At 48.8% G+C, this 144,179-nt stretch overlaps 3 long non-coding RNA genes and 1 pseudogene across 7 annotated transcripts; all 4 read left to right on the top strand.

The window, feature by feature from the left end:
• The first annotated feature begins 41,912 nt into the window (after positions 1–41,912).
• On the top strand, positions 41,913–73,858 carry LOC103691986 (uncharacterized). 5 transcript variants are annotated; one of them, XR_010065546.1, is made up of 8 exons: positions 41,913–42,821; positions 46,037–46,247; positions 46,440–46,573; positions 47,422–47,533; positions 49,551–49,742; positions 57,526–57,672; positions 66,466–66,632; positions 68,132–73,858. It is a non-coding gene; the product is annotated as an uncharacterized LOC103691986 (long non-coding RNA). The 5 variants fall into 5 exon arrangements; XR_001837418.3 differs by having other exon boundaries at positions 57,526–73,858; XR_005502817.2 differs by lacking the exon at positions 41,913–42,821 and adding an exon at positions 42,858–43,735 and having other exon boundaries at positions 57,526–73,858.
• Capg-ps1 (capping actin protein, gelsolin like, pseudogene 1) lies at positions 49,739–57,514 on the top strand (annotated as a pseudogene).
• A 10,493-nt stretch (positions 73,859–84,351) lies between the features above and the next one.
• On the top strand, positions 84,352–94,656 carry LOC108350535 (uncharacterized). Its single transcript, XR_005502816.2, has 3 exons — positions 84,352–85,996; positions 91,014–91,159; positions 91,432–94,656. It is a non-coding gene; the product is annotated as an uncharacterized LOC108350535 (long non-coding RNA).
• A 33,133-nt stretch (positions 94,657–127,789) lies between these two features.
• Positions 127,790–128,861, top strand: LOC134486503 (uncharacterized). The gene is made up of 2 exons (XR_010065545.1): positions 127,790–128,135; positions 128,223–128,861. It is a non-coding gene; the product is annotated as an uncharacterized LOC134486503 (long non-coding RNA).
• The last annotated feature ends 15,318 nt before the right edge of the window (positions 128,862–144,179 follow it).

The following is a 144,179-nucleotide window of genomic DNA, read 5'->3' as shown; positions in this document are numbered from 1 at the left end:
CCTGAGTGTGCCAAAACAGCCATAAAACTGGAGGACTGGGCTGTAGCTCCGTGAGTAGCATGCTCGCTCAGCAGCCCACGCAGAGCCCTGGTTTCAGCCCTGACATAAACTGGGTACGGCGGTGCAGCCTATAAACCCCGGCACTCTGACGGCAGTAGGAAGATCAGACGTTGAAGGCCAGTCTCTGGTGCATGGTGAGTTCGCGGTCAGCCTGGGGATAGGGAATCACGACTACCACCACCACAACCACAAAACCGACATCTCAAAAGCACGGCCAAAGGTGGCATAAAGGAAGGCTCTGCGGTATGTCTGTCTTCTGCCCTTCTTGGGGAGACCTGGATGGGCCATCATAACTCACATCCTCTCTCTGAAGCTGAACAGCAGACCTCCTCCTGTGGGCTCAGGCGAAGCTCTCAGTGCTCCCCCACCAGGTCGTTTTCTTCAGAGGTGGGCATGCTCTACACAGAGGATGTTTCAAACGAGACGGAGAGCCCCCCCCCACCTCCCGTACTCTGCCTGTGAAAGGCAGGGGGTCTTAAGACATTTTAATGCCTTTCATATTCCTCGCTCCAAATATATTATTTCAGTACAATAGTTCTTTGCGGGAGAATTGCTTAAATGATTCAAAATGGATTTAAAAATATATTTCAAGTTTTAATTTTATGCACAGAACATTAATGAGCAGAGCGCCTTAGAGACCGCCTGTCAGTTTAACGTATCTGCAGAATTCTCAACACAGATGTTATTCCATCTAAATCCTTTTAGAGGGAAGAAACTGGCAATTACTTTTTTTTTTCTTAGGGGATGTCAGAAAATATATTATTTTGAAATTATATTTTGATCCCAGAGTCCTACGCAAATATTGTGAGGGACTGGGTATGTCAAGTCACTTGGACACTAAACGGTTTTTAAAGTCCCAAGCGGAAAAGCAGCCGGAGTCCTTCATTTGTTTCATATTGCTTCCCCCGCACCCCAACACCGTTCCCCCAGAAACCTCTTGCACCACAGCGGACAGGAAACACAACTGAAAGCTTAACCTCTACCATGCATGACCAAAACCACAGACCCCCAGACCACAGCAAAGGGCTGGATCCAAAGACCAGCGTGAACGCGATGGTGATGAGAAAGGCTGACTCGCGCGTTCCCCTTCATCTGCTGGCGATGCTCCCAGTGTCTGAGAGACCTCGAGGCTTCTCCAGGGGTGGGCGACTGAGGCTCTCTCACTCTTGTGTGTGGATTCACACTAGCGCTGGATTTGTTTTGCCGTCCCCAAAGGATGCACACAGAGGTGTCTCCCGTCAGGGTGGCGGCAGCTTGTGGCCTGACACTTGCTCAAGCGGAGGCAGTCTGGGTTTGGAAGGGACAGTCACCGTCAGGTGCCCAGCCGTGTGAACAACTGCCTGTAACTGACATTTCCAAGTCCTTCATCTGTAAGGGTGGAGTGTAGGGCAGGGCTGCTGTCAACAGGACATGTGGAACAAGGCAGCGAGCCATGACTATAGCCTCCTCCTACGTAGGTCTTGTCAGGTCTTTTTTTTTTTTTTTATGTTTTGTTTTTTATTGTTTCCTGCCTTTCTGACCTGGAGGCTGTTTCTTAGCTACAGTCTGCACTTGGGGGCCAAAGTCAGTTTCTCCTCAAGCCTCTGGCTTATCTGCTGTCAAAACCTCAGTGTTCTCCCTCAGGAGACCCTTCCCGTCTCTAGTTTCAGAGCTAAGGCAAGCAGGTGAGGTTCACTTTGGCAGCCATTTCCTCTTTAGGAGGTCTGCACAGCTCAGTTCCACATGAGGCAGGAGAAGACAGTAGGACGCTATCCTTGCTTCACTGTCTTTTTAGCAAGATGTAGTGGGAGTTTGAATTCTCTTCACCCTGCCCCTATAGCTTCGCCATGACCAGCATCGTCCCCGTGGTCTGGGCACGCCACAGTTTGTTGTCTACTCCCTGTGGAAGGACATCTTGGTGGCATCCAAGTGAAACCTCTGTACCTTCCCACGAACAGGATTTAAGTGGACATCAATTTGCAATGTTTGCCTTCCGCCCCTGGAGCTCGATCACCGAGCAGCCGTGTGGCACCACTGTGTTGACTCTTCTAACAGTCGAATTGTTCTAGAATGTTCTGTTCGGTCTTCCACCGGCAACCATTGAGCTTTTCTGGGATCTCTACCAGGGTTTGGCCTTGTCTCTGGCCCCTTTTTATTTTACGTATTATTACTGGTAGATGATCCACTAAGCCTTCCCTTTTAATAACAAAATGTTTTATTTGGAAAATAAAATTACTGAAGTCATGATGCATAAATAGAAATATAATCTTAAGATCGGTGTGGAAGGTCAAAGACTCTCAGAATGGCTGCAAAGAATGTAGACTGGAGCTTGGCCATCAGTTCTCAGCCCGTTCCTTTCAGCCGAGGAGCGGGTGTCTGCAAGTGGAGACCTTAGCTCTGCAGGGCTCCACCACCACTTGGGAAACGGGCGTCCTCCAGCAAATGGGAGAAATGGGAAACCCATCACTCACAGAGACAGGTAAGAGTTCTAGAATAATCACATAGTACGATACGGCAGGCATGCTGCAAGAAATTGCTGGGCGATGTGAGGCCTGCCAACCTAGATGAAAAACTCGGGGCTGTAGAGAGAAGACTGAAGCTTGCCTTTATGAAGTGGGGTCCTGTGTGCAGAAGATGTCGGGGAGCGATAAACTGGTGATCCATTCGAGGAAGGCCAACCACCAGGGGTCAAAGGTTAACTTCCTCACGCTACCACACTGCAAATAGTCCAGACATGCTTAAAGTAAAATGCGAATGCTTCAAAGTCCCCTCTTCCTCTAAAGAAGGCAAGGTGTGAGAGAGTTGTGATTGAGTGTGAGTGTATGAGTGTGAATGAGTGTGTAAATGTGAGTATGAGTGTGAGTGTATGAGTGTGTGTGAGTGAGTGTGAGTGTGTATTATTGTGAGTGTAAAATGAGTGTGTAAATGTGAGTATGAGTGTGAGTGTGAGTGTATGAATGAGTATGTGTGAGTGTATGAGTGTGAATGAGTGTGTAAATGTGAGTATGAGTATGAGTGTATGAATGAGTGTGTGTGAGTATGATTACTCCTGACACCAAACTTCCCTAGATTCCCAGTGTCTTCGTTAGAATTTAATTGTTTTGAAGAGACAACATGACCACCGCAACTCTTACGAAGGGAGACATTTAATTTGGGGCTGGCTTTCAGTTTTAGAAGTTTACTCTGCTATCATCATGGTGGGAAGCATGGCAGTGTACAGGCAGACATGGTGCTGGGGGAGCTGAGAGTTCTACATCCTGATCTGAAGCCAGCAAAAGGAGACTGTGAACCATACTGGGTATCTAGCTTGAGCATAGAAGACCTCAAAGCCGCCCCCACAGTAACACACTTCCCCATGCTTGTGTAACAAGCACTTTACCTGCTCAGCCAGCTCCCCCGTTTTCTTCTCCCTCCTCCTCTTCTTCCTCCTCCTCTTACTCCTCCTCCTCCTTTTCTCCTTCCTTCTTCTTGTTTCTCCTCCCTTTTCTTCCTCTTCTTCCTCTTTCTGTTCCCCTTCTTTCTCTCCTCCTCGTCCTCCTCGTCCTCGTCCTCGTCCTCGTCCTCCTCCTCCTCCTCCTCCTCCTCCTTCTCTTCCTGAAGAGGTCATATCTTCAGGAAATCAGATCTTGGGAGTGTGTGTTAATCCCAAAGATGAGAGGAGAAAGACCACTAGCCCCAATCATCATGACCAACTTAATTAAAACAGCAATTAATTAGATCAAGTACAATTTATGTACTCAAAGTCTAGCCCAAGCCAAACCTAAAGGCAACTTTGTTTCTTTTTGCATTGCACGTTTATCCGCGCCTGGGCCAAGATGGAGGGTGTGACGTCCCTCAAGACATACAGGGACATCCCTCAATACATACATACAGACAGACATACATACAGACAGACAGACAGACAGACATAAAGTAATAGCTGAGGCAAAGAAGGAAGAACGGGGGAGTTGGCTGAGCAGGTAAAGTGCTTGTTACACAAGCATGGGGGCCCAAATCTGATCCCTAACATCCATATTAGAAAGTGGAGCACCTGTAATCCCAGCGCAGGGGAGGATCCCTGGAGTTTCCTGAAAAGCCAGGTTAACTGAACTGGTAAGCTCCAGATTCAGTAAGACATCTCAAAAAAATTAATAAAGTGGAGAATTGTTGAGGAAGACTCCCAATATCAACCTTCTGGCCTCCATGCATGTGTACACATGTGCATGGCCATCTACCTGTGCCCTCACATAGATGCATGCACACACATGCATACACACACACACACACACAGAGAGAGAGAGAGAGAGAGAGAGAGAGAGAGAGAGAGAGAGAGACAGAGAGAGAGAGAGAGAGAGAGAGAGAGAGAGAGAGAGAGAGAGAGAGAGAGAGAATAACCCTGAATTTGGGGACACTTGAGCTGGTGGCTGCAGAATGATACCAACTGTTGTCTTCAGCACATGGGATTAAAGATCCAGGAAATGCAGATCATCTGCAAAGAGAAGGAAAGGGAGTCTCAGCTCCTGTGGGCTGGGGCTCAGAGGGGACAGAGAGGGAAGAATGACTCCCCGGGGAACCAGAGAAGTCAGGGGAGGTGGGGAACCACGAAGGAGCTTCTCTTAGTTTATAACCACACAGTAAATGCTCATGGACTTAGGAGGCCAGAACTCTGAAGCTCTGCCACAAGCCTGACCTGACCAGGGAGATGAGGAACCCAATGGAGGGTGGGCAGCTCCCAGGGAGAGAGGGGTCCTTGGCTGCTGGAGTTTCATGGCAACTGTCTTAAGTCGCTATTTCTGTGAAGATACACCATGGCTGAGGCAACTCTTATCAAAGGAAGCATTTAGTTGGGGCTTGCTTATGGATTTTGGAGGTCTAGTCCATTGTCATCATGGCGGGAGCATGGTGGCATGAAGCAGGCTCTGGAGTAGTAGCCAAGAGCTACATCCTGATCCACAAACAGAAGAGGGGGATTAGGCTGACATGGGATTTTGAAACCTCAAAGCCCAGCTTGAGCATACTGGCTAGTTTTCAGTCAACTTGTCACAAGCTAGAGTCATTAGAGAGGAGGGAGCCTCAATTGAGAAAATGCCTCTAGAAGATGAGCCTGGGGAACATTTTCTTAATTAGTGGTTGATGTAGGAGGGCCCTGCCCATTCTGGGTGATGCCAGCTCTGAGCTGGTGGTCCTGGGTTCTATAAGAAAGCAGACTGAGCAAGCCATAAGGAGCGAGCCCGTAAGCAGCCCCCCTCCATGGCCTCTGCATCAGCTCCTGCCTCCAGGTTCCTGCCCTGTGTGAGATTCCTGTCTTGACTTCCTTCAGTGATAGACAGTGATATGGAAGTATATGGTCATGGTATTTCATCGAGACAATAAAAAACTCCCAAAACACCCAGAGACACACTTCTTCCAACGAGGCCATGAAGTGGAAACTTAAGGGTTTGGAGAGGCAGTTGTGTTGGATGTTGTTTCACTAAGGCAAACATGGGAAGGAGTGTTTCATTGACGCGGACACAGGAAAAAGGATGTTCTGCTAAAGCAAGCATGTGAAAGAATGCACAGTGAAGGATTCTTTGCTAACAACACGCACATGTCAGTCTACCTTACATCCCATACTTGTCAGGACCCCAACGAGAGAAATGTGCCGGAAAAAAATCTGATGGCACACTGCAGTTTCTTGCTGCTTCCTTGGGCTGATTGGCAGAGTGATGTCAGCTGAGATAAGACCCACGGAGGACACGTGATCTTCGGACAGCAGCCGTGCGGAAGCCGAGCTAGACTTGCTCACAGAGCTAGCTGTACAACACTTACTGGTCTCTCATCTTCACTGCTTTGCTTTGCTGAGAGAGGCAGAGCCTAGAACTTCTTCTCCTGGTGTCCCTCCTGGTCCCTCCTGCTGACAAGTGCTGAGGCTGAAGCCTGGCTCTCTCTGCTAGGTAGTGCCACTGCTGCTGACTCAAGTTTGCTATCCCTACTCTACCGAACTGGACTGCTGGTGTATCCGTAAAGTGTCTGTGAGCTGTTGCTGCTGACCTGTAAACTGAACTGCTGGTTTCCAGACAGCACAGACAGGAGTTGCTCCAGAAGAACCTTCCCAAACAGGTCCAATCCCCCCTCCCCTATCCTCTCTTTCCCACCACCTCTGGTGGATGGTGGACTACAAGGGAGGTTAAAGCACTTAAGGGCCTTCATGAAAATTAGAGTTTTGAAATAAAATTGAAGTTACAAGGGCACACATCTTAATCCTTCCAACCCATTCAAATGGCACCACTCCCTGGTGACTAAACACTTAGATAGATGAGTCTGTGGGGGACATTCTTATTCAAGCCACCCCAGAAACCTTCCAGAAGTCAACATGTGATCCACCAAAGTTGCAGCATGCAGAACTTTTGGCCACCGAGAGCTTTACTAAGACTCAAAGTCAAAACAGGGATATGAGTATCAAGAGGCACGGAAGAGCGTGCGTTGCTGTCTTGTCTGTGATTTGAGACTCTCACCCCATAGGCCAAGGAAGCAAATGGACAGTCCTGATTGGTTTTAACAGGGAACGAGTCTGTATATCACCTAGACCCTTCCATGCCAATAAGCCTGGAACTCAGGAAAGGCTAACAGGCTGGTGGGTAGGCCATTTGGGGATGGACTCTGCGATTGTTCACACCAACGATGAGGGAGACCAAGTACCTGATTTCTATGACCAGGTATGATGTGAAGGCTGCACATGCCTATAGCTGACCTGGGTGACTGTACAGCGCTGGGTGCTCTGGAGTATATATTTGCCTTGAATGTATTGAGCAGGGGCCCAGAAGATGCACACCCTATGGGTCCCAATGCTAGTTGCACCTTAGTCAAACCAGCCTATGAAGTTCCCTTTGAGGTGGGCTCAGGGTCGCACTGTCACTCCACTAAGTGATGGATTATGTCTGCAAAGTTAGGAATGGATATTGTTCTTCCAGTCAGGCTGGATGGATTTGGGAAGGGTCATGTTCCTTCCTAGTTCGCTTCCTGTTTTCTTCCTCCCACCCCGGCATTTTTGTAACCAGAGAATGTGTGACAACCAATTCTGTTATCAAAGGGTAGGTTCTTTAGAGATGCAAGCTCTTCCTTATCAGCTACAACCTCTGCAGAGTTGTCAACCCATCTCTGCAAACAGACATATAGCCAACCATCTGTCCATTGCCTATGAATTCACCTACCCATCATTCACCCATCTATCCATCTACTCACCCACCCACCCATCCATTCACCCATCTATCCATCCATCGATCCACCATCCATCCACCATCCATCCATCCATCCACTCATCCATGTATTTATCCATCCATCTGTTTACCTATTGATCTGCCTACCAATCCACCCACTCATATATCTACATAGCTACTTATCTATGTACCCACCCAACAAGCCACCAATCAACTGTCCATCCACTCACAGATCTGCCCCTCTGTTCATCCATCCATCTATCATGTCATCTATTCGCTCACCAAATCTTCAGTATATCTATCCATCCATCAACCATCCATCCACCCAACTGTCCACATATATATCCAATTCATTTATCTACCTCAATATATGGCCATCCACCCATCCATCCATCCATACAGACAGACAGACAGACATCTGTCTTTTAAGAAATGCATCATCCATCCATGTATCTGTATCAAAACTTACAGCCACCCATCAATATACCCATCTCCCCTCCATGCATCCTTTTACCAATGCATACATACATGCATACTTTCATCCATCCAACACAGAGTACCTGTCACATGCCAAGGGAATCAATAAAAATATCTCCTGTTGACCAATACCCGGTACAGAGCAGAGACATCTAGTACTGTATTTGAATGAGCGTCGGATAAAGCCAATGGTACCCTTAACAAATGTCTCCACATCTTCCCACTCTGGCTAAGGAAGAACAAAGAAGGTCTTGGAGCTTGGGATGCTCATTTGTCCTGCTCACAAGAGTCTGTGGAGGCCCCCTTTCCAGCCACCAGGGTGGCTGACTCCAGGTTTGTGGTAATGAGTTCCATGCTAGCAATGCTGGCGACCGAAATGGAAACTTTGTGAAGGCATGTGTGAGGGCTGAGAGGAGAGGCGGGCCGGCTGCCAGGAGTGGGCAAGACAAAGACAAGGTCTGTGCAAGGGGTGGCACTGGAGCAAATGAACGAAGCCCTTGGTGGCTAACCACACCAAGGGGCGTGGGGAGAGAGAGGGACGTCTCCCTCTGTGGGCCCCATTTCCGGTTTCTGTTTGTGGTGGGCTCAGACTCACAGTTTTCAGGACCAAGAACAAAGCTGGAGTGTTTTCCTGTGAAATGCATTCTTGCTGCATGCGTGTGTGGTGTGGGAGTTATCTGTGTGCACATGTCCTTGCCTGTGTGTGTTTGTGTGCGCGCGTGTGAACGTGTGTGTATCCAAGCTCACCGCGGCAGTTAAACATGCAAGTGAATGCTGACTTTGGAAGAACACAGAGTTCTGAGCATTCCACTGGGGTGACAATAAATTTGTGTAGAATGTCCGCAGGGCAGTGTGAGACTCAAGTGTGAGGTCCCAAGCCTGAGTGCCACGAAGACCAGGTTTAAACCATCTTCCGCATTTGCTGGCTATGAGTCCTAGCCCATGACTCACAAAGTCCTCACTGTAGCTTCCACATCGATAAGCAGGGGGCACAGTGGCCTTGAGGAGTCACCTCGATGAGAATGTGATGAAACAACTCACATCAAGTACCCGCATTCGGAGCCTGACACATGGGTGACTGATGTCCTGGACACCCTTGCTTCAGTCATGTAAGCTGTGGATTCTGTGGAAGCATTGACTCTCCACCCTCTCGCAGCATCTAGACTAAGGGTGTGCCTCATACCCATTACTGCCCTGCCTTGGGAGGCGCTGGTGTTGCAGACCTTGGTAGGAGTTTGGTGCTCCAGCGCGCGCGCACACACACACACACACACACACACACACACTCACACACACACTCTCACACACACACACTCACACACACACTCTCTCTCTCTCACACACACACACACTGTCACACACACACATACACACTCTCTCTTTCACACACACTCTCCCACACACACATTCTCTCTCACACACGCACACTCTCTCTCACACACACACACTCACACACACACATACACACACACTCTCTCTCTCACACACACACACACTGTCACACACACATACACACTCTCTCTTTCACACACACTCTCCCACACACACATTCTCTCTCTCACACACTCACACTCTCACACATACACACACATACATACACATTCTCTCTCTGTCACACACATATACTCACACACTCTCTGTGTCACACACACACTGTCACACACACATACACACTCTCTCTTTCACAACACTCTCCCACACACACATTCTCTCTCTCACACATGCACACTCTCACACATACACACACATACATACACACTCTCTCTCTCACACACACTCTCACACACACTCTCTTTCTCACACACACACACTCTCTTACACACACTCTCTCACACATACACACACATACATACACACACTCTCTCTGTCACACACATATACTCACACACTCTCTGTGACACACACACACACACACACTCACACACACACACACTCACATCCTGATTCTGAGACTGCAGGAGAGTCTGAAGTGAAAGCAAAGCCTTGAGCAGGAAGTGGAAATAACTCTTTGGGTTGGTCTTTGAGATCACAGGTCTGAGAGACACTGAACTGTAAATATGTCCTTCTCTTGAGCTTTAGCCTTGTTTCCAAGAAGAGCAGGCAACTTTCTCATCTTTGCTCCTCTTCATACAAAGAGGCCATTTCACTCTGACTGCTTTCAAGCTTTTCTTCTGTGTTTTCATGTTTAGTAAACCAGTTAATTAAGTTTTTCAGATAGTGTTTTGCTACGTAGCCCAAGGTGTCTCCAAACTTGAAGTCTTCCTGCCTCTGCCTCTCAAGCACTGGAACTGCGGGCACACATCACCAAGTCCGGCTGGCTTTTCTGTATTTTAGCACCTTAACTATCACACAGCCAGGAAGGTCTTCCAGTGTGTTGTTGCCTTAGTCAGGGTTTCTATTCCTCCACAAACATCATGACCAGGCAGCAAGTTGGAGAGGAAAGGGTTTATCCAGCTTACACTTCCACATTGCTGTTTGTCACCAAAGGAAGTCAGGACTGGAACTCAAGCAGGTCAGGAAGCAGGAGCTGATGCAGAGGTCACAGAGGGATGTTACTTACTGGCTTGCTTCCCCTGGCTTGCTTTCTTTTCTTTTACTTTATTATTGGATATTTTGTTTATTTACACTTCAAGTGTTATCCCTTTTCCAAGTTTCCCCTCCGGAAACCCCCATCCCATCCTCCCTCTCCCTGCTTCTATGAGGGTGCTCCCCCACCCACCCACCCCTTCCCACCCTGACATTTCCCTACACTGGGGCATCGGGCTTTCCCAGGACCAAGGGCCTCTCCTCACATTGATGTCCGACCAGGCCCATCCTCTGCTACATATGCAGCTGAGCCATAGGTCCCTCCATGTGTACTTTTTGGATGGTAGTAGTCCCTGGGAGCTCTGGGGAGTCTGGTTGGTTGATATTGTTGTTCTTCCTATGGGGTTGCAAACCCCTTCAGCTCCTTCAGTCCTTTCTCTAACTCCACCACTGGGGACCCCAAAGCTCAGTCCAATGGTTGGATGCGAGTGTTTGCCTCTGTATTTGTCAGGCTCTGGCAGAACCTCTCAGGAGACAGCTATATCAGGTTCCTGTAAGCAAGTATTTCTTGGCATCAGCAATATTGTCTGGATTTGGGGGCTGTATATGGGATGGATCCCCAGTGAGGCAGTCTCTGAATGGCCTTTCCTTCAGTCCCTGTTCCACACTTTGTTTCCTTATTTCTTCCCTTGAGTATTTTGTTCTCTATTCTAAGAAGGCCTGAAGCACTCACACTTCCTTCTTCTTGAGCTTCCTGTGGTCTGTGAAATTTATCTTGGGTATACTGAGCTTCTGGGCGAATATCCACTTATTAGTGAGTGAATATCATGTGTTCTTTTGTGACCGGATTACCTCACTCAAGATGATATTTTATAGAACCCAGGAATACCAGCCCAGGCATGATACCACCCACAATGGGCTGGACCCTTCTCCCTTGATCACTCATTGAGAAAATGCTTTACAGCTGGGTCTCATGGAGGCATTTCCCCAAGGGAGGCACCTTTCTGTGTGATAACTCCAGCTTGTGTCAAGTTGACAAACAAAACCAGCCAGTACAGTTGTGCTCATCTTTCTGGAGTTAGCCAAGCTTTTGGAATCTGCAAACTGACATTTCCCATCAACTCTAGGAAGCTTCTAGCCATTTACTCACGTGTACTTTGTGTCATGCTCTTTGTTCCTCTTCCTCTTCTGAGACATCAGAGTCACATATGTCAAACTGTATGATTGAGTGTCTCCAACACAGGAACCACCTTTGTTTCTTCAACATCTTTCTCTTTGTCCTTCAGGCTGCCTAAGATTGAAGACCTTCAAAGTTCAGCTCCTTTGGTATGTTCTAATGGTGTTAAATACCCTGGGGAATATCAACTTCAATTATTCTAATGCCTCAGTTCTGAACTTTCCATCTGACTCCTTTAGATGACTTGCTTTTGGCTCTTAGGAATCTATTTGATCATGAGTATTATGTTTTCCTTTAGTTCTTTTAACCTACCTGTTGCAGGGTTGAATCGAAACTCCAATCTCCCAAAATCCAAAAGGCAGTTCAAATATCCAGAAGTAAGGCTAACCTGGACTATGTATAGGAGGGATTCAGGCAGTTGGAACTTGTGACGCCTGGTCTTGCGTACTAAAATGAATCATTCCTCTTGCCTCTGGCAAAGGGGACAAATGGCTCTCCCAGTAACATACACCTGTGGTGCATATAAGCATATTGAGGTCCACGCCAGGTTTTAAGCTCCCTAGTCCTCACCCACAAGTACCTGTTGTACACTTTTCAGTGCTCGGGCCAGTCTTTTGGCTGTTCCCTTCCTGCAGCTACTCGTCCGTATAACCCAGGTATCCTCGGCCCCTGCTTCTCTCATTGTGCTCCTCCCTATTCCCTATTGCCCCTCCCTCCGTATCCTCCCCTCTCTCACGGATATCACTGGCCACGTCCAGTCTGCAGCCACATTCAGTCTACTTATTTCCTCCCTACTCTGGACTCCTCCAGATGCCTCTGGCTATTCTTTCTCATATCTACAATAAAAACTGTCCCTTGATCATGGAGCGCTTGATCATGGAGCGCTCATGGTGGCAATTCTTTTATTGTGTCCCTTCCAGTAAAAGTTACGACAGGGTCTTTGACTATTGGGTACAATGGCTGTTTTGTCTTGTTTTAATTTCTATTGACTCTCTCACCCTCTCCACCGTGCATTCCCTACCCCCTTCCTTTTTTTCTGTATGCAAGGGGGCACAGGAAAGAAACTGCCGGCGTGGCCAGAGAACAGTCAGAGACATGCAGAAGAGTCCGTAGCAGAAAAGTAATGAAGTGGACTGAATGTGGTCAGCAGGCTGGACATGGTCACAACTTGGACAGTGGGAGAGGATACTGAAGACAGAGAGAAAAAAAGAGATGGGGGAAGGGAGAGGAAGAGGGGAAAGAGGAGGGGGAGGGGGTGGGGAAGGAGAGGGGAAGGGGAAGGGGAAGAAGAGGGGGAGGGAGAAGGAGAGGGAAGGGGAAGGAGAGGGGGAGGGGAAAGAGGAGGGAGTGGGGAAGGAGAGGGGGAGGGGAAGGGGAAGGAGAGGGGGAGGGGAAGGGAAGGAGAGGGGGTGGGGAAGGAGAGGGGGAGGGGAAGGGGAAGAAGAGGGGGAGGGGAAGGGAAGGAGAGGGGGTGGGGAAGGAGAGGGGGAGAGGAAGGGGAAAAAGAGGGGCAGGGGAAGGGAAGGAGAGGGGGAGGGGGAAGGAGAGGGGGAGGGGAAGGGGAAGAGGGGGGTGGGAAGAGAAAATAGAGAGAGAATAGTAAGAGCAGCAAGAGCAGAGGATAAGGAGAGGAGGGAGAGCTGGATCATGAGGGGGATGAATGGCTGAGGGGAGGGAGCCTGTGATTTAGGGTAGAGCAGGAGGTGAGAAGGGCAGGTACTTGTGATGCTTGAGGAGCCTGGAGGCCGGCATGTGCTTTGCTATGCTGATAGGCGCCATGGTAGGAATGGCCCCTTCTGCCATTGGTAAGGGAAAATGCTTATTTTGGCTTATGGGAACCAGTCCCACATTCCTGAGGAACGCTGGCTTTTCTCTGCCAGAAATTCTCCTGCAGTCCAGGTTAAGTTCATTTCGAGATATGTGGACTGCTTTTTGGAGTTTGGTCCCAACTGTGTAGCCCGGGCAGGTCTTGGGTATCTTTCTCCAGGCATATACCACAACCCTGGCTCAGAAACCCTTGCCTTGGGTGCTGTAGAGATCGCTTCCTCCTTTTCTCTTGCTCCTCTGCCACAGTGACTCGTCCCCAAGTGAGTGGTTTGTGTCCTCGTCTCTCTCTAGGGCTCTTAGTTTTGGAGAACAATTCCAGAGAGCATTTTAACCAGAGTTCTCTGAAGGAATAGAACTGAAAGAATCAATATGTATGTACACATATGAGTTCCTTACAGTCTGTGGTCCAGCTTGTCCAACAATGGCTGCACATCAATGGAAAAAAGATTCAAGACTCCAGTAGCCATTCCACCCACAAGCCTGGTTGTCTCAGCTGGTCCCCAGTATATGACAGAATTCTGAAGACGTAGGCTCTAAAGCAGGTGAAGGAATGGACTTGCCAGGGAGAGAGCAAGGGCAATCAGGCAAAGAACAAAAGCTCCCTTGTCCCATGTCCTTTATATAGGCTGCAATCAGAAACTGTGCAACAGATTAAACGAGGCTCTCCCTACCTCAAAAGATTTAAGGTTAAAAGCGTTTCATCCCAATTAAGAGAAATTCATCACAAGTGTAGCCAGCCACTTGACTTTTAGTTAATTCTAGATGTAGTCAAGTTGACAGTCAAGAAGCTGACCGTCTTAGACAGTAAGCGTCCTGTGAGTCTTTGGGTGTGTTCCAGGTGTGACAAACATAGCCACAGCACTCCTGTGTCCTGTGGTGCCTTGGTGTGTGTGTGTTAGGGCGATCCTTGCTGTGAGGAAGCACCATGACCAAAGCAATCTGGAGAGGAAAGAGTGTACTTGGCTTACACTTCCACTGTTCATCATCAAACACCAAAGGAAATCAGGACAGGAACTCAGAGCAGAAACCTGGGGGGTAGGAACTGATGCAGACGCCACAGAGGAGTGCTGCTTACTGGCTTGCTCATCCCGGCTTCCTCAGCCTGCTTTCAAACAAAACACAGGATGACCAGCACAGGGTGGTACCATCTAGAAGAAGCAGGGCACTCCCTCATTAATCTCTAATTAAGAAAATACCCTCAGGCAGCCTGATCTCAAGGAGGCATTTTCTTGATTGAGGTCTCACCTCTCAGATGGATGTCTCTAGCTCGCATCAAGTTGACATAAAACTATCCAGCACAGTACGCTATGCTTGAGTCTGTCTCCAAGAGGTATCTGTACAGTTGTCTGGGCTCAGCAATTCTCTCTGTCTGTGCTGGACGCAGGCGCCCTTGATTATCCAGTCAGGGAAGCCCCGCAGCCCATGGCATCCTTGCAAGCCAAAGGACACCAAGAGAGTTCAACTGTGGAAGGTGCATGGACCACCAAGCAATGTGGAGTCAGTGTACTGAACTCTGATACCGAGGCCTTCCCTAGAGCCACAGGCTTCATTTAAGGAAGATGCAGGGGCGTGATCCTTCAGTGCATGCTTTGAGCAGAGCAGGAACGGGTGTAACATTCTACAAAAGCCCAAAGAAAGAAGAGTCAAACTTCAGAGTCTCGGGTCACAGCACTCTCAGAGGCAGAGGCTCAGGTTGGTACACAAGGTCAAAAGTTCCTAGTGTCTGGATGCTACATGCATGTGTTGTTGCACATGTGTGCAAGTGTGTGTATGCCTGCATGTGTGTGCCTATGTGTGTGTACGCATGTATGTGCACATTTGTGCACTTGTGCAAGTATATTCATGACTGCACGTGTGTGTGTGAATGCATGCATGCATGCATGTGTGAGGCTAAGGTTGATACACAAGGCCAAAAGTTCCTAGTGTGTGGCTGGTGTGTGCTGTGTGTGCAAATGCGTGTGCACATGTGTGTATGTGCTTGTGTATGTGCTTGCGTCTGTGTGTGTACCTGCATGTGTGCAAGTGTGTGTGCACATGTGGTGTGTGTGTGTGTGTGTGTGTGTGTGTGTGTGTGTGTGTATGTGTGTTTAATGCCTGCTTTGTCAATGTGCTTTCCCCCTGGTAGGGACATCTGCCTTCCCCTATATCTCCAGGGCTTGGAACACAGTACACAACAGACATTTGTTCACTGTTGGAATTCCCAAAGTGGCAGGCCTAGATCACACAGGCATCTGAGTCACTGTCTAGCCATGGACATGTTGGTCCCTTGGGCTGAACTGAGACAGAGAAAGCTGTGGACACTTACTGGGAAGAGTCTTCTGAGCTCTTTGCTGGCTTTAGGGTGGAAGCAGTCCAGCTGGTCTGGAGCTTTGGAATCAGGAGTCTGATCTGAAGATTTTTCGGCAGCCTGAGGCCATTATAGGAAATGACAGTTCTGCCTGAACTGGCACAGACACCTCCCGCAGATGCCCACGCTTCAGACAGCATACATTCAGACCCACAACCCTCAGCTTCCCAAGGCTTTCTAATATCCTGCCTCGGGGCCTACAAGGCTCTCCAAGTGGCACCTTCCCATATTGCTTCTGTCTGCTTCCACTCCATCGACACCACCAGTACTGTAGCTCTATGTCACCTTGACACAAGGTATAGTCATCTAAGGGGAGGAAGCCTCAGTTGAAAAAAAAAGTCTCCATAAGATTGGGCTGCAGGGTAACCTGTAGGGCACTTTCATAATTATTCATTGATGGGCGAGGGTCCAGCCCATTGTGGGAGGGGCCACCCTTGGTACTGGTGGTCCTGGGTTCTATGAGAAAGCAGGTTAAGCAAATCATGAAGAGCAAGCCAGTAAGCAGCACCCCTCCATGCCTCTGCCTCAATCCCTGCCTCTAGGTTCCTGTTCTTTTTAGTTCCTGTCCCGACTTCCTTTGATGATGAACAGTGATATGGAAGTGTAAGCCGAATAAACCCTTTCCTCCCCAGCTTGCTTTCTTTGGTCATGGTGTTTCATTGCAGCAATAGAAACCTTAGCAAGGACACCGCCCAAATGTACCCTCCTCTCTGGTCACTTCTCAGCATGTGATTCAGCCTTAGGCACCTTACAACATTTCCAAATGCGAACTCTGACTCTTCTTTATGATGTTGATTTATTTTCTCTCCACCCATCTCTAACCCCAGGCCAGATACCCCATCAAGTTATTTACTCAGTTGATATGAATCTGTCCAGTGCCCGCAGGTGACCAGGTCCACAGAGACTTTGGGATCAACAGTGGGCTGTAATAGCTATGACACCTTAGTGTCTCAGTTGACCCAACAGAAAATGAATGAATGAGCCCTCACAGATGCTCCCTGTGTGGCAACTGAAGCTCTGGGCGTCACAGAAAATGGGACAGAGAAAAAAGCATTCCTCTAGGAGAGATGGGGGAACAGAGGAGATTTCCCAGAAGTCTCCACCAAAATGGCCCCCACACATTCTGGGTCAGAACTGGTCTCATCCTCCCCTCTGCTGTGATGGAGCCTGACAGAGTAAGAACTGATCACCATGGACGTGTTTTCCAGTGGCCAAGGTTGCTGGGGAAGTCGCCCAGCCTCATTCAAAAAAAGCCAAGGACCAGTTGGGGATTTAGCTCAGTGGTAGAGCGCTTGCCTAGCAAGCGCAAGGCCCTGGGTTCAGTCCCCAGCTCTGGAAAAAAAAAAGCCAAGGGGGTCAGCATAGGATCATGCCCAGAAAATCCTGGGAAGGCGAGAGTAAGCAGAGACCAGGTTGGTCCAGAGCGTAGCATGGAGGGTCCTATAAGCAGAGAGGTGGGTATGATGCTCTTAGGAGGGCTCTGGAAAACATTTACAAAACCCTCAAAGGAGGACTGAGCACTTGAAAGCCAACAGTAAAACTTGTTCCTAAGGGTTAGGCTCCAGAAGACCAGACCTGGGACAGTGGCTAGGAATCACCACACCTAGGGAGCCTTATCTTTCAGATCCACCTTGAAAGCAGACCCTTGACTCCCTCACATCCAGAGCCTTGTAGTTTAGAAGGAGTCTGCTTTCTACCCTATCACTTAATCTCTATAGAAATCCCGGCATGGCAATACTGGGGAGGGGAGGCACAGACACAGCCCTAGGCTGTGGTCTGCAGCAGCCTAATGTATTTCACAGTCTTTCAGAGATGTCAACTTGGGTCAAAAGGGATTTCTTGGGCAAGAATAGAAAAAGAAATTCAAGAGGAGCCTGCAAGACGCAGAGTTAGAGGGTTTGTCTTAGTTAAGGTTTCCATCGCTATGAAGAGTCCCCATAACCAAGAAAGCTCTTATAGGGACATGATTTAGTCCAGGATGGCTTGCAGACTCTCTACAAAGGTTCAGTCCATTACCATCGTGGTGAAAAGCTTAGCAGTGTCCAGGCAGGCTTGGCACTGAACAGCCTGAGAGTTCTACATCTTGCTCTGATGGTGAGCAGGAGGACTGACTCTTCTGTACTGGGCAGAGCTTCAAAGCCCACTCCCATAGTGACAGACTTCTTCCAACAAGGCCATAGCTACCCCAACATGGACACGCGTCCTAACAGTGCCACCCCCTATGGGTCAAGCATATTCAAGTCACCACAGGGTTCATTAAAGGCAGAAAGGAAGGCTCGCAGAGGAAGAATGGAGCATGTCCACCTGAGAATATGGCGGGGGACTGCTGAAGTAGGGTCATGATTCATTTATTTTGTGTATAAATGTGTATTTATTCATACCTATATGTAACAGCAATGGTTAAAGAAGAGGGGGCCCTAAATTTGGGAAGAGGAGAGGACAGGCATATGAGGGGTAGGAGGAAGAAGGGGGAAACCATACAATCATCTTTTTTAATTAAAATATTTTTGAGATAATATAATTACATCATTTCCCTCTTCCTTTTTCTCTCCCCAACCTTTCCTATGTACCCAAACCTTTCATTCATGTTTGTGGCCTCCTCCTCCTTAGTTGTACACACACAGTCTCGCACACACACACACACACACACATAAACACACTTATACACATGTACACATGCACACATGTATACACACACTCATGCACATATGCACACACACATGCACACACACTCATGCACACATGCACACATGTACACACATGCACACACTTATACATGTACATGCTTACACACATGTACACACATGCACACATGCACACACTCACATGTGTATACACAGTCATGCATACATGTTCATACACTATGCACACATGTACACAATGCACATACTTACAATCTACACACATCTACACACTCACACATGTATACACTCATGCACACACATATACACACAAGCACATACTTACACATATACACACATGTATGCACTCACACATGTACACATACACTCCTAAATATGTAAAGACAACCTACTCAGCTTGTATGTTACAGGCACATGTTCTCAGAGCTGACCATTTGGCATTGGAGAATCAATTGGTACACTCTTCCCTGAGGAGATGATTTCTTCCCCTCTCAGCATTCCTTAGCTGCCTGACGTTCTTTGTCTAGAGTTGAGGCCTCCTGAGCTTTCCACCATCCATGTTAGCACATGTCAGCACGTCTATAGATGTCATTCTTTTTTGAGACTTGTTTGGGCAGCCATGTTGATGAGATTTCATGGGTCTGGCTTCTCTGACATTTCTAAGAGACATGGTCTCAGAGCAAACAATCTTTCTGTGCCGCCTTTGGCAATGATCCCTGAGCCTTAGGTGTCAGGTTGTGTTGTAAATATATCAAGCGGGATTACAGTTTATTAAAAGTTCAAGTTTTTAGAGAGAGGCTTGGAAAATGAAACCTGCTCCAGTGTGGGCACAGGCTGCCCGAGAGACTCAGATGTCTTAACAGTAGCCATATCAGCCACTCAGAGGCTCCCAAGTTACATCTCAAAGTTGACTAAGGAATTGTGTCTTTCTCTTTCAATAAGAAACATCACAGGGTGGCTCTGGAGATGTGTGGATGGGATCGGACCCTGACAAGGCAAATCCAGGAGCAACTTGGGTTAGTAAGGGGGTTGTGGCATGTCCCTCTGCTGTAATAGGATTTCTAGTGAGAGCCCTGGAAAACTTCAGGCTTGAAGCTTCAAAACATCTACTCTTATATCCACCATGACTGCTCTGCTTGACCTATGGGAAGTGGCACTATTAGGAGGTGTGACCTTGTTGGAGTAAGTGTGGCCTTCTGGGGTAGAATTCATCACTGTAGGGGTGGGCTTTGAGGTCCTATGTTCAAGCTCTGTCCAGTGAGGAGGAGGCCCTACTCCTGGCTGTGAAATGGACATTTCTGGTGTCTTTGGAGACTCAGTTGTGTCAAGTGATGGTTTCGTGGAGACTGTCTTATGAGAGGATGTTTTGGCTGAAGCAGACATATGGGAAGATGTTTTTGCTAAGAATAGACACGTGGTGTTTTCTAGAAACTTCCTGGAAAAGGGCACATGGTGTTTTGCTAGAGCGGATGCTTGAGGGGACACTGCTGGAGCAGACACATGATATTTGGACAGGGTATAAATATAACCCAACCCTTTGCTGTTCTTCACTGGGCTTTCTGACGCTGGGCTCCGATGATGACGTTGTAGCATTGGTTCACCTTGCCACTCTTTGCTGATCGTCATTTCTCGTGACGTCATAGAGAGCAGCACACCAAAGAACTTCTTGTGATATTCTAGTGGCTTCTTGCTGCTTCCACAGACTCGGGCTGATGGGCAGAGCCTTGAGGTGCCTCCTGGATGGAAATGTCATTGCTGATTAGTGAATGGCATTTGAGGCCGGATCAACCTGCTGCTGCTGATTCCTGTGAACTGAAGCACTGCTATCCTGACAATGAAGATTGGAGTTGCCCAAAAGAAGTCTTTCTAAACAGGTTCATGCCCCTTGTTCTTGGGACTGCTCCACAAACATGGAGGAAAAAATGGATGGAGGTGGATCCCGGCTCTGCTACTTGAGTAGACCTGGGAAAGGTATGTTCTTAGCCTCTGTTGGCTTGACTGTAGGGCAATTCGACAGATAATACCATCAACTGGACAAGATCTGGAATCACCTAGGAGACAAACCCCAGGCACGTGTGTGAAGAAGTTTCTAGGCTGAGTAATTGAAGAGGGAAGATTGTAAAGTGGACAGCACCACTTCCTGGGCTGTGTCCTGGATGGAAAGAAAGGAAGAACTCAAGCAAGTACCACCATTCACCCCTGTCTTCTTCCTGACAACTGGCTGCCTTGTACTCCTGCAGCCATGCCTTCTCCACCATGACAGAACACCTTCAAACTGTGAGCCAAAAACAAGCTTTTCTTTCTAGAGTTTTATTTGTTGGGTGTATTGCCATGGCGATGAAAAATATAATGATGCTGGTAGAGATCATAGCATCCCTACCCAAGGCAAGTGTGTTGGCAAACCAGGGAGGAGACCCATCTGAGTCCCTTCCACCTCTGAACTCTTTTTTGTTTTCATGAATTAATTAACTCTACATCCCAACCACAACCACCTCTTCCTCTTCCCCTCTGAGTCCCCTTCCCCCCTCCCCTCCTGCCATCTCCCTCTACCTTTCTCCTCAGAATGCAATAGGCTTCCTATGGATACCGCACACCCTGGTACATCAAGTTGCAGTAAGACTAGGGATGCATTTACTCCTATTGAGGTTAGACAAGACCAGGGAAAGGGATCCAAAGTCAGGCAACAGAGTCAGAGACAGACTCTGCTCCGGTTGTTAGGGGACCCACATGAAGACCAAGCTGCACATCTGTTACACATGTGTAGGGGATCTAGGTCCACTCTATGCATGCTCTTGCTTGATGGCTCAGTCTCTGTGAGCTGCTATGGCCCAGGTCACTTGACTCTGTACGTTTTCCTGTTGGCTTCCTCGATCTCTCAGTGTTCCCCTAACCCTTCCTCCCCCTCCTCTGCAAGATTCCCCCAGCTCGGCCTAATGTCTGGCTGTGGGTCTTTCTCCATCTGCTTCCATTAGCTGCTGGGTGACTCCTCTCAGAGGACAGTTATGCTAGGTGTGATGGTTTGAACATGCTTGGCCCATGGGAAGTGGCATGATTAGGAGGTGTGGCCCTTGTTGGAGGAAGTGCATCCTTGTTGGGGTTGGCTTTGGAGTTCTGCCCAGAGCGGAAGGAAGCTTCCTCCTGCCTGCCTGCAGAAGAGTCAGTTTCCTGGGTGCCCTCAGATCAAGATGTAGACCTCTCAGCTCTTCCAGCCTCACATCTGCCAGCACACCGCCATGCTTCCCACCCTAACAATAATGTGCTGAACTTCTGAAATTGTGAGCCAGCCCCAGTGAATGTCTGCCTTTATAAGAGTTGCCTTGGTCATGATGTCTCTTTACAGGCTAAGATACTAGGCTTCTTCTGTAAGCAGAGCAGGACATCAATAATGCCAGGGATTGTCTTTCTCTCATGGGATGGGTCCCAACTCTGGCCAGCCATTGTTTGGCCGTTCCCTCAATCCCTGCTCTATCTTTATCCACGTATATCCTGCAGGCAGTACAAATCCTGGGCCAAAGGTTTTGTAGGTAGATTGGTGTCCACTTCCCTCCGTTGGAAGTCTTGCCTGGTCACAGGAGAGGGTCATTTCAGGCTCCATATCCCCTGTTGCTAGGAGCTAGGGTTACCCTCTTAGATTCCTGGGAATTTCCATTGTCCTAGCTTTCTGGATCATCCCAGTGTTGCCTCCCCAACCCCACCTCCCACTTCTCTCTCCCTCAGTCCTCCCCACACTTGATCCCTTCACACCCTCTTTCTCGCCCAGCTCCCTCCCTCCATCCACCTCTGATGTCTATTTTATTTCCCCTCCTGGGTGAGATTCCAGCATCCTCCCTTGGGCCTTCCTTTATTACTTAGCTTCTTTGGGTCTGTGGATTGTAGCATTCTGTACTTCATGGCCAATATCCACCTTATAAGTGAGTACATACCGTGTGTTTCTTTCTGGCTCAGGGTTAGCTCACTCAGGATGATATTTTCCAGTTCTATCCATGTGCCTGCAAATTTCATGATGTCCTTATTTTCAATAGCTAAGTAGTTTTCCATTGTGTAAGTGTACCACATTTTTTATCCATTCTTCAGTTAAGGGGCATAAAGGTTGTTTCCAGTTTCTGGCTATTATGAATAAAGCTGCTATGAGTGTGGTTGAGCAAGAAGCCTTGAGGAATGGTGGAGCGGTTTCTGGGTATATGCATAGGAGTTCTGTAGCTCAGTCTAGAGGTAGGACTATTCCAAATTTTCTGAGAAACCATCAAATTAATTCTCAGAGTGGTTGTACAGGTCTGCGTTCCCATTAGCAATAGAGGAGTGCTGCCCTTGCTCCACATTCTCTCCAGCATGTGGTATCATTTGAGCTTTTGATCTTAGACATCCTGATGGGTGTACAATAGAAACTCAGAATCGCTCTGATTTGCATTTCCCCGGTGACTAAGGATGTCGAATATTTCTTTAAGTGCTTCTCAGCCATTAGAGATTCCTCTGTTGAGAATTTTCTGTTTAGCTCTGTATCCAGACACTGTTGGTGTCTTGAGTTCTTTATATATTTTAGATGTTAGCCCTTTGCTGGATATAGGGTTGCTGAAGATCTTTTCCCAATCTCTAGGCTGCCATTTTGTCCTAATGAGAGTGTCCTTTGCCTTATAGAAGCTTTGCAGTTCCATGAGGTCCCATTTGTTAATTCTTGATCTTAGACCCTGATCTATTGGTACTCTGTTCAGGGAATTGTCTCCCGTGTCAGTACATTCAAGGCTATTTGCCTTTTTCTGCTCTTTTAGATATTTAGTGTATGTGGTTTTATGTTGAGGTCTTTGATCCACTTGGACCTGAGTTTTGTGCAGGGAGATAAATATGGATCTATTTGCATTCTTCTACGTGCAGACAACCAGTTAGAGCAGCATCATTTGTTGAAGATGCTTTCTTTCTTTCTTTTTTTTTTTCTGTTGTATGGTTTTGGATTCTTTGTCAAAAATCAAGTGTCTGTAGGTATGTGGGTTTATTTCTGGGTCTTCAGTTCTATTCCACTGAGCAACCACTCTGTTTTTATGCCAATACCATGCAGTTTTATTACTATTGCTCTGTAGTACAGCTTGACGTCAGGGATTGTGATAACTCCAGAAGTTCCTTCATTCTACAGGATGGTTTTAGCTATCCTGTTTGTTTGTTTGTTTTTGTTTTTGTTGTTATATTTCCACAGGAAGTTGAGTATTGTTCTTTCAAGGGCTGCAAAGAATTGTTTTAATTTTGATGGGGATTGTATTGACTCTGTGGATCGCTTTTGATAAGATAGCCATTTTTACTGTGTTAATCCTACGGGTACCTGAGTAACTTCTGATATCTTCAATTTCTTTCTTTAGTTACTTGAAGTTCTTGTCACACAGACCTTTCACTTACTTGGTTAAAGTTACACCAAGTTATTTTATATTATTTGTGGCTTTTGTGAAGGTTACTGTTTCCTTAATTTCTTTCTCAGCCGTTTATTGTCTGTATAAAGAAAGGCTACTGATGGTTTTTTTTATTAGTTAAATTTGTATCCAGCCATCTTGATGAAAGTGTTTATCAGTTATGGGAGATCCCTGGTAGAGTTTCGGGGGTGACTTTTGTATACCTTCATATCATCTGTGAATAATGACACTTGGACTTTTTTTTCACTTCCTGTCCCCTTGATCTCCATCAGTTGTATCACTCTAGTTAGAACCTCAAATACTAAATTGAAGAGATAACAGACAGCATGGATGGCCTTGCTTTGTCCCTGATTTTACTGGCGTTGCTCTCCATTTAATTGGATACTGGCTGTCGGCTTGCCGTATATTGTCTTTATTATGTTTAGGCTGTGTATCCTTGATCTCTCCAAGACTTTTAACCTGAAAGGGTGTTGGATTTTGTCAAAAGCCTTTTCAGTATCTAATGAGAATATCATGGGTTTTTTTTGTTTGTTTGTTTGTTTATGTGGTGAGCTACATTGATGGATTTTCGTAGGTTGAACCACACCCGCATCCCTGGAATGAACTTTACTTAATCATGGTGGATGATGTTCTTGGATTTGGTTTGAAAGTATTTTATTGAGTATTTTTGTAACAATGTTTATAAGGGAAATTGGTCTGAAATTCTCTTTCTTTGTTGAGTCTTTGTGTGGTTTAACTGTCAGAGTGACTATGACCTCATAGAATGAGTTTGGCAATGCTCCTTCTGTTTCTATCTTGTGGAGTTTGAGGAGTATTGGTATTAGCTCATCTTTGAATTCTGTGCTAACACCATTTGGCCCTGGGCTTTTTTGGTTGGGAGACTTTTAATGACTGCTTCTATTCAGGTGTGCCTCTAAGTTGCTAGTATGAAATCTCTCCAATTTCTTCATGAAGGCACTTAGGGCTACGAGTTTTGCTCTTACCACTCTTTTCACCGTGTCCTGTAAGTTCATGTATGTTGCGCCTTTGTTTTCATTGACTTCTAGGAAATCTTTAATTTCTTTATTTCTTCCCTAACCCAGTGGTCATCGAGTGGAAGGTTGTTCAGTGTCTGTGAATTAATAGATTTTCTGTTGTTTCTGGTGTTGTTGAGGTCCAGATTTAATCCATGGTGGTCTAATAAGATACAAGGGGTTATTTCAATTTTCTTATATCTGTTGAGGCTTGCATTGTGACTGACTATATGGTCAGTTTTGGAGAAGTATCCATGAGGTGCTGAGAAGTTCTGTAGATATCTGCTGGGTCCATTGGATTCACACGTCTGTTAGTTTCATTATTTCTATGCTTATTTTCTGTCTCAGTGACCTGTCCATTGGTGAGAGTTGGGAACTGAAGTCTCCCACTATTCATGTGTAGGGGGTTCAGTGTGTGATTTATGCTTTATTAATGTTTCTTTTACAAATGTAGGTGTTCTTGCATTTGGGGCATAGATGCCCAAAGCTGAGACATTATCTTGGTAGATTTTTCCTTTGATGACCATAAAGTGTCCCTTCCCATCCCTTTTGATTAATTTCGGTTGAAAGTCCATTTTATTAGGTATCAGACTAGGTACTCCAGCTTTCTTCTTGGGCCTGTTTTCCTGAAAGACCTTTACTCAGCCCTTTACTCTGACATAATATCTATCTTTGTAGGTGAGGTGTGTTTCCTGTATGCACCCAAGTGATGAATGCTGTTCATGTATCCATTCTATTAGCCTGTGTCTTTTTATTGGGTTGAACCCATTGATGTTGGAAGATATTAATGACCAATGATACACACACACACACACACACACACACGCTACCATTCTTTTCATTTGGCTGGCATAAAGTTATTTATTTCTTATGTTTTCTTGGAATTTTCCTTCCAGTATCATCTATAGGGCTGTATTAGTTGAACAATATTGTTCTATGTCATGGAATATCTTATTTTCTCCATCTCTGATGATTAAAATTTTTCTGGGTACAGTAGTCTGAGCTGACATTTGTGGTCTCTTAGAGTCTGCAAGACATCTGCCAAGGTCCTTCTGGCTTTTAGAATCTCTCTTGAGATTGACCTGTCTGTCTCTGTAAGCACATTTTTATACACACGTGCACACACAGAATCAGTGAACTAATATTGGCCCTTTGTCACTTCTTATGACATATTATTTATTCCAGTTTCTATAACTTTTGCCCAGTGTCCTTTTCTGTTCCGTATCTCAGCTGAGATACCACACAGCCTGTGGCCAGCCTCGCCTGAGAATAAAGCAGTGAGTAGGTCTTGAATCAGCCCTCAGGAATTTAGGCTAAGGTCAAGCTGCCTGTAGGGCTGCTGTCTAGTGACCACACTGCCTGGGGCTGTAGGCAGCTGCCTTCCTGCTGTTTTCATGTAGCCTTTTCATTGTACTCTTGAAGAAAGTGGTATGTGGGGTGATCTTTCCCTTTTTCTCTTCTTGGAAGGCCACTGGTCCCATCAATGGGCCTCCATCCACATAGACAATCTACCCGAACCCTTATTTCCAGATTCCATCACCTCGACAGCCAGGATTCAGCACAGACATGAGGGGACCGTGACACTTGATCCCTAATGAAGCTTGTATCTTCTTTCTCAAATTATTTCAGCTTTGGTAGCAGGAAGCCAAAGGGGAATCTTGATTCTCCTTCTCTCTCCCAAGCCTCTTCCCCCCATCCCCACTATCTTTACACATCAGAATTGTAAGATGTTCCAACCCTGGAGGTGCGGGTCTGAATGCCAGCTATTCAGGAGGCTGAGGCAGGAGGATGGCATGTTCAAGACTTATCTGTATATACAGTGAGTTTGAGGTCAGTCTGGGCAACTTGGTGAGATCCTGTCTCAAATAAAAAGAGAAAGAGGGCTGGGAATATGGCTTGGTGATAGAATACTTAGTAGTATGTGTGAGGCCTCGGTCCAACCCTTAGAACTGGAAGAAAATAGAAGAAAGAAAGAAAGAAAGAAAGAAAGAAAGAAAGAAAGAAAGAAAGAAAGAAAGAAAAAAGAAAGAGAAAAAAAGAAAGGGAAAGAAAGAGAAGAAAGAGAAAAAAAGAAAGGGAAAGAAAGAGAAGAAAGAAAAGGAAGAGAGAAAGAAAAAAGGAAGGAAGAAAAGAACAGAAAAGCACAGTTGACTCTGGACTCTAGGAGGGCTTTCTGTTGTTGGTATTTTTGTATCCGCTTATTCTCAGTGGCTAGAGAAGAGATGCAAACCTTGCCTGGTGCTGATATTTAAATATCAGTACACATCACTGTCCACTTCTGTACTAAGCCAGGCATAAGGTCATGCTGATGTCTCCGATGTTAACCGGTGACCACCTAGACCCCACAGGTAGCAGCATGTGAGACCTGGACCTTGTCCCCGGCTGTGGCTCTCTTGACAGTGCAGTCCATAAGCAAGCTCCTGGATGTGAGGAGCTTCATGGAGCAGGGATCTTGTGCATCTCCACTTGCTGATGCTTCAGATTCCACGTCTCCATGGTTACAGAGGTCAGAGTCTTGCTTGTTCTCTACTCTAGGTAGACTCCCCTTCCAGCTGCCCGGGGACTGACTTCCTTCACTGAGTTATTCTTAAAGTGTGTGTGTGTGTGTGTGTGTGTGTGTGTGTGTGTGTGTGTGTGTCTGTCTGTCTGTCTGTCTGTCTGTATCTGCGTGTGTGTTTGTGTGTGAGTGTGTAAGTGGTGTATATATGAGAGTGTGTATATGTGTGTGAGTGTGTTTATGTGAGTGTGCATGTGTATGAGTGTGTGTGAATGTCTGTGGTGTGTTTGAGTGTATGTATGTGAGAGGGTGTGTGCATGAGAGTGTGTATACATGTGTGTGAGTGTGTGTGTGTGTGTGTGTGTGTGTGTGTGTGTGTGTGTTGATTTTGGAGTACATATACTTTTGCTCTGTGTGGATATGAGACCATGCCTCTTGGGTTGAATGTATCTGACTTTAATTGAAGTTCCTTGCCTGTCTTCCAAAGTGACTGTTCATTTGACAGTCCCATCAGCCATGCCCGAGAGTCCTTTATAGCCTCAGCAGCATGGTGCCAAGGTTTCTTTGTTATTACACAGACTTAAAAAAAATAACCGTTCCCACAAGTGCGCAGAGCTGCCATCCCCACAGGTGCCAGCAATGCCGTCCCCACAGGTGCCAGTGCTAGCTCATGCTCATCTTCACTGGCAGTTCTCAGCTGACCTGTGACCCTGTGAAGGGAGACACCATTTTATGTGCTTACATACTGTCTGTCTTTACTAATGAGATGGTGTCTTAGTGGTTTTTTTTTTTTTCCTTCATTGAAACACTCTGACAAAAGCCACTCCTCAGAGAAAGTGTTTGTTTCGGTGCAATTGGTGCACAGTTGAAGGTCCAGTCCATTACAGCAGGGAGGGACGGCACTTGAGAAGCAGAGCGTGGTGAGCACATGCTGCTGATTGGCCCCTTTCTCTGTTTATACAGTCCAGGGTCCCAGCCAGGGAATGGTGCCATCCACAGTGGGCCTTCCAGTCCATAAGACCTCTGTCAATTCCCATCTCAGTCACAACCCATCTCTGGCCGTGGGCTCAGTGTGTTGACTTCTAGTTCTGCACACAGGACTGTGTTTCATTTGATTATGTATCTTGATCTTCCTCTTTTTGGAAGGTGCTATTTAAAGTTCCTGGTTATCCTTCAGTACATTCGTGGAGTCTATTGACATATGTATGGTATTGATATGTGGGGTGGTCTTTTGGTATATTGTGTGGACTGGAAATAACTGTTCGTCAATGCCTCACTTGCCTGACAGTCTCATAGCGAGAGGGTAGACAGTGACTATTATTCTGAAATATGGATAACATATTATTACAGCCACCTGCCAATCAACACACATCTAAAAATGCGGCCCAACAGTGCAATGTAAGGCAGACCATGTGTGTTTTTGGCAAAGAATCCTTCATCACGTGTCCTGTCACGTGCTTGTTTTAGAAGGACATCCTCTCTCCTGTGTCTGCTTCAGCTAAACGTTCCTTCAAGAGTCTGCTTTAGCCTTTCACCTGTGTCCGCTTCAGGAAAACATTTCTTCACGTGTTTGTCCCAGCAAAACACCATCCAACACAACGGACTCTCCAAAGAACCCTTATGTTTCCACTTCACAAAACTCTCAGTCCCTTTCCAGAACAAGTGTCTTAACTGCTGAGCCATCTCTCCCGACGCTCACGTCTGTCTTTCGCTCATTAAGGATGGAGCGTGGGTTTGCCTCCTCATTTTTTGTCTTGCTTATTTTAAAGCTGGTCAGATTCTTGACCTTGCAGGCAAGCTTGGCTGTGAATAATATTTTCTCTCTAAACTTGGGCTTGGAGGGAGGGTGCAGTTTGGCAGAATTTGAGTTGGGCTTTGCTAGACTAGCAGCCATCGGCATGCTCTAAAGCAAATGCTCTCAAACTTCCTAACTTCAACTCTTTGATACAGTTCCTCAGGTTGTGGTGACCTCCAGCCGTAAAACTATTCTCATTGCTACTTTGTAACTCTACTTTTGCTACTGTTATGAATTGCAAATATCTGTGTTTTCCTATGATCTTAGGCCACCCCTGTGAAAGAGTTGTTTGACCCTCCAAAGGGGTTGTGACCCAAGCATTGAGATCCTCTAGTCTAGCATTTTCTGTTCACTTGTGACTGAGAGGCTGGCTCAAGGCACCTGAGAAACAAACCGTCAGATTTAACTGGGATATGAAATGTGGGCTTTCGTGAATAGAAGGAATTTCCTCTGTTCCTCCAGTGCTGAGAGGTATTGTGAACTCGGATTTCATTTGTCAAGTGTTCTCTGCGTTCACGCTAAGTTACACGGTTATCTCTTTAGCTCTGGCAGCAGCGAATTACAGGTGATTTGGGGGGGCATTGACCGATCCTTACAGTCTTGGAACAAGTCCTACTTGACCCTGTGTGTTCTGCGAGATTCAACTTGTTGATGCTCTGGTCTAAGTTTACATGCTTTGTACACAGACAAACATGTTCCGTGTGATCAGAGATGACTTTATTGAAGACTTTCATCTGTATGTGAGAGCCATTCAGCGAGTCTTCTGTCTGCATCTTTCTCTAACTCTGGTGTTTGCCTCACCTTGGAACCACAGAGTGAACTGGACAATGTCCTCCCTGATTGAATCTTCCTCAGAAATTTTATTACATTTTTGTTTGCTTATTTGGGGGGGTCACATGCCATCGTGCACACATGGAGGTCAGGACAACTTCCAGAAGTCAGTTCCCTCCTTCCACCTGGTCCTGTGGCCCTGGAGGTCAGACTGGGGTGCTCAGGTTTGGTGGCAGTGTCTTTGTCCTCAGAACCATCTTGCTGAACTGATTCTGTTTTCTGTACAAGTGTGAACCTCATATTATTTCTTCCTTTGAATATTCGAAAGGAAGACTCACCAGTAAAGCAGTTCATATCTAGTGATTTATTTTCCTAAGGCTATTAACTACTGGCCTCATCAATTATGCAGACACAGGGCTACTCAGTGTATCTGTTTCTACCTGTACCGATTTTTGTAGTTTGGGCATTTTGATGAACTTTTTTTTTTTTTACTTTATGTACATAATCAAAATCTCAGGCATTGAGGTGAAGCTGTCTGCCACACGTCCTTTTGATGTGCCCGTCTCGCTCCTGATTTGGGCATCTTGTGCTCTCATAGCTTTTAGTCTGGCTCCAAGCATCTTGATTTAAAACAATCCTTTTGAAGACCCACCCTTCAGTGTTATGGGTTTTGTGTACGACTCTGATGTGTATGAGCATTTTAATTGCACATATGTGTGTTTCTGATGTCCAAGGAAGTCAAATCCCCTGGGACTGGGGTTATGAATGATTTTGAGCTACCATGCTGGTGCTGGGAACTGAACCCATGTCTGCTGTAAGAGGAACCAGTGCTCTCAACCATGGGAGCTGTCTCTCCAGCCCCTGATGCTCTAACCACTCAGATGTCTCTCAAGTCCCTGGTGCCCTAACCACTGAGCAACCTCTGCAGCCCCCGTGTGCTAACCACTGCAGTCCCTCACTTCTGGCTTTTTTTTAAATTTCTCTTGACTTTTTTTTCTTTATTTTTGTTTTTCATTTCCTGTGTTGGCTTCAGACTTAAATTGCTCACTTTCTTTTTTCTTCTGGAACTTTCAGTAGTGTAAGCCTGGGTTATCCATGTCAACTCCGTCTTTCCTAGTGTACAGATGATTCTAGAAACTTCTCTCTTAACTTCCCCTTTGCTGTATCTCCCGTGTTTGTTCCAGTCTTACTTCCTCCCAAACACGTAAAAATATCTCTTTATTTGAACTTTATATTTTTTATTGTTTTATCTCAAGTTTCCATCATAAGATCATATGAACAATACAGATCTTAAAATATTAATCAGATACATGCACATATTCCTGAGTAAGGTACTTACAGTTAATATATTTATGTTAAAGAGTTTATTCAATGTCTTTGTTGTTATTTCAAACTGTCTTGTTTTTAACTATCTCTTTGTTAATGATCTTCAGTTTAATTTATAATGCCAGTAATATTTTGTGCAGTTTCTGATTTTTCTTAGTTTGTAGAAGTCACTGTCTGGTGTCCTCTCTCTCTCTCTCTCTCTCTCTCTCTCTCTCTCTCTCTCTCTCTCTCTCTACCTTATTTTTGAGACAAGATCTCTCCTGAACCTGTCTGATTAGCTAGCTGTGAAGTCTCTTCCTCTCTGCAACTTCAAATCCTGCTGTGCCCAGTTTTTATGTGGATGTTGGGGGATGAAACCAGGTTCCAGTTACACGGAAAGCACTTTACAGACTGAGCCGTCTCCTTGAGCCCTCTTGTTAGGCTTTTTTTGTTGTTGTTGTTTGTTTGTTTGTTTGTTTGTTTTGTTTTGTTTTTGTTTTTGTTTTTGAGATGTGCTTTATGGATGAGAATGGAGTCTTTTGCTGTGTTTCATGTGAACCTGGCATGTGGTGGTGCTGCTGCTGAGGAAGAGAAAGAAGAGGGGAGGGGGAGGGGGAAGGGGAGGGGGAGGGGAGGAGGATAAACATGGTGATTCTGCTGTTGATGATGACGATGATGAATTCTGCAATTGTCTGCCGATGACGGCGCTCTCCCAACCGGTCATCCACGACCTTATTGATTTCCTGCCTGCTTGATTTATCAGTTACTGACTCAGGGTGTGGAGGTCTCAGATTGTAACAGCGAAGTTGTCCATCTCGCCTTTGCTGCACGTGCTTCATGATGCTCTGGGGCATGCGCATTCAGGCCCGCTGCACTTGCCGGAGAACTGATCTGTATTAACGTTACACAACACCGCATTTATGCCGATAATTTTCCTACTGATTAAGGTGGCTTGGTCTGAAATTAATACAGTTGTTGAAGCCCTTTTTTTAATTGGTTATTTTATTTAGTTATGTTTCAAATGTTGTCTCCCTTCCTGGTTTCCCCTCCGCAAACCGTCCATCCCATCTCCCCTCCCCTTTGCCTCTATGAGGGTGCTCCTCCACCCACCCACCCACCCACTCCTGCCTCGCTGCTCTAGCATTCTCTCATGCTGGGGCGTCAAGGGATCAAGGGCCTCCCCTCCCACTGATGTGAGATAAGGCATTCCTCTGCTACATATGTAGCTGGAGCCATGGGTCCATCCATGTGTACTCTTTGGTTGGTGGTTTAGTCCCTGGGAGCTCTGGGTGGTCTGGCTAGTTAATAATGTTGTTCTTCCTTTGGGGTTGCAATTCCCTTAGCTCCTTCAGTCCTTCCATTGGGGTCCCTGTGCTCAGTCTGATGGTTGACTTTGAGTATCTGATTGGTCAGGTGCTGGCAGAGCCTTTCGAGGACAGCTCCTGTCAGCAAGCGCTTCTTGGCATCAGCAAGTGTCTGGGTTTGGTGTCTGCAGATGGGATGGGTCCCCAGGTGGGGAGGTCTCTGGATGACCTTTCCTTCGGCCTCTGTTCTATTTCTTTTATCCATGCCGTTCCTTTAGACAGGAACAACTCTGGGTTAAAAATTTTGAGATGGGTGGGTGGCCCCATTCCTCAATCTCGGGCTGTGCCTATCTACTGGAGGTGGTCTCTACAGATTCTCTCTCCCCTTTGTAGTGTATTTCTGCTAAACTCATCTTCGTTGGTTCCTAGACGTCTCCCACTTCCTTGGCATCTGGGACTTTCTACTGGCTGCCCCCAGGTCCCCATGCCCATTGCTACAGATTTCTACTCGGTTTCTGGATCCTCTTTACTTCTCTCCAGTCTCTTTCCATACCTGATCCTGCCTCGCCTTCCCCTCCCCCTCCTCTTCCCTTCTCTCCCCCTTCTAAGTAGGACTTAAGCATCCACACTTGGTTTTCCTTCTTCTTGACCTTCATGTGGTCTATGAGTTGTATCATTGGTATTCCAAGCTTTTTCCCTAAGAGCCACTTATCAGTGAGCACATACCATGTGTGTTCTTTTGTGACTGAGTTACCTCACTCAGGATGATATTTTCTAGATCCAACCATTTGCCTGCAAATTTCATGAAGTCATTGTTCTTAATAGCTGAGTAAGTCCTCATTGTGTAAATGTGACACATTTTCTGTATCTATTTTCCCTTTGAGAGACATCTGTGTTGTTTCCAGCTTCTGGCTATTATGAATAAGGCTGCTATGAACATAGTGGAGCATGTGTCTTTGTTGTATGTTGGAGCATCTTTTGGGTATATGCCCAGGAGAGGTATAGCTGGGTCTTCAGGTAGAACTATTCCAAAATTTCTCAGGAACTGCCAGATTGTTTTCCAGAGTGGTTGTGCCAGTTTGCAATCCCATCAGCAGTGGAGGAGTGTTCCTCTTTCTCCACATCCTTGCCAGCATCTGCTTTCACCTGAGTTTTTGATATTAGCCCTTCTGACTGGTGTGAGGAGGAATCTCAGGGTTGTTTTGATTTGCATTTCCCTGATGACTAAGGATGTTGAATGTTTCTTTAGGTGCTTCTCAGCCATTCGTTATCCCTCAGTTGAGAATTCTTTGCTTAGCTCTGTACCCCATTTTTAATAGGGTTATTTGGTTCTCTGGAGTCTAACTTCTTGAGTTCTTTGTATATATTGGGTATTAGCCCTCTATCAGTTGTAGGGTTGGTAAAGATCTTCTCCCAATCTGTAGGTTGCCATTTTGTCCTAACAACAGTGTTCTTTGCCTTCCAGAAGCTTTCCAATTTTATGAGGTCCCATTTGTGAATTGTTGATCTTAAAGCCTGAGTCGTTGGTGTTCTGTTCAGGAAAATTTCCCCTATGCCTATGTGTTCAAGGCTCTTTCCCACTTTCTCTTCTATGAGATTCAGTGTATCTGGTTTTATGTGTAGGCCTTTGATCCACTTGGTCTTGAGCGTTGTACAAGGAGATAAGAATGGATCAATTTGCATTCTTCTACATGCTGACCTCCACTTAAACTAGCACCATTTGTTGAATGTGCTGTCTTTTTACCACTGGATGGTTTTGGATTCTTTGTCAAAGATCAAGTGACCATAGGTGTGTGGGTTTAATTCTGGGTCTTCGATTCTATTCCGTTGATCTACCTGCCTGTCTCTGTACCACTATCACGAGGGTTTTTCTTTTCTTTTTTTAAAGTTTATGTGAATACACTGTTGCTCTCTTCAGACACACCAGAAGAGGGCATCGGATCCCATTACAGATGGTTGTGAGCCACCATGTGGTTGCTGGGAATTGAACTCAGGACCTCTGGAAGAGCAACCAGTGCTCTTAACTGCTGAGCCATTCCTCCAGCCCTATCGGGTTTTTATCTCTATTGCTCTGGAGTACAGCTTGAGGTTAGGGATGGTGATTCCCCCTGATGTTCTTTTATTTTTGAGAATAGTTTTCACTATCCTGGTTTTTTTTTTTTTTTTTTTTTTTTTTGTTAATCCGGATGAATTTGAGAATTGCTTTTTCTAACTCTATGAAGAATTGAGTTGGGATTTTGATGGGGATTGCATTGAATCTGTAGATTGCTTTTGGTAAGATGGCCGTTTTTAGTACGTTAATCCTGCAGATCCATGAGCATGGGAGATCTTTCCATCTTCTGAGATCTTCTTTGACTTCTTTCTTTACAGACTTGAAGTTCTTATCATACAGATCTTTTTCTTGCTTGGCTAGAGTCACACTGAGGTAGTTTATATTACTTGTGACTATTGGGAAAGGTGTTGTTTCTCTAATTTCTTTCTCAGCCTGTTTATCCTTTGAGTAGAGGAAGGCTACTGATTTGTTTGAATTAAATTTATACCCAACCACTTTGCTGAAGTCGTTTATCAGCTGTAGGCATTCTCTGGTGGAATTTTTGGGGTTGCTTATGTACACTACCATATCACCTGCAAATGATAATATCTTACCTTCTTCCTTTCCAATATGTATCCCTTGACTTCCTTTTTAACATGTACTCCTACTATACAATTCATCACACCATTGGCTCCCATTTCTTTCCTGTTTTGCCAATTTGTTTTGAGTTGATGTAATTAAGCCACTCACATTTAAAATGATGTGTCTCTATCTTGAGTAATAGGTATAACACTTCTTTTTAACAGAGACTTCTTTTTTTGTCTTCACTGACTTCACAGTATCTTATGAGAATCCTTTCTTTGTTTTTTTTCTGTTGTTGTTGTTATTGTTGTTGTTGTTGTTGCTTTTTAAGTCCAGTACTGGATATTGAACCCAGAGGACTGCATGGTCAATGGGCATTCAACTACTAAGATGTGTTCTTGTTTCTCTGCTTACTTTTTATTTTGAAACAGGGTCTCACTAAGCTGTGGCTGTGTTTGTTAATTTTCTATTGCTGTGATAAAGCACCAAAATCAAGGAACTTAAAGACAGAAGAGTTTGTTTGGGGCCAAGATTCCAGAGGGTCAGGGTCCACAATGTTGGGGACAACAGGCAGCAGACATGGTTGCTGTGGGTGGAAGGTTTACATCTTGAACCATAAACCACCCCCATCCCACTTCCCATAGTCTCATGACTGTGTAATTGCAGTGAGAATTTTGGTTTCTTTGAAAAACAGAAAAATATTATGGGAATGTGTTTTTGGTTTAATCCCAGGGGTGGGATATGGGCTTGCCTCAGATTGTCCATGGCAGTTGACTATGATTTGCTTCGCGCTCTAGCAGAGGTGTGATTTTGTCACCAACATATAGCTTCTGCGATTGTGTGACGTTTGGAGTTCTGCGGACTTTTCAGAGAGCACATAAATGCTAGGGCCCCAAGAGGCGTGGGGTGTTGTTGGTTGTTGACTGGCTGCTGTCGGTCATGGTCTGTTAAAGAGTCAGGCACAAAGGAGAAACAAGAAGAAACTGTCCTGACGGTAAAGATCAAACTTGCCGTGAGGAACTTTCCCTAGTCAGCAGGAAGTAGTCTAACGATGTCAACCCCTTTCCCCTCTATGCTTTTCTTTTCTCTTATCTAGTGTTAGGAGGTTGGAAGGGAGCAGAAGGGTGGAAAGAAGAAAGAACCCCTATGGTAGCTTATGCTGGCTATTTAGTGTATGCCAGCTTCAGTCCAACTTCAAAAGTCCCCACAGTCTTTCGACCTCAACACTGTTTAAAGTTCCGAAGAGCAACGTCCTTTCTAAGACTCAACACGAATGCTCAACTGTGACCTCCTGTAAATCCGAAAATCAGTTATATACTTCCAATGTGCAATATATTCAAACTATACATAGGGGGCAAAGTGAAAAAAAAATGAGTTCAAAGCAAGGTCAAAAACCAACAGGACAAACTCCATATCCTGTATCTCCATGTCTGAGGTCAAAGAGCTTAGATGTCTCTGCCTTTCCAGCTTCGGGGCCTGTCGCTCACTTTTCTCACTTGGGCTGGTTCTACACACTGTCTGCAGCTCTCCTTGGCAATGCCTCATGTCTCTGGCATCTCCAGCATCTTCAAGTCTCCCGTGCAATCCAGGCTTCACTTCACAGCTTCACATGATGGCCTCTCAGGATCTCCGTGCAGGGACTCCCCTGGTACCCACCTCTCAGGGCTGCTATAACTGCAGATCAAGATTCCACTTCTCTTTAACCTGAGTATTCTCGGTGACTTTACATGAATTGGAAGAGGCTGCCAAGTTCAACTGCCAGTTTGGGGTAGATTCGGCCCCTTGAATGACTTTTGCAGAAGCTTTTGTTTATTGTTCCTGTCTAGGATGAGAACATTTCTTAGGCCTTCTCCTTTCACAAGCAGAGTCTGTTCTAGGCAGCCTTCCCCACATTCCAGTGCAGATCTAGAGTCTCCTTAGCAGTGCTAATCTCCATGACAACCTTACCGTCTCCTCCAGTGTGAGCTTCAGCTGTGACATTAACCTAACTAGAATCCCTTTCCCCTCCAAACTGTACATTTCGTACCTATTTTTTTGCTCACCTGATCAAGAGTGGTCACTAGTAACCACACAGAGGAGGATGTGTCAGCCTGCCTTGAAAGCTCTTCAGTAAAGAAATTAGTCGGGGAAACTTTCATTTTTCCTCAGGCAAGTTCTGAGGGCAAGGGCAGAAAGCAATCACATTCTTTGCCAAGATTTCACAGGAATGGTTTCTAATGCGACTGCCAATGTTGCTCCTTTCTGAAACCTCCTGACCTGGGCCCGTGTATCCACAATGTTTCAGCATTAATTGACTCCCAACGTCCTGTGAAGAAGGACGCTCATCCTCTGCTTGCAGTGTTCAAGCATTTTTTTTTCCTTTTTTATCTCAAAGGCCCAAACTCTTTCACATTCCCCCAAAACACATGGCCAGGCCTGTCACAGTAATAGGCCATTCCCAGATGCCAACTTCAGAACTAGTTAGTTTTTGATCGCTGTGACAAAACACCACAGCCAAGGCAAGCCACAAAAGAAAGTGTCTAACGAGGCTTACAGTTTCAAAGGTTGGAAGTGTGGTGGTGGGCAGAAGGTACAGTGCCAGGGACAGCTGAACTCACACCTCAGCCCTCAAGCAGCTGGCAGGAGTGAACAGCAAACGATGACTGACTGGAACGGAAACCTCAGAGCCTGCCTCAGTAGCACACTTCCTCCCACAAGCCCACATCTCCTAAGCCTCTCCAAATAGCTCCAGTAACGGGGGACCAAGCAGTCAAATGTCTGAGAGTATGAGGGTGTTCTAACTCAAGCCACGAGGAACCTGCCTGACTCTGTTTTAAAGGCAGAAGCCATTCTGCTGTGTGGTTAAAGACAAGTTTTCATTTACTCTATGAGCTGGGGTTTTGTTTTTTAAGTTTCTGTTTCCTGGAACCTGGCCTGCCCAAACCCATGACATTGACTTGTTTTTGAGAACACCATGACCCTCCCTAATCAGTGACCACACGATGGCTGGTTTTGTTGTTTGGTTGGTTTTTGGCTTTGGGGTTTTTTTTTGTTTTGTTTTGTTGAATTTTTTTTTCTGAGATTTTTCTGAATTTCCTATTATTATTTCTGTAAATCTGCTTGGCAACTTCTCGTGCTTTTCCACCATACAAGAGCATATCTCTCTAACCTGACTTAGGGAGCAGTGCCTGGCCAGGTCTTGGGTACACCCCAACAAAATAAAGCTTGTTCCAAATTCGGCTCTAATATGGTGGTCGTGGTCTTATTCTTGCCTGGTGGGATTACCAACTGTTTTTTTTTTTTCTCCCTTTGTTCTTGACCTCAAACTCCTCCCATGTCTTCTCAGAGAGTCTATGCTCACAGCTGTCTCCTCCAGACTCCACTGTGGGAGGTGGAGGGGAGTGTTCTGTAGGCTCCCGGGGAGCGCAGGCTGTCCCCGTCCTTAGGTGGGACAGGGTGGTAGAGGGGCTGCTGTGAAGATGTACTCTTCCTGCAGCGGGATGAGGCTCTCACCATGTTCAGGCTGGAGGAACTGTCATGGAGAAGGTTCTGGGAATATTTCATACGTACTCTTTCTGTTCCCCATCAGTCAGGAGAGGGTCCGAGGGCTCCGTGGGCTGAAGCTCAGGAGCATGTGGGGTCCCTCTTAGATGACACCGAAGCCCCCGTCAGATATTCTAGACTGTTCCACATGCAGCCTTGGGCGGTGATCAAAATCCCCATCTGCTGTTCCTGCAGCTTCTGGCTCCAGTGGTCTCCAGGCTGCCGAGGCTCCCTGCTTGACCTGCCTCTGCCCTGCTGGTTTCAAAACTCATTTCTCCCAAGAATGCAGTATAAACCTTCAATTCCCATGTTTCTGCCGTCTCTGCGTCTGTGTGAGGACGGCAGTGAGGGCCTGTGTGTCCGAGCAGAGGCTGGGGAGCCACGACATTTACCACAGTACAAACGCATTTGCTCTTTTGATGTGTCCCTCATGTAGCAGACCACCAGGCAAGTTTTGGGAACCGGTGGCTGTCATCCTCATGGAGGGGCTGCTTCTTTACAGATGTGGCCTGCATTACAGTCATGTCCCAAAGAGACTTATGTCTCCCATTGACAGGAGGAAGCTGTGTCAGGTGTGGGACATATATAGTCCAGCCTGACTGTGAACTTTCTAAGTAACTGAGGGTGGCCTAGAACTCCTCACCTTCTTGCCTCCAACTTCTACCTCCTGGGTTGCAGCATTGTGGCCGGCGTCACCAGCCTGGCAGTAGAGACTGTAGCGGCTTAGTGAGGTTGGGTCACTAACCTGAAGTCACCATTCTTGCAGTTCTTTGGCTCCAATCACTGAGCTGTCTTCACAAAACTAAGCCCCTCTGGGTGCCTTTGGTTGCGATTGGCTGAATGAACAGACCGGTTGTCCTGGCTGCTCCTCACCTCCCTCCGGTGAAGCCCGTATAGTCGCTTTTCAACACTGACTGGGTTAGGAGAAAACCTGCAGAGATAGGAGCTGGAGACATGGCTCAGCAGTTTGGTCCCTGCGTCACAAATGTGAGGGCTGGAGTTTGGATCCCTGGAAACCCACCTAGATGCTGGGTGGCCATGGTGGCTCCTCTATAACTCCTGCTCTGGAAGGCAGAGGGGATCTCAGAGCAAGCTGCTAATGGGACTAGCCACATCAGTGAGCTCTGGGTTTGATTGAGAGACCCTTCCCTAATGAATAATGTAGAGGAGCATTGGAGGATGATTCCCAACTTCAGTCCTCCATGTATGCACCCATGTGCACCCACATACGTTTCCACATGTGCATGTTCACCCACATATATGTTTCTACATGTGCATGTGCACCCACATATGTGTCTACATGTGTACCCACATATATGTTTCTACATGTGCATGTGCACCCACATATATATCTACAGGTACACCCACATATATGTTTCCACATGTGCATGTGCACCCACATATGTGTTACATGTGAAGCCACATATATGTTTCCACATGTGCACCCACATATATGTTTCCATATATCTGAAAAATGTGCATATACATACAAAGATATGAACATGGAAAGGGGGAAAAAGACCTCAAGAGTAAACATTAATTATACTCCCTTGAGTGGGGGCCAGGAGGCTTTCCGTAAAAGATTAATGGTGCCAGGCCACACAGAGCTTGTCACAGCTCACCCCTACACAGAAGCACAGAGAGTGTGGCAGGGACATCGTCATGATGTCTCTGTGTTTAGGGACACCTGGCTTTCAGTTTTAAATACTACAGAATAGCATTCCTCTTTTGAGTCTTCCTTAACCATTGAAAAGGAAAACTCTTTGCCAGCTGAAGTGGCGTAAAAGCAGGTGGAGGAATGTCTGCCCACTGTCACCCCTTATCAAGTGTAACTCTAAGTCCTGCAGGCATCTGTGCCAGGTACAGCCAAGAACTGCTGTACATGTCTTGGGCTGGGGGAAGGGCTCAGTTGGCAGCATGCTTCCTGCATGGGAATCCAGATTCCCCAGGACTTGTATGAAAAGCAGGGTAAGGCAGCACATCTTTAATCCCAGCACCAGACAGAGACAAGAGGGTACCTAGGCCTCTCTGGTAAAGGCAACAGGCAAACTTTAGGTTTAGTGAGAGACTATCTCAAAAAAAAATAAAAAATAAAAATGAAAAGGTAGAAAGACTCAAGGAAGGCATGTGACCTAAACCCCAGCCTCCACGAGGGTGAGTGTGGATGTCTCAGGAAATGTAGGGGATGCACACATGGGTATCCCACCCACGAGGCCTATCCTAAGCTTCACAAGCACCTTATAAGACAGCCACAGAGGGTCAATAGCAATGCTGTGTATTTAGGTGACAGACGTCACTGTACTAAACGTTTAGCAATACTCTTTCCTCAACTCTCTCCATAGTCCAAGAAGGCATTGATAATATGATGTCCCCTTAGCAGATTGGACACTCTGAAGTTCGGAGTCACATGCTAAATGACAGGCTAAAGAATCAGGCTATCCAAGAGGCTCCAGCAAGCTCCAGCAGGTTCCAGCGGGCTCCGGCGGGCTCCGGCGGGCTCCGGCGGGCTCCGGCGGGCTCCGGCGGGCTCCGGCGGGCTCCGGCGGGCTCCGGCAGGGGAATCTAATTAGTTCATGCAACCTGAAATCTGGGGCAGATTCTCTGCCATTCGCTAGAAGATGAACCTGAAGATGTCCCTTTGGACCAGAAGCTGGGCATTCCCCTGTGTCATATTCCTTCCTGGGGGGGATCGTGTCTGAGGACAAACACTTCTTCCCATCCTCAGGGCCCCTGGATTTTCCTTGATGCATATACTGGAGCCAACCTGCTCCATGTGACTGTAGGTGGGGGGCGGGGAGGGGAGGGGAGGGGGAGGGAGAAAGAGAGAGAGACAGACAGAGAGAGATGTTAGTGTCATCAGCCTGACAGGATAGGATAAAATGAAATGGGATCTTGAATCACCTGGATCTAACTGCATTGTTAGGTGGTAGACAGATCGCTGTACACATGCCTTGGGGGATTATTTTGATTGTGTTCACCGATGTGGAAAGACCCGCCTGAGCTGGCAGAACCATTCCCTGGGCAGCTGATCTGGAGCTACACAAGGTGGGGAAAGCCAGCTGAGCACCAGCATTCTTCTCTCTCTGCTCCCTGACTGGATGCAGCTTGACCAGCTGCCTCACGCTCCCGCACCATGCTTTCCGTCCATGTACTGTGTCCTCAAACTGACCCAGAGGAACTCTTCTACCTTAAGTTGCTTCTTGTCAGGTAGCTTGATGAGCAATGCAGGAAGTACTGTTGGAGGGGAGTGATGGGGGAGCTACCTAAGGGGAGGAGCCACGTAGGGGGAGGAGCCACGTAAGGGAGGAGCCACCCGAGGGCGGAGCCACCCGAGGGCGGAGCCACCCGAGGGCGGAGCCACCCGAGGGCGGAGCCACCCGAGGGCGGAGCCACCCGAGGGCGGAGCCACCCGAGGGCGGAGCCACCTGAGGTAGGAAGGGGAGTTGCTTTGGAAACAGCAGTTGATAGTGACATCATCCAGGATCTGTCTCCTCAGAGCTGGGTTCTGGAGTAGTGAGTGGCAAGCTACCTCAAAAAAACAAATTAAATTAAAAAAGAAGGCGCATTTCACAGCCTTCTGGGGCTGACCTGGATCTGGTCCTCAGATAGCCTCCATAAAACTTTTCTCTGAGACAAAAAAGATGGCAAGCCCCAAAGGGGAGGAGATGGCCCTGTGGCTTCTCTGGTATCTCCAGGTTGGGATACCAGGTCTTTGATGACCACAGGGGAGGAAGAGGGGCTTCTCACAGTGCTTCCAGATATCCATATATGAGCATCAACGTGCCTTCTGCAAGCCCATTTTCAGAATAATGTCACCCGCGCTTTGCAAACTATGTGAGTGGGGTCACTTGGAGCTAGGATTGGAGGTCGGAGTGTGTAGCCCTGAAGTCTTGGCCATTCCACCGCCCTGCTGCCCAGGGACCTGTCCCACAGGAAGGGCCACAGGAGGCTGCATGTGAACACTGGGAGTCGTCTGCATGGCCAGCTCTATAGGCAGACTGAGGCTTCCAGCTCTTTCTATCCTCCAGCTCCTCTCCTCTCCACTGCCTCCTCTCTCTTCCTTCTCCTGGTCTTCCTCCTCTCCTCTCTTTTTTCCTCTGTTCTTCTCCTTCCCTCCTTCCTTCCTTCTTCCCTCCCTCTCTCCCTCCCTCCCATGTCTCTGGCACCTCTGGCCCCAGGCTCTACACTGGACATCAGTGGGGCTCCAGAACAGAGAAACTCGGCCCTGCTTCTTGAGGTCACATGTTGATGGAGACAAACTCGTTGCTCACTGAAGGCCACACAGGGTGACAGCTGCTCTGAGGGAGGTCTGAGTGAGGTCCCATGGGAACACGGATCAACACCTGCCTCGAGCTATTTCCTGCCTGGCTGGCAGGTTCTGTTCCAAATGGCACTGGGTACGTACCGTCTCCCTTGAACATTTGATTCATTCCGACAAACCCCTTTCATCTGAATGCTGCTTAATGAAAATTCATCAATTGAGTGATTCAGAGGTTCAGACGGAGCGCTCCACAGCCAGCACTTGGCGGTGGGCTGGGGTGTCCTCTGCCACCTGCTTGGGTGAGAGCCTGTCCTCTCTTCTTCCTGGCGGGGGTCCTACTCATAACTGGATGAGCGCTGCACTTCTTGGGAGCACTGTGCTTCTGAGGACAGTGTTCCTTCACAGCATGCTCAGAAGTACCCCTCCGTGTGTTCTGGGGAAGCACCCCTCCATGTGGTCTAGGGGAGCACCCCTTCCATGCTGAATAAGCCGGCTTTGTGGTGTAGTATAAAGGGGTCCTTCCCTTGCGTTTTCTTGAAGTAAGAGGGAATGGGGACAGAGCCGTTTGAGTTCGAGTGACCAGCAGGTGTTGTCAGCAGGGAAATCAGTATAAACGTTCTTCAGAAATAAAATACAGGACTATCCAAGACACTTGTACCATTTCTGGTTATTTACACAGAAGACAATAACCGATGGGACCCAGAGATGTCAATATGTCTGCCACGGTTGTGACATGATGCACAAGAACCTAGGTAGGAAACCAGTCTAGATGCATCCGGGCAGATAGGTGCTGGAGGAGGAGCTGAGGGTTCTACATCTGGATCCAGGAGAAGACTATGCCCTGCACCGGGCGGAGCTTGAACATTTAAAACTCCTAAGCCCCACCTCCACAGTGACACTTCCTCTAACAAGGCCACACCTCCTAACAGTGCCACTCCCTATGAGCCAAGCATTCAAATACATGAAACTATGGAGATCAAGCCTACTCAAACCACCCCAACACCTCGACGGTTGGCTATTTTTGATCTGGGTTCTGGGAGTTGAAGTCAGGTGCTTATGATTACCAACCACTTTACTGACATAGCCATCTTCCCCACCCCCCATCCCCCATCCCCACCCCCCATCCCCAACCCCATCCCCCATCCCCAACCCCCATCCCCATCCCCCATCCCAGTTTTGTTCATTTGGAAGCCTTCTAGTGACAGGTGCATTTCCCCTCCCGGACAAGGGAGCGCTGCTGACCATTGCCTGTCTGGTTTGCCTACCTAAAGCATCCTAGATCGTCCTTGGGGTTCCTATATTTGGGGTAGCAGGAGACTCTCTCTCATGTGTCCTTGGATGACTTCATTCTATTCACATCGATGATCTTGGCGATGAGTGTGGAGCCAGGGGCAGGACCAGGCCTCCGAGGGCTTAGTAGAGCCTGGCTTTCTCTTGGTTGATGCTGGAACGGTCTCCACATCTATCTTGCTCTCCACATCTGAGCTGCTTTCCTCTCACAACTCTGAAGACTAAACTCTGCTATGCCTGATGCTCCTGGCTGTTTACTGTTTGTGCCAAACCAGCTTTGAAAACTGGCATAGCGGAAACAGGTTCCACAATTCTTACACATGCACGTCACCTGCTTTATTCCCATTGACCTCGGATCACCCCGTCTTGCACCCCACTACTTCCTGCTGCACCCCATTACTTCCTGTTCCTCCCCATTACTTCCTGCTGCCCCCCGCTACTTCCTGATGCTCCCTGCTACTTCCTGATGCTCCCTGTTACTTCCTGCTTCTCCTCACTACTTCCTGCTGCTCCCCTTCCTCCCCACAGTGGTTGCCCCTCTGCTCCACTGAATCATCAGTCTAGATTTCACCCGTGCTGTCTTGGTGTTTCTTTTCTTTCTTTTTTTCTTTTTTTCTGGAGCTGGGGACCGAACCCAGGGCCTTGCGCTTCCTAGGCAAGCGCTCTACCACTGAGCCAAATCCCCAACCCCTGTCTTGGTGTTTCTGCATCTGTCTTGTCACACCCAACTCAGTGACCTTCAGTTTCATTCAGTGTCCTCAATAATTTCCTGATAGCCGAATTATAACCCTGCGCACACATTACATCTCTTTTATCCACTCTCTTATCGGTGGGCATCTGGGCCGCTTCTCTCTGTACCTTGATTAATATGACAAGAACCACAGGAAAGATGGCTGTGTGGGCATCTCCATGGACTGCTGACTGGGAGACCTTTAGGTATATGATCAAACAGTACAACTGGATTATATCGCATTTAGCTTTTGTTTGTTTGTTTGGTTGGTTGGTTTTATTTTTTGAGACACGGTTTCTTTGTGTGGTCCTGGCTGTTCTGGAATTCACTCTGTCGACCAGGCTGGCCTCAGACTCACAGAGATCCACCTGGTTCTTCCTCTTGAATCCTGGGATTAAAGGTGCAGGTCGCTGTCAATTGGCTTATTTTGATGAGGCCGTAAGCTGATTTTACAGTAGCTGCACTAGCTTATAGTCCCAGCAGTGTGGAATGCTGGGCTCCAGGGTTTGCCTTTTTCATTTTCTTGTTTTTGTTTTTTGGTTTTTTTTTTTGTTGTTGTTGTTGTTGTTCTTGTCTTCTGTATCACAAACAGCACCACTGCTGGCAGACTGCTCCCAGTTGTATTCTTACCCACATGAGGAAGAACATGCTCTCATAAGAGCATGCGCTTCAGTTAAATACACTTAAGCAACAAAACAAGAATCCATTCAAATCTCAAGCCTGGACCAAGAACCCTGGGTCTGGCTTCTCTTCAGAGAATTCTGACCAGGAGATTCAGTCTCTGATGATCTGGAGGGCACAGTGTGGCTGCTTGGAATGCCATGGCTTGCTGTGCACGGTGTCTGCTCTTACATCATGGTGTCAGGCTGGGTGCCTTCTGGGACTTGTGGCTCTAGATCTGAGCCCTTGTAGAGAGACCATGTCTACCCCCCTCACTCCTCCCCCCCCCCCCGGAGCTAAGGACCAAACCTAGGGCCTAGTGCTTGCCTACCACTGAACTAAATCCCCAACCCTTTCCCTAACCCTAACCCTAACCCTAACCTAGCCTCGCTTCAGGGTCTCTGTGTTGTATAGCTTTGTCAGCTTGACCCAAGTTAGGGTCATCTGAGAACAGGGACCTCAGATGAGAACCATTAGGCTAGCCCATGGACAAGTCTCCGGGGCATTTTCTCTATTGTGATTCTGTTATGATTTAAGGGGGGAGGGCCCAGGCCACGGTGGGCAGTGCCACTCTCAGGCAGGCAGGTGGTTCTGGGTTGTATAGAAAAGCTTCTTGAACAAGCCGTGAAGAGCAAGCCAGCTAGCGCCTTTCCCCACACCTTCTGTTTCAGCTCCTGACCTGGCTTCCCTTCATGGTGGAGGGTAGGAGAGAACACCCCCATGGTGTTTTAACACAGCAATAGAGAGCAAACTACAGCGGCTACCCTGAAAACAAGGCGATCTCAAACCTGCCCCGATCCTGAGACTGCCCAAAGGTCATATGTGTTGGCTTGCAATAGAGCTGGGGCATCTTGGGCAGTTCTCCTGCTGATGCAAAAGGCGGTGAGGGCATTTGAAGTGTGTCACAAAATGTAGTGGTTTTTGGAAGGGGTCTTGGATGGACAGCTGGAGACCAGACCAGGGAGAAAGGACTCAGCTTTGTAACGGGTTTTCTGGCTCGAGTTGTTCACCCTGAGCACAAGGGTGCAACAATTATGAGGTTCTGTCCTGATCTGCATTTTCTCTCTCCTTCAGGGGTCCCATGGTTGCCCCCAAAGTTCTTAGACTGGAGTCTCACAGCTGGGGAAGGGGAGAATGAGAAGAGTCTCTGTGAGATTTCCAGCAGGAATTCACCTGGAGGAGATGGCCCCTGGTCTGGATGCATCAAGGTCAAGTGCAGGAGTGCATACCCAGCGAGGGAACTCACCTAGAGTGTGCCAGGAGAGGTGCAGGTGGCAGGAAGGACATGAAACAGCCCTAATGGGAGACAGTTTGGTTGGGAGTGAAGGGAACACCCTCAGAATGGACTCGATGCCTTCAGACTGACGGGAGCTAGGGACATTTGAGGGGGACCTTGTCCGTGGTGGTGTTTGTCATGGCCATGTGAGGGGTCTCACTCTGAGCAGCCATCTCCTGAGCTGATACAAAGAGAGCGACCACATTTGTGGGGGGAGGAGAAGGGAGAAGGAGAGGGAGAAGCAGAGGGAGAGGGAAAGGGAGGGAGAGGAAGAGGAAAGGAGAGGAGGGGAGGGGGGAAGAGAGGGGGAGAGAGAGAGAAAGAGAGAGAGAGGAAGAGAGAGAGAGGAAGAGAAAGAGAGAGAGAGGGAGAGGAGAGGAGGGGAGAGAGAGAGGGAGAGGAGAGGAGGGGGAAAGAGAGAGAGAGAAAGAGAGAGAGAGAGGGAGAGGAGAGGAGGGGGAAAGAGAGAGGGAGAGAGAGAGAGACAGAGAGAGAGACAGAGAGACAGAGAGAGAGACAGAGAGAGAGAGAGAGAGAGAGAGAGAGAGAGAGAGAGAGAGAGAGAGAGGGGAGAGTCTGGTGGCCATCTTGGTTTTCAGTTTTACGGGACATAAAGTCACCATGGTCATATACTATGCTGTATCTGTGAGGGAGCTCCCAGCACGCAGAGAGATTTATCCTAAGTGTGGGTGGCATCATCCCACGGGGTGAGGTACCAGACGGAATGAAAAGAATCCAGCTGAGCTCCAGCGTTCCTCTCTCCCTGTTTCTGGACTGCAGATGCAACCTGATCCGTTGATTCCAGCTCCTGACACCCCGACTTCTCCCCCATCATGGACTGAACCCTCAAACCATCGGGAACTAACCCTCTCCTTCGGGTGGCTTCAGCCAGGTATATTGTCACAGTCGTGAGAAACTAATAGAGAGGGTAGACTTTAGCTTGAGGCAAATCTGAGTTCAAGTCTAACCCTGCAAATTAATGTCGTAATTGAGTCTATGTGTCTGTGTCTCAGGGTGTGTTCATGCACACGCGTGCGGTGCCTGTGGAGGCCACAAGAGGGCGTCCGATCTTTTGGCACCACAGTTACAGGTAGTTAGAAGTTGCCCCCCGGGATGCTGGAAACCAGACTCAAGTCCTCTGTAGGAGTGGTAAGGGCTCTTCCTTCTGGGCCCTCTCTCCAGCCTCAGCTGCGCCAATCTCGAGATTGCATAACCATTTTAAGTTCACATAAGGACTTATTTACCTCAGATGGAGAGGAAGAAGGAACGATCCTGCTGGAGAGCCCACAGAGGCAATGACTCCAGCCAGGAAGGAAAGGGTCAGAAACTTCACAGGGCAGATTCTCTGATGATGCCAGTATCAGTTGGTTGTGAAATGTCCCCCATGACTTATGTGTCAGTGCTCGGTCCTCAACTGCTCAAAGCCTCTCTAGGAAGCTGTGGAAGATTTAGGGGGTGCAGCCTCACCAGAGAATGTGAACCACTTGGGGTTTGAACTGAGGGTCATAGGCCAGATGTACTTCCTGTACGGCCTCTGCTTCCAGTTCCTCTAGGATGTGAGACGAAAGTCACAGCTGAGAGCCACGCAGTGTGTCAGGATAAACCTTCCCTCAAGTCACTTCTTGATGCTTATTGTCCAACTCAGTGTAGGAAGGAGGTAACACAGATGCCTTAGACACCCCGTGGTGCTCTCGAGGAACTCAGATCGTCACCTTTAGGGTGTCTATGTCTGCGGACCACACAGTGCAAGATGGTCTGCACACACAGATGTGCACCCTCTAGGCCACCTCCATTGGTTGCTGTGCTCTGCGTCTCAGCTGCACCCTTCTCCAGAGGATGCCCCCACAGGCTGCTGAGTCCAGCTGCCAGGAACGCAGCTCCGGAAGAATCCTCAGGAAAGTTGTGCCATTTTCTCCTGTGCTGGGGACATCCATCTTCAGTGTGTTGCACCTCATTCTGGTTCTCATTTATGACTGCACGGTGTTTGTGTGAATTTTATCAGAATTGAATTAACCTTCTTCTAATCGACGGGGAGTTGCAGTGGGAAGTTAAAACATATTCTCCTCAAGTTTTAGATCAGTGAGGTAACGAAATATTAAATTTTAGCTTATTTTAGGTATCACATTCTGGAAGCAGCCAAAGCCACACTCAGAGGGAAAACGGTGACCTCAGATGTTCTGTATTGCACAGGAAAAGGGACTCGCAGTAAGAGTAAGACAACTAGTGGATGTTGAAAAGAAACAACGTAACATGTCAGAACTAATGGACGTGGAAAAGGAACAATGTAACAGATCAGATGATAGAAGACTGCATTGTCCGAGATTAAAACAAACAAACAAAAAAATTCATTAGGAGAAATAGTCAAGTTGGATACATGATTTGGGTATTTCAGGAGACAGAGGCAGGTGGATCTCAGAGTTCAAGGTCAGCCTGGGGGATAAATGTTTCTATGACCCCAATTTGCCAACAATCTACACTAACATGTCTGCTATTTGAGTCCCACTTTACAATGAGTTTGAGCTAGTCTTCATAGATGTATCCCATTTAAGCTGTATCAGACTGTCGAGAAGAGAGCCCCTCCCCCCAGCTAAGTCTCTGCACCTACCTCAGAGGCCTTGGCTCTCTTACAAGCCTACAATGGGCCACATGAGGTCACAAAGGCTGTGGTTTCTGTTGCTGGTGTCACTGTGTGGACAGGCAGATTTGCACCGGTTGGCCCTGACCTGTGAAGGTTTACAAAAGTTCAAGGCTTGTGTACAGTTTCCACAGGGTTTTGATACCAGAAAGAGATGGATTTTCAGCATTAAACTTGGCCAGAATTAGACTTGTTGATGGGACCTTGCAACTTTTGTTAAAAGAGACCTGAACACACGACTGGAGACTAAAGACAGGGCAATTCTCTGCTGCAGGATAGGAATGAAGACAAGCCAGAGGCAGAGCCTCCGCTGGTCACCTCGGAAGACCAGAAGCAGATTCAGTCGACACACACACTCAATCTCTGCATTTGGGAAGCACAGGCAGGAGAATTGCAAGTTTGAGGGTGGCCTTGGCTATGCAGGAAGATCCTGTCCCAACAACAAAAAAGAAAAACTTAAAAAGAGGTAAAGTTAAATTTTAATCTATGTCTATGTTCAAGACACCTTCGTTTCTGCATAATAGAATGATTGGCTTGATGCTTTACAAGTGTGTGTTTGATCCTTAACCGTGCATTTGAGCTTAGCTGTTTGCACTTGGTTGTGTTTGAGCCTTGGGTTGTATTTGATGAAGTTTACAATTTTAGAAATACATAATCATATCCGCGTCACTCCAGAGAGTTCCGGGAACTGCTCGTGCATGAGAAGACTGTTTCCTTCCCCCTTTTCTTTCATCTTTAAGAGAGAGGATGGGGTGGGCGGCTGAAAGGATGGTTGCACAGTTCAGAGCAGGCACATCTATAAACTCGGGGTGACTCACACCCGTGTGGTAAATTCTGCTGATTTTAACCACTGTATCCACTCCAGAAACCGATCCCAAATATTTCCCTTACGCATCACGTGATGCAAGTCAGCAGTCGGCGCCACCTCAGCCCCTCGCTTCATTTTCCGTGGTACCTGAATGACCCGATAGGAATAAAAAGTCTTCTGTCTCGATGAAAACGAATTTTCTCTTTTTGCCGAAAGTCTCCCTTGACAGGGTAGGCGACTCAAAACTCCTTATGTCATGAGTTCAGTTCCTTACTGTGTGAGCTGCAGTTTCCTTGTTAGTTTGCAGTTTTAGTTAGAATGCACTTTATGGGGAACCCGGGAGAGGGTTCAGTGGGTAAGGGCGCTTGCCAGATGATCCTGAAGGCCCGAGTGCTGACTCCTCAACTCTGGAGTAAAAGTGTGGGTTTTCTGTAACCCCAGCACTGTGTGGGGAGGAGACAATGGTGAGAAAGAGAATCGCTGAATCTTGCCAGCAGGTCAGCCAGGCCGGCCAGGAAAATGGCCGGCTCTAAGTTCAATGAGAGCCTTTGTCTCAAGGGAACAAGGTAGGGAATGACAGAGGAAGACTCATATTCTCTCTTTTGGCCTCCAAATGCACACAAACACATGCACTGCACAGACACACACACACACACACACATACAACACAGACACACACAGCACAGACACAAACACACTACACAGACACACATACAGCACACACACACAGCACAGACACATGCACACATACACACACAGCATAGACACAGTACAGACACAGCACAAACACACACACACACAGCACACGCACACACACAGAGACAGAGACAGGCAGACATGTACATACACACACAGCACAGACACACACACACACGCAGCACAAACACACACACACAGCACACGCACACACACACACAGACAGACAGACATGTACATACATACACAGCACAAACACACACACACGCACGCAGCACAGACACACAGACACACATGCATATACACACACACAGCACAGACACAGAACAAACACATACACAGAGACAGACAGACAGACATGTACATACACACTCCACAAAAATTAAGAGAAAGTGCACTGAGCAGAGACCAACCCAAAGCTAAAACACAGTTGAGCGGAGCTGCCCACAGCAACTCCATTTTGTCCGAGTGTTAAATTCACCCAGCTGCTCCCCAGCCCCCGTGAGAACATCCTGCACGTGCTTACGTCATAGCTCACCAGCTTAAATAAACGGCTCGTGTTGGCCTTGTATTTATGGTGCTCAGTATTCTACTCGTGTGGGCATAAGGAAGTAAGTTCAGAATTTCAGGTCATCTATTGACTGATCTTGGAGATTTTCAGAAACTTGCTAAATTCCATGGTCCATAGTTTTTGCTTACTTAAAGATCTCATCTTTCTTTTGAAAAAAAATCTTTTAAAACCTTTTCTTTAAATTGTAACAAAAATGTAAAAACTGGATTGACAAAGAATCATCTCCCCATCTAAAAATATGTGCCTTTTCCTGGGCCCGAATCCCAGTGTTCCTGCTGGCCGGAGCGTGAAGCTGGCTTGCTGGGGTTGCTAACACTTTCAACGGGATGCGTCTTTCTGGCTTTAGTTGACTTACTTTGCTGATTCCTTGGGACGGTTGGGAGGGAGTTTGTGTGAGTTATCAGTGTGCTGGGAGGATGCGGATGTCTTAGTGCTGTTCACTGTGTGTCTTTAACTCAATGAATAAGAGAGGAACTTCCATTTTTCCCCCTATGATATAAAACTGCCTTCCTTGAGTATGCCATGGTCCTGGCTTTTCATCCCTGCTCTGTTTCCATCAATACCCTGTTACACACACAGGACTCCCCTATTTTATATTTAAAACTTTGTCACTATTGTCAGGTTCCAAAGAAACAAGACAAGCTCAGTGCCTATGGCTCCTTCCAGCAGTTCTCACTCTGCCCCCTCCCCCACTCCCGTCTCTAGCCCAGGGGCTGAGCTCATCTCCCCTTCCCTCCCTCTCTTCTTTTCCCCTCCCATACCCTCTCTTCCCTCCCTCCCTTTCTTTCCCTTCCCTCTCTTCCCTACCTTTCCCTCCCCTCAGCTTCTCTGATTCCCATACAACCCAGCCATCTTGACTGTACACTGTTGGTTCTCATGGACTCCCTTGGTCTCTTGGCTCCTCTCTTGGTCCTGACTGGCTCTTCCTCCGCCCTGTGGTTCTCCTTTCCTTCTTAGCTCTGCTCTGGCTCTCTTAGGTCCCATGTTCTCTCCTTCCTCCCTCTCTCTTCTCCTCTCTTCTCTCTCACCACCCTCCCACTCTCTTCATCCTCATCATGACCAGGACCTGGTTTAGTCTGGACCCTTCCAGATGCCTCTGGTTGTTTTCTCCCTCATATCTCCTTAGCCTTTTGTTTTCAATCACTATTTAGTGCCGTTTCTTGTTGCTGTAACCAATACCTTACAACAAACAACTGAAGGGAAGAAGAACATTTGCTCTGGTGTGCTGGTTTGGATGAGAAGGGCCCCTGAAGCTCATATACTTGAATACTTGGTCTACAGTTGGTGAAACTATTTGGGAAGGATCGGGGGTGTGACCTTGTTGGAGGAGGTGTGTCACTGGGAACAAGCTTTGAGATTTCAAAAGACTCCCCATCACCCTCAGTCTCTCTGTCTCTGTCTCTGTCCCTGTCCCTGTGTCTGTCTCTGTTGCTGTCTCTGTCCCTGTGTCTGTCTCTGTCTCTGTCTCTCTCTGCCTCCTATTTGAGGATCAAGCTGTGAGCTCCCATCTGAACCACCTGAAATGCCCGATATATTGTCACACTGCCAGCCACGACGGATTATTAACCCTCCGAAGCTGTAACCCTAATTAAATGCTAATTTCTTTTATATGCTTTGGTTGTGGTGTTTTTTTCACAGCCGTAGAAAAGTAACTTGTGTAAAAGGCGGTACCTGGGAGTGGGCGACTGCTATGACAGGCCTGACCTTGCTGTTCTGTGGAGGAATGTGTCCGAATTTGGAAGGCTGACTAACTAAGTAAGCAGCTTTGATAAGCTACAAGCAAAGCTTAGAAGACTGAGAACTGTGTGGGCTGTGGAGGCCTGACTCAAGGGGTTTCCGAGGGGAACAATATTAACACCTGGGCTAGAGACTTCGGTGACATCTTTATGGAGCACAGGAGAGAAAAACTCCTGAGAGAGACCTGGGTAAGTCAAATGGAGTCTTTATTAATGTCCAATGGGACTGTCCCAAGCGGACTAGTGGGAAGCAGCCTCTCCAGTTGGTTCCAGTTTTTAAGGGCAAAGCCCGCAATTGTGAAGTCTACAGGAAGGCAGCTGCAGACATCTGTAGCAAGCAAGTTTCGTTTACAGAGCAGAGAGATAGCAATTAAATGGTCAGACAGCTAACCTTTAGCTCAGGGTCACATAGGAATTTAGGGCTGGTCCAGAGACCAGTTTTGCCCAAGTAAGTTTTAGCACTTAAAGTATTCTTGAGAACACCTTCACGGATGGCATAATGACAGTCCAGAAGTCTACTGCGATATCTTGGCAACGAATGTGGCTTCCTTTTATCCTTGACCTGAGGATCTGCCTGAGTCTGAATTGAACCCTGAGAGGATTTCAGAACAGCCTGACTCTAACTCCGTTACAGGATTATTAAAGGTCGCTCTCAGGCAGGTTCACACCAAAAAGAGCAAGTGGGATAAAAGAAACAGAAAATGCTCATTTTGAAGAGTAAATGGCCCAAAATGGAAAAAGGAAAAAGGGGAGTGGCCCCCTCAAGCCAAGGACCCACCCAGCTCAGTTCAGCCTTCAACAGGTAAAAAAGGGAACTCTGGAACCTTCTGCTCCCAGACAACAACACAGGAAAGGTTTCTGCAAATGTGATTCCAGGGTTCAGGCGCCATCCTGAACTGTGGTCAAACTTGTGCATGGTCCGGGCTTTAGAGTCATAGTGAATGAAGAACTTGTGGGGTCATCCTTTGTGGCTTAGGAGAGCTTCCTCACCCCCAGGACAGGTGTGGCCCCTGTGACAGGAGACTCCCTGCATGGAGGCAGAAAGAGGCCACTGTGTGGACTCTGTGAAAGTCAAACTGGGTTGCATTGGTGGCCTGGGGACATTGGAGATGTCAGAGCTGTGGCACGTCTGCTAGGAGAAGCTGCACACAGGGAGGAAGCTGGCATAAGAAAGAAGCGTGTGGGCCAGGAACCCCCTCGAACTACTTACAGATTGGACACAAGGAGGCTCCAAGTTGTTGAATCACTGACCGGAGAAAATTCAGCCAGACGGACGGGCCTGCCAGAGTCCCCGGACATTGAGCCACCCAACTGTGGCTGCCATTGGGTGCATGTTCTCCTGAACCTCTCGACTTGTCTGAAAACAGCATGTGCACACCCATCCCTCAGAGTGGCTTTCCGCTCCCAGCCTCAGTCCAAGACCCAGGCCTACACATATGGCGTGTGGAGAAGCCTCACGGTGGCCCGGAAGAGGCCTCCCACCTGCCCCTGTGGACAGGCCAGCAGTCATCCCAGGATGAGCAGGGGGCCTGTGCTGTGCTATCTGTGCACCTCAGCACTCTGCTGGGGGAGCGGCCTATGCAGGACCGTCAGGTTCAAAGGAATGAGTTCGACGTCTTCATGAGCTACTTCTCACGAGTCCTCAAGTACCGGGAAGGGGGCATGGAGTAGCATTTCACAAGAAAGCCTTGGGTGCCACCCCAGTAACCATCAGAAAGCTCTACCAGGTAAGGAGGAAGAAGAACATTCGTGCGACTGAGAGGGCTCTGAGCTCGGATAGCGTCAATGCTGGGGACTCCTTCCTCCTGGACCTGGGTCAGAACGTTTTTGCCTGGTATGGTGGAAAGTTGGAAAGTCCAGCATTGTGGAGAGCAACAAGTGGAGGACCTGGCCCTGGCCATCTGGGAGAGCAAGCGGCAGGGCAAGGCCCAGGTAGAAACCATCACTGATGGGGAGGAGCCAGCTGGGATGATCCAGGTTCCAGGCCCCAAGCCTGCTCTGGAAGGAGGGCAACCCTGAGGAAGACATTACATCGGACCAGACCAACGCCCAGGTCGCAGCCCTGTGTAAGGTCTCTGAGGCCACTGAACAGAGGAATCTGACTCAGGTGGCTGACTCCAGCCTTTTCTCCTCTGAACCGCTAATTCCAGATGGCTGCTTTGTTCCACAATGGGCTGTGTGGTAAAATCTACATCTGAAAAGGGAGAAAAGCTAATGAGAATGAGTGGCAGGCAAGCCCTCCAAGTGGCTGATGGCTTCATCTCACCAATGAGATATTCCCAAAATACTCAGGTGGAGATTCTGCCCCAGGGCCAAGAGAGTCCCATCTTCAAGCAATTCTTCAAGGGTCGGAAGTGACAGTTGGGTGTCCGCATCCTCAATCTTCTGCCCCCACCACCTGCCTGCTTGTTTTCCTTCTGTCTGCTGAGTCAGCACTGAGGGGCCTTCTGGATGCTCATTAAAGGACACTTTCTGTCCCCTCCCCACTCCCCACCCCCAAAAAGTGTGTGCACACAGTGAAGCAAAACTGGAAGGCATCTAAGGCCATCTAAGCCTTTTGGCATTAGACAGGGAGCTACAGGATTTGGAGTTTGTTCTGCTGGGTTTCAGTCTTGGGTCCAGCCTTTTCTCTCTCCCCCACTCCTCTTCCCTTTTGAAATAGTAATGTGCGCTCTGGGCTATTGAGTCTTGAAAGTATATGATTTGCTTTTGGATTTTTACAGGGGTTTGCAGTTAATTGATTGTTTCGAGTCCCAGAAGAGACTTTGGATTTTTAAACAGCATTGAGACTCTGAAGGACTATGAGAGTTTTTGACGTTGATCTGAATGCATTTTACATTACGATATGACTACACACATATGGGGGGAGGGCAAGGAGTGGAATGTGATGGCTTGCATGAGAAACACTCCCTGCCCCAGGTTCATATGCTTGAATCCTTAGTTTCCACTGGGTGGAACTGTTTGGGAAGGATTAGGGGGTGTGTCATTGGGGTAGGCGTTGGTGTTTCTCTTAGAATTCCCAGTCTCTTTTCTCTCTTTCCTGCCTCTTATGGATTCAGATTGAGCTCTCAGAGGCTTATCCTCTGCTGTTGTAAACTTGAGCCCTCTGGAAGCATCAGCCTGTCACTTTCCTCCGTAAGGTGCTGGTCTATGATGGTCTGTCAGAGCAGTGGGAAAACTAACCAAAACGTCTGCCTTATGGTCTGCGAGTATATCAGTCTGTCAAATGGGGAAGGCACAGCAGCAAGGGCAGGAAGCTGTCTGTTCACATCGCATCTGTAGTTAGGAAGCAGAGAGACCACAGGAAGTGGGGCTGGGCTCTAAAACTTCAAAGCCAACCCAAGCGGCCCTCTTCCTCCCTCAAGAGTCAGCCTCCTAAAGGTACCATACCTTTCCCAACTCATAAGTTCACAAGGGATGAGAGCACACATTCAAATTCCTGCACTTATCTTTTTTTAGGTCAGGTGAACAACTTAATTATATTAAAATAAAAAATAGTAAAAATTTCTACTTAATTATAGAAATAGCACTGTAGTGTGTAGGGTCTGTATATGTATAACATTTACATAAACACATTGGTGTGTTACATTTGTGAGAAGAAAACCCTTCAAATTCCCAGTTGGTAATTGTGGTAGTTCGAACACGCTTGGCCCAGGGAGTGGCACTATTTGGAGGTGTGGCCTTGTTGGAGGAAGCGTGTCACTGTGGGCATGGGCTTTAAGACCCTCACCCTAGCTGCTTGGAAGCCAGTCTTTTCCTAGCAGCCTTCAGATGGAGATGTAGAACTCAGCTCCTCCTGCACCAGGCCTGCCTGGATGCTGCCATGCTCCCGCCTTGATGATAATGGACTGAGCCTCTGAACCTGTAAGCCAGCCCCAATTAAATGTTGTCCTTACAAGAGTGTTGCTTTGGTCATGGTGTCTGTTCACGGCAATAAAACCCTCACTAAGACAGTAACCCTCCTGCATCAGACTAGGGAGGGACACTTTGCCTGACATGCAGACAGCAAAGCATCAGTCAAGCCAACCTTGCCGAAGTGGTTACCTTTTTGTCACTGTGAGCACAGTAGCTGGCGAGAGCAACTTTCCTAGAGCCAAGGCTTGCTTACTTTGGCTCATGATTTCCACGGGTTTTGGTTGGCTTGGAAGGTTTGGCAGAAAAAGCCTAGTTTGTGGTGAAGGTTGCGTGCATCATGCTGGCCCAGGAAGTAGCAGATGAGGTGGGAATCTAGAGCTAGCTATAGCTTCCTAAAACCGGTCCTAGTGGCCATCTCCCCCACCAAACCCTCCCTCTGAAAGGTTCCATTACCTTCCATAATAATGTCCCAAGCCAGGAGCAAAATGTTCCAAACAGGGGCCTGTGGGAGACAGGTCACATTCAAAATGTACACTTGTAAAGATGTCCACCTGCAAGTTGGCCCACTTTTACATTGCTACAGGTGCCACCAAGATTGCTAAGCAACGAACGCTAGGCTGGTGACTGCTCTGGAACTCAGGTTCAGGCGCTTGTCAATCACTTCCTGGACTGGACCACCTCTGTAGTCCACAACTGACTCTGAGCACAGACAGTCTTGGGCAAGGAGACGGTAAGAATCCATGGGAACAGGTCCTAGGTGGATAGATTCACTGGAACCTGGGGATGAGGGGGCGCTCCATCTGATAAAGAGGTCCTTTAGGGGGCACTGCTTGGCTTGTCCACCTGTCCTTCATGAATTGGGATGAGTTTGGTCCCTTAAACATCAGCTGGGGGCAGGTGAGTTGTCTCCAAAGCAGGCCAGGGAGAAACAAAATGAAGAAAAGCCCTTAGTTATGTTCTGCTAAGCTGCTGTTACAGTGTGTGGCCTTGATGAGAGCTCCGAGGAGAGAACTAACATTCTCAGCTGCCCAAAACATGAAAGAATTGATCACCTGGCCAAGGGACCATGCTCCAGGTAGGATCCTTGAGCCCTGCTAAAGGGACCGGAGGATTAATGGTTCTGTTAAGGAGATGACCTAATCTCCCTTTCAGGCCCTACTGCCGTCTCCTTCCGAGCCGCAGCCACAAAGTTGTCCCACCTTGCTGGATTCCTCAGAAAAGCCAAACATCTCCCTCCTTTTGTTCTTTCTCTTTTCTAAGCATGCTTTCCCCCAACACTCTGGGCTTCGCTATTTTGCAGTCACCCATTTGCTGTGCGGCTGGCTTTCATGCTCAATTCAAACATGTGGCTTTCCCTCCTCCTTCCAGTCTCGCCCCTCTGGGCTGCCCAGATTTATACCCTGCTTGCTTTGAGGTTTCCCTTTAAATGCTAAAAAAATTTCCCTTAGGTTTCCTTTCCAGTCACTTCTTAAGTTCTTTTATTCATGAGACAGACAAACAAGCAAAAGTTCTCCAGGGAGGACCTAATTTTTTCAAAGCCGTGTGACAGTCCTTCCGAGTCTCCTCAAATCTAGGCTGTGTCAGAGAAGCTCACTTCTCAGCATCCGCAGCACCAATCGTGAGGCCCGGTGGCCCCTCCATCACAGAGGAGGACCCCTCTAGTGTGAAGGGCTGGACCCCAAGGTCATGAAGACAGGAAGCCACGGCTGAGGTCAGGCCTGAATCTGAGTCCGGAATGGTTCTGGTTCAACCTGGGTAATAACTTACGTTCTACTGCATGAGCTGTGAACTGAATTGCTTGGGGACTCAAGCTACCCTGAGTTCACAGTTCTGTGCGTGTCCAGAGCTGCCTCTCTGTGGGAGTCTGTGCCCTCTTCCCTGGGGTCAGTGTGACCTTACCTTGCAGAAGGTTGAGGCATTTTTTTGTAAATTACCTCAGCTCTCCAGATCCCTGCTCCACTCTTTGGAGCCTCATTTGAGGACTTTCCCCCATCAAATGACCTGGGGGCATGTCTGGCCTGGCTGTATCTCCTTTTAGTGTTGTGTGAGAGGGTCCAGCCCACTGTGGGCTGAGCCATCCCTTAGCAGGTGCTGCTGAGCTCTACAAGAAAGCAAGTTGAGCAAGCCCTGGGGAGCAAACCAGCAGACATGCTCAAATCCTGAAACTTTGTAGACATGAACGTGGAGAGGGGAGGGGCCCTTTAATCCACTCTGCTTTAGTGTGGCTTTTTAGAGGAGATGTATTATCTGTCTGTCTATCTGCCTGCCTGTCTCTCTGTCTTTCTATCTACATCTCTCTCTCCCCCCACTTCCTTGCTCCCTCCTTCTGTGTTTAGAGCGAGTCCTAGAGCGATCTGGGAGCTCTCCCGCCCACTTGAGACACAGCTGAGTTTAGATTTGGGTTGCAGGATGACATTTATGACCACGGAGCAGGCATGGAGGACTGGTGGGAGAGACTTATGAAATATTCATACACAGCAGTAATCTTCTCAGATAGCAGCCGAGGCCAGACTTCGTCCAGCACTGTTGATTTAGGGACACAGTTAATTATCTCCTGCCAAGGTTAATAAACCTGCCCCACGTCAGCCTGCAAGCTCTGTAGCGGAGGCCCCGTCTCCAGGGTCTTGACTTTCAAGGCTCGGCATGGAAGGAAATCTGAGCCTAGGTGTGGGCCAGGAGAGTGAGTGCCTTCAGAGGCTGTGTCCTTACTCAGTGAGCAGGGCTGTCACTTCATCTCTAAAACGGGAGAGAGGAGGTTGGGAAGATGGTTTAGTCAGTAAAGTCTTACCCCGCTCCACGGTGTGAGCTTGTGTCCCGGCGCTAGAGAGGGCACAGACAGGCAGATCCCAGAGGCTTGCTGATCGATCAATCACTCTAGCTGAGTAAGGCAACCCTACGGGGGTAGGCATCATCAGATTGCCACGGGTCTCCGAGCAAGCGGTCATTCATTCATTTACTATTCATTTGTCTGTGCAGAGATGAGCCCACGTGTGAAGCCCGGAGCATGTGCCCTGCCCCATGCCCAGGTCCGGGCCCGCCTGTAGACTTTCTGATTTGAAGCGATAGGCTCTGTGGTAGAACCCCATTCCTTCTTGGGTAGGACAAGATTCACAGGTAGGGGGAAACTGTGATCAACTCTAGGTTCCCAGTGACACATTTGCGTTTCTTGCGTATCCCAGACTCCCTTTCTGCTCTGGGATTTTGGCTGTCCAAGGGAACCTTGATAGGGTTCTGCCTCCACCCTTTATGGAATCGTCTGGGTAGGTCTTCAACCGACAGGATGTGTGTGAGCCCCTAAGGAAATGGATGGGAGCTCCGTAGGAGTCAACTGAACACCCAAATGCTGCAGAAGGAAACCGGTGCTCACCGGCCTCACTGAGGCCACAGGCTTGAGGTCTCTCCCTGCCTTTCCCGAAAGCTCAGTGGATAAATGCTCTCAGTGGTGTTTGATGACATGGAAATATGCTCTTCCCCTCAGGCGACAGAGTAGGGTAGACCTGTGACACCCGAGGCCTCGGTGACCTCACTGCAGGGGACAGTGAGTTTAGAGGGACGCTTTCCCACTAGGTCTTTTCCAGCTAACACTATGGGAGGTTCAGGCTGTGGACTGGTAGATCAGTTTTGTATCTACCTGGAGTCCCAGCCCCTGCCTGCAGAGTGGCCAGGGAAACAGGCTGTCAAAGAGGCAGGCGATCAGTTCTTCTCATCGCTAAAGGTTAGCACTTCCAGCGTTGCGCGCCCACCGGTCAGGGTGCTGCCCTGAAGTTTAAAGGTCAGGGCAGGCCTCCGCCGTCAGCCATCAACACTGAGAGAGAGAGGCTGATCAGCCGAGCCAGATGCTGGTCCATCACGGCTCGTAGCTGATCTGTGGTAATGAAGGCAACTTTCTCCCTGCCCGTGATCAATGTCTGTCTGCCACGTCTGTCGATAACTGCTGGCAGTCCAATCTTTTCCTCGACAGAAAAGGCACTGGGGGTCGCCTGGAGATACTCTGCGTGGTTCAGTGCTGCCTTGCTGGGCTGGAATTAAGTTGACTCTTTCGCTAATGAAACTGACTCCCGGAGGTCTCTGCGGACTGGTAGGCTCTCAGCAGAAGCTGGGGGGAGCGGCAGTGTAAGGCAGAGAATATTCCCGTGATTGTGGGAAGCTGACCTGTGGCTGCTTTCCCTGCTGCTGCCAGAGAAAACCAGCATCTAGAGATTCTAGAACTTTCCTGCAGTACCCAGGTGCCTAAACCACAGTGCTGAGTTTGGAGCAGACGAACACTCTGTGCTGTCTGTCCTGTCTGAGAGCCAAGCCATAGGAGGTAGCAGGGTACCCAGTGCAGCAAAGGGCGTCCTACTTTCCCTTGCTGATCTGAATTTCCTTTCCCCACATTCCTGGAGGCTCACAGCGGTGGGGGTCAGGAGGGTATCTTTCCGGGTCACGGTAGGAGGTAAGGTCACTTTCACAGTGTAACCAAGTCACCTGTATTCACCCTGCCTTCAACCAACGGAGGCCGAGAGACTCGAGGATCCGTGCTGACATCCGAAATCATCTGTGGCTGAAACCAACAGCCCAAGTTGGGCTGGGACACGCAGGACAGTATTAGCAGGGCAGTCCCCACTCCCCAACACACACGGTGACTTATTCTGACTCCAGGGCCTTGAAATGGTTTCTCTAACACAGAAGGACTGCACAGTCCAAGGCCAGGAGCCTCGGGGCACTGTTTCAGGATCTCTGCCTTTGAAACAAGCAGCATCGAGAGAACTGGGCTTTTCTGACAGTGTCTACTGTAGTCTTACTGTTCTGTTGCTGTGAAGAGACACCATGGCGGAAGAAAGCATTTAGCTGGGTGCTTGCTTTCAGTTTTAGAGGCTTGGTCGTGTCAGGAAGCAGACAGGCCTGGCTCTGACTCCACCTCCCAATCCTTCCCAACCAATTCTACCCTTGAGGACCGAGCATACGAACATAGGAGCCAATGGGGGCCTTTCTCATTTGAGTCACAGCCACCTGCAGCGGCTCCCAGCTTATTTAGTGTTTACTGTTGGCAGTCTGCATGAAGGGCACTTCCGTTGAGGAAACTGAAGATCAGAGAGTCAAACGAGCCTGTCCCACGTCACACAGTTGGTCTGTGGAAGGAGGAAGGGACTCCACTCTCAGCTGTGATGCCGGTCGCTTTCAGAGCACCGTGTCTGAGTGTGACAAGGTTTGAAGGAGTGATGCAGAGACAGGAGAATGAGACGCTCAGGAAGCCTGCTCCTGAACACTTTAGTAAGGCCATTGCTACCTTGGCCTGGTCCCTTGCACATGTTTCAAACTTTCTTCGTAGCTGAGGATGCCCGTTAGATTCTGGTCCTCAGTTCTTCATCTCCTGAGAGAGTGAGTGTGAAGGGTACAGGGCTGGGCCATCATGCCTGGTTTATGCAGCGCTGGCGCTCGAACCCCAGGCCTTGTGTAGGCAAGCATTCTGTCTGCTAATCCCATCTCTAGCCTAATGTGTTTTTTCCTCTCTACTCCATCACCCCTGCAATTGGATTCATCTTCCAGTGTCCTGTCAGAGTTCAGCGGGTGGAGACATTCTTTCCTGATGAGTCTGGGCACAACAATATGTCTTCCCATTTCTGGCGGGGCCAGAGAACCTCGCTGCAAAAAGGAGCAGAGAGTTTGGGCTCTGTGGCGTGAGCAAGTTTGGTTCCAATCACTGGGGGCGGGACAGCAGCCCCGGATGTGGAGTGAATGAACAGGTATGATCGTGTTCTAACATCTGTATAAATGAGGGCGTGGGCCGCGGTTGCCATCTACACGAGGAACCTTGGATGCCTTGCTTATAGAGGTGACAACTGTCCCGGGTGTTGACAGTCATTTGGGAGGTGCTGGGTACTGACTGCTTGGTTCTGCTCCACCATCACATCTGATTTTCCCTTCGGCTATCTCAGTGCAAGGACTGCTCTGTGCTCCAGATGAGAGACCAGATTTGGAGACGTCAGGAAACCTCTCTTGTGTACCTCAGCAGTGTAAGGAGAGTGGGAACTGAGTGGTGCTGTCCCCGGCTGGCCTACATGGTCATCTCTGGGCCTGGCATAGGCACGACCCTCTCCTGGGGCCCTTGGGTATTTGACGCTTACTTCCAACCAGCCTAATCCAACACTGTCAGATTGATTATGTCTCGGGTAACACAGAGAGACAGTGCACTGCTTGCTCCTGTGAAAACAGCCACTTCTACTTTGCAAAGTGAGAATCACAGCAGATATGAGTAAGAGAAACACACAGGCCTAGGACTGTGGCTCAATTGGGAGAGATCATGGCTAACATCTTCTGCACCCCAAGCATAAACAGAGTGTGATGCCTACAAACTCAGTCCTCAGGAGTTTAAGGTTATCCTTGGCTACATCTTGAGTTAGAAGGTAGCCTGATCTACGATGAGGCCTTGTCTCAAAACATAAACAAATGCTGACTGCCTGTGCCTGGAGTAAGAGACAGCTTAGTACTTGGGGCTGCGTGGTTTCCCACATCTGGCTTGTCCCAGGTTCCTCCTCAGTCAGGACTCATGTTGATCAATAGTTCCAGGCCCAACCTTCTAGAAACTCAAGCTGTCCGAGAAACCAGATGCAGACAGAAGAAACAGCGGCTCTCTGTGTCAGTGCAGACGCTCCCAGGCTCGGAAGAGTGCAGAGTATGGGGACAGGAGCAAGTCTGTCTCTGAGGGAGCCGGTGGCAATCCGGCTGGTTTTGGCTCTTGAGCAGTCTATGAGGCTACTGGGCATGGCAATGTGTGAATGCTGGGTCCACGCCTCCACTCTGCCATTTGCTAGCCTTCTCTGGGCAGCTTATTTTACTCTCTGTGCCTCAGTCTCTCGTTGACACAATGTAGGTAATACACCTAGTACTGGATTTCCTCAGCATTCACTGGCAGAAGGGACCGAGATCTTATCTTGGGGATCTGCCTGTCAGCTCCCACCCGGCTACATGTTCTTGTGTGTATGCACACTGTGTGCACATGGGTATACATACATGTATGCCTGTACATGCACACAGCTAATGATCCTCTTGGCTGTTTCCTGGTGGCCACCATGCAGCTCTGAGTTTTGCCTACTAGAACCCTTCATACATCTGCGTCTCAGACCTCGTGGCTCCCTTCTCCCTTGACCCCAGGCGCCAGCCCTGTCCCTTGGTGGCTCTTTCCCAAAGGTCAACCTTGGGTGTCAATTCTCAGGCATTCTCCACCTTAGTTTTTGAGGCAGGGTCTCTCATTGAACCCAGGACTCGCTAACCAACTAGACTGGCTGGCCACTAGGCCCCACGGACCCTCCTATCTCTACCTCCCCGTCCCGGGATTAGAGGCGTGCACCCATACCTGGCCCAGCTCCCTCGAAGGTGTTTGGGGAGGTGTTTGGGAAGGTGTTTCAAACTCAGAAACTCATGCTTCACAACAAGCGCCCCAGCTGGTTTTCACACGTAAACTTTAGTGTCTGATTTTACTTGTTCGTCTTCAGAACAAGAGCACGGTGACCCCAGCTTTCTAGTTGGAATTTTCTTCTGTGAGACCACAACATAGTGCAGAAGTTATGAGTGGCTGAGAAACCAGCCCAGACTCTGAGGACATGGGGATGGGTCGCTGGACGCAGTGGCGTCACTGATGATGGGCATCCCACACTAGGCTTAGGCAGAGAAAAGGGGTCACCAGTCTGCCTTTGCTTGCCGGGTCTCTAACCAGCAGGTACTCCTTTTAGTAAAAGGTTTATGAATTAGCTATGCATATCAGTGGTTGTAAATGTACCACGTGTGTGTCTGGTGCCCACAGAGGCTGGAAGAGGGTGTTAGAACCCCTAGAACCTGAGTTATAGGGAGTTTAAGCCTCCATGTGGGTGCTGAGAATTGAACCCAGGTCCTCTATGAGAGCGACTAGTGCTCCCAATCACTGAGCCATCTCTCCAGGCCCCACAGGTGCTCTCGGTGAGTCCCCCACTGTCTCGGGCTGCAGAGTAAAAGATGTCCAGTCCCTGGCTCCGATTGTTTTGTGATTCCATGAACAACCCTGGTGCTTAACGAGTGACCCAGCTCAGGCCTTAGACTGGACATCTCCGCTTTGTACCTGCTGGGAGAGGAGAATCAACTGTCTCCCGTCATTAAGTAGGATTTCAGCTGAGTGAATTTCACAGGCAGCTCTGACCAGTACGTGCAGGTTTTATAAATACTGAGTGGTCTTACAGAGAGCGCCTGTGGAACTGGCTGTGTCTACAGAGAGGACCACGCAACTGGTTCCACTCCAGTTTGCTCCGCGTTATTATCATGAAAACATGTCAATTTTGCCGGGTGTTGTCTTTTTTTTTCTTTAAAGATTTATCTGTGATTTTTTTTTTTTAACTTGGGCGTGCGCGCCTGTATTCGTTTATGTACACCATGGGCGCATAGGAACCTGTGCAGGTCAGAAGGTATCAGGTCCCTTGGAACTGTGTTACAGGGGTTGGGAGCCACCGTGCAGATGCTAGGGACCAAACCCAGGTCCTCTGCAAGCGCAGCAAGTGCGCTGCCCACCCATGGAGCCATCCCTCAGCCTCCAGGAGTTTTCTTGTGTGTTGAGGGAATCCTGTGTTGTTTTAAGAAACAACATCTTGTAGTCTGCTTTTCTCGTCGGACCCCGTGAGATTGCTGCTACGCTGATGGTTAGGCAGTGAGGCTTAAATGCCCGGAACTGCCCCCTTCCCCCAGAGCCAGGGAGTTCTGTGATATTCGCACCCTCAATGCTTTACCAGGAAGTGGTTGGCTCTCTCTCAGTTTCCACTTCCTGCTATTTACACTCTTGGGGAGAGGAGGAAGTGAGGGCCCAGGGTCTTCTTGGATCTCTTCTGAGCATGCGCCCTCTTGGATCTCTTCTGAGCATGCGCTCTCTGTCAGCATACAGCCATCAGGAACCTGCTGGAGTTTGAATTGCCCTCGTGGACAGTTTGGTGGCTGCTCTTTTTTTTTTTTTTTTGCTTGCCTACTTCATGAAGCTTCTCTTCCTCGGTTTTCTCTTAGGCGTTTTGGTTAGCTCATAATTTGCCCCAACTCTGGTTGGCCAGAATCCAGTGGATGAATCCGTAACTTCTTACTGTTGTTTTTTAAAACAAAAAACAAACCTCCGAAACCTTAGACTTTCCCTCTAGGTCAAATGAAGGCAGCCTTGGGGACAGAGAGTCACTTGGGGACAGAGAAATGACAGTTTCCTGGTGATGAGGCTCTGTGCCCTCAGGGAGAGGCCGGGCTGCTGACTCTAGGCTGTGGGCTTTGAAAGAAACCCACGCTGATGAGAAAGATATGGAAATACATCCAGTTAAAATGCTACCAGGCTCTCCCTGGAATTCTGCAAACCCGAGCTGGATTTCCAGAATCCTGAGAAAGTCGATTTGGGGCATCTTTTGCTCGTTTTTGTCATGACTTTTGCTGAATCGAGAATCATCCGTTCTTGCCGATATCCTTGTGACTCCCTCGCAGTTGTGGCGAGGAAATCTGAGATCCCACCTGTAAGAGTGACACAACGTTTCCTCTTTAAATATCTTAGGTATGAAAAGAGTTGAGAAATCTATCCTGGAAAAGCTCTGTATTATTTGAGTCTAACTGCAAGATACTCTGGACAAGGTGAAGTTAGAGAGAGATCGTGACTCTGCTGGCGACTGACCCCAAGGTGCAGGGGCGGCCTGTCTTCCCAGGAGACTGTCACTGGTAGAGGTGAGGACCTAGACCCAGGGCACAGGGTACAGTATGGGGGGAGGGGCTGAAGATGTAATTTCCATTCCTCTCTCAGAATTGAGAATCTGCCCAGGGGTGTAGCCACTGGCATGGCTGGTCCCGAGGGAGTTTGGTTGCAGAAAGGGACTCGCCAGGCTTTTGTGGTAAAGTCAGAGGCCTTTGATGTATTATTCAGGTACTGATTCAATGGCAGCAGCAGACCCATTCTCCACTGATCCTCCTGCCTCTGGTGTTAGGAGCACCTGCAGCTGTCTGAAACATCTGTTGAGCTGCAGCCTAAGCTCCTGGGCCTGGCTACCAGAGAAACACTGGTCTGGTTCTTAGCTACTCTGACCTCAGTCCACAGTCACTGGGAGAAGCGGCTGTTCCCAGCCTCAGATGAAAGGAGGGGTGGTCTTGGGCTTCACTCACGTCTGCCTCCCCGTCCAGGAGAACTGTGATCAAAGGGGAAAGGCTCGGGAGTCAGAAATAGCAGCCAGAGACTGGCCAGATCCTCACGGTGTAGCAGCTGTCATTAGAGCTCAGAAACCTGCCCTGTGTTTGCTGCCCCTGAGCAGGGTGACCGTAGCTGAATCACTGAGCCATGGCCACCAAGATAAAGGCAGATGTTGTATGGCTTGCCCTCCTCATGAGGTTTGAGTGCAGAGACCATGTGGCAGGAACTTTGGCTCTCTGTGCTGGGTCAGGCTGGGTCAGGCTGGGTCAGCTGTGAGGTTGCTGTACGGTGGGGAGCCAGAACCTCAGCTAGAGCGTCTCAGCCTCTGACATTGAGCTTCCTGAGGCGTATGGAGCCTTCCCTCCAGGAACAGAGGCAGACACTGGCTTTCATGTGGTAGCTGTTGATACCACCTGCTACTACCTTTGACCAGTTGCATTAACATTGTTATTAATAACAGGAGCTGGCATTTATTAAGAACCCAGCTATGTCAGATGCAGTTCTGGGTGTTTCAGTGTATTTAAGCCTCACCCGTACACGCAGGAGCTGCTGGGGAGGCCCGCATTACACGTCAGAGGAAACAGAGGCAGCGCAGCCGGTCCATTTCACAGAGGTGCACAGCATCGGTGCAGAGGTGGAACAAGGAACACACATCCACTTCTTCCTCCCAGACGCAGAGTGTGATGTTCATGCTGTCCAGGCCTTCGGGATCCAGAATCCCAGAAGAGACTGTACACGCCTAAGAGGAATTACTACTTAGACGGGGTTAATTGAAATGTCAAGACCTACTCCAAATGTGGGCAGCACCTTTCCGTGAGGGTCTTAGGCTTCAAACAAAGGGAAACAGTGAACTGAACACTAGAACCCGTCTCCCCCACCTCCCTTCCCCCCCCTCTCTCTGTCTCTGTCTCTCTCTCTGTGTCTCTCTGTCTCTGTCTCTGTCTCTGTCTCTGTCTCTCTCTCTCTCTCTCTCTCTCTCTCTGTGTGTGTGTGTGTGTGTGTGTGTGTGTGTGTGTGTGTGTGTGTGTGTTCCTAACTGCAGATGCATGTGATGTCACCTCATGATCTTGGGGCCGAGACCTCCAGCCATGATGGACTGTACGTCAAACTGAAGGAATTCTTCCTGCCTCAAGTTGCTCTGTCAGGTGTTTTGTTCAAGGTGAGGTAAGTCCACACAGCGGTCATCAGTGGCCGGCCTCACTCAGCAGTCAGGGTGACTCATACCTCTAATCCCAGCACTCAGGAGGCAGAGAAACTTGGATCTCTGAGTACAAGGCCAGCCTGGTCTAAACAGCAAATTCCAGGACAGTCGGAGCTACAGAGAGAAACCCTGTCTGGGGAGGGGAAAGGAAATAGACAGACAGATATAGATGACATATATGTAGACAGATGATAGAAACATAGATTGATAGATGATAGATAAGTAGAGATAGATGATAGACAGACATGATAGCTAGGTAGACAGAGATAGGTGGTAGATAGATACATGCATGCATACATACATACATAATACATGCATACATACATACATAAATACATGAATACATACATGCATACATATATACATACATGCATGCATGCATGAGTGATAGAAATCCCCACTCCGTCCCTGACTGTGGTAGGAGGCCCGGGTGCACACAGGGAGAGCATTGACACAGAATGCTGTGTCCCTGTACTTTATCATTTCTGGTAAAGTGACTTCACAGTGCTCAAGACTGACTTACTGCTTGCTGCTCGCCCAACTTTGCTCTCCAAAGACAGGGGACAGTCTAGCCATCTGGGAACCAGTCCCTAGGTGGGAATGGAGATTTCTGGTGCCTACAGACCAGGCTTGTCCCCTTGCCATCCTGTCACAATGGATACTGGGCACGCTACTCTCCTCATTTCCCTCCTGTATCACGGAACTCATGGTGGTCCACGTTGATGGCCATCCTTGTGCTAGCTACGCAACCAGGCGTAGGATCCTGCTTATGATGTCGTCCGTATGTCCCACAGTGCAGCACGGCTGACTCGATTCCCCTCACCTTCCCTCTGGCTGTTTCCCACACAGGTCTATTACGACCTTCTAGACCTAGAACCTAGAGTTGCAAAGACAGCTAAGGCCCCTCCCTACTTGGTCTGTGCCTTACCTCACTGCCTCTGCCTCCTGCTCTCCTGGGAGTCTCCTGTCTGCTGAGACGTTCCTCTGCACCAGAGCCAGACGGCTGAGCTGTTGTGAAGCACCTGCCCCTTGCCACATGGTGGGGACATGGAACAGTCCCTGGTGCCATCCTCCCCGCTCCAGCCCGACCCAACTGTCACTCCTTCTTGCCCAGTTAATTCAGATCCCCACATCTAGAGTCCTCTGTCTCCCACCCAGTTCCCACCAGGCTGTACACCATCTCCACGGTGTGGATTGGATTAGATCTTCCAGGTCTGAAACCCACCAGTCCCAGCGTGAAAACAAGACTCCCTGCTTGGCTCTCCCAGGACCCTCTGCTCCTGCACTGCATGCTGGGCTCTGAAGATGCCCTGGATCTGGGCAGGGCAGCCATACCAGACCCCCTCTCTTCTGCACCCCTCCCTGCCTTGTCCCCCACTGCTCTCTCCCTACCCTGTTGATCAACATTATCAGGCCAGTGGCTCCCCAGAGCTCTCTCAGACATCATGGGTGGTGGAAAGGGAGACATTGAAAAAATTATCACATCTATTTACTTAGTGCTGGTGGGTGGGGCACGTGAACGTCAGGGCATGAATGTGGCTGTCAGAAGACAACCTGTGGGACTTGGTTCTCTCCTTCTACTAGGTGGGTCCCAGGGATTGAACTCAGGTGTGGTAGTAAATGCTTTTACCCACTGAGGCATCTCACTGACCCTTCAACTGATGTCTCTGGCTCCTTTGTCAAACACACTTTCTTTGACCTCTCTTCTATCTCTCAGCCTCCTAGCTCCTCTCTCTCTTGGCCCTCTGCTCGTGTTTCCTGACCCTGCCTCTTGTGCTTCTCTCCCCCTCTCACCTCTCTCTCCTCTCATGGCCTGCTCTAATCTGCTGGCTATGTTCAGTCTGGACTCTTCCTGACCTCTGTTTGTACTCTACTTCATGCAGACATGGACTGGGTTTAGAGGATGGTGCTGGATGGATGGGGGTTGGCCACACTGGTTAGGACCCATTGTTTACTAAAGGAAATCCAAGCAGGGGTCCTGGGACCTATGTCCCCAAATAGCACACAAGACTCACCCAGTTTGAATTCCTCAGGCATCAGGGAGGGCACAAACCTAGCTTAGGGCTCTGTTTCCACCACTGGGGTAGCGGGAACGCCTTTGAAACATTATCAGCCACTTTCCTTCAGGGTACCAGATGGCCCTCAGTTACAGATACCCAGGCAGAAAAAAGTGAGCCAAGTTCCTCCGGCCTCTACCCCTGAGCCACGTCCAACTGACTCCACCAATGAGCTGGCCCTAAGCTCTGCGTGCTCAGCTGTACCCTGCCTGACGTCACTTCCATAGTTTAAAGCCCTTCACTCTTTGGCCATTCAGATGTATCAACTCCACATCCCAGGCCCTGGAGTCACCCACGTGATCACTGACACCCATGCCAGCCAAGCTAATTAAGAGGTTTAAGAATCCTTTAATAATGGCCTGACCAAGGGTAGGTGAACGCATCCAAAAATGCCTCTTGTTGATGAAGCTCAGGGGTACGGTGTTTTTTTGGTGTTTTTTTTTTAAGACAAAACCCATAAAAACCACAATTACATCAGTGTTCAAGGAGGTTACGTCAGTGTTTGGGGCTGCGGTAACCTTGTAACATCTGTCTTTCTGCAGAGCTTAGCAGGATTTTCCAGACACAACACACGACAATTATTTTTGATTTACACTTCCTCTAGTTATTTTAGCTTTATGTTTTGGCTTGCACAGACGTCAATTATTTTGGTTAATACATCTGGACAATGGTTAGGGTCACAGATGTGGTTATTGGAGATTGGATGGCCGAGAAGGCAGACTAAACTCAAAAGTGGAGTCAGAACAAGATGATGTTACCTTAGTCTCTTTAGACCAATCCTGACAGATAGCACAGGCTATCCCACCCCCCATCACACTCTCCACCAGTAGCAGATGTTCTCACTCTCCTGGGCATGAAAGTGGAAGTCTCAGCGCTGTCTGTGTGTCTCTTCACACACGAGCACATTTTCAGTCTGAGGATGAAGGCTCCATTTTCTTCCCAGAGGGATTTATGCATTTGCTGTTTGCTTACTTTATCCTAAAAAAAAAAAAAGATTTATTTGTTTATTGTATATAAGTATACTGTCACTGTCTTCAGACACACCAGAAGAGGGCATCAGATCTCTTTACAGATGGTTGTGAGCCACCATGTGTTTGCTGGGATTTGAACTCAGAACCTCTGGGAGAGCAATCAGTGCTCTTAACCACTGAACCATCTCTCCAGCCCCACTTTACCTTTTTATTATGTCTATTTGAGACAGAGTCTCATGTAACCCAGGCTGGCCTCCAACTTGATAAGTAGCTAAAGATGACCCCGAACTCCTGATCTTCCTTCCTTTATCTCCCGGCTGCTGGGATTTACAGGCGAACTGCTGCATCCCATATAAGTGGTTCTGGGGATGCTCTGTTCAGCAGTTGTGGGGTAGAGTCTCTGGAGCAAATGCCATTTGTGGGAGCTTTCCCTGAACTTCCCTCCACCGCTCCTGAGAGAGATCCAACCTCATTCCTGCTTTTGAAGTGACTTTCATTTCATATATGTCCCTAGCACTCCACACAGCCCCATGATAGTGTTTACAGCAGGAAGCTTTGAGGAAAAGCTGAGGTATCATCTCCAAAGGTAGAGGGGACATGAGAACACCCAGACAGAGACAGACAAGGGGACGAACTCATGATTATTTAGAAGTGGGGAGAAAAGTTGTACAAGTTATAACCCTGGTCGTGTGTTCTAGTAAGTTCCTCCAGAGTTAATTACCACTGGGCAATTTCTAAAGATTCAGGGACTCCAGGGAGCTCTCTAAGACTCAGGAAGTAGACAACTCAGAAGTTCAAGAAAGCTCCTGAAACTGACCAGATGCACTAGGCTCCTCCTTCCCCAAGCTCATCTAAGCAGTAAGGATGTCTGGGGAGACATAGACCAGCTGAATGGATGGAGAAGAGCCGAATGGATGGAGAAGACACTCTCTGACCTGTTGAACTGCCTTCAGGCTGTGCAGTGAGCTTCGGGGTCTCAGCTTTCATGAGCTGCCACCCATGCTGGAGTGGGCTTTGGTGATTCAGCTGTCTTTGAATCATTTCTGCTCCTGTAAGTAACCCCCATAAACTCCTCAATTCTCCAAGTTGGAATTTGGTGGTATCCTACTTTTGCTCCATCATTAGTTTTCTATCTGTAGTGAGCAGACATTGTTCATGGCTCCCAACATAGCGTCACACGGCAATTCAGTAGCTCGCCAGCTACTATAGAAGCTTGTGGGAGACCCACATGTGAACCAGAAAGCCATCTTATCAAGCAAAAGCATCTCATATGACCCCTGGGTGGGTCAGGTGACACCAGTCACTCCTCTCATTGTGACTCTTTGCAGAGACAATGGCTGGTGGGCTGTCCACAGATTTACCTTTAAAATGTGCTCAGTTTATCGAGCAAACACTCCTTAAAATACCACGGTTAGAGGAACATGGAACAGACATCTCACCAAGTAGGGAGCAGTTAGTCAGACAGCAAATGCTGCCCCAGGGTTCCGCTGGGGGAAATCACTTCCAGCAAGGGTGATTTGAAGCCTTCGGGCATGACCCATGTCTTCTTTGGCTATGGCAGGTTAGGAAGATGGCGTTGGTGGAGTGCCAGAAGGTCCTGACGGTGTGAGCCAGTGGCTAGGCGCTGGTGGGCGAGCATGTGTGAGCTCAGCAGCGACGCCAGAAGTTCGATGGTCACTGAAGCCATGGCCACACGTAGAGTCTCCAAGTTCTCTTGCTGATGGAGATCACTGCTAAGGTTTAAGATGCCGCGCTGTGTCTTAGGAACGTGGCAGTGCAGTCCCAGGGCCACCTCCAAAGTTCCAGTTTTCATATCATTTCGTATCATTGAGCAGTAGCTTTGGGGCTCATAGCTTCTCAGGCAAGGCTTGTCCTGGGCTTGGCTCAGAGCTGAGCTGCCTGAGAGTTGATCCATTCACACCTCAGAGCTTGGGGGATGAGGAAGTCCCTATCTGAGCTGCCTGGTGGCAGGCTCCCATCTTATAGACATTACATTGTTCCGAGTCACACAAAGCGACTTTGAAGCTACACAAAAGAGTTTTACTTACATTATGTCTGTTGAGCATTCACCATCTACCAGCTGGTCTCACGTTGGGGCAATCCTCACACCAGCTGGGGTTTGTCATTTGATTCCCATTTCACAGGCAAGAACACTGAGGCGGGAGGGCACTCTGTCCAAGGTACACAGGGCTTATGTCTAGAATCCACCATTACCCAAGGCTTGTTGTGTGCCTGAGCCCAGAAGGGTCCATTCCAACCCAATTTCTGGTGGTTGGCACTGGCTAGATCCTTATTCTGGACTACAGGAGGCCACATCCCAGTCGAGGGGCGTGATACACATGGGCAGAGCTGTGATACTTGGCTCAAATCTATAGTTCAGTTCTTTGCCAGGAACTACGGCTTCATAAGCCATGGCTTCCCAACGTGGCAGTGGAGACACCTAACTTGGTGTTGGTGGCCAGAGAGTCTGGTAATCTGTGGGTCTCTTGCTAACCCGAGAGGACTTTCCACACATTAAACTTCTTTCATTGTTTGACAAATATAAGACGTGCTTTAATCATACTCTCCCCCACGACACTGGGACACGTGGAAGGCCTCTGGCACAGCAGAGGGAGGCTGTTAACACCACCTCATCCTGATCTAGAACGGATGTCCTCACTCTCGTCCACACATGATACCCAGGCGGTTGGCTCTGATTCTGAAGGACCAGACACCACAGCCCACCTGGGTAAGTAGCCCTTCCAAGCCCAGGTCTGTGCGGCGTGTCCTCAGGAACCGGGTTCTGCAGTGTGGGTGCCAATTCAAAGTGTGGTTTGGGGAGGAGCAGACAAACGGGGTGCAGCAGCCTGGCGGATCAGCGAGGGCCTCTCTCCCACACCCAAACCCCTCCTTACCAACAAGCCCCTTCTTTCATATTGTTGGTCCTGCGGCCAGCTGATCTAGGGTGGCTTGCGTGCACATGGGGTGGGAGAGCCACAAAACTGAAGAAATGACAGACAGGAGCACAGGAAAGCCAGGGTCAGGTGGGTTGAGCACACAGGGAGTTTGACACCAGAATCTCAGCCTGTGTATTAGGTGCAGCACAGGGGGAGGGGTTAGCTGGTCTCAGTAGGCGATCTCCGCAGGTGAGAGAGGTGTGTGGCTATAAGAATCTAGAAGATGAAGCCACAGCTGTTTGTTTTTGTCCACAGGGATCATTCATTCCTTCCATAAACACTCATACTTGGGCTGAAGGCTTTGCTACCTTTGAGCCTGGCCTAGGGGGAAGGCTTTGCCAGTTTTCCATAGGTCTAAGGCCTTGGGGTCTTTGACAGGCGCAGGTCAACAATATAAACTCCCTACAGGCACTGGCAATAGCTTCTGAGGGACAGGCGGGAGGAGCCTGCGAGCCCCTCCCCTACCCATCTGATAAGCCACGTTGGGAAGCCATGGCTTATCTGAACCCTGCTGTAAGTATGGCTACCACATCCACCCTGGGCTCAGAGGACAGTGCTCACAGCACTCCTCCCACCCCCCCAGCTCTTACACCCTTTCCTCTCAGCACTTCTGACCAAGTCATCTCCCCACTGACCTCTGCCCACTGCAGACGGAAGCCGCTCTGACCCACTCAGAGAGTGGCCCTGGCCCATGGGTACAAACGTAAATCCCCAGAGAGCAAAACAATGACGGTCGGACCAGGGCTTTGACCCCTGGCACCCCTCACACAGAGTCACAAGTCGAGACACACTGCCCACCTTGGCAAGCATAACTGGGCAGGGGGTCATGGGACATGGGTTCCTTGGTCCTTTGTTTCCCCGATGGTGAGGACCAGGCTGAGGAAGCAGCAGCTGGTGCTTACGGAGGCCCTTAGCCCACCCCGTCTGAGACCCCCCTGAAACCTTTAGGTTAGTGGGGACCAGGGCAGCACTGGATCAGCTGTTTAATGCTATGTCTGAAAGCCTGGGTACAGGAGGGCTGCGGGGATGCTGGCCTGTCCCTTGGAGTCTTAGCTGGTCACCTGGAGAAGAGGGGGTGAGGTAATAGTTCCTTTCCTCCCTGAGGAAGCAGGTACTGACCTTGCTCATCCAAAGATGGCCCTAACTATTCATACCCTTGCCTCCCTCAGTCACAGATCCATGGGTGGTCAGGAAAATCCCAGGCCTCTGTGTACTGTGCATCCCCACACAAAGGCCCTGGAAGAATCCTGACAACAGCGAGACTACAGAGCCAGGTAGCGGTTCAAGCCTTTAATCCCAGCACTTTGCAGGCAGAGACAAGTGGATCTCTGAGTTCAATGCCAGCCCGGTCCACAGAGTGGGTTCCAGGTCAGCCAGGGCCATGCAGAGAAACCCTGTCTCAGAAAACCACAACAAGACAGAGTGAGACTTCAGGAGGGAAACCCACATGTAATATACTCCCATGAGCCCACCCCTTACATTTTATCAGGGGCTGTATGGACCTCCCCCCATGCAGTAAGGGTGGTAAATGTGGCCCTGAAAACCCTTGTAGAGTTTACGGTTTTGCGTGTATGTGTGTGCACATGAAGCCACATGGGCAGATCTCATCGAGGTGTGAAGAACTCGGGGTGAGGTCAACAGCCGGAAACACAGAAGCAATGCAGCTGAGGTCAGACCGAAGCAGAAGGGCAGGAGAATACAGCAGCAGCAGAGAGAATGGAGGGAAGTCACCCTGGGGTGGAAAGGAGTGTAGTAGTCATAGAAGCCTTGGGAAGGCACTGGGAAGCCACAGCAGGCCACGTTGAGGCCCCAACTGCACATGGGGCTCAGGAAGTCACTTTGCCCACAGGGTGACAGTTCGGTTGTGGGACCTGCAGGGGTGGGGTCTGCTGTTGTGGCAAGTCTGGCCTCCTCTCACTTCAGCACAGCCTTGGTTCCTACACAAGTCTGTCATGTCACGTGGGTACCATTGTGGGGTAGTTGGAAAAGGCTAGGCATGCACGCCTTGGCCCAGCCCATTGTGTGGGTCATAAACAGGGCGATTGTCCTGTGGACGCCTTGGTTGTGCCCTGGGCTTCTTGTCTCAGCACCCTCCTTGATGTCCTGGTAGGGCTTGGGGGACCAGCCCCTCCCCGCCCACGCCACCAACAGGCTCTGCCAGCTATTCTTTAAAGATAATCACTTCCGAACCAGGGCTGCATGTGGTGACAGCAGCTCTCTGATTTCCTGTGACAGTCACTATTCTTTGTAGAGGCCCCTACCCACCAGCCCTCCCTGGGACCGGAGCCCCACCCGGTCTCACAGAAGTATGTCTTTAATAGCCACTGGGACAGTGGCCGATGGACTGGCCATGAACTTCGCCTGGTCCAAGTGCAGAGCTCGAAAGACAAAGGGGACTTCAGAGCCCACAGCCTTGTCCCTGGCCCTGCGTCCTCTTCCCAGGCCCTCCCTGGCCCCGTCCCCTTTGTTTAGGGTTCAAGAGTGTGAGCTGCCAAGATTCCGACTGCAGCGTTGGCTGGTCAACATCTTCATAGCTAGGCAAGAAGGACAAAATGGACGCCTAGAAGGGGACAGCTAATGGGGCACAAAGGAAGCGACAGCAAGGAATTCAATTAACTTCTCATTCCACAGCCCCAGGGTGAGACAGGAATACAGGGTGCTGGGAAGAGACCATTTTGGAAGATCCAGCTACAGGGCAGACTCCAGTTGGGAAGTGCTTCACAAGACCCTTTAGGGGTTGAAGAACTATTTCACAGGTATCGCCTGAGACTGCAGGAGAACACAGACATTTACGTTTTGATTCCCCAACAGTAATGAATTATAGTTACAAAGTAGCGACAAAAAGTAATTTTATGGTTGGGGGAGTCATCACAACATGAGGAACTGTATTAAAGGGTCGCAGCGTTAGGAAGGTTGAGATCCACTGAGCTAGACCTACCCTGGGAACTCAGAACTCCGTGTTAGGAGGCCAGAACACAGGAAGTTCACTGCCCCCTGAAAATAGTGCCAATGGTGACTTTGTTGGCCACAGAGACTTCAGGGCTGCATTTACTTGGCTATCCAGGCTCTCATCCCAGCGGCTGTGACAGCCAGACTTAATCCACCTTAGGATTCATGCTGTGGGGTGAAGGCCAGGGTATTCACTGCTCACAGGGACCAAGACTCAGGTTCTAGCTTGTTTCAGGTGAGGGATGCCAAGAAGCTGGTTGGCTACTTCTAAGGTGGCCGCTTTTCAGTCAGAGGGTTCTGGGTCAGAATCTAACATTGCAGACCTGATAATGTGTAGAAAAGCCTGGGTTACTGTGGACCACCCTGGGTTAAATTAGATCAGCCTGGGTTAAATTGGACCAGCCTGGGTTAAACTGGACCAACCTGAGCTAAATTGGACCAGCCTGGGCTAAATTGGACTAGCCTGGGTTAAATTGGACCATCCTGGGTTAACATGCATCTCTGATTTGCCATGGATCCCTTATCGGTCATTTGGGGACCGTGACAATGGCAGCCTCTGTTGTGATTAGACAGCTACATGTTTGGGTGACTTATTTCAGAATCCCGAAGTGAGGTCAGCTGGCTTCTCAACCTCCCTTCCAGAGGAACCTCAACCTTTACAGTTTCGCTGCCACAGAGCTGGCAGCTGTGAAGCCTAAAATGGAGTGAGTGTCTTTCTCCGTTGTGCGTGGTCCATTTGCTGGAAGTGCACAGAGCAAGATGGCTTGACCCTCAGCCTCTTCTCTGAGGTACAGCTACTGTCAAACCTCCGGGACGGGATTCTTCCTTTCCTGTCCCCTCTCCAGTGCTATGACTGTGGGGCCTGGCTGGCACACTGGACCTCAGGTCAGAGCAGTTCTATGTCCCCAGCCCTGGGAACCGCATGGACTTGCCAGCACCTTGGACACCACCCAGTTTCAAAGGCTTCCCAGCTCAATGGGGCCTGCTGACTGTGTTCCCATGGGACTGTGTCTTTCCCACGGCCACGCAGGCCCCAGGCCAGCCCTACGCTGTCCTGTCTACCAATGTCCCACTCTGAGAGGCAGTGAAGAGATGAGGTCAGAGCCAGGACCCAGGACTCAGTGGGATCCAGGCTCAGCTCCAAAAAGTCTTTGCTGTTGGACAAATGCCTTCCCTGCTTGGCTATGTTTTTATCAAGACACGAATGTTGCTGGTGTCTGCCTCAGGACCTTCCACAGGGGTGCCGAGAAAAGATGCTGCAGGCAATCCCGAACCCTGTGTCCTGCACCAAGGGAGGGCCTGACAGCCATCCATACCACCCTTGCTCAATTGGTTCCTATGCTCTGGAGACAGCAGAGGCAGCCAGCACAGCAGTCAGCCACACAATGTCAGGAGGACCTCCATCAGGGATCCCCCCATCCTCTCCTGTCGATGAACTCTGCCAGAAAAACCATTCGGACAAAATGGATGCCCCTTGAGCTAAAGTCCATGGAGACCAAAACTCACCTGAGAAAGGAACACATGTCTCCATTGATATGTGATCAGAAGAGAGGAAGTAAAAGCTAATAGTTCCCTAAATGGTCTCTTTTGTTGAGACAGACTCTTGCTATGTAACCCAGGCTAGCCCCAAACTCACACTCCTCCAGCTTCAGCTGGTCAAGTAGCTGGGATTCCAAGCGTGCGCCAATGTGCCTAGCCATCTCACAAGTGCTAGCATCTGTGTGTGTTGTGCATATACATGTGCACATGTGTGTCGAGGTCAGAGGACAATGTTGGGCCTCTTCCTCAGTCACTCTTTATCTTATTTCTTGAGACAAGCTCTCTCATCAGACCTGCAATGCACCAATCTGGCTAGCTTGGTTGGCTGGCCAGTCACAGGCACCCTCCTGTGTCCACCTCCCGAGCGCTGGGGTTACTTGTGTGCACTGACTTGTGTCTGTGTGCTGAGGACATAAACTCATGTCCTCAGGCCTTTGTTCCCAACTGAGCCATCTCCTAGCCCTCAAGACACTATTGTTGCTATGTGAAAAGTTTGTTGATAATAAATTCTAAAACTAAAAGCAAACCGAAAGTAGGCAAATCCGTGATACAAAGTCCAGATCATTTGGAGGCTTAGAAATGGTAGCATTTGGGTTGCCAAAAGAGCGGAGGCTTGCCTTGGAACAACAGGCACCACACTGTGAGGCCTGCAGTTAGGGACCACAGAGTTCCACACAATGGGCTGGAGAATCAAGCCAATGATGCACCCACATTTATTTAATATTGGCTAGATGAATAACAGAGCGACCCTCAAAGCATCGCTTGCCCATCTGTTTGAGGTCACAGGTAACAGGCACGGTCAACACAAAAGTGCAACCATTTCAAGATCCTAAGATACAGGTAAGACCCAGGGTTCCCAGGAGAAACAGCCAAGAGAAGGCATAAGTACAGATATGCATTTACACACATCTGTATGAATCTCCATACCATACATGGTGTGTGAATACACACACACACACAAACACACACACATACACACACACCACACACACACCACATATACACCCTATGCCACACATATTCACACCACACACACATACCACATACACTACATACACGCATTACACACAACACACACACATACCACACATACCACACACACACACACACACCCCACACACACCATACACACCGCACAGACATACAACACACACCACACATACTCACCACACACATACACACCACACACATCACACACACACACACCGCACATACACACAGTACACCACACATATACACACCACACACACACCACACACCACACACACATACCACACACTCATCACATACACACACTACACACACCACACAAACACACACCACACACACACACACACACCAGACACAACACACAGCACACATACACCACATACACACACACACATCACACACACACACACCAGACACACTCACACACACTGGGGTGATGGACTACTTGAAGACAGTGTGAATGTGGCAGTGGAGGTTAAGAACCCCACCACCACCACCATCACCACTGCTACCATCTGGCAAGCCGGGGCTCTGGGAAGAGATGGTATCACTCCAGCCCAAGCTGAAGGCCAGGGACCCAGGCTGTCTCATGTCCAGGAGCAGTAGTCACATGTCCCAGCTCAGGACAAAGGAGCCAATCTGCTCTTCCTGTGCTTTCATGGGTCAGGTCCTCACAAACCGGGTGGTGATCATCACGTTGGCGAGGGTAGACTGCCTTCTATAAACATCTTCCCAGAAACACCTGGGACGGATGCTTAGCCATCCCGGTGGGCAGCCTGGAGCCCAGTTACACTGACACAAAGCTAACCCTGTCTTCCAGGAACAGTCTGAGGAAAGTCAGTTAAAGGGGTATTTACAAGGGGTCACAGATGGCCTGAGGTGTCCTTAAACCTTACCATGCACTTAGGAAAGAGACCCAGCAAAGGTCTCCTTACATGTAAAAGCGATTCCCAAATCCTTTGAGATCACCTGTAAAGGGCTGAGAATTTCAAGTTAAGTTCTTGTCGATGGTAAACAGCGAAGGCCAGTTTCAACCAACTATACTCTAGGCAAAGCTGGTTGGTGACCAGTCGTGTGTCCAGAATGTTCTGTCTGCCCTGTTCCATCAAAAGGGCTCCCAGGAAGCTGCTAGCCTGCCCCTCTCCTGCTGTGTGACCCAAAACCTAGGCAGTTCCTCACCAAAGGGGCACAAAGCATGACAGTGAGTGCTTCTTTCTCGTGCCCCATCTCCTAAGCACCACCATTTCCCCCTCTCTCTTCCCCTCATCCTTAACTGTGGAGCGCCCACTGTGTCAGGCTTCCTGCTAGATTTGATATGAGACGCATTCCGCAAGTGTTTCTCCTCAGGCAGGCCCCAGTTCAGGGATGAGGGCTTCAGGGGTGAGCTGGGTAAACAAGACCTGAGGTGAGAGACATTGAGAGCTGAGCTGGATTAGAGATCTGGAGACCTGGCCAGGCAGAAGGAGAGGCCTCTGGAAAACGCTGACTAGCATGTCAGAGATCAGGGTGTGTGAGCAGAATATAGTGACCAGGGGAGTGAGCGGGAAGATGTGGAGTCGTCTCTTGGAGGGCTCGGTGAGAGATGTCATTTTATCCAGTGTGTTTGGAAGCCCTTAGAGCTTCTGTTCAGGGAGTAAGCAGGCAGCAAGCAGCTCTCTCCACATCCGTGGCTCTAAGCCACAGAACCACTCTTCCCAGTGTGCTGTCTGGGACACCTCCGTGGGGAGAGTATTATCATCATTTCCTTTTTTGGGGGGGGGTCTTGGGAAGGGACCATCCACATGACCTGTAGTTGACCCATCTTCTGTCGAGTCCTCTGAATGTCTGTGCAGTGAACACAAGGCCCGTGTCTGCTGCTCTGTCAGGGCACAAGGATCCTGTGTTCTCAGCCAGGCTCGCCAACATCCTTGATGAGAAACTAGGACCATGAAGGGATGGGAAGTGGTCACAATAGCCCTATTGTCTTTCCTCTGTACAGCCGGAGCACCAGGCCAGCCAAAGGCCAGGCTGGCAGCCACAGCTGTGGGGACTCAGCCTTCATCCCTGTCCCATGGATCTGCCGGCATGGGGCCAGCCAGGGCCTGCTGCTCCTGTGGACACCCCCCTCACCGACCCACCACAGTAGATGACTCTTGCCCACATACAACAAAAGGTCCTTTCTGGCAGAGGGTGTCCAATTCGCTTACTGATTCATTCCTTCCTCGTTCATTCCGTAGGCATCCGGTACCCTGGAGAATTTTACCCGAAAGCTGAAGACGGCACTCAGGGCTTTAAAGATGGTGAACCTTTAACTCGATCTCAAGTCCACACTCCCACACTGGACACTTCCCCACCAACGTTCATCTTCCCGAGAGCCTGGGGTGGGGGGATGGACTCTCTCCCCAGGTCTGCAGATGACTGCTTACATCTGTGGTCTTCACAGAGGGGAAGGTTCTAGACATTTCTTCTAGTGACGTTTGCAGGTCTAAACAGGTGTCCCTCTCAGTGGTTCTCAACCTTCCTGATGCTGCAACCCTTTTATACAGTTCCTCATGTCGTGGTGACCCCCAGCCATAAAATTATTTCATTGGTACTTCACAGCATTGATATTTCTACTATTATAAATTGCAATGCAAGTGCCTGATATGAAGACTGTCTGGGAAAGGGTTGTTTGATTCCTAAAGGCCTGGAGACCCACAGGTTGAGAATCGATGGGGTAGATGGCGGTGTGATTTACTAGTGTTCCAGAGACTAGTGATGGGGCTGTCCCTGGTGGGGTTTTCCAGTGTCCTGTTAGCCATGAAAACAAGAGGGGGTGTGGGCTTTCCTGACCCCAGAGCACAAGACAGCAGAATGCTCCAAAAGCCAACGGAGGCCCAGGCAGAGCAAGAAAACACACACACACACACACACACACACACACACACACACACCAAAGATATAGATATAGATATACACACACATACACATACACACATAAAGATATCTAAACACATATACACACAGATACTCATATGTACAAACATCCATACATACACATATATATATTCACATGCATATACATGCTCACATACACACTCACACAAAGATATATAAACACACACATGCACACAGATATACACACATGCAAATGTTCATATGCACACATATACATGTACATACATACATATGCATACAAACACGTATACTCACACAAAGATATACACACTTATGCACACAGATATACACATGTGCAAACATTCATATGGGATGTGGAAGCCTAAGGGTTCTTTGAAAAGTCAGATATATAGGATGGTGCTTTGCTGGGGCAAGTACATGAAGGAACATTTAGCTGAAGCAGACACAAAAGAGAGGATGTTCTGCTAAAGCAAGCACGTGAAAGGACACATGATGAAGGATTCTTAGCTAACAACACGCATGTATTGGTCCTCCTTACATTGCATTGCTGAGCTGCATTTGTCAGAACTCCATGCACCTAAAGACACTTCAGGTGGAGCGCCATAGCTTCTTGCTGACTCCTGGGACTCGGGTTGATTGTCAGAGTGGTATCAACTGAGACAGCCGCATGTGCTGAGGCAGACCCGTGAAGGACACACGATGTCTGAAGGGTATAAATAGGACTCAGTGGACCGAGAGAGGAGCTGGTTTGCTTGCATAGCAAATTGCTAGTTGGTCTTGAGTCTTTGCTGATCTTCCGTTGCTGAGAGGCTCAGCCTAGAACTTCTCCTGGCGTCCCCTCCAGGTCCCTCCTGCTGACTCATGCTAAGGCTGAGGCCTGGCTGTCTCTGCTAAGTCATGCCACCACTGCTGATTCCCGTCTGTTATTCTGACTCTAAGGAACCGGACTGCTGGTGTATCCATGAAGTGTTTACGAGTGGATCAAGCTGCTGCTGCTGGCCTGTGAACTGAACTGCTCATTTCCAGACAGCGCAGACGGGAGTTGCTCCAAAGAACCTCTCTGAACAGGTCCACTTCCCCACCCACCCCCGTATCCTTTATTTTCCATTACCTCTGGTGGGTGGTGAGACACAAGGGAGGTTAAAGCATTTAAGAACCATCATTAGAAATAGGATTCGAAAAAATTAAAGCTGCACATACACACATGCATGCACATATACATATGTACACACATGTATACATATATAGACATACCATACAAACATTTACATGCACATATATACATACATGAATATCAACGTACCCTATGTGCTCGCGCACACACACATACACATGCTCACATACACGCACACACACATGTGCACACACACACACACACACACACTGCAGGGCTCCATCCATGTGAATTTCAAAGGCAGGAAGCATCACTGCAGTCTCAGACTTCATGATGGCGGGCATCATTAGGTGGGGTGCAGGGGTGCCTAGATGGGAACAAGTGAGCTGATGAGGTGACATCCTCACAAGCCTGCATGTACATGTGAATTCCACAGACATGTTCATATGCAGCCTTCCACTAAGCGAGTGTTTATGATTTCTGTGTGGGTTTGATAATTACATTAATCTTCAGTAAGATGTCTACAAAAAGCCCAGCTTTATACATAAAATAAAGCAAGAGACAGAGACGAGAGAGAGAGAGAGAGAGAGAGAGAGAGAGAGAGAGAGAGAGACTATAAACACTGGACAGAGACAGATGACTTTTTCAAGATTCATCCTTGGAGATTAATTGTGAACATGTTGCAAAGAGTGGCTTGCAACATTTTGATTGTAAGGTACTTAAAGAAATGTTCAGAATACCTGAATCTTACGCGAGCATCTGGCAAAGAAAGTTTGGTAAATGTATCCTGACGCAGTGTCCAGCCGGAAAGTTACTCAGTCACGGACATTGTATCGTGTGGAAAGTATCTCATAGAAGTTCAAATGCACTATTCAATGGTGATGATAACTTCCTTAAACCCCTGCTTCACTGCTTTTTCTTTTTAAGGAAAAAAGTCACTGGCTGGAAATGTACCACAATGTTAATAACCATTACAGATTTACCACGGCGTTGCTGCTCATCAAGGGACCACGTGTATACACACACATGCATACACATGAAGTCATATGTATTATAGGCAAATATCCATTAATTAATTAATTTATTATTTCCCCTCCCTCCTCTCCTCCAGTCCTTCTCCCCAGACTTCCCTCCCCCCGCCACTCCCTCCTCCTCCCTCTCTCTCCTCAGGCCTCCCAGGGGCGTAGCCCCTCGCATACCAAGTTGCTCTAAGATGAGGCACCTCCTCTCCTGTTTAGCCTACACAAGGAGGCCCACTTAGGGGAAAGGGATCCAAAGGCAGGCGACAGAGACAGAGACAGCCCCTGCTCCCACTGCTAGGAGTCCCACATGAAGACCAAGCTACACAGCTGTTACATATGTGCAGAGAGCCTCGCTGTCTCTGTGCATGCTCCCTGGTTGACAGTTCAGTCTCCGTGAGTCCTTATGATTCTGTGGGGCTTCCTATGGTGTCCTTGACCCCCCTGGCTCCTACCATCCTTCCTCCAGGAGTCCCTAAGCCCTGCCTAATGTTTGGCCGTGGGTCTCTGCATCCATTTCCGTCAGCTGCCGATGAAGCCTCTCTGATAATGACCCTAGCCAGGCTCCTGTCAGCAGGTATATCACGGCATCATTCTCGTAAGCAGGGTCAGAGTTGGGCTCCCTCTCAGGGCATGGGTCTTAAACTGGACCAACCATGACCGGCCACTTCCTCCTCAATTTCTGCTCCAGTACATCTTGTGGGCAGGACAAATTGTAGGTGGGAAGCTTTGTGTTGGGTTCGTGTTTCGACCCGTCCGCTGGAAGTCTTTCCTGGTTATAGGAAACGGCTGATTCAGGATCCATATCCAGCACTCTTAGAAGCCTTAGCTATGGTCACCGCTCACAGGTTCCTGGGAGTTTCCACTGCCCTGGGTTTCTAGCTCATCCCAGAGATGTCCTCCAGCCCTTGATTCCAGTAGTCTCTCTCAGTACTCTCTCTGTCCCACCTGATCCCTCCTCTTCCCGTCCCCACCCCTGTCCAGTCCCCCTCCCCCTCCCTGTCCACTCATGTGCCTATTCTGCTTCCCCCTCTCGGTGAGATCCGTGTGTTCTCCCGTAAGCCCTCTTTGTTGCTTAGTTTCTTTGGGTCTGTGGTTTGTTGCATGGTCACACTGAACCTCATGACTAATATCCGCTTATGAGTTCATACCATGTTTGTTTTTCAGGATCTGAGTTACCTCACTCAGGATGATCTTGTCTATTTCCATCCATTCGTCTGCAGATTCCACGATGTCATTGCTTTTAACAGCTTGGTAATACTCCATTGTGTACATGTATCGCAATTTCTTTATCCATTCTTTGGTTGAGGAACATCTGGGTTGTTTCCAGTTTCTGGCTGTTATGAATAAGGCTGGTAATATATTATTTTTAAAAGTGTGTGTGTGTGTGTGTGTGTGTGTGTGCACGTGTACTTGTGCACACATTGGGTATATGCATATCGGTGTGGGTGCCTGAAGTGACCAGAAGAGGGCATCAAATTGCCTGGACTTGGAGCTATAGGTAGACATGAGCTGCCCAGTGTAACTGCTGGGAACAGAACCCTGTCTTCTGCAAAAGCAGCAAGCATTCTTAACCACTGAGATGTATGTATGTATGTATGTATGTATGTATGTATGTATGTATGTATGTGTGTATGTATGCATGCATATATGTATATATGCATGTACATGTATAGGTATAGGTATAGGTATGTGTGTATGTGTATGTATGTGTGGTGTGTATTACTGTATATGTGTGTGTATGTGTGCATATATAATGTATGTGTATGTTTATGTGTATGTGTATATGTATATGTAATGTATGTGTAATGTGTTATAATGTGTATATATGTGTAATGTATGTGTATGTATGTATGTGTGTGTATATTACAAATTCTCGATGGGGGATTTGTACTTCTGTCGTGATCCCCGTAAGCTCAGTAGGAATGAGATCGCTCCCTCATCCTCCTGCATGTATCCCTAACAAGCACACCCAGCAGCACACTCGGGATAGGTGAGAGCCTGGTTTTCAGAACAAAGGATGTGACCCATGAGTGGAGATGGCCTTGGCTAGGACAGCAGCCATGTCTAAGTGGGACAGGGGACATTTTCATGGAGTGTATGAGGAAGGGGCCTCAGTAGCGAAAAGCTTTTGTGTAATTTTTTTCTTTAGGTTGTATTTTTATTAATTCTTTGAGATGTCCATACAGTATATTTCAGTCACATTCGTCCACTTGTTCCCTGACTTTTCCCAGATCCCCCCGCTTCCAGAGCTCCAGCTTTGTGTCCCTTTTCCTGATGATCCACTGAGTCTAATTTGTGCTGCACACGGGCCTGGGGCCATCCACTGGGGCATGACCCACCTTCCAGGAGCCACACCCTTAAAGAAAACTGACTTTCCACACGCACACACATGCACACGCACACACACTCACGCACATACACCACCAACCGTCAACAGCTCCTCAACTAGGGGTGGAGCTTGTAAGACCCTTCCTCCTCCTGGTTCCTCTTGTTAAGTCTCATGCAGGCAGTGGCTGTGAGGTCCTGTCAAGTCCAGAAGTCTTTCTCCACTGACCTCTGGTTCTTACAGTCTTTCTATCTCCCCTTCCTCAATGGTCCCTGGACCTTTGGAGGATGCGTGTAATGTATGTGTCCTGTATGACTAAGCACCCCACAATGCATGTGTCTGGTGTGTGTAAGCACTCCATGATTCATGTATCCTGTCTGTGTGAGCACCCTATGTTGCATGTATCCTCTGTGTTTGAGCACCTCACAATGCATGTATCCTATGTGAACCTGAGCACCCCATGACCCATGTGTCCTGTGTGTGCCTGAGCACCCCACAATGCATGTATCCTCTCTGTGTGAGCACCCCATGACGCATGTGTACTGTGTGTGCCTGAGTACCCCATGACCCATGTGTCCTGTGTGTGTCTGAGCATCTCATGACACATGTGTACTGTGTGTGCCTGAGCACCCCGTGTCACATGTGTACTGTGTGTGCCTGAGCACCCCACAGATGCCTTCTCTTTTGCACTTTGACCAGTTGTGAACTTCTGCATTAACCACCATCCACCTCACAAAGAAACTTCTTGGGTGAAGTCTAAGAGCAGCGCTAATCTGTGCATGTATAGACATGAGTTTAGAAGGCAGTTTGATGTTGCAGTAAAATTATTAAAAATAATGCTGTCTTTTACCCCACTAGATCCGGCACCGTAGTGCCCCAAGATGTCTGGTAGACATCTTCATCTCAGTCAGCAAAGCCTCTCGCCCACTCTGCTCCATCCCATATCACATTCCCAATGGCTTCTCTCTGAGCCTGGCAGCAAATTCTCTACCCATCTAGTTCCCAAGGCAGGTTGCCATGCCAGACATATACATCCCAATTCTGTGGCGGCCCAGTGTCACTACCACCACACACTCTCTTAAATTTAAACCGTCATATGAAAGGACACACAACACAAGAATCTCTGATCCAGTTGATAAGATATAACTGCCCACCTAGACATACAAAGCCCTGTACACATCCATCCCTTAAGAACATTCATGACAACCTGTAAATGTGCAGAGAGGAATCTTAACATCGGCCTCCATGTTCTCTCTCTGCTTCTCCTGCCTCCTCCAGTCTCCTCCTCTTTCTAAAACTCTTCTCCTGCCCATCCTTCCTTCTCGTCCAATGATAGGCCTCATTCTATCTTGTACCTGCCTTCACCTGAGTGATGACACCATCCCACAGTTTGATACTTTGTCCTTTCAACAGAATAATAGTAATGGGTTTGTCCCAGGGCCTATGAGCACCCAACCATGTCTTTTTGACCAGGAAGCTGCTAGCCTGCCCCTCTCCTGCTGTGTGACCCAGAACCTAGGGTTCCTCACCAAAGGGGCACAAAGTATGGCAGCGAGTGCTTCTTTCTCGTGCCCCATCTCCTCAGCACCACCATTTTCCCCTCTCTCTTCCCCTCATCCTTAACTGTGGAGCGCCCACTGTGTCAGGCTTCCTGCTAGATTTGATATGAGACGCATTCCGCAAGTGTTTCTCCTCAGGCAGGCCCCAGTCCAGGGATGAGGGCTTCAGGGTGAGCTGGGTAAGCAAGACCTGAGGTGAGAGACATTGAGAGCTGAGCTGGATTAGAGATCTGGAGACTTGGCCAGGCAGAAGGAGAGGCCTCTGGAAAACGCTGACTAGCATGTCAGAGATCAGGGTGTGTGAGCAGAATATAGTGACCAGGGAAGTGAGCGGGAAGATGTGGAGTCGTCTCTTGGAGGGCTCGGTGAGAGATTTATACTGTTACCATGTGTTCTCTCCTGTGGAATGGGCCTTAGATCCAACCAAAGGGCAGTCGGTTATCCCCATAACACTCACCCGCAATTGAGCCATGCTGGTTGTTGTTGTGGTTCACAGGTTGACTGTTGGTGACTTCTGTGCATCCTGTGACGACTGTGTGTGTGTCTCGTCTTTAAGAACAAAGACTTACCATCAAGTTCTGGTTGGCAACCAAGAGCAAGGACAAACCCTGTATTGTTCTAGGGTCTCCACTCCTCATCTGATCAAGAACTACAAAGGGGGTCCCACACTTTGAACTGGGTTTCTATTTGGCAATTTAAATCTTCTGTAGGGGGGCATTAGCCATGTGTAGGGTGACTTCAATTGTACTTTCTTATGTGGACGCACATGCACATGGGCACTGATATATATATATATGAAGTTTATGAAGTAGTTTCTAAATGGCTTTTCTAAAGATTTCTAAATGACTTTTCCAAACAACTTCACTGTTAGTTATTCCTGTCATCTGCCCTGCCCTCCCTCCATTCTCCCTACCTCAGTACATCTGTGAGTGTGAGCGCATGTGAGTTGTGTATGTGTGTACGTACATGTGTGTGCATGTATGTTCGTGTGGGTGTGTATGTGTGTGCACTCGTTCACATGCATGTGTGTACATGCCTCAGTGCATATGTGGAGGTCAGAGGACAACTTGTAGGATTGATTCTTTCTTTCTAATATGAAGATCCTAGGAATCAAACTCAGGCCATGAAGGCTTGGTGGCAAGCACCTTTACCCATAGAGCCATCTTGTGGGCCCTTAGATAAAATTCTCGAAGATACAGACTGCGTATTAAATAAACAAGGAAGGAAGGAACAGACAAACGGAGACGCTTTAGTGGTGCATGTGAGCCCCGCCCCTCTGCTGTAGGAGGAGAGGATGGGGAATCCTGCTGGGCAGAGGAGAAGTCTCTGAACTCAGAGCAGAGTCTGGGTGGGGGGAGCTTCTAGCTCCAGGCTACTCTTTGTGACTTTCATCCTGGAGGCTCCAGGCTGAAGGCACGGAATCCCCAGGGCGGAGCTGACTGTGTGGTTGCATTCCTGTGTGTTCACGTTTAGTAGGTGATTGGTATGCCCAGAAACTGGGGCACTGACAACCATGAGGGAACCGTGAGGGTTGGTTGTCTGATGCCCAGGGGTCCCTGCCTATGCTTGCCCCACAAGAGCCTGCATCAGTCTTGAAAACACACAGAGCCTCAGCTAAGGCCTCCCCCTTAGCCCTTCTGGGGAGCTTAGCTGTAGGTGTAATCTGTGCTACTCACAAGGCAACCTCAGCATTCAACGCCATTGCTAACTCTCTGTGTCTATGAGTGGATTTAAAGATGGACGGGAAATAAAGGGTCGGGAGACTCAGTGGTGCTGCCAGGGACTCCAGGGTACAGCTGGGCTCTGTCTATGTCAACCAGGCTCACACCTAATGATATCAAACTCCCATCTAAGATACCCTTTCCAGGTGGGAAGCCAAACCACCATCTTCCCTCACCCCCAACCCCCTGCCGAAGCCTCTTATATTCCTTACCCTCTGGGCTACCACTAGGGACTTCCTGGGGATAGGCATTGAGAGGCTTGGAGAGGCTGAGGGGTTGATCAGGCCCCTTGTGCTGGGGTGAACATACTGACTGGCCCCTTGGGAAAGAGACTTCAGGAAACCAACCGCCTATTTCAGGTGACAACTTCCCTTGAAGCTCCATCTCAGGAGAGGTCCGGTTGGCTTCGAAATTGTCCACAGACCGGGTGGGACCTTTGTAAGGCAGGAGTGTCTCCTCCCCCTTCACCCTTCTCCTTTTCTCTTCTTCCTCGTCTTCTTCCTCCTCCTCCAGCACGGGTTACAGCCCCGCTCTGGCCACAGTTCATCCAGAACTTACTGATGCTATTGCCGCTTCAGAGGGTAGACACACAAGGGGCTGGTGTGGCGTGATCCACAGTGCCACAAAAATGACTCCCGGTTTCTTCTGTGCTTTGGAGGCAGCAGGGGCATCGCCTCAGCAGAGCTGCTTGTGGTGTTGAAGCGAGGAAGACGTAGTTGGCTCATGAAATTCTTATGCTCGCCCGTCTCCAAAAGCAGCAGGCAAATCTGAGCTCTGACCCACTTAAGAAACGGAAGCAGGCTGGCGGGTAAGGACCTTTAATCCCAGCGTTTGGGAAACAGAGGCAGGCAGATCTGTGTTGGAGATCAGCCTGGTCTACAGAGCAAGTTCCAGGACAGTCAGAGCTACACAAGAAACCCTGTCTCAGGGGGTTAGGGGGGATCTGAGTGGCTGGGATGGTCCCAAAGTCCCTAGTTCCAAGGTTGGAGTTGGTGAGAGTGGGGTGGCCAGAGCCCTCTTACAGTTTAGAGGAAGTTACATATGCTTCCAACCGTGAACTTTGTTAATGTTTCAAAACAGAGCGGGGAGTGAATTCCTTCTGCCAGAGAGATCAGAGGACTGGTGCTTACAGGAAGAACCAGGCACCCCAAGCTGGTTCAGCAAAGCCACTTGGTGGCCTGAAGAGCTGTGCCCAGATGCCTGACTCAGAGGAAGAGAGAGCCAGTTGAGCCCCAGCGTCCGTCCGGGCTGCTTCCTGACCTAAGAAGACACACACACACACACACACACACACACACACACACACACACACACACACACGCAGCTCGGACACTCCCACTGCTGAGGCCAAAAACTCACAGCCTGGCCAGCCGCACCTTCCCCGCCCCAAATCCTTCGGGAGGGACGAACAGCAGCTTCTTCTTCACACTGTAAGCCAAGCATCAGAACAAAGGCAGCCTTGGCTGATGCTTGGCGCTCGCTGCCCACCTCACTCAGCGGAAGATTTAAGGAGACACAGAAGCAATTTCAAAACGTTAAATACTTTTTTTTTTCAATCGAGTCACCTTCCATTTTTGGCTTTTGACTCCACTCCCAGCTGTATCTCAGGTTGGGGGAGGCAGGGCTTTTTGTTCTGTTTTGTTGGTTTTTGTGCTCCCCACCCCCATCCTCCCGTGTGCTTTGAGTGGTTAAAGAAGCATCCTCAATACATCACGGTACCGGCAGACTCAGGTCCTGAGGGTGACCCTACTGATATTAGCTTTTGGGAAACAGTGGCTGCGTGTGTAACACAGGGTCTAAGGGGGACCTGACACCTCAACGTCAGGACTCCTGTCTGTCCAAGGATTTGGCTTGGTGAGCTTGGCATTCGCTCACACGCTGTCTGGCGATGTTCCCTGAGCGTCTGTGAGCGGAGGTGAGCTGTGAGCCTCCTGTGACCAGGTCAGGGGACACAGCCTAAGCACCCAGCGTGCTCCCACACAACCCTTACAGACCCCACTGCCACCCCTGAGAACGTGCCACCCCGAATCCCTCTCCTTTTAAAACTTGATATTTTATGAGAGACACTGCACACCAACGGACTGGCTCTGTGCTGTGACTGTCAATCACATTGCCTTGCTGGCCCTGCCTCTACCAGCCCTGTGAGCTCTTATTGTCCCTTGGAAAGCATTTCGATACAGAACAAGGAATAGCCGTTCTGTGTGGGTGCCCTTGCCCCCTGAGGACACTCTCCTCTCCAGAGCCACTGTTTTGCACTCCACCTACCCTGGGAAGAAGGACAGCCACAGCCCATTTCGGGGCAGCTTCCCTCCCTCTCCCCACCTCCATGATCTTGGCTGCCATTCCCAGCAGCCGCCTCCATGGCAGGAGGCCACTGAGCTCCTACCCTGTCTAGACAGCCACTGTGCCAGCCATTGCCGGGCTGACCCGGCTGTCTGTGAATGCACGTGTACACGGCTGTTAATTACCCCAGAATGTCTGCCCCAGCTGCCGCTGGAGAAATGTAGGTCATCTGGGTACAGCGGTGACCACCAGGGATCAGGGTCACCATGGCCAGGGATCTGGCCCACAGGGGCCAAGGCACTTACTTCACAGTATTTTGCACATTTTAAGCCTTAGGCAAGTGGCTTTTGGCAGCAAAGACTAGAACAGTGTGGCCGTGTGCATCTTAAATACAACCTTTCCTGTGGCCATCTTTCACAGAGTCAGAGCCTTCTATGAAGCAATTTCCCTGGAACGGTCAGTTCCCCGCTGCAGCAGCCTTAGTGGGAAGGTCCTGGATCTCACAGCAGCCTAATGCAATCTCGTCTCACGCTTACACGCCAAGGTTCAGAAAAGCTACACAGCGCCCCACGGTAACAAGTGACTTACGCTGGTCTCGTTGCCCCTGTGGTAAAGTCTACGTGTTAGTCCCCTGGTATCTCCTCCATGCTTGATCCAAGTGTATAGATGGGAGAACTGAGGGTCCACGGGGGCCAATCACAAAGCAAGTATGATTCACATGAGTCGTGCTAAAATCCGCACCGGGGGGTCAGGGTCTACCGCTGGTTTGAATAAGTCATCTGGACTTAGAAAATATGAACTAAGAACTGTGGCTTCAAAGAGACCCCCTCAGCAAGAAAGGGCGGCCAGGCCAAGAGGTGGCTCCAGGCAGTCTCTGAAAGCCAAAACTGCAGTTCCCAAGATACTCATCCGCCTGCATCCTCCCTCTACACACCTTGCCCCAAGTTAAAGAGAGAAAAATCAAGGGCTGGAGGGACAGTTCATCAGGTAAACAGGCTTGCTGTGCAGGCCCTCGGGATCCATGTGGAGGAGAGGAGAACCAGCTCTGACCTCCACATCACAGTACAGACGCCTGTACTTACACGTCACACGCTGATGTTGACGATGATGATGAGGATGACCATGATAGAGCTGCTGCTGATGATTGGTGATTGGTGGTTGGTGATTGGTGATCGATGACAATGATGATGATGTTGATGATGATGACGACGACGATGAGGATGACGATGACGATGATAAAGACAGTGGTGACAAAACAATAAAGTTTTAAAACTCAGGTGGAGGGCATAACTTGGTGGGTAGATTGTTACCTAACATGTGAAGCCCTGGTTTGAACCCCAATACCACACAAACTAGGGTGATGGCCCCTGCCTGCAATTCCAGCAGCTAAGAGGTAGAGGCAGGAGGATCAGAAGTTCAAAGTCATCCTTGACTTCATAATGAGTTGGAGGCCAATCTGGGCTCCACAGGACCCTGCTGTATAAACAGAAAGAATCCCGTAGTGTGATGGTTTGTCTATGCTCGGCCCAGGGAGTGGCACTATTACAAGGTGTGGCCCTGTTGGAGTAGGTGTGTCACTGTGAGTGTGGGTTTTAAGACCCTCATCCTAGCTGCCTGGAAGTCAGTCTTCTCCTAGCAGCCTTCAGATGAAGATGTAGAACTCTCAGCTTATCCTGCACCATGCCTGCCCGGACGCTGCAATGTTCCCACCTTGATGATAATGGACTGAACCTCTGAACCTGTAAGCCAGCCCCAATGAAATGTTGCCTTTTATAAGGCTTGTCTTGGTCATGGTGTCTGTTCATAGCAGTAAACCCTGACTGAGACTCCTAGCTAGCTACTTTGGAAGACTTGTTCTTGGAGCATGATTTTCATCTGGACACCTGACAGCAATGACGGTTTGTGAACTGGCTGTTTGCAGAAAACTTTGGGAAAACACAAGGTTGTGGCACTTCAGTCCTGATTCCAAATGGTGTCTGGGAGGGGCGGCGAGGAGGCTGGGTCAGGCTGCACCCCAACAGTGTGCTACACAGATGTTAAAACACACAGGAGCTGGGGACTCGGCTCAGTAGGTAAAGGTTTTGCTGCTTAAGCATAAATTCGGAGTCCCAGCACCTTATGAAAGGCATGGGGGCGGGGGGTGGGGGTGTGCACACAAGTGACTCCAGCATCGGGAGCATTGGAGAGAGGCTGTTTGAGTTGCTGCTGTACTGCAGTTTTAAGCGTGACCAAGGCTACTTATAGAAGGGAGGGTTTGTTTAGGCCTCTGGTTCCAGAGGGATAAGAGTCTATCATCACCAGAGGGGAGCTGCAGCAGAAACGGCAAAAGTCCTCTGGAGCAGCACGCTGAGACCTCCCTTCTGAACCACAACCACAAGCTGAGTGAGGGATCCTGGAATGGAGCATGGCTTTGAAACCCTAAGGCCCACCCTAGCAACATCCTGTAGCAAGGCTGGGTATACTCTAAGCCTCCTCAGACAGTGCCATCCACCGGGGACCAAGTATTTAATACCTAAGACTGTGGCCAACAGGCTTATGGAGTAGCCATGCTAGCCAAAATGGCTAGCAGAAGATTCGGGAGGATGGGGAGGAGAAGCCCATATAGACGGGGACGGGGAGGGATTGGGAGGATGTTGGCCCGGAAACTGGGAAGGGAAATAACAATCGAAATGTAAATAAGAAATACTCAAGTTAATAACGATAATATATATATACATACATACATACATACATACATATACACATACATACATACATACATACATACATACATACATACATACATACATATGTATATATGATGGCGAGGAATTGGAGAAAACATCTGAGGCTTACCTCCAGCCTCCAAATATGCCCAGGCTCACACAGGTATACACACACACACACACACACACACACACACACACACACACACACTGAGAGAGGGAGGGAGAGAAGGGGGGTGGAATCCTTGGACACTCAGGTGTTCACCTTCTATTCTGCCGTGAATATGTGACTAGGCTGCACTTGTGCCCTTTCTGCTCTCTCTGCGGCAGGCTGTGTTTTAAGAGGACACTTACCTGAGGGTGTCTTTGTGCCCAGTTCCAGACATAATGGGAATTTGCCCTTGGCTTTCGATGGGCATTTTAATACAGAACATGGTATCCTGAAAGAACCGGGCCAAGAGATGCCAACAGCTGGGGGGATGCCTCTGCCTTAGGTAATGGGAGACATAGTGTTGGCCTCAGCTTGCCTCTCAGCCCAATGCCATGCAAATCACAAGCCTCCTCAGTGAGCCCCTGAGCCCTGGCTGTTATTAGTCTCCCCCATTTTTCTGTGGGAGTACATGAGGCTCAAAGAGACCCCGTGCCATCCCTGGCTGGGGCCACCTGTGGCAGAAAGCAGGTTGTGAACTTATAACCCTAAAGCCGAAGCATCTTCCCCGAGGACTGAACCTCTAAGTGCTTCTTATAGCAACTGGGGTGGGGGTTGGGTGTAACTGCCCCTTTCACGGAAGGCTTGCCCTGTGTGGGAAACTGAAGCCAGCAAATCGGACTTGCAGAGCTTCAGGGAAACCAGACAATGCAGCCTCCTGCTGGTCCATTCCACCCCAACTGTTCCAAATGTCTCCCTCCCTCCGGTCACCAGAGTAAGCGACAATCGATCTTAGAGCTTCTTTCTCTAGGACAGCTCCCTGATCTGACACCTACAGAAAGGCAGGAGGGGTGGCAGCAGGAAGCCACTGCCTGGCATCCTACAAGCCCTCAAGGAAAGTCAGCCCCAGCTGGAATTAGGACCAGATTATGTTGGACCGTGAACCATACATAGTTCCTTCTCATGGTCTTCGAGAACCATCTGGAGGGAGCCAAGGTGGGGAGTGCAGGCACAAAGGGGTGCACACACCATGGTACACAGAGTCATGGCTTGGAGGGTGCCGTGTTCCATGCATGGCTGCTGAACTGCTGGGACTTGCCTGGGAGGAGGAGTTGTGTGTGGCGGCTGCCGTGAGCTATGGCCACGAGAGTGGCGAGAGCCAGGCTTCTGGGAAGTCTGACCAAAGTGTTCTCCTTGTTCACACTCAGTGCTTTGTGATCTCTTCAGAGTGAAACGTGACCTGTGTGGGTCACCACACCTTAAGGGCAAGTCATATCTGGTTCTAGTCTCTCTTGTGACTATCTCTGTTTCTGCCTCAAGGGGCAGAATCCACAGAGAAGATCATTTTTAAGCCTTTACTGATGGGACCGAAGAGACCCAGTAAAGGAGCCCAGGTGATACTTCTGGGCTGCTCTAGGAAGCCTGTGCCCACTCAACCCAACCCAATGGCACACACACACTCATGCATGCATACAGGCACTCACGTACACATGCACACTTGCATATGCACACTAACACACATGCATGCACACATGCACTCACACACTTGCACATACATACACAAACATACATGTGTGCGCACATGCATGTATGCACATGTGTGCACAAAAATGCGTTCCCACATGTGTGCATGTGCGCACACACATGTACTCAGACACTCTTGCACACACATACTTATGCACTTGCACATGCATACAAGCATACATGCATGTATACATGCATACACACAAACTAGTATACACATGTACACACTTGCACAAACATACACATGCACATATGCACACATGCACACGCATGTGCACACACTCATACAAGCACATGCACTCACACATGCACACGTGAACACACACACACATACACACAGAGTTTCTAACTCTTGTGGGTTCAGGGTAGGTCTAGATGCCTCATCTCCTAGGGATTTAGAAGCCCAGAGTGGGTGGATCTCAGATCTCAGTTGATCACCTTCCTGGGCAAGTTGTCTGACACTGAAGATGTGTCTGTGAAAACATACCTCTCCTCAAACCCAGAAGATGCCCTTCAGGTGCCTGAGCTGACCCGGGGAAACCACAGACAGCAAGCTGTTGAAAGGAGACAGGAAGCCACTCCGTAGAGACACCCCCACCCCCACCCTAGCTGCTGACAGGCTGAGTAGAAGTGAGGAGGCTTCGCCTGTCGGATTAATTAAGGGTGGCGGTCTCATTAACCGCCGGCTGACCTCGGAAGTGCAGGCCCACTGGGTGGGCAGCACGGTCCAAGGTCGTTAACAGTGATGTGTGTGGATTCATCAGAGAGACAGCCATCTTCCTTCAGGCCTGGCTTCAAACCGAAAAGGCCTTTGGCCTCTGGCTCTCCGTGGTTACTGGTTTATGAACAAGGAGAGTCTAGCTGTGGGCTCAGAGGGGCCCCTCTGGGGAGCATGAGAAAATATCGTTACCAGCCACAGCCTGGTCTGCGAACGTCTCAGCAAGCAGGGAGCTGGAGGACAGGTCCACCACATAGAAGTTCCCATTGATCTTTTCTTCCAGTCTCTCTGACTTCTTTGTGGTACTGCGTATCGAACCCCATGCACACCAGGCAAGCAAACATCCTACCCATGAGCTCTCTCCCAGCCTTCCTTGAGTTTTAAGATAAAACTCACGCTGTTAGGTACTTACACATGCTCCACACTTTCTGGTGCCATCTGGAGTCACCCACCAGAGTTCTGGGAGGCTGGCCCTGTGGAGACCCCATTCCGTGGATGGGCAGACTTAGACTCGGGACAGCCCTGAACTGGGTCAGAGACAGATGCAGAGCAGAAGCCCCAGAGCTGGGTTTCACGGCTGTGATTATCTGTGAGAGATAGGGTTAGCAGAACTTCCTGGTCATATAAGCTTCCAGATACATATGGGAGCTGTCTGTGGCCTTTCCAAACAGACATGTTCAGAAGCTCATCAGCCCGAGTTGGTCTCTGCTCGAGCCTTGCCCTGCTCTGCAGACGAGCCAGCATGGGCCCTCTGTCAGAATGCATCCTTTGAGAACTAGTGAGGAGGACTGAGTGGGGAGATGGAGCTCACCTGCTGCTTTTGGGACTTCCCTCTCCTGGCTTGCTTAAATTAGGTGGTGTTTGTTTGCATTTCAGACCAGGATGTCATCCACTCAGTTTCAGTTTAAGCTCACCAGTTCTGGTTCCTTTTAGCTCCTGTGAGCGCTCTGCTCTGCTCTTCCTCTGTTGAGGGGTTCTCCTCCCCCCAGAGGACAGCTACCTGTCACAGCTGCTGGATGGAATTCAGACGGCCTAGGTAGACTGGAACTCTCAAGTGGGGAATGAGTGACTTTAGTCCAGGATAGCTCACGGATAGTGCAGGATGGCTCATGGACACTTGGGCTGTTAGTAGCACCAAAATACTCACTGACCATTCCCTGAAGTTCAGTTTTAGGCACTGTATGTTTTTATTTGCCATTCGGCTTCTGTGCCACATGGCTTGGAGGGGGTGGGTAGCTGGGCTTCAAGCATCCCTGCCTGACCACATGAGGATTGGGCAGAGTTGGTTACGATGATCCTGATGCAGTTGCTTGCAGCTCCAAGTCCGTTTCTGCTGCTCCCAGGTCTGCTGCCCCCCCAAAACCCTTCTGTTGTTGTATGCTGTGGGAGACAGAGGGCCACAGAGGGGCAGAGACCCACCCAGAGTCACGGATCCCTAAAGCTCGTTCCGCTACCCCACAAGATGTATCTCTTACAACTGAGACACACAAGGTCCCCGTGGCCCCTAATCTTCCCCCAGCCTGAGATAGACCACTCCTTCCCCCTACCTAGCTCAGACTTCCGTCCTTCCACCTCAAATCTGGGGTTTGTGTCAGCATCGCCACCCCTGATCAGTTCCTAGGGAGACCCTGTGCCTTCTGTAGTCGTGAGCCTGGAGTTGGCTCGTGAAACAATGATCCAGGTCTCCCCAGCATCTCCAGGGAGCTTTCTGGGCTTCTCACTTTTGGCTGCATCCCCTACCTTAACCACCGTCCCTTGTCATCTCCAGAGGCCAAGAGACTTAATGGTGGTCATATGGTCCCCATGGACAGGATTGTCTGAATCACTTGGTGCCCTCGTGTTTCATGGACAGAGAGTGGCTTGGCCCTGCCCACACCTCCCCTCAGAGCAAGCAGCTTTGCAGGCCCGAGCCCCCCAGTCTGATTTTGCCCTTTCATTCTGTGTGGCTGGCCTTAATGGGAGTCAGAGGGTTTGCCAGCTTCTAGCCGTTTCTGGAGAAGTTCCAAAAGTCACTCCGCAGAACTCAAACATCAGATGTGTGCTCAATCATTGGTTGTGGCTTTGCCCTGGATCTGTAAAGCCTTGTTCCAAATCGAAGATAAGCCAGTCTAGGGCTGGGAGGTGATTGCTGCATCAAGCATGTGGACCAGAGTTCAGATCCCCAGCACCCACGTAAAAAGCCCAGGGCAACAGTGCACATCTGTCATCTTTGTGCTGGGGTGGGGTATGGGGTGGGGCAAGATAGCAGATTCGGTGAGGCTCGGCTTCCCAGTCTAACCTAGTTAGTCTAGTCTCAAAGACCAAGATGAAGGGACAACTCCTGAGGACAGTTCTTGAGGCTGATGTCTGGTCTCTAAATGTGCATGCATGTGCGTACAACCATACCCACACCTGCACACACATAGCCGAGAACCAGAAAGCACACCTATACATGTACTGCACAAACACACACCCTACACACATGCGTACATGCATATCCCACACACAGACATACAAACTATATACACACACATGCATATATATACATATACATACATACATAAAACACACTACATACAGACAGACAGACACACTGCGTACATGCACACCCCATACACAGAGACACACATGGACACACACCCTACACACATGCACAGCCCTGAGCAGATACACAGACACATTCACGAACACTCCCTACACATGTACACCCTACACAGAGAGACACACAGACACCACACGCGCATGCGTGCTGGGTCTGTGGAGGTGGGAGCTTACTGTATATCTTCCGCTCCTACATCTCTGTCTAGCAGGAAATAGCAGGACTAAAACCCTCCCACCTGCCCCCTGACCAGCCACTTTCTCCAGGTGACGTCCCTTCACAACCTCTATCACCGCAAACTGCACCACAGAGAAGCAAGTTCACACATTCTTGAGCCTGTGGAGGGGTCTCAGACTCAAACTATAGTCCTTGGGGACAAAGAACCCGGGTTCACACCTCCAAATAAGGACACATGCACTTTCCAACTTACTAAAGGAGACTGCTCACCTACATCACACCTGCTGCGTCCCACCCAGGTCCCTGGTGCCCACCGTGTTGACTGTCTTTAAGGTTTTTCTTCTTAAGAGAGGGTTTAAGTATACGCCTCCAGTTGAAGCCAGGGTGAAGGCCTGCCTGAACCCACCTGGACATCAGAAAGCCCTGCTTCTCCTCTCCCAACCTCTTCAGCTCAAGGCAAAGGGACACTCGCAGTCTCAACTCTCCACACTCCTCTGTGGTGGCCTCAAAGATTTAGATAGATGTCATGGGCGTTTATGAGAAAGATTTTGCTCTCCTGTAAAAGGCCATGTTCTTGGCCTTCATATCAGGAAAACACTGGTAGCAGGCTTCCAGATCACGGGGCCACCAACAAGAAGTACTATGGAGATGAGAGCATCTGTCCTGCTGGTGTTGGCAACCCAGGCCCAGACAGACAGGCTCCAGGCTCTGTAATCTAAGAGAGCGGTGAGCTTCATGTGTTCAAGGCTCCAGTGCGAAGCTGGGGGTTCTGTTGCTTGTAGCCCCCAGGGCTCTCATGAACAGTAAGTTGCAATCTAGGCAATCCAGGTTCTGAGAAATGGACACCTTTGGCCCTCCGAAACTCGCCATATCAGGGTACACAGGACACAGGATGTGGCACTCATTTGTGTTACGGAGAGAGAGTACACTCACACCAGCAGTGGGTTTAAGACCTTAGCTCCCTGAGAGACAGGAAGTGAAGTCACACTCCGTTTACTCTGTGTCTTGACTCCTGTGGGGCCCAGTTCTTTCTACCTAGTGAGCCAGAGAAGCATATAGTCAGTGCTCCCAAGCCACTGAGACAGCTTCTCAAAGCTCAGGGTCAAACCCAGCAGGTCAGAACATGCCCAACAAGCTGTGGAGTGGTGTCATACAGCTGGCCTGGGTCCACACACTGAGCAGAAAGGCTGTGGAAGACAGCCAGTAGCAGCCTAGACTCTCTCTCTCATTGGTGGCCAGACCTTGTCTTCCCTAGGAGTCAGAGTCTTGCAGGCACTCTGAGCTTTGACCTAGCACTGAAATGTCCAGATCCCACGTGGCTTAGCTTGCAACACGGGACAGCTCAGCAGGCCTTCCAAATATGCTGTGCTGAGTGGCCGGCTACCTTGGTTACCCTGGACAGAGACTTTCAGGTGCGAGATGTTGCATAGGTAACCGGTCCCACGCTGTCCAAAGACTGCACCATGATATGCAAGGTGGGGCAAATAGCCCATGGCATCAGAAGTCAGTGCGCACTGGCAAAAGAATTGGCCCAGCACACACACCAATGAGAACAGCCAAACCTGGCCCAGCACACACACCAAGGACAGTTCCTCTGTTCACTCCAGACCTGGTCTGCAGCCTTGGCTATCTGAGGGACAATAGGAGTAGTAGTAGTAGTAGTAGAAGCAGCAGCAGCAGTAGTAGTAACAACAACAACAACAATAATAATGTATCACTTGCATAATATGTAAAGCCATTAAATGTGTGAATATTTTTATTATTATCATTATTCCGCCTCCCACCCACCTTAGTCTTATTCCTGCCCTGCAGGGCTAGAGAAAACAGGGTTCTCACTCCCCAGATGCAGCAGCAAAGACAAAGATGGGGACAGAATGAGGTCATAGGCTCTGGGCAACCTCCTGCGTTTGGGGACCTCCCCCTTCCTTCCAGTAGCCCTGAGCAGTTAATGACTCTCTCTCAGCTCCTTAACAGGGAGAAAAACCTGTGTGCTTCTCAGCTGAGTGCCCTTCATTAGTCTCATTTGTGCCTAAAGCGCAGCCCGGCCAGCCCATGTTAAGCAAAGAGGCCATTACCATAATGCCTTGTCCCTGTGGCCCCTGTCTCCTCCTAACTAGACAGGCGGGCAGGGGCATAATCACGTGCAGTTCCAGCCTCGGGCACACTGCCATCCCACAGGCTTTTATTCCCACCTCCCAGTGTGTCTGTGTTTTGAAGAAAATGACCCACATTTAGAATTTGGAAAGATTTAAATACTGCTCTGGTTCTGATAGCTCTTGAGCAACCCAGCCATGTGGCCTTGGAGCTTCTGACCCTGGGACAGTTAGCAGGGCCTGAGGACACATTGGCATCAGGTGCAGCAGGGTCAAGTAGGGTCGGCTGGTAGCAGCTCTGTGGCAGTCCCAATCCTATGTCTCAGCAGGAGCCTCTCAGGATCAGTTTGCATTATTTATTTACATATTTATTGTGGTGCTTGTGTGTGTGCGTGTGTGTGTGTGTGTGTGTGTGTCTGTGTGTGTGCATGGTTTGTATGTATGTGCATGGTGTGTGTGTATGTGCATGGTGTGTGTGTATGCATGGTGTGTGTGTGTGCATGCATGGTGTGTGTGTGTGTGCATGGTGTGTGTGTGTGCGTGCATGGTGTGTGTGTGCGTGCATGGTGTGTGTGTGTGTTTATGTGTATGGTGTGTGTGTGCATGCATGGTGTGTGTGTGTGTGCATGGTGTGTGTGTGCGTGTATGGTGTGTGTGTATGTGCATAGTGTGTGTGTGTGCATGGCATGTGTGCATGGAGTATAATGTGTATTCATGGTGTGTGTGTGCACGCATGGTGTGTGTGCATGTGCATGTGTATGTGCACAGTGTGTGTGAATGGTATGTGTGCATGGAGTATATGTGTATTCATGGTTTGTGTGTATGCATGGTGTGTGTGTGTGCATGGTGTGTGTGTATGTGTGTGTGTGCATGGTGTATGTGTATGCGCATGGTGTGTGTGAATGGAGTATATGTGTATTCATGGTGTGTGTGTGCATGGTATATGTGTATGTATTCATGGTGTGTGTGTATGTGCATGGTATGTGTGTGTGTGTGTTTATGTGCATGGTGTGTGTTTATGTGCATGGTGTCTGTATATGCATGGTGTGTGTGTATGTGCATGGTATGTGTGTATGTGCATGGTGCGTGTGTGTGCATGGTATGTGTGTATGTGCATGGTATGTGTGTATGTGCATGGTGTGTGTGTATGTATGTGTGTGCATGGTGTGTGTGTGTGTGGTGCGTGTGTGTGCATGGTATGTGTGTATGTGCATGGTGTGTGTGTATGTGCATGGTATGTGTGTATGTGCATGGTGTATGTGTGCATGGTGTATGTATTCATGGTGTACGTGTGTGTATGGTGTTTGTGTATGTATTCTTGGTGTGTGTGTGTGTGCATGGTGTGTGTGTATATTCATATTGTGTGTGTGTACATAGTGTGTGTGTGTATTCATGGTGTGTGTGTGTGCATGGTGTGTGTGTGTGTGTGTGTGTGTGTGTGCGTGTGTGTGTGTATACCATAATGTGAATCTAGAAGTCAGAGAACAACATTGTAGAGTCAGTTCTTACCTCCTGCCTTTACCTGGGCTCTGGGAATCAAACTCATCAAGTGCCTTCCCATCTGATCTGCCCCACAGGTCCCAGCTCTTTTATTATTGTAAGTTTTCCACCTCCACAAGTCACTCAGTTCCCAGCTGCTCCTGCAGGAAGGCTTTCTGCACCACAGGACCTCAGAGCAGGGAAAGGCATGGGCATCTGAGGGCCCTGGGCTCAAGCTTCAGAATGAGCTCTGGATCTCTGCAGCCTTGTGGAGAAGTGTGCAGTGCTGAAATGAGAACCACCCAGGGACAGCGGATTCCGCATGCCCTCCTGGGCATCCTAGAGAGCTGTGTGTGGAAACGTCCCTGTCAGAGGCCCTCCACATACGGATTTAGGAGGAAGTGTTCATTCTGATGTCTTTGGGTGAGCATCTCAGCGGCCTTGGAGGGACAAACAGAAGCCACTGGAGAGTGAGGCTCGGCTCACCGAGTTTCTATTTTCATTGTCAGAGCCAATATGATGGCAGAAAAAGGTGTCAGCATGCAGGTGCGTGGAGAGGAGCAGGCTATAAGCCATGTGTAGTGGTTGCCCCCTCAGGAGAGAGTGGGCTTAATATGAAAACAGCTGTGGTGTGCAGTTAGCATGCATTGCCCACTTCATCTGGGCTCTGCTTTTGTTTTTCAAAAAGATTAAAAATGTTTTTGCCTGTATATGTATGTATCTGTGCATATATATACATATATATACATATCTATATGTATATATATGTACATGTATATGTATATATTCATACATACACACACACAGTGTCTGTGGGGTCATGCACATGTGAGTATAAGTGCCTACAGAAACCACATATACAGAATCCCCTGGAGCTAGAGTTGCAGGCAGTTCTGGGTGCTCAGAACCAAACCTGGGTCCTCTGCAAGAGCAGTGCCTGCTCTTAACTGCAGAGCCATCTCCCCAGACCTCCCCTTTTCGTTTAATTTTGTTAAAAGGATCTTGTGGGCCCAGGCTAGCCTCAAACCAACTATGTAGTCTAAAATGGCCTTGAACTCCCGATCCTCCTGCCTGCACCTTCCTGAATGCTGAAATTACAGGAGTGTACCACTGCACCTGCAATATGAGGTGCTGGGAACTAAACCCAGGGCACCAAGAACACTAGGTAAAAGCTGGACTGACCAAGGCACGTGCTCAGGCTGCACATCTCATTTGAAAATGTATTCAGGAGGCAGTCGATGTCATCTCCGAGGAAAAGGTCCCTCTGTGTTGCTCCGATGAGATCAGCGATGACTCCCCAGGGTCCCAGGCCACTCCCTGAGTGAGAGAGCTCATCAAGAGATGTGTTCTGGTCAGGGTCTGCTGTGCTGTGTGCACCAGGCACAAAACTGCCAGTGGGCTTCCCAGTCCCGGTATAATATGAAACCCAGAAGCAGGGAATACAAGGGGTCTCCACGGCACTGTCATTTCCCTATGACAATTTGTTTGTGGGCACCAGGCTTGATGGCGGCATCAAAGTTTCACTGTCTAGACATTCTGTAATTCGTCATTTTTTGTAGTGTTGGGAATTTAATCTTTTTTCTTTAATGTATGTTGCTAGCAGCTATTTTTCATTTCCTGGTTATTTTCTTAGTCCAGTTTGCAAGAATGGAATTGCCAACTCAAGTATCTGAGTCCTTTTTAATGGATTTTTATGCACACAAGTACATAACATAAATGCACACACATGTGTGCACAATACATGCACACACACATGCGTATACACATACACATGCCACAATACAGGCACATGAGTGCACACACACTTAGTAACATAAACATATACATGCTCACACACATGCCGACATACACTCGCACAAGCGTGCACACACACACACACACACACACACACACACACACACACACACACACCACACACAGTACCCCTCTGTAGGTTCCACAGTGTGGAGAGGAATCCTACCTTCCTCTGGTCTTCAGGACTGAATATCGGGGTTTTAAAGCCCTATGTTAAGCAGCTTTGGGATGGACTCTCGGTGTCTTAGGAATAACTGATTAACTCCAAACATAGGTCCAGAGACTTATGGTTCACAGGACAGACCACCCAGAAGTAAACATGGCAATTGGTTCCAAGGTTCGTCTTTTTCCAGTATCTTGAAGACAAGACCACCTACCAGTCTGAAGGCCTTGCACAAGCCAGCAGGCAAGGGAAGGCAGATGAGGGCAGGGGCTGGAGGCCTGAGTCTGGACCGCTGGTTCTCTGCTCAGCAAAGCAGCCTGCAGACATGCATAGCTGTAGAGTGGCCCAGAGCCAGGGTGAAACACCCTCTGCAGAGGGAGAGTCTGTGCTTTTCCTTCCTTCAGAGCTGTGTTTGCTGCCACCAGTGTCACTGGAAAAGTGTGCAATGCACACCCAAATCGTTAAATCTTATACATGTACCTTATGTTTTGTATAGATGCATAAACACCGTGCACACACATAAACTGATGCTTACCATAAACTGATTTATTGCCCTATCTACTCATAGCATACATGCGCATACATATATGGAGTATGCATTCATTGATAATGACATATATTCTTGCATATTTACAATTCCCTCTCCATGTCTTTTAGCTTTAATTAAAAGTCACAAGAAAGGGGGCTGGAGAAATGGTTCAGTGGTTAAGAGCACTGATTGCTCTTCCAAAAGACCTGAGTTGAATTTCCAGCATCCACATGGCAAATCACCACTGTCTGTGACTTCAGTTCCAGAAGGATTTGACGTGTGTGTGCACGTATGCGTGCACACACACACACACACACACACACACACACACACACACACACACACACACACAGCAGGAAGAACACCAACATTCACAAAAGAAAAATAAAAAAATCATTTTTAAGAATTTTTTAAAAACCACAAGACAATAAAAGAGAAGAAGTTTTTGGAGGACCCATTCCTTCTTTGTTAAGTGCCTTTTGAAGAAGTCCCTGCTTTCTTTAGTTCCCACTACCTGTCTAGTTGGCTGGAACGGCTTAAGGGACCCGTGCTGGGAAGATGGCCGCCAGGAGAAATTCACCTGGAGCTAGCACAGGCGCACAGCAGGTGGCTCCTCAGGACAGATCAAGTCCAGGTTGAAGGTCGACAAACTTTCCTCTGTGCTGACAGCACTCTAAGTGGCCAGTGTGCTTTTCTGTTACCAACAGTGCCACAGCCTTCAGGAGGGACCACGTTATATGCATGTGTCTGTAGCTGACAGTGTAGCCTGAGCCTGCTGACTTCCTTCTCCAGCATCATTGACTGGCAGTTGAGTTTGGCTTTCTGAGATCATCAAGGACTTGAGACAATGTATTTCCATGGGGCAGCTGCATAGTGAGGTTGTAAGTGTATCACTCCTTCCTAGGAGGGCAGGCTAAGCAGCAGCTGACCGGATCGACTTCCTCTTTAGGCAAAGGATGTAAAACGTCTTTCAGAAACGCACAGAAGGTCCTGATTGATCTCAAAGTCAGAAGAAATGGCCTGGAGGCCGAGGAAACTGTGTAGCTGACTTAAAGTAGGGTAATAGACAGGAACATAGAGGATCTCAAGGGTGACGGTTAATATTGTCACTCTGACAGGATGTAGAATCCCCTAAGAGACAAGCCTCTGGGTGTGATTATGAGGGAATTTCTAGATCAGATTTCTGTGATGGTTTGAATAAAAATTGTCCCCATAGGTTCATAGGCAGTGACACTATTAGGAGGTGTGGTCTCGTTGGAGGAAATTTGTTACTGTGGGCAGGCTTTTAAGTTTCAGATGCTCAAGGCAGGCCTAGTGGCAAACTTGTTTGTTTTTTTCCTGTTGCCTGCAGATCTGAATATAGAACTCTCAGCTCCCTTCCCAACACCATGCCTGCCTGCATGCCACCATGCGTCACACCATGATGATAATGGACTGCACCTCAGAACCTGTCAGCCAGCCCCTATTAAATGTTTCCTTAAGAGTTGCTGTGGTCATGGTGACTCTTCGAAGCAACAAAACCCTAAGACAGCTGAGGTGGGATTATCCATTTTAGTTCTGGGTGGGGTAGAACCACTCCATGGGCTGGGACGCTGGACTGAATAAAAAGGAGAAGGGGAACTGAGTACCAGCACCCACTGCTCTCTGCTTCCCGACGGTGGACACAGTGTGAGCACCTGCTTCCGGCACTGCCGCTGTGCCCTTCCCACCGTGATGGACCGTACCTTCAAACTAGGCTGCCATAAACCCTTTCTTCCATACCTTGTGCTGCTAGGTATGACATAATATAAAATAAGTAAGGGACACAGGAACCTGACATTTTGACTACATGGTTCTTGGAGCTTAGGAGTTGGTTTGAGAGAAATAAAGAAGATTGTGGAACTTCGGGCTAGGAAAGCCCTTAAAGATAGGAAACAATGGGTTGTGCTGGTGGCAGCCTGGAGTCCAAGAATGCCGAGGGAAAGGGGGACAATGGATACCTGGCTCACAAGTTACAGAGGGAAAAAGGACAATGAAGCTAATGACCATTTCTGTGATGTCCCAGCAAAGAACCTGGATGCATTCTGCCCGTGTCCTGGGCACTCAAGTAGATAGAACTTAAAGGTAATGGACTAATTTGCTTGGTGAATACACTTCAAGACCAGAGACCCCCAGTCTGTGATGTGACACCAAGAAAGCAGAGGGCAGCTTTACGGTACAGCCAACCGTAAGGTGCTTAAAGAGCCTCTGACTCTTAACGAGAAACAGCCCTGTGCTGGCACAGAAGGAAAGGTGCCCAGAGGGCAAGGCACACCAGTGAAGGCCCCCATGTTGGCAAAAATGCAAATATATTTGAAAAAGGAGAAAGAACAAACTAAGAATGTGACTCAAGGGGTTTCCTGCTGAGGAAAAAAAGCACCTAGAGAAGCATTTCCCCTGTGTGCAGCCTGCTGTGCTGTCCAAGGGCTCAAGCTCCCCTAGGAACACCATCTATACAGTTCTTAATTTACAGTCATGAAAGACACAAGAGTAGTGAGGTCTTCCTTCCATATCTCCAGATATGTCTTCCACATCTCTTAGCTTCCTGGCTAAGACAGGATAATACAAGGCAGGATCAGAACTCCGGTAAGGAGGCCCTGAAAGGCTTTTGGACAAAACTATGACGTTGAAGCTTCCAGGAGACTGGGGATGCCGGGACTGAGCAGTGTCTGCCTCGGACACAAGCATGGGGACCTTGAAGAGGAGCATCAGGCCACAGCTCCCTCAGCCAACCAGTCTGTGCCTCCAGTACAGTCTCAGAAGTTTGCACAGTCCTCACGGTAAGAAGAGAAACACCATCGACATTGACTGTTTGGGTTCTGCCATCCCTGGGACTCCTGAGGCAAAGTTCCCGGAGAGAGTGTGGTGCCCCTGTGAGAAACACCTTTGCCGCTGCAGACCAGGTTGCTGCCACCTTAGGCTGGGTTGCTTCAGAAGGGAGACTGGAAGAGTGTGTAGGGTGTGTGTGTGTGTGTGTGTGTGTGTGTGTGTGTGTGTGTGTGTGTGTGTTCGTGTGTGTGAGCCCGTACATGCATGTGTGCAATTGGGGAAAAAAATAACAGAACAGAAACCTTACAGGGCAGCTCCAGGAAGGAGAGAGAGAGAGAAGTGACACGTAAATGACTGCGGACGGAGGGGTGCAGGCTGCTGTCTGACCTCATGGGTATCTTTTAATAAAATAAATGAAAAAAATTCACAAAACCTCAGGGACATCAGAAAAGATGGGGAGCACATCAGCTTCGGAAAGGCTCCTAGCGCCAATAGGCTTCAAGATCAGGATCCCCAATTTCCACATGGCTCCCAGACCCACCAGGGCGGGGTCTGTGATTGTCCTGGTTTATTGCCCAGTTAGCTTTCCGGCTGTGTGGCCTTTGTCTCTTCCCTGTGATTGTACCCCGCTTCTTCTGGTTACCTCTCTCCTGCCATTTTTACTGTTTCTGGGCGATTATTACTGTGGGAAAACTGCTAATTAAGGTCAAAGTCTGGGGCTTCGCGTGTAATGAAGGACTCCCTTCATTAACAGGTTTTCCCCTTCTCTGACCTTGTCCAGGGAATTCTAAGGCTCCACACTCGCCTCTGAGAGAAATGACACACAGCACCAGTTAGCTTACCTTTTCTTGCTTCTGGTCAAACCTGTTCGGCTAGCATCTGAGAGGTATAACAGGTACCCTAAACCCCCAGCCAATGACCTTTACCCATCCTGGATGTCCCTACCCTCAGTCCCCCAAACCTTTATCATCACCATTTCAAACACCCTAAGTAAAGTTGATCAGCCTACTGACAAGCACTTCCAATGTGGTCACTTACCATAAGCACTCATGGGGCTTCCGGACCCCCTTTTCGATGTCTCTGCTCCCACTGCCCTTGTAGGCTGAATCAGCTGATGACCCACAAGAGCAGGGAGACCCACATATTACCAGCTCACAGGTGTGGTGGTTTGAATATGCTTGGCCCAGGGAGTGGCACTATTAGGAGGTGTGGCCTTGTTGGAGTAGGTGTGTCACTGTGGGTGTGGGCTTTAAGACCCCAGTCCTAGCTGTTTGGAAGCCCAGTCTTCTGCTAGCAGCCTTCAGATGAAGATGTAGAACTTTCAGCTCCTCCTGCACCATGCCTGCCTGGATGCTGCCATGCTCCTGCCTTGATGATAATGGACTGAACTTCTGAACCTGTAAGCCGGCCCCAGTTAAATGTTGTCCTTTATAAGAGTTGCCTTGGTCATGGTGTCTGTTCCCAGCAATGGGAAGCCTCACTAAGACAACAGGCAACGTTGAGAGCTCCTTGCAAGGAAACCTGAGTCCGTTCATGCGTCCACTCACCCAGTCTTTTATTCACTGTTTCTCGTTCACCAATGGGCGCAGGTGTTTGTCTTCTATGCTCTCACTCACTCAATTGCATGCCCCGGCTTTTCCGTTAGTTCATTCACTCATTCATTCATTCATTCATTCACTCATTCATTCATTCACTCATTCATTCACTCATTCATTCACTCATTCATTCATTCATTCACTCATTCATTCATTCACTCGTTCACTCATTCATTCACTCATTCATTCACTCATTCATTCACTTATTCATTCATTCATTCATTCATTCTTGCATGTGTCCGACACCATGTGCTCTCAGTGGACCTGCTCCATACAGTCTAAGGAAGAGAGACACAAGCCAGCATTTCCCATCCAAGCCAGAAGTGCTGAGGGACCAGAGCTTGGTCCGAGCTCAGGATTGTCAGGGATCCCTGGATATCCTGCCCTGATGCATTTGTCCTCTGTGGCACAAAGCATGGTGGGGGTTGTCAGCGAACTGAAGCAGTAACTGAACCCCCAGAAACTGAAGACCTGACCAGGACCGCAAAAGCAAGGACTACGGTAGGTAATATTTGCCTTTCACCTCAAAATGTAAGGGAGGTAGAAAACAGTCAGAGGTCAAGATGACTTTAAGGTAATGTTTGCAACCAACATTCAAGTAACAAAAATAACAGAACATCCACACTGTCAGCCAGGCAGGGCATCGCACTCTGAGCAGACTGAGCGAAGTCATGAGAACCACACGAATGCACAACAGAGGCCGTTTTCACCTGAAATTCCGGTATTATGTATTTCTGGAAGTTTTATTTTTCAGTTTTGCTTTCAAACATTGTCAATCTGGTTCCTTGAAGTTCAGACCTTCCCTTTGTGCCCAAGGCTAGTGCTTTCCTCTCTCCTTCCCCTAGTCCAATCTGGGCAAGCACAAGAGTAATGAGGTAGAGCCTAGACCAAAGCAGGGGTCTCAAGGTCATGTTTTTTTTTTTAGCCCGCAAGCAATGGGGAGCCATAGAGGAGCATATACAATCTTCATGGAGAGGACATCTCCAGAAACAACTTGCAGGGATCAGAGGGAGGATCAGAGGGATGAGGGAGATCTAGCTGGACTGGACTCATGGGTAACCAAGCAAGAAGCCAAGCATGGGAACGGCTTGGGGGATAAAGTGCTGAGTCAGAGGAATAAAGTGCTGAGTCACGAGGGAAAGTGTTGAGTAAGGCCAGGCCTGAGTGCACACCTGAACCTATGGACTAAAGGTCACACCTATCTTTCTGATCACTAATTGGTCAGTTATAGGCTCTGCAATGTTTTGAATGAAGATGGCCCCCATAGGCTCATAAAGAGTGGCACATTTAAGAAGTGTGGCTTTGGTGGAGTATGTGTGGTCTTGTTGTTGGAGTGAGCTTTGAAGTTTCAGATGCTCAAGTCGAGCCCAGTGCCACTCTTTCCTGCTCCCTGAGGATCCAGGTGTAGAACTCTCCCGTCTCAGAACCACATCTGCCTCATGCCTACATGCTTACTGCCATGCTGATAATTTACTAAACCTCTGAACCTGTTAGCCAGCTCCAGTTAAACGTTTTCCTTTATAAGAATTGTTATAGGGCTGCAAAGATGGCTCGGCGGTTAAGAGTACTGACTGCTCTTCCAGGGGTCCTGAGTTCAATCCCAGCAACCACTTGGTGGCTCACAACCATCTGTAATGGGATCTGATGCCCTTTTCTGGTGTGTCTGAAGACAGCAACAGTGTACCTACATACATGAAATAAATAAATCTTAAAAAATAAAAAATTAAAAAAAAAACAAAAATTGTTGTAATCATGGTGTCTCTTCACAGCAATAGGAACCCTAAGACAGACTCTGAAGGGGTAGACAGTGAATCTAGGTCTCAAATCCTGAACCTTTGGTACAGTTCGCAACACCCCAGAAACGTCAATAAGTCTTCTCAGAAGACAGGTTCGATGGAGGGACCTTCTATGTGGAGGTGGAGTCCTGGCAGCATTTGGGACTAAAAGTGTCCATATCTCAAATCCATATCTGCCTTGGTGTCTGAAATGTGTGTTTGCTAAGAATAAGAAATTCCCAGATGGTGGTTTGACCCACAGGCTTGGGTGAGTTGTGTGTAAGCTTGCTGATGGTCCTGATCGAGAACAGATGTTTCCAGGGGCTTGGTATCATCCTCAAAGTACTGAACACACACACACACACACACACACACACACACACACACACACACACAAACAAACAAACAAACAAACAAACAAACAAAACAAAGTAGCAAATTATTTTATTCAGAAGCAAAACAGGATAAGTCAGATACCCTGCTTAAAAGTAGCCGTCTGAGCCAGAGTTCTCCAGAGTATGACTATTGCCTTGGGCTTCGTTTTGTGTATCTGGGAGGAAGAGGAGCTGGTTGTTAAGGGGCAGGGTGTAGTCAACAACAGCCAGTAAGTGGAGTTCCTGTTGTTAGATATGCCCATCCTTTCTTCCACCCTACCTATCCTTCTAGCCTTCAAGCCCATCCTTCCATTGTCCATCTTGGATCATCCATCTATTCTTCTATCCATTAATCCTTCCTTCTGTCACCTATCACCCATTCTTCTCATCTTCCCATCTATTCTTCAATTTTTCATCCTTCTATCATCCATCTATCCACTCACCTTTCCTTTCAGCCACCATTTCATTAGTCCACCCATCATCTATCATCCATCCACCCATCCATCCACGCATCATCCATCATCCATCCATCCATCATTCACTATCCACCCATCATCCATCCACCCATCATCCATCCATCCATCAGTCATCATCCACCCATCATCCATCCATCGTCTCTCACCCATTCATCCTTCCTTCCATTCATCCATACATCATCCATCCACCTTTCCTTTTACTATGTATCCATCCATTCTTCCTTCAGTTCATCATTACACACACGCATCAATCCATTCTTCTTTCCTCCCCTCCCTCCCAACCTCCTTCCTTTCTCCCCTCCCACCCTTCCTTCCATCATCCCTTCATCCTTCTATATATCCACCCACATATCCACCTGCCCATTAATCCATCCAATCATCTTGTATATTATGAATTACCCCAAAGAGTTTTGTATCTTGTGGAAGTGTATGTACTTTGGTCTTTTACATTTAGAATCAGTGTGTGTGTGTGTGTGTGTGTGTGTGTGTGTGTGTGTGTGTATGTGTGTGTTTGTATACATGTGTGTCTTTGTATGTGTGTGTGTCTGTGTTTATATGTATGTTTATATGTTTTTGTATGTGTGTATGTTTGTGCGCTCATATGTGTGTTCATATGTATGTTTGTATATGTTCGTATGTGTGCATATGAGTATGTGTCTGTTTTGAGAACATTTTTTATCTACCCTCTCATTAACAGAGAGTAAACACTGACCAGCTTCAAGAAGATGCTGAGAGTCTAGTTATCTAGATGGGATCCCAACAAAACTGAACGTGTGTGTATGTGTGTGTGTGTGTGAGAGAGAGAGAGAGAGAGAGAGAGACAGAGAGACAGAGAGAGAGACAGAGACAGAGACAGAGAGACAGAGAGACAGAGACAGAGAGAGACAGAGAAAAACAGAAAGAGACAGAGACAGAGAGAGACAGAAACAGAGAGAGACAAAGACAGATACAGACACAGAAAGACAAAGAGACAAAGACAGAGACAGACAGACAGACAGACAGACAGACACACACACACACACACACACACACACACACACACACACACACAGAGGACCCCTGAAGGGCAAGAGGGATTGTTTTCCCACTCGCTCACATGGGCTCAGCCCTGGTGGCTTCTGGAGGGAGATGGCGGTAGGAGGGGGCTCCTGTGAGAACCCAGCCCTCAGCCTGGCCATCAGCAGAGAAACCAGACACAGATGTCAAATCTGTACAGCAAATGTGAGACTATTTAGTACAATTTAGCAGAAACGAGTCATCCTGCAGACATAAACATTTTAATCAGAGTGACAATTTATTCAAACAATTTGACAATGCTTACACATGCAGAGCAGATGGGCCCGGGTGGGGGGCCAGCCAGTGAGCTGGTGGGGGAGGGGAGCCCTTGCAGTGGCTGGTTATCTCGTGGTGTGGGTGGGGGCAAAGTGGAAGATAAGGGTCTCCTTTCTTCACACCGAGTAGCTATTCCTGAAATAACCTCTGTTTACCCCTCAGAAGCACCTGGCTGCATCTCAGATACCTCTGGTGTCTCAAACTACTGGGAGCTGAGAAACTGGTGGCAAGAGGCATCTCACTCACCTGGAGAATATTTGCTAGAAGCTTGAGGAGGGGCAGCTTCCGGTAGGCACTGGGTGCTGAGTGTCTGCAACACAGGTGTGTGCACACACCACAAGGTGTGTCACCAACTCTGTCAGCAAAGCCTTCTGGCTGCCGGGGTCCAGAGCTCTCTGGCTTGGCCCAGAAGCAGTGCCTTGCAGATGAGGATTTGGAAGGGAGCAGGTTGTTTGGAAGGTAGTGCCAGGATGTTCTTGGAGGGCTGGAATGGGAGGGCAGGAAGACCCAACAGGTCAAGACCCCTGCAGGCAGCTTGACCTCAGATAAGGGGTTGGTTGGGGACAGCCTTCAACCAGCTTTCAAGTAGGAAAACACCTTCGATGTCTACCACACCGCAACCCAGCTCCTGCCTGTAGCTGCAAGAGATGCTGGTGTCAAAGGCCAGCCAGTCCTTGAGGTTCATGGCAGTTCTAGAAAGGAACCTGTACTTGTTAAATCCCCGTCCAAGCCTGCCTTACACAGCAGTGGGCATGCTTTCATTCCAGGCTGATGTGCTCCCCTGTGACGAAGCATTATGACACATGTGGCACTGGCTTTGGGCCCGAGTATGTGTTGGGCCCGAGTATCTGGACACTCCCAGATCTCCAAACCAAAGACCAGCAAGGCTTTTCAGTTTGAGGCTACTTTGTTACAGGGCAACTGATACAGCGCCTGCATCCCCCTGCAACCTAAGCAAACTTGCTACATAAAGAGCTGTGTTCATCTTCCTTCTGCAAATAAGAAGAGTGGAATCAGGGTGGCGCCGTCTCTGTAGTCACGGGTGTCTCCCACCCGAAGGCTGACCATCTACACTCCACTGAGCACGCCCTTTGCCCATTCCAACATGTGGGCTGTTGCTGGGAACAAACCGTGGTGAGACAGCACCGTTTCCATTAACAGTCTTCCTTCTCTTAATGACAGATTAACTGGGGAAAAGGCCAGGATAGCCATGTTGCAGGGAGGAAGGAGGATGGCTCTTCAGGCTTGTGCAACACGCACGTACACACACGTACACACACACACACACACACACACACACACACACACACACACACCACCCCAAAATCAAAACAAACAAACAAAAAAACCTTAGGAGACCCAAGAGCCTCTCTCCAACGATGCAAGGGCGATCCCAACTGATGGCGGTGGAGGAGACTTCGGTGAGACCTCCTGCACCTTCAGAAGGGACCACCGAGAGTGCAGCTTGCAGGAGTCCCTGTGATGGCCTTAGTCTCTGTGCTCTGCTTGGGTGATGGTTGTTATTGTTGACTTGACAGGATCTAGAATCACGCGAAAGACAAACCTCCGGGCTCCTCTGGGAAGGACTTTCTAGATAGACTCAGGAACTAGAATGGGATGTAGGTCAGTAGGTCACCACCCTTGTGCCTGTTAGGTGGTGGGTGCTGACCCCTCGCTCAGTCTCCAACAAGCCCCCTGGTTCACCAAGCTGGGCTTGCATGGAACCATTTCTTTAATCTGCTCTCTGGGGGTGAAAGGCCACAGGACGCTTGTGCTCTACTCGAATGCTGAGCAAGCTGCGTCCTCTCCAGGTTGAGTGCGGTGAGCTGGATCATGGGATGCTAAGACAGAGCTTCCCTGGGCGGCTCTGAGCCTCATCTCCCATTACTTCCTCCCCTTCCTGTGCTAGCGGAAGGGGTTTACGATCTAACTTAATCACCCACTGAGTTTCCAAAATTAATTTCCTGTTAGAAATAAATATTGTACCATGAATTATAAATCAGGCAAGGCAGTAATTGCAGAGAACTTGTAAATTAAGATTTTGGCTGTTCTTCTCTGTAACAAAGAGACGAGGGAGCTCTCAGGACCGAACATTCATAGCCGCCCAGGGAACTCTTGGAACTGCGGGCCATATCATCAACAGAGGAGTGCTCTGCATGGTAGATGTGTCCCCCACCAGCACCACTTCTGTGTCACACAGGGCAGTCAGGCCATTTAAAAGAACACTGTCATGTCAACCTTGGGATGAGGTAAGGATGAGGAACAAGGGTCGTGGTCCAGAACATGGGGCCCCACGTGGGTATATTAGTCCCTGGAGGAACAAAATCGGTGGGGAGAATTAATATATGTTGCAATATGTACTACAGACGGGTTTGTTAGATTGGCTTACAAGATAGGAACGGGGGGGGGGAGGGGTGTCCCACAACGCTTGCCTCGCACTGGAGAAAGGCTGACTGAGAATCTGACAGTTGCTCAGTGCACAAGGCTGGTGACCTCAGCAGCCCCAGTCTGTCACTGGAGGCCTGGGAGACTTCTGGGGAGCTCCCAGTCTTCAGTCCACACTTGAAGAAGCTTCATTTCCAGGTCAGTGAAGAATGACGGCGGCAGCGGTGGCGGCGGCCGAGGTGGCGGTGGCAGAGGTGGCTGTGGCGGTAAAGATCTGACAGAGTCTCCAGCAAAGAGCCCAAGCAGGCAGTTTATTTGCATTGACTTTTCCTTGGAACTCCTTGGATCTGGGCCACCTGAAGATGCCACCCATTCCGAGGAGAGGTCTTCCCTCCTCAGTTTAACATACCTAGAAATGCCCTTCCAGAGCCACCCAGAGGTGTGCCTCTTAGTTGACTCCAGATCTTGTCTAGTTGACAGTCAAGATTAACCATCGAAATAGCGATAAGAGGTCATGGGAGGCTCCCACGGACTACCCGAATGCTGCCTCAATATGTGACGTTACTTTACATGACTTTCATGGAATCCTTTCAAGGAAGATTCTTCCTCGGTACTGTGTCAACAGTGGGGAAACTGAGGCACAGAGAAACCAAGTGACTGGCCAGAGAGGGAGAATCATCGGCTGGTGGTGCCAGTGTTTGCTTCAGACATCCGGCCCCAGGATTGAGGTCTTCACCTCTCCTCGCCTCTCTCTCACTACCAGGCATGGACTGTGCCATCTCCAACCTCAAGAGCCACTGAAGCTCTCCAACTTTTCACCTCCTCTCACCCACTGGATTTCTCTTCCTACAGAGGCAGTTCCATGGCTTCTCAGAAATATACAGTCCACTGGGGTTTTGTGTCAACATGCCAGGAGATCTCTGTATTCTTTCAGACTAACAAGACAGCAACCAGGTCCACACGACAGGGTAGGGAGAACTGGTCCCCAGGATTGGTTAACATGAATCATACCTAAGCATCCCTCTAGGGATTAAAGACTCGAGATCCATTCAGCAGCCAGCTGGTCAGGTATTTATTGACTCAGAGCATAACCAAAGTGACATCCTTGGAATTGCTGCCTTTGAGGCACAGATGGGGCCTTTTGGGGGGCAGTTAAGGTACAAACTAGAGGTGCCAAAAGCTGGAGCTTGAGTCCCTGCAGCCAGCTCTACCTGCAGCTGGATTTATTTATTCGGTCCTCAGTGAAATAAACCAGTAAATCACCTTTGGTTTCTTAGCTGCTTCAGGTTGAACTCCAGTGGCCTTGTCCTGGTTTGGTTGGTTGGTGGTGGTGTCTATTTATCATTGAGAGAAGTCAAGGCAGGAACTCAAGGCAAACACTTGAAGCAGAAACCATGGGGAAATATTGCTTATTCTTCAGTCACTGTTCATGCTCAGCTAACTTTCTTACACAGCCCAGAACCACCTGCCCAGGGAATGGTGCCGCCCACAGTGGGCTAGGTTTCCTACATCAATGATTGCCCCAAGCCAATCTGATCAGGCTTTCCTCTCAGATGATTCTAGGCTGTTTCAAGTTGACCTTTAATGCTATCTAGAACAGGCCTGCTGTAGTAAGCTTCAGTGAGTCAGGGCTTGCTACCCTACCAATGCCTTCAAGCCTCTCCTCTTAGTCTATTCTTTGAGCACACTTAGTACTTCTACAAGGGCAGAGCCTCTGCTGCCCCTGGTGGCTCTCACTGCAGTTCAGAAGCTCTCCCTCCACAGAGGGTCCGTCCCCCTTCTGAAGGATGGCAGGGCTAGCACAGTCCCCGAGGATGTGCCAGGCCCTCGCCAGAACATCCGAGCAAAACATCTGGCTGTTCCATTCACCCAGGAATGTTTGTTTCCACTGCAGAGATCTTCCTTTCTTTGTTTACTCCATCTGGTCCCAGGTCTGGTCCCCTGGGGACAAGGACCCAACACAGATATTTACCTGAAGCTTACTTGACTCCAGCGTTGTCTAAATGCCTTTTAAAATGCTGGAATGGAAACTTCCAGAATCCTTGGGTGAGATCCTTTGGCTCTACCTAGGCCCTGATGATTAAGTCGCAATGAGAACCTTGTGTGCTGAGACAGTAGTTGGTGTTTAAAGCGTCCAGGCTGTGGACAGTTGCTCTAGATGTGGTCTCCATGGTTGGTGTCTGTGGGCTGCTGATGCTAGGGGGATGATATGGCCCCAAAGACATGCAACCTAGATTTTTAGTTGGTAGAACTTACAAATCGCAAAGATGTGTCATACTTGGAATCCTTTCAAAAACTTCTAGAAAGTTGTAATAAAATAGGCACAAGATGAGTTGGTTTTTTTTTTTTTTTTTTTTTGGTTCTTTTTTTTTTTCGGAGCTGGGGACCGAACCCAGGGCCTTGTGCTTCCTAGGTAAGCGCTCTACCACTGAGCTAAATCCCCAGCCCCTAGTTGGTTTTTTTAATAAATAACTTTTAATTCTTTGACGTTTTAATACAGTGTATTTTGATCATATTCTCCCCCAACTCCTACCCATATGCGCCCCACTTCCCAGCTTCCCTCTCAACTCTGTCTCTCAGGACTGGCCAGTCTACTGCCTGAGCCACTGATTTTCTATCTCTGGCCTAATTTTTAATAACCCATTGACTCCAAATACTTTTGGGTTTGAGGCCGTCCCCTGGACTGTGGTAAACCTACTAGGAGCCACACCTGACTCGCCAGTCTCCAGAAACCATCAAAGCCTGGAGCTCCTCAGTTAAGGGTAGGAGCTAACGAATTCCTTTCTGCTTTCATGTTTCCGCCTCCCAAAGATCTGGAATAAACTTGGAAGAGGGGTGGTTAGGCAGATTACGAAATGCAGATGTCAAAGAAGACTGGAACAAAACATTATCTTCAGGCCATGCTGGACTACATCACTCACGAGCTCACACCAGCTTGTTGGCCTGCACAAGATCAAGTCAGTCGACCATTTCACAGGATAGGATATTTTTTTATTGGGTATTTTTATTTATATTTCAAACGTTATTCTCTTTCCCAGTTTCCTGTCCATAAGCTCCCTATCCCATCCCTCTCCCCTTGTTCTTTAAGGGTATTCCCCTTTCTGCCTCCCCACCCTGACATTCCCCTACACTGGGAGGTCCAGCTTTGGCAGGACCAAGGGCTTCTCCTCCCATTGGTGCCCAATAAGGTGACAGGATAAGATTTTTAAAGCTATAGTTTTGTCACATTACCATTCATTCTCATTGCTGCCCAGGTACTCCTATCAAACACCTGTGTGTGTGTGTGTGTGTGTGTGTGTGTGTGTGTGTGTGTGTACATATATGTGTCTTGAGCTTCTGTGTCTCTGTGTGTATGTACATTTATGTGTCTCTGTGTGTGTACATGTGTGTTTCTGTGCGTATGTGTACATATGTGTCTGTCTGTGTGTCTATGTGTACATGACTGTGTGTATGTGTGTCTTTCTCTGTGTGTCTCTGTGTGTCTGTATCTATGTGTCTCTGTATGCATTTGTCCATATGTGTCTGTATGTGTGTGTGTGTGTGTGTGTGTGTATTTCTCTGTGTGTATCTGTGTGTGTGTCTGGGTGTTTATGTCTCTGTGTGTGTATCTGTGCATCTATGCATGCATGTGTATGTCTATGTGCATGTATGTGTGTGTCTGCGTGTGTCTCTGTGTCTGTGTACATGTATGTGTGTATACATATGATGTGTCTCTGTGTGTATATGTATGCATTTGTGTGTGTGCATGTGTGTATTTGTTTTTCTGTGTGTATATGTGCATATATGTGTCTGCACATTTATGTGTGCATGACTGTGGGGGTATATGTGTCTGTATGTGTGTATCTGTGTGTGTGTGCATTCATGTATGTGTCTGTACATGTGTCGCTGTGTGTGTGTCTGTGGTTTTTTCTCTGTGTGTGTGTGTTGTATTGCCTGCATGTCTGTGTGTGTGTATCAGTGTGTGTAACTGTGTGTGTGTCTGTGTGTCTATTCATACATAAGTACATGTCTGTGTGTGTGTCTGTGTCTTATGCATTTATATGTCTGTGTGTACGTACCTCTGTGTGTGTGTGTGTGTGTGTGTGTCTGTGTCTCTGTGTCTCTGTGTTTATTTGTGCACACATGTCCCTGTGGAGACCAGAGGATTCTTCCTCTCTTACTCTTCACATTGTTTTCTGAGACAGGGTCTCTCACTGAGCCCGGAGTTCATTGTTCAGCCAAACTAGCTATAGAGGTTTGAACAAAATGTCCCTCATAGGTTCATATATTTGAATGCTTGGCCCATATTTGGTGGAACTATTTGAGAAGAATTAGGAGATGTGGCTATGTTAGAGGAGGTATGTCACTAAGGGTGGGCTTTGAGGTTTCAAGAACCCATGTCATTCTCACTTAGTTCTCTCAGCCTCCAAGTACCAAATTTGTTATAAGTTTTCATCCCCAAAAATCTCTGATTTTGGCTTAGGCTTTTGAAACCTCAAACCCCTCTCCAGCAACACTTTCTCCAGCAAGGCCACACCTGTCCCAAATAATCCCACATCGCCAAATCCTTTCAAATAGTGCCACTCCCTAAGCGTCCAGACAGATATATGAGACCACAGAGAACATTCTTATCTAAACCACCACACACAGTTTACCAAACATGCCGGCCCTGTAGTGCCCATGCTACGTGACCCTGCAAGACAAATTTGCCCATCAAGGGACCAAAGAGAGTGATCCAGTGCATGAATACGGGGAATGACCATGTCCTTGCAAAATGCACACTCTAAGGGGACAGTGTGACAAATCTCCATGTACCTGACTAAGAATGAGCACAGAGCTCCCAAGGAGAAAGCCCTTAGTCAGGTCATAGCATCACTGACGGGCAGCAAGGACCAACAGATAAGGTCAGAAGACTTGGTAAAAAACACTCAGCTTGCATCCCCTTGCTCTGTGTTTGACTTGCCCTGAGTGTCAAGGGCTCGGGGCCTTTGTTTAATTCTGAGGTTCTGCTGTTTAAATGCTGAGCAGCCATACTGCCTGCAGTATCTATATATGGTAAGTAGACAGACTATGTGAGGGCTTTGGAGTGAGTTTGACTCTGCTCCAGTCCTGGACCGTGGCAGAATTTCTGAGCCAGGGAAGGATAATTCTAGAAGGACAATAGCACTGAACTACCAGGCTCAGAGGACTCAGCAGACACAGCAGACTCCCTGGGCTGCTCCGTGCTCCCTGGGCTGCTCCGTGCTCCCTTGGCTGCTCCGTGCTCCCTGGGCTGCTCCGTGCTCCCTGGGCTGCTCCGTGCTCCCTGGGCTGCTCCGTGCTCCCTTGGCTGCTCCGTGCTCCCTGGGCTGCTCTGTGCTCCCTGGGCTGCTCCATGCTCCCTGGGCTGCTCTGTGCTCCCTGGGCTGCTCCGTGCTCCCTGGACTGCTCCGTGCTCCCTTGGCTGCTCCATGCTCCCTGGGCTGCTCTGTGCTCCCTGGGCTGCTCTGTGCTCCTGTGCTGCTATGTACTCCCTGGGCTACTTATGGGCTGCCTTTTTTAGTAGAAAAAGCCTTTCTATATTTCCTGAAGGCTCAGACCGGCCTAGCACTCACTGGAAAACTGTGCAGCAAAAGCTGGCCTCAGACTCTTGGGACTGCCCTTGCCTCAGCTCCTGGAATACTGAGATTACAGGAGTTTACCACCATTCCTGTCTTTACACTATTCTTCTATGTCAGTGCTTCTTGGAGAGGACATGAGGCCTGTCCTACCAAGAGAGGGCAGGACACTGAAGCTCCAGTGTGTCTCCCTAGCAGATTCTTATGGAAGAGGATGAATGAAGCCTGTGGTAGTTTGCATAAGAATGGCTTCCACAAGCTCTTATACTTGAATGCTTAGGGAGCAGAACCATTTCAAAGGATTTGGACAATTGGGAGGTGTGGCCTTGTTGGAGGAAGTGCATCACTAAGGAGTGGGCTTTGAGGTTTCAGAAGCCCATACCAGGCCCTGTCTGTCTGTCTGTCTCCTACCCCCTGCAGATCAGGCTGCAATTCTCATTACTGGTCCAGTGCTTGCCTGCCTGTCATCAAGCTTGCCCATGATGATAATGGACTGACCCTCTGAAACTGTGAGCCAACCCCCAGCGAAATGCTTTCTCCCATAGTAGTTGCTTTGGCCATGGTGTCTCCTCATGCAGCAAAGCATCAGCTAACACAAGGACTAACCAATCCTCTTGGGTGTAGTCTGAGGAACCGACCAGCTTTGCCCTCCATGTTCTTCCGTCCCGTGCTCCCTATCCTGTTCCTCAGCAGACGGAAGCTGAGACTTCATCAGAGTTCTCTCAGGCCTTTGCCCTCAAGGCTGTCGTTTAACTGTTCCAAATACTGAAAGGGTCCAGATCTAGTGAGCAACAGGGAGGTGTGGACTTCCGGATATAGATGAGTTGCTCTGGGCTGCCAGCGTGGAGAGATCCTGAACTCCAGGCTAGCTATCTGCAGAACGCACCAGTTTCCAGGGGAGCATGAGAGATCTCCGACTCTGAAATGAGGTCACAGTGGAGCCGAGCTTTACCCTCCCGAGAGCAACCTCAGGAGTCACTTCACAAGCTGGTAGAAGAGAGCCAGGCTCGGCCTGCTCTCACCACTGACCCCGCAGTTCCCACTTTGAGGGACAGTGGTCATCCATTTTAGAACCAAGTGCCTTAGAGTTCATCAGTTCGAGAAAAGCAGGAAGCACTAGGGTCCCTCCCCCGAGCTGGTCACTGGTGCCTCACAGAACACTGAGAGCTGGAACGCTGTCATATGGGTGAGTCCAGGACCATAAAAGGGTGCAGCCTGCAGCCCCCAAACCTCACATGAGATAGACATGTGTCTATGCAATGGGGAATTTGGGAAAGGGGTGAGTTCAGGCCTGTGGAAAAGAATAACAGGAAGCTCTCATGGCCGGGGAACTATGAAAACTCCCTTCCAGACTGAAGGAACAGCCATTCAGAGCTTACCCATCTGGGGACCCAGCCCATATACACACAGCTACCAAACCCAGATGATGCCAAGAAGTGAATGCGACAGGAGCCTGATATAGCTGTCTCCTGAGAGGTTCTGCCAGAGCCTGACAAATACAGAGACAGATGCTCGCAACCAACCATTGAACTGAGAACAGGGTCCCCATTGGAGGAGTTAGAGAAAGGATTAAAGGAGCTGAAGGGGCTTGCAACCCCATAAGAACAATACCAACCAACCAGAGTTCCAAGAGACTAAACCATCATCCAAAGAGTACACATGGACAGACCCATGTACCCAACTGCATATGTAGCAGAGGATGGCCTTGTTGGGCACCAATGGGAGGAGAAACCCTTGGTCCTGCCAAGGCTGGACCCCCCAGTGTAGAGGAATGTCAGGGCAAGGAGGTGGGAAGGAGTGGGTGGTTGGGTGGGAGAACACACTCATACAAGAAGGGGGATGGGGGATGGGATAGGGGGGTTATGGACAGGAAATTGGGAAAGGGGATAACATTTGAAATGTAAATTTAAATAATCCAAGGGGGGGGGACAACCTCCCATCTTGTGCCAAATCAACAGGAAGGTCATTTTTTGCCTCTTCTCTTTGTCCCTGCTCCGTGGACTATGCCAAAGTGTTTTCTCTTCACTGTCTCTTAAACTCATGCCTTTCTCATTTCCCAGACTCTCCCAGGGTCAACGAAGGCTGGCATTCACAGACGATGGTGGCACCAAACCTCCTTTAGCGTCAACACTTCCAGTGAGCAGCCTACAGGAGGTGACTCACAGAAAAGACCATGTCGGGTGAGGTCACAGACACAGCGATGGCTCCAGCATGAACCAAGTTTCCAGAGTTTGTTTTCTAGTGACTTTGGAATCTGAGCTCATGGTGGTAGCTGGGGCTCGGGGGAGGGGCTCATGAAAATGCAGCTGAAAATAAAGAGGCCAGAGCAAGGTCACCCACGGGTAGGAAACTGTAAAAATGCACTACCCTCCCTTAGGTGACCCGCTGCAGCCTCCTGCCAGGGGGTCACTGGAAGACTCAGGGAGAGGGAACATTCTTGCCGTCTGACAGAGCAGGTCCATGGTGACCTCACCCAACAGCCCAGCCTGTTTTCCACAGCCTCATTTCATTAGGCTTCTAGGCACTCACGAGCAACTTTTGTCACAAATAGCATCCAAGTCAGCCAGCCAGCTCACCCCAAGTGCCTGCAGGCGTTGTCTTGAACCCAGCAGTGCTCATTTCCACCCCAGCCCCAGCCAATGCACCTTCGCCATGTGACTTTTCTGGGAAGACTCACCGTGACTAGAATCCCAAGTCCAGTTTGGGGGACCAGGGAATCACTTACATAAGTAAGGGACACTGGACAGCAGCTGTAGCACCAGAAACATCTGTCATCCCCCACTCCCTCATCCCACCACTTGTAGGGTAGGGAAGACTCAGTTAAAGTTGGGACCCCTCCATATTTAAGGGGAGTCCTAGGTGTGATTGTTACCACAGAGTTGAATGTACTGTAGACAGGACTTAAACTGCTTAGGACCAATCAGGGCCTAAGCAGTCAGACCTCAGCTGGGGGGTCTATTGGGATGAGCTGAAGGAATATTGCTACCAGGGTGAAAGGTCTTGGGTGTAGGGTTGAAGGGTGACAAAGAGGTAGATGGTTGGAGAAAAGACATCTATTGGAAGAGTGTACTGGCTGGTTTCGTGTATCAACTTGACACAAGCTGGAGTTATCACAGAGAAAGGTGCCTCCTTTGAGGAAATGCCTCCATGAGATCCAGCTGTAAGGCGTTTTCTCAATTGGTGATCAAGGGTGGGAGAGCCCACTGTGGGTGGTAGCATCCCTTAAGAAAGCAAGCTGAACAAGCCAGGGAGAGCAATCCAGTAAGCAGTATCCCTACACGGCCTCTGCATCAGCTCCTGCCTCCAGATTCCAGTGGAATAAACCCTTTCCTCTCCAACTTGCTTTTTGGTCATGATGTTTGGGGCAGGAATAGAAACCCTAACTAAGACAAAGAATCTTAATGCCATGGACAGATAGACAGACAGACATCATGGCAAAGGGTTCTAAATCGGATCCACATGGCATTGTCCAGATCCCTTCTTATAGGTCTCTGAGGGAAGGGGGACAGTTGGGGTTAAGAGTCTAAACCAAGTCTCTCTCTCTCTCTCTCTCTCTCTCTCTCTCTCTCTCTCTCTCTCTCTCTCTCTCTGATTCCACAACAGGTAGGAAAGGGAAAGGGATGGGGAAGAGGATGTGTGTTCACTGGTAGCCACAGATAGCCTTCTGTGTGTACAAGCTTCGGAACTCTCTTCCCACAACTGAAAAACCAGGGAAGCTGAAGTCTGTTAGTGAGGGATTCACAGACACTCTGAGAGCTTGTGGAAGCTGTCAGTGTGTGTGAGAGAAAAGCCAGGGAAGTGGCTGATCTCGGGAGAAAATTACTTTACAGAAAAGGGCAGCAGAGGAGGAGACCCAAGGCCTAGTAGGTGTTCACTTAATCTTCATTCTTTGTTTGTTTGCTTGCTTGCTTGTTTTTCCAAGATAAAGTTTCTCTATGTAACTTTGGCTGTCTTAGAATTCTCTCTGTAGAACAGGCTGGCCTAGAAGTCAGAGAGATCTGCCTGCTTCTGCCTCCCTAGTGCTGGGATTAAAGGAGTGTGGCACCACTGCCAGGTTTTGACCTTATTTGTTTAAGCTGACCAGAGATGAAGACATGGTGGTCAGGGCTGGGTCTCTGGGGCAGACAGAGGCAGACATCTGCACTGACACATCAGGAAGGTGTTACTGAGCCCAAGTGGTGTGGGGAACAGTATTCTGGAGAAGCCTGTAAGGGTGTGGGAACGGGGGTCTGTCCATGAATAACAGAGTCCAAAGAGCTACTAGTGAAAAAAAAAACGTTAGTATGTCAGGGAGTCTATGAAGCATTTAAAATCATTTTGAGTTGAATTGTTGAGTGAAGCTGGTGCCCAGAAAATTTGAGTAAAGACTCAAACAGAAACCAAAATAAAAAGTTTGGAGGGGTTTGTGGGAAGACAAAGAGCAGCAATCTGATTGGACAGACATAGTCAGTATACACATAATCTCTTTGTTAGTAGGAAAAGTGGAATTAAAAATATAGGTGTCTTCTAGATGGATTTGTTTTTTGTTGTGAAATGAATTATTATTCTGCACATGTTAATGTTGGAAATTAATATGGCAGGTAGTTATTCCATCACTGGAGAGTTTCCTAAATAATCACACAGAGACCTGCTAATATTTCAAAGCTTGGGCATTAGATGGAGAGACTCTCAACCAACTCATCTAAGCTAACTAGCCCACCTAGTCCCATCCAGCCACCTGGCTAGCTATACCTTCCAGGCACACCCATCTTGCCTTATATCTCCTGGCAAAAGACCTTCCGGCTTCTTCTTCCCAGAATTCCTTTCTCCCTCTCAGGAAGTCCCGCCTTCCCCCCCCTACTGCCCAATCACAGACTTCAGCCTTTTTACAGCCCAGTTAACTTGGGGAGCAAGGTGTTTTCCGTAACAAAAGCAGTTGTATGTGAAATTCATTTGTCTTGGGTGAGCAGATCTTGGGGTACAGAATTTAGTATTTGAGTACACAGCAGCGGCAGACCAACCCCAACATGTTGTCGTGTTTTATTTACAATTAGCTCCTTAATCTAGATTATTCTCAGTGAGAAAATTCATTTACATGGGACAAGGCAGGGCTAGAAGTTGAGGACACTTCCAGCCAAGAACCTAGTGGTGAATGCTGGGAAGCAGTCTTGTTCTCTCAGAGTTTGGGTCAATTTCTGGGTAATTTTTTTCAAAGCCACTGATGACTTCATAATGGGTTCCTCAGGAGTTGCCAGTGAGTCTCATCCCAGCATGAGCCAGCCTCAGTTCCCTCAGAAACAGCCACCAACAAAGGGTAGGCAGAATCGAGAAGGGATGTGTGTGGGCAGAGCAGGAAGCACTTCAGCGTCTTCTAACCTGACTTCCTGCTTCTTTCCCTCAGACTCTGCTTCAACTCATCACTCCGGATCCTCCCTGCTGCCCACAGTAACTTTCTCTCCTCAGTTGGCTCTGCAAAGTCTGCTCTCAGGCCCTAGCTAACCGCAGCCTCTCCTCTCTCCACTCCTGCTCTCAAAGACTCTGCTGTGCCCATGCTGGACTTTCTCCTGAAACTCATAGTCATTGACCCTCTCTCCTAGCTCTTGGTCCAGCAGCACCATTTCTTTACCTGGCTACACGGGCTACAGCCTGCAGTGTGGGCAGAGCCTCTACCTTCCAACCACCTTGTTTCTGAGTCAGGTAGTGAGGCTTGCTATCTGAGCTTGGGGCACGTATATGCCCATCTCCGGCTTGCTGGTGATCCATCCGTCTGTCTTCTGTACTGGCTGCTTCTTGAAGGCAAAGACCTTGCTTGGCTTTGTTCCTTCTGAAAACCCTGTAGCCAACACAGGGCGTCACTGTGGCCAAATGAAAGAGTGGTCATACCAGCCCATTAACCCATCAGATAGATGGTCAATTCATGCCTGGCTAGATAGGGGTCAGGGAGAAACAGCACCCTATCTTAGGAACAGGGAATGGAGGAGGCTGGGAGGCTCTGTGGTGTAGCTGTAAAATTATATAAAAAGTAAAATGTTGTCTTTTACCTCCACTAGATCCTACACTGCAGTGCCCCAAGATATCCAGTGGATGTCTTGCCAGAAACATGCATCCCAACTCCCTGAGAGTCTAGCCGCCACACACACTCTTAAACTTAAATCACTACATGAAAGAACACACAACACAATAACCTCTGATCCAGTTGATAAGAGATAATTGCCCATCTAAACATACAAAGCCCTGTTCACATCCATCCCTTAAGAATATTCATAACAACCTGTAAATATACAGAGTGGAATCTGTTCTCTCCACAGCTTCCTCTCCCTTCTCGTTCCAGTCTCCTCCTCTTTCCTAAAACTTTTCTATTGCCCATCCTTCCTTCTCATTCAATGACAGGCCTCGTTCTATCCTGTACCTGCCTCACGTATGTAATGACATCATCACACACTGTGGAACCATAGGGGTCCACGGTTACAAGTGTTCCCTGAACAGCACTCCCCAATAGCATTTCCATGTCAACCCTCTACCTCTGATGTAGCCATGGACCTGTCCTGCATGCCGGACCACTGCATGCTGTCCTGTGGACAGCCTTCACATTGTTGGATACTCAGTCCTTCACTCTCTTTCCCTTTGGCAAGCACCATCACCTTGGATGTCTCATACCTATGTGAAGACTGCTCTGCTGGCTCGAAGAGAAAGAGAGGGTTTAGATCCCAGATCACTACCGGGTTTCAGGTCTGCACGGTTGTGATCGTTAATCTTAACTGTCAACTTGGCAGGTCTGAGAGGCACTTGAGAGATCTGTAGAACCTGCTGTGTCTCTGTGGGGCTTTTCCAAAGAGACTTCATGAGGGTTCTGACCTAATGAGTAGGTTCATCCAGGGATGAAGTCAGATTGACACTAGACTGTAGGAACCAGCTTTTCCTGGAGGTGGTGGACCTGAGGAATTGGATTATGGTAGGAACACCTTTGAAAGGTATGTATGAATTTGGCCTCTTGTTCTTATTGCTTTCTAGGAAGCACCCTCAATGCTATGTGTTTTGGCCTCTGTACAAGCCAAAAATCGATCCAGGCAATCATAGGCTAAGTCCTCTGAGACCAGGAGCCCAAATAAGTCTTCCTTCCTATAAACTGCTTCTCTTGGGTATCTGTCACAGCCATGGAAAGACTGGCTAGTGTAGCAGAAAATAATTAACGCTAAGGTAGGAGGGACATGGCTCAGGGGTAGAGCATTTGCCTATCAAGCACAAAGCCCTGGGTTCAACTCCTAGCACTGGAAGAACAAAAGAGTTGACATTGTCTGAGGACTCTGTTTTGTTCCTGGCTCCTGGAGGCTCACCTCTAAGTGCCAGTCAATTTTTTTTGTTTGTTTGATTAAAAAAGGTCATTTTTTTTAACCTGAGCTTGGGCCACACTAGAAAGTCTATGCTGACTCTCACAGTGAGGCCCTTGGACTCTGCCTACTTAGCTGCCTCTGGAGTAGCTAGAGACTCTCACAGACAGTCATCCAAGTCTATGTGACCAGGTCCCAAGTAACACTTCAAACAACAAGGGTTGGGAAGGCTGCTACTGCTGGCCACACCCCCTGGTTAGGTTTTACATCATTGCCAGAGGAGAACAGGATGTCCTGTGTCAGCATCCTTAGGCTCCACCCACAAGTCTCTTCAGTCCTTGGCTGTTTTTATTCTGTGTCCTTTTCTGTGATCAAGTTCCATTGAGCTCTGAGTCCTTTAGCAAACTTATTGAGTCAGTGAACGCTCTTTGGGCATGCCCAGCTTTGAAACTCTAAATGACAGCCCTTGGAATCCCACAAACTTGGACCTTACTGCATGCATTAGTTTTATTGTCCCCTTTTCTAATATGAAACTGGGAAGGCTCGCGGATGGTAGCACCTTGCCCAAGCTACACAACCAAACCAGCATTTGAGCTCTGACTCGGAGCTCTGTATGTGTCAGCCCTCTATGGAAGTCTATCCTGGGCAATGAGAGGCCTGGAGCAAAGGGCCAGGAGTAAGAGGGGAAGCAGCAGGGGAAGCGATGGGGACCCCACACAGCACCAGTGTCTTTCCAAGGGTGGAGTCAGACTGTGATGGGGCCGTCTGTCCTGAGTGTCCACATGACCTCAAAGAAGCAGATGAAGGGGCTCTGTGTCCTAGGTTGGGAGGGTTTCAGATGAGAAATTACACTGCTTCAGTATCCTGCTGATATCAAACAGGAATCTGTACTCTGAGTAGGGGGAACAAAGGATTTTCTTTAGGTTGTCATTTTCTTAGGAGACATGGAGAAGCAAGGGCTGTCTAAGTGGATGATTAATGGGGGAGACTTCCTTTCAGCGAAGTGTTTCCTCTGAGAGGTGGGAGCCTCTCATCAGAGGGGTGTGGAGAGTAACTGCTGGGTTCATGTCCTTGTTTGTGTCTCAGCGGGAGCTGGGAGAAATGGGCTTTCAAGAGAGTAGGGTAGAAAATGAGCAGTTTGTGGCGAAGAGAAGGCTCAGAAGGGGCTCCTCAGATGTGGCAAAGCTGGTGTTTACAGCACAGATGCCATGGGCCAGGTGCCTCACAGAGCCTGAAATCTGCAGTCTTGGGTGTGTAACAACCAAGAAGGTGCTGTCCACCACCTCCAGGAAAAGCTGGTTCCCACTGTCTAGTGTCAATCTGACTTCATCCCTGGATGAACCTACTCATTAGATCAGAACCCTCATGAAGTCTCTTTGGAAAAGCCCCACAGAGACACAGCAGGTGTGTAACAGCAGGTGCCGTAAACACCCATTTTATAGATGATGCACAGAGAGCTCAGGAAATTGAGCCAAAGCCACAGGACAAAGGTATGGCTGGAATTAGATCTTCCCTGACTTGTCAGAGACCACCTTCTCCTTCACCCCCAGTGACTCTAAAGAAGACTCAGTTATGAGATGTGGGGCAGTTTATAAGTCAAGGCTTATCCCTAATCCTTAAATATCAGCCAAGTATGCCCGACTTTGGGGTTAGAGAAGAGTGTAAGTCATGTCCTTCTAGAGCTGAAGGTGGGTGGATGGGTGGGTAGAGGGATGAATGGTTGAATGATTGAAGGGACACCAGTGATGCCTTTGCTACACAGATAGATGTGTAAATGGATAAGTAGGTGAGTGATTGGTAGATGTAATGGAAGAGTGGATGGATGAGTAGGTAGAAAGATGGACATATAAGTGTGTGAGTGAGTAGACAAATGGGTGCATGAGTGGATGGATGGATGGATGGATGGATGGATGGATGATGGATGGATGGATGATGGATGGATGGATGATGGATGGATGGATGATGGATGGATGGATGATGGATGGATGGATGGATGATGGATGGATGGATGATGGATGGATGGATGGATGATGGATGGATGATGGATGGATGGAGGGAGGGAGAGATGGGTAGATGGGTGGATGATGGATAGATGATGGATAGACAGATGGATGATGGATGGATGAATGGATGATGAATGGGTGGATGGATGGATAGACAGATGGATGATGGATGGATAGATGGACAGATGGATGATGGATGGATGATGGATGGGTGGATGGATGATGGAGGGATAAATGATGGATGGATGGAGGGAGAGATGGGTAGATGGTGGATGATGGATAGACGGATGGATGATGGATGGATGGATGGATGATGGATGGATGGATGGATGATGGATAGGTGGATGATGGATGGATGGATGGATGGATGATAGATGGATAGATGAGGGAATGGATGATGGATGGATGATGGATGGGTAGATGGATGATGGATGGACAGATGGATGATGGATATAGATGGATGGATGATGGATAGACAGATAATGGATGATGGAGGGATGGAGGGATACATGGATATTGGGAGGGAGAGATCAATGGGCAGATAGGTATGTGGGTAGGTTGGTATGGTGGTGGATGGATGGATAGATGAATGAATAAATGGGTAGGAAGGAAGTAGGCAGAGAGAGATGGTTGGAAGGGTGGGTGGATGGGTGGGATGGACAGATGAGTGGGTATGTAGGTAGGTAGAGAGCAGGAAGCTTACCAGGATCTGGGGATTCAGCAAAGGCTTCACTGAGAAACTGAGTAGAGCTGTAGCAATGAGCTTGGTGATGAAGGGGACAGAGGGACAGAATGTACAGAGGTCCCCAGGTTGTTTGATCCTGAGCTACCATGTTCTGGGATCCGAACCATGAAGGAGTAAGTGACTCACAAGAAACAAGAGCTGCAGAAGTTCATAACCCCCTTCCTGTTCTAGAAGGGTCCACGTTGTTACACACTCCCAGGAAGGGATGGTTTCTCTTTGGCCGACATCACAGAAATAAGATGGTTTGAAATCACTGTGGGCCTGTGACTCAAATGCCTTCATCATAGCACGTTTATTATTCTGGTGAGATTAAGCCCAGCATCCGGGAGAGGAAAAGGAAGTGTGGGAGACACTCAGAAGCTGCAGGGAGCCCGCACCCCCTGCCTGTTGCCCTTCCTACCCACCTGGGCTGCTCTGGTCCCCAAGTAACTTCCTCTCCAGCTGAGTCACGTTGTGGGGGGTGAGGGTGGGACCCTTCCACAGCTGCATTTCCTCAGCTCCAGGAGGCCAAGGAGATGAAATGGCCTCTCCCCACAGCCAAAGCCAAGCGAGCAGACTAACTAAGGCTGCATCTGCTGTAGATGAAACTCTTGGAAGAGCCATTTTATAAATATTTTTTCCACAGTCGTATCCCATATGGCCATGCTCCGGCCCTCTTCTGATGCGGCAAGAGGCCTGGTGCTGTTGCCTCCGATGTGAGCCGTGGACTCCAGACGCCTGCCTGCTTCTGGCTGAACCATGTGTCCTGGAGGGACTTTAGCTAGCTTCTGGGGGACACACAGGACTCCTGGGTGCAGCCAAGGCCTTTGGCACCTTCCAGAAGTACAATGAGTTAGAAAGAAGGCAGGCGTGGGGTGGTCTCTTCTTATTCTTTGTTTGGATGCAGGGCACAACTCTTTGTCTCTGCTCTGTGCTGAGCGAGGCACAAGGCTTCCAGAAAACAAATTCGTTCTCAAGCTCTCTAGTGAAAACAGTGTGCTGGTATCAGACTGATACTGGCATGGCACATGGAAGACAGTACATCTTCAGGGTCCCCAGTGCCTGCCTTTATAACAGAGCTTCTTGCCTATACCTCTCTGTGCCTATAACCACCCCTTCTCATTCCTGTTTCCTTACCCACCCACCCTTGCAGCTGAAGAATTAAACCTCTGTCAGCATGGGATACCCATGGAAACTTTCCAGCCCTTTAATGAACCCAGGTTCCAGTCTTTGATGATTTGTATATGCTAGGCCCAGGGAGTGGCACTATTTGGAGGTGTGGCCTTGCTGGAATGGGTGTGGCCTTGTTTGAGTGGGTGTGGCCTTGTTGGAGTAGGTGTGTCGCTGTGGGCGTGGTCTTTAAGACCCTCATCCTAGCTGCCTGGAAGCCAGTCTTCTGCTAGCAGCCTTCAGATGAAGATGTAGAACTCTCAGCTCCTCCTGCACCATGCCTGCCTGGATGCTACCATGTTCCCACCTTGATGATAATGGACTGAACCTCTGAACCTGAAAGCCAGCCCCAATTAAATGTTGTCCTTATAAGAGTTGCCTTGGTCACGGTGTCTGTGCACAGCAGTAAAACCCTAACAAGACACAGCCCCACCTCTGAAATATCAGCGTTCTCACTGGAACCTGCAGAGTAGTGCAGAGATGGCCTTGCAAGTCCACAGTGAGGAAAAAGGGTAGGTGTTCTGTGAAGACCCACATCTATCACAGGGTCACACTGTCAGAGACAGGGAGGGGGGAGGACCCATGAGCCCACGGGGAGTGGGAGGGCAAGGCATGGCTTCCTGTAGTTGTCAGTATTCCTTCTGTGGCACTGGGGATGGAACCCAGAACCTCACAAGGGCTGCACCTTGGCCACAGCACGGCCCTTTTTTACTTTGTATTTGGAAGCAGAGTTTCACTAAGTTCCATAGGCTGGCCTTGAACTCACTGTGACCTCAGACAGGTGCTGAACTCGTGATCCTCCTGCCTCAGCCTCCTGAATAGCTAAGATACAGCAGAGCAGGCTCATGGCTCACATGCATGCAGAGGCAACCTGCCTTAAACGGTTTCTTGCAGTATAGACCAGAAGCCTCCATCCCACCAGCCTTGGCCTGTGTATGTGGACTTTCTTCCTCAGGGAGCACCGGTGCCTTTACCAGGTTCCAGATCTGCATTTACGAGGCCTCTTGTTCTTAGGTGAATACAAGGAATGAGGGACTGCCCGATGGAAGGTGGCTAGTGTCAAGATCCTCTGGCAAGCATGGCATGGCTGAGTGACAGAGACGGTGAGAGTTGCTGGAGCGGGAACAACAAGTCTCCAAGGTTGTCTCCTGAGGCTGGGCATGGTGTCTGTAGAAGCAGTTTCCACCTCAGGGGGATAGGAGAAGGTTTACTCTGGAACCCACTATGGGCAACCGGGGCCAAGGAACACAGACTTGGGTCACTGTAGATTCCGTGGTCCAATATGGAAGCGGTTTTATGAAATTGCTATAGTAACAGCCTAGAGAAAGTCACAAGTCAACACACTTCAAAATACATCGGTGGAAACATCCGAGAGGCAGGTTCTTAAAAATCTCAGCTACAGCCTCAGATGCTGTCTGACAACTCTCTTAACTTTGGGGTGGGCAGAAGCTCGTGGTGGAAGATCCGTTGACTTAATCTAAGTTAATAGATTCCCACGGAAAGCTAGTGCTTTGTGCGGTGGCCGCCAGGCTGCTAGGTCAGGCCCAGAGAAGGGCAACCCATAGCTATCAAGAGAACGAAAGACACTTGGATCTGAACCTGCAACATTCTAAGCTCCAGAGTTACTGAGGCCCTGACCAGTTCGTCAGAAGTTACAGTTCTTTCTGGAACCTTCTTCTGCAGACACCGGGTGGGTCTGTGTCACTGTGACTGTTCTCTACCTAGAGAGAGCATCCCCTCAATGGCCAAGGCTAGAGGGTGATGGTGCATATGTGTGCATGCATGTGTGCATGCTTGTGTGTGTGCATGTGTGTATATGAATGCATGCATATATACATGTGTGTATGTGCTTGTGTGTGCATGCGTGTGTCTGTGCATGTGTATGTATGCATGTTGCATGTGTGTATATGTGCATGCATGTATATATACATGTGTGTATGTGCTTGTCTGTTTTTGTGCATGTGTGTATATGCATGCATGTGCATGTATGTGTATGTGTTTGTATGTAGAGACCAGAGGTTGATGCTAGGCATCTTTTTCAATTGTTCTCAATCTTTTGAGACAGTGTCTCACAGAACCCAGAGCTCACCGATTGAGTTACGCTGGCTCTGCATCCCCAGATCTGAGATTGCAGGAGCATGCCACCATACCTAGCAACTTGGGTTCATGTCTGCTTTGCTGATAGACATGAACCAAATGTCCAGATTCCTGGTCCTGGCCCTTAGAGCCTCAGTCTAGAGAGGCCCAGGGTCTTCCGTAGGGTCGCTCTGGGCGCTTGCCAGCGGTCCTGTGCCTGAGGCAAGGCAGCTGAAGCAGGTGTTAGCATCTCCCTGCAGACACTCGGGAGTCATTCGGTGTCAGTGGAGGGTATAATTAACTGAGTCTCCGGCTCCTGTGTGTGACTGTGTGTAGGTCTAGAAGGGACAATAGTCAGGTCCTGGCCTCAGAAGCCTTATCCCCACCATGTCAGCTCTCCTTTAGAAGAAGCTGGAGTCCCAACAATGGTGATGATGAAGGACCTACTGGCCAGGATGGCTTAACTATGCATCCTCTTGCCCTCTGCTTGGACATCAACCTCCTCAGGACCCTGGAGATGGACTCGGGGCCAGAAGACAGCCACTGGCCCTCTTGCTCTGCTGTGTGGTCACGCTGAATGCATCTTCCTCCTCTTCTCACCGTGACGCGCGTCTCCGGTCGCCCACTGAGGATGGTTACTCAGCTACCAGAGCCCAAGCACTGACCCTAACACCTCCGGGAAGAACGGCTTCTTGGCTGTCTTGGGGCAAGGGCCCAACTGATCTCTCCATGAGGAGGATGTCCGTGTGGGGTAGAAGCCTTTTTGTCTGCATACTCAAATTCATAACGTCCCCAGCTAGTGACATTGACTGACCTCCGCCTCTGTATCAGGCTGGGTGTGGACAGCCATGGGCAGCTGTCTTCCACCTCAGGGAGATTTTTTTTGTGAGGTTCCTGAAAGAAAGTGTTGTCTAGCAAGGTTAGTTGTTCGGCTCTGCTGGGGCTGGCAAGACACAGCAGGCTTTAGGATCCAGACAGGGCCTTGGTTAAGAGGAGCCCAGCAGCAGCCCGGCTCTCTGTTCGCATGCAGAGGCAGGCAATCTGTCTTCCCTCATTCCCCACTGCCTGCCACAACCAATCCTGGCCCCAGAAGGCACAGCCCTGTTCTGAAAGTCATTTCCTTTTCCTCGGCCAGAATTACCTAACTCCAGCAGTTGAGGTGTTCCCAGACCCACTAACTCAGAACAAGACGCGCACTTCAGACAATCTACTGGGCAAACTGACGGAGCTTAAGAACTCCGCCCACCCACCAACCCCCACCCCAGCCCCAAAGAGATAAATTCTCCGCTGGTGAGAACGTGCACGAATCATCTGGCTCTTGTAAATTAGAAGGACTTATTGAACCAGGGCGCTTGCTCACTCTCTGTCTGTCTCTCTGTCTCTCTGTCTTTCTCTGTCTCTCTGTCTCTCTCTGTCTCTTTCTCTGTCTGTCTCCCTGTCTCTCTGCCTCTCGGTCTCTCTGTTTCTCTCTCTGTCTCTGTCTTTCTCTGTCTCTCTCTGTTTCTCTCTGCCTCTCTGTCTTTCTGTCTTTCTGTCTCTGTCTCTCTGTCTCTCTGTCTCTCTGTCTCTGTCTTTCTGTCTCTCTGTCTCTGTCTCTCTCTGTCTCTGTTTCTGTCTCTCTGTCTGTCTCTGTCTGTCTGTCTGTCTGTCTGTCTGTCTGTCTCTCCCCCCCCCCAGATCCATGCTGCTGAAAGTTTACGGCAGCAGCCCTATCCTAGGGTCTGAGCTGAACGCTGAGCAAAGACAGAGCTACAGGTAGCGCTTAGGTGGGGGCAGCCAGATGCTCCCTCCCCCTCCAGGTTCAGGATAAGAAGGGAGAGAGTCAAGTAGTTTTGTCTCTAACAGAGGGACCGAGCATGAGGGGGCATGTCCCGGTGTGCTCCCCACCTCAGCATCCCTGCTTCTTTCAAGAGCTACCTTTCCCCACTGCACAGGGTTGGGCAAAGCCACCAGACACAGGCACCAAGCCAGGCCCCATCCACGCTCTTCCCTGAGGTCTCACCCCATGTGTTCTATTGAGCTTAGGCCTAAAGGCACCAGGTGCCCTCCCTCCCATGCACCTTTAGCAGTAGGATGGGTCGGGACACAGGGGTGAGCCCTGGGAAAGTAAGAGTGGGAAGGAAGCCTTCTGTGGAACACCTAAATCAAACCAGGCCTGCAGGCTCCCCCCTGAATTCTTCAGCTTATGAGCCAATAAATTGCCCTGCTTTGTTAAAATCGCGATGCGTTAGTTTTGTGACACCTGAAACGGAGAGAATTATGATCCGAGTCGGGCATCTGAACGGCCTTTGTGGAGAGGGAATCCTTTCTGTGGGATGAAGCAGATGAGGCAGAATGTAGGTGAGACAGCTGAGGACATGGCCCTGCACCTGGTCTTCAGGGTGTCAGCCTGCCTCCCCCAGAGCCAGTTCATGCAGCTTCTCTCTGAGGGAAGAACCATATATATTTAATCATTGTGAATCAAGACTTACTTCATTTCTCCACTGACAAATCAAAAGCAGCTTTGAGCCCACATTCTGGTGTCAAGGGCCTGAGAGGGGAAAGGAAATTTCTTGACCCTCTCGTTGGCATCGAAAATGCCCAGGACATCAAACCACAGGGCTTCAGGGGCAGCAAAAATCTGAGGCTGTGCTCTGACCATGGCAGTCGAATCTGGAGCCAACATGTCTTTCTTAGGACGGCAGCCCCGGGCTCCTGAAAAATACTGTTTTCAATACTGCGGACAGAATAGTAAATTCTCTTGTCAGCCACTATTGATTTTACAGTTTCCTGACTGCCTCCCTGCCCCCACTACTCGATGTCTTTGATTATTTTATTTATGAAAGACTTAACCTCGTCAGACAGCAGCCTCAGCTCTGACAGTTACTCACAGGTTGGCGCCAGGAGACAGGGTGGTATCGCCTCTCCCCGTTGGCATCTGGGGTGGGTGGGTGGGAAGGATTCCCAATGTGGTCAGCACACAAGGCACAAGTCTGAGGCAAGATACTTAATGGGGCAGCAAGGGACTTCCTGAGAACCCCAAGCTACAGTTCCCCCAAGTGCCCCTTAACTGAACCCCACAATCTCAGGGTTCCTATCTCCAATCCTGAGCTCCCAGGAAGTGGAGGTGGGGTGCTGGTTTTCACTCAATTCCCCAACTTGATGCTTTCAGAGAGTATAAGTGACTTTGGTCACTCAGACCAAAGCAGAACTTGGTGGTCTTGTAAGAGCTCGGTCCCCTTGGAGGCTGGGGGTGGGGAGGGGGAGACAGAGAGACAGAAAGAGAGACAGAGACAGAGACAAAGAGACAGAGACAGAGAGACAGAGAGACAGAGACGGAGAGAGAGAAGAGGAGGGGAGGGAGGGAGGGGGAGGAGAGGAAAGGGGAGGGGAGGGGAGGGGAGAGGAGAGGAGAGGAGAGGAGAGGAGAGGAGAGGAGAGGAGAGGAGAGGAGAGGAGAGGAGAGGAGAGGAGAGGAGAGGAGAGGAGAGGAGAGGAGAGGAGAGAGAAGAAAGAGAGAAGAGAGAAGAGAGGGAAAGAGAACCCAGGGCTGTAGTGCAGGTTTCATCAAGGCTGAGGGACCACAGTGAGGATGCTTAAAGCAGGACCTGGCAAGACAGGTGAGCACATTGTCCCTTTGCCCAGCCATGTCCTTTGCCCACCAGATCCTCAACCCAATCCCACTGACAAAGGGAGAGACTGGGGCACACGGCATCTGGCGCCACATGGAGCAACGTCAGACTCTGCGTGGAGTTCATTCCCGACCCACTCCGTCTCTGGGGCCTGTGTCGCAGTCCATGCTAGATTCTTAAACTTGGAATATTTTTAGAAATGGCCACTTGGCCACCCTTGCTAGAATGATCCCTCAGGCTACCCGGAGTGAACATCCTTCCATCCCTTCTTCCTAGCTCCTGGGCACTGCCCAGCATCTCCCAACACGTCAGGAAATCAGCAGTCAGAGCGAAGTCCGGGCTTGCCGTGAAGAACTTCCGGTCGCGTGACTGCCCCTTATCCCTCCAGCTGCCGAACCTTTCCTGAAACACTCCCTCACTCTCGATTGTCCCCAGAGTGTAAAAAGGACTGAAATGTTTTCCTGCTTTTTCGGAAACATCCTCCTCACCAAATTGCAGGTGGAGCCTGAGCCTTTCCCGGCAGTCCAGCCAGAAGTCGGACCTCCCACCTACTTGCTGTTCTCCCTACCTCCATCCACAGAAACCCCACCTACCATCGGGATCCGTGACACCTTGGGACACCAGCTAGAGCCCGGGGGGGGGGGGGGCTAAAGAATCACAAGTGTGGAAAGCACACCCTCAATGTCAGAAGTGCCCTGTTGTCAACACACTACATCACAAGCAGCCTGCTTGTGTATCTCCACACCATCATAATTTATCGAATAACAATAAAATTCCAAGGCACATAGGTTTCCTTCACAACCGATTGCCAAGCAGTCCTGATTCCCTCGACAGCCAGCCCTGGCGTAGGCTCCTTTATTCCAGTTTTAAGTGCAAATACTGTCAGGTGGTACAACCATCCAGACTCTAGGTGATAAATACCGGTACGGGATGGACGGATGCTGTCCTCGTTTTCTTTCCCTGATACTATGATAAAATCCTCCGACGAGGGCAACAGGAGGGAGACAGGGTCTGTTTTATCTCTCATTTCTGGTCTCCGTCCATTGAGGCAAGGAGGTCAGTGTCTGGGGAGCCGGAAGTAGCTGACCACGGCGTTGTCTACCATCAGAAGGCAGCAATGGATGCAAGCACACTGGTGCACAACTTGCTTTATCTCCTTTAAAAAGTCCAAGATCTGTGCCAAGAAGTCATCACACCCACAGTTAGGATGGGTCTTTCTACATCAATAAATGTAACCAATATAATCTACTCCCTGACAGACTGGGCTAGAGACCTATGGCCCGGGCGATTCTGGATTCTGTCAGATTGACAATTAACACTAGCCATCATAAACAGATCAACATATTTGCACATAAATGTGTGTGTATGTAGATGTATGTGGATATATGCTCACACATGTATATACACACAGACAGTTGGTATATATTTAACTATGGAGTGTTGAAGAGGCTGCAGCAAATTCATGTCATTTCAAAGGGGCCTGAGGAGAGTCTGATAGGGAGGGGCACGGTGACTCTCTGTTGTCAACAAGGCTGCTGTGGCCACCACATCGAGTCAAGCTGCAGGGTCGGAGGAGAGCTGCAAGAATGAGGTATGGTAGAGACTGGAGAAGCAGAAGTCTGGACTGTGTCCAGACGAATGGATGGTGGACAGACACAGGGATGGCAAGTTTGGAGGGACAAAGTGGCAGATAGACACAGCTTTGTGTTGGTCACGTCAACAGTAAAGTTGAAGCCAAAATGAAGCCTGGGACAGTCGAGTGTCCCTTGACGCACGCCCCAGATGGTCAGCTGACAGGTGGGTGGAGGCGTTCCCATCAGAAAGTCAGGTACTGGGGTTGGGGATCTAGCTCAGTGGTAGAGCGCTTGCCTAGGAAGCGCAAGGCCCTGGGTTCGATCCCCAGCTCCGAAAAAAAGAACCAAAAAAAAAAAAAAAAAAGAAAAGAAAAAAGAAAGTCAGGTGCCCTCCTCATTTGGTACAGGGAAAGAGGTCTCAGCTGAAGTGGAAATTTCTGGTTTCTTTGGAGACTCAGTTGGGTCATGTGATGTTTTTTCTGGAAGTTGTCTTCTGGGAGGATGTTTTGCTGAGGCAGACACATGAGACAATGTTTTGCTGAGGTAGACACATGGAACAATGTTTTGCTGAGGTAGACACTTGAGGAGACATGTGATGTTTGGAAAGAATATAAGGGGAACCCAACAGATGAACAACGCTCTTGCATTGGTTCGCCTTGCCGCACTTTACTGGCCTTCGCTGATTTTTCACTTGTCATGACTCCATAGAGAGACACGCACCAAAGAACTTCCTCTCGTGGTGCCCTTGCTGCTTCTCGCCACTTCTGTAGTCTTGTGCCAATTCGTCAGAGCTTTGAAGTTTCTTCTGGATTAAGCCCCTGCTACTGCCGCTACTGCTGTGTGTTTGATGTTTTGGACTGGACTGCTGATATCCTGACAATGAAGATTGTTATCGCCCCCAAAGAACTACTTCTGAACAGGTCCTCACCCCCCTTGTCCTATTAACAGTCTTTCTCCCCTACCTTTGGTCGGTAGGCTAGAAGGGTGGTTGAAGTGTTTAAGAACTCTTACTGAAGTAGGTTCTAAGAATCTAAACCTACACTCACCCTCTCCTCAGTCTGCTGTGTCTACTAAGCTCACAGTCTGCTGTGTCTACTAAGCTCGCAGGCGTGCTTTTCCAATATGATCTACTTGGATAAATGTATAGAGTGTCACCCTTTCTTCTTTGGAGAGTAAGTTATGACTGTGCCTTGTCTGTGGCACGGAAAAGGTGGCGCCGTTTATATGTCCACCAGGTGTAGCCACTCTCTGTCCTCAAAAAGGGAAAGCAATTCTGCTCATAACGTGGACTCTCTCAGAGCAGGATCCCTTGTCCAATAATAGAATCTCTGAGGGCAGGCCCAGTGTACAATGTGGAGCAACCAAGGGCCAGACCCATGAAAGAATGTGGAGTCACTGAGGACAGGAACGTTGTACAATGTGGAGTCTATGATGTCAAGTATATTGTGCAACGGAGTAGCTCAGGGCAGCGCACGGTCTGATCGCAACATGCTGTGCATAGAGAAATCATTTCTCTCCTGGCAGCTTTGTACAAAGACCGTTTCCTCGGGGTCCTAACATCAGCCCCTGGCACCGAGTTTTCTGATGCTACACAGCCTTCATGCAACTCCCTCCCAGATGGCGAAAATCTGTGGGACAAACAAGCAAGCAGGGACCTCAGAGCTGGGTCCCTGTGCTCAGGTGAAATCTTGTAAGCTTGCCCCAGTCTGATTGTGACTCCAGCACTTTTGGAGATCAGTGTCCCACTGGGGTCGTGAGTGACGGGAAAGACATGCCACTGGGGAGGAAGAAGAGACATTCCATACTTCATCACAACTTCATGGGGCTCTGCCACCGCCTCAAAGTGGAAAGAGGTATAGGCCAATGGGTAAAAGCTGTGTCCAGGGGGAGCACAGGTGACTTGAGTAGATCCTATGGGGAGTGGGTGCTGAGGGGTGCAGGCCCCAAACAGACATCAGAGGCCGTGAGGAGCCAGTCACTGTGAGAGGGCAAAAGCTTTGGTTTCCCACAGCTAGCACTGAGTGGTTGGAGTGAAGACCCTGAGTGCTTCCAAAGCGAGTGTTGCACTCCCTGGGGACAGCCAAGATGTACTGAATGGAAGCCAGGAAGAGGTGTTAGTAAGATAGGGATGGATGGAGCAAGGCTAGGAGTGGCAGATATCTGCTACTCCCAGCACTGGAACCTGCCTTAGAGGTACTAATGAGGCAGACTCATAAGGCTCAGCTTTGAGATCTATAGCAATTTCTTGTCCATCTGTCGGGCTACTGTTTCCTTTAGATTGAAATATCCCATCCTGGAAAGAGAATGGAGGCTCATGGGGTTCAGAGAATGTGGGCAACTAACAAGGATCAGGAAGTATCCCAAACATACAGGATTCAGACGGCCCCTCCCTGAGATTATATTAGCAGAGGCAATTGCTGGGGAGGGGAGTCTGGGGAGATGGAGCTGCCTGTAAGTTGTTCAAGGTGGGACTCGGGGCTCCTGGGTCGTCACTGATGTCAGGATGAGCTTCTTGGTGATGGAGCTGGCTACAAATGGCTCATGGGTCTATGAGTAACTGCAATGGCCTTACTAGTTCACCAGGTTGAGCTTGGGTGTAATTGTTACTCTGTGTGTTGTTGAGTCCCCATCTGATGTGAGTAGATGCTTGTTCATCGCCATGGGGATCGGGGGGAACCACCCAATATCTGCCGTGGAGAAAGCATTTCCCCTTCAATAACAGATGGTTCTGGTGCCTTCCTCAGAGACCCAGGGAAATGGATGCATGCCACCTGCTGAGTGGAGCTTTCTGAACCCTCTCTGCTTACTCAGTTCTGGTGAAGCAGAGGCCCCAGCATCCTGACTGCTCACCAAACCTGGATGCAAGGAAGTC

Source organism: Rattus norvegicus, chromosome 3 (assembly GCF_036323735.1).
Source record: "Rattus norvegicus strain BN/NHsdMcwi chromosome 3, GRCr8, whole genome shotgun sequence".
Taxonomy (NCBI): Eukaryota; Metazoa; Chordata; class Mammalia; order Rodentia; family Muridae; genus Rattus; species Rattus norvegicus.
The sequence above is the reverse complement of the archived record's forward strand: the minus strand, read 5'-3'. Positions and strand labels throughout refer to the sequence as shown.